The sequence below is a fragment of the Trifolium pratense genome, linkage group LG2 (assembly GCF_020283565.1).
Source record: "Trifolium pratense cultivar HEN17-A07 linkage group LG2, ARS_RC_1.1, whole genome shotgun sequence".
Classification (NCBI taxonomy): Eukaryota; Viridiplantae; Streptophyta; class Magnoliopsida; order Fabales; family Fabaceae; genus Trifolium; species Trifolium pratense.
Window position 1 is genome coordinate 2851007 of NC_060060.1, and position 105411 is coordinate 2956417.

The window sequence follows — 105411 nt, forward strand, 5'->3', positions numbered from 1 at the left end:
CATAGAGATTTTTCAATAGTGTAATATCAACCGACCGATCTTAAATCAATGGGTCGGATTTCTTACAGTGTGAAACTGTGGCATATGCTTCCAACAGGGGATCTTGGTCCCAAAATACTAGTAGTAGTTGTTTAGTCTTATAAGATTTGGAACCTTATGTCAACCTTATACTTTCTAGCTATGATATTATTTGAAGAGTCGTACGTACTACTGCATGAGCAAGATCTAGCTAGCTGTGATTTTGGTTCAATTGGGTGGGTACAATTGCTGGTATCCTTTCAACTTTGCAATTACTTGTGTACTGTGTACCAAACTCTCTGAATTTGTTGCAGTAGTAATTACTGTTACATTTGGATATGTGTCACATACTAGGTGTTTACACTGGTTGTAATTACTAGTTCTTGTCCCTTTGACTCTGTTTTTATGGGTCACTAAGCTTATTGAGTCAATGTGCTATAAGTTATTTACTTTTACCCTTCACCGACACTACTGGTGATTCTTTTAGGGTGCAATGTTGAAGGACACACTCAAAGAAAAATAAATATATGGATTATGATATCCTCTTCACGTAATTACATAGACTAATTTCTCGAATTATGTAAGATCGTAAAAGACATGAGTAAAACTTAAGGTCATAATAGACAGTAAAGTTATCTCTCTAAAGGTTGAAAACTTATGTATTTTCAAAGATAAATTCAAACTCATATATATGATTACACTGAAAGAGACTTGAATCATCTCATCCAAATTCACTACTTGAAGTTTCTGACAATCACACATTATACATCAACCACTCGCACTTGACTTCGTTGTTATAGCTTCTTCTATCATATCATAAGTGCTTAAATTCAGCAAGTTATGTAAGATCGTAATAAACGGTAGTAAAGCTTAAGGTCATAATAATAGACGGTAAAGTTCTCTCGAAATGTTGAAAACTTTTGTATTTTTAAAGTTAAATTCAAACTCATAATAGTAACACTGAAAGAGACTTGAATCATCTCATCCAAATTCACTACCAGAAGTTTCTGACATTTTCGACATTCACACATTATACATCAACCACTCGCACTTGACATCGATGTTATAGCTTCTATCATATCATAAGTGCTTAAATTCAATAAGTTATGAGACAACCAACATAGTCACATGCATTTGACTCCAATGTATAGTACCTATCATATCATAAGTGCTTAAATTCATTAAGTTATGACACAAACAATAGTCATACAATTGTAACCAGAATAACAAATGAAAATGTGAAACCTCAGAAAATTGAAATCATGAGGTCCTCCCATGTTTAAAACAACATAATAAATCACCACAATACACTTTCAAAAACACAAAAAAAAAAAATGTAAAATTGTGAACAGTCTTCAAGAACCTGCATGCTCAAATTTAGTGGTCACAAAAATCTGTCATTATTTTTCTACAGTGTATACATATACGTATACATAAATATAAATAAATATAAAAGCAAGACCTCTCAACATTTTTACTTCTATTTTACTTCTCGAGTAAAGTCATGGTTTGCATGCAAGTCAAAGGTTTAGATGTCAGCTCAGTGTTACGAGTTTGATCTTATAATCGTAAAGGACGGGGTTCAAATTCCCTCGAGGACCGTTGCAAAATGACAATTAGTAACATTGTAATTAATCATCATTTCATTATTCTCAAATCTTAAAAAAAAAAAATGCATATCAAAAGTTGAAACACAGCTATATGAAACACCAAATCAAAATTCAATTAAAAAACAACTAATGTTTAACAAAATACAAATTTTCAAAATACAATTAAAATAAAAATAAAAAGAACAGATTTAAATATCAAATTTGATGCTATATGCCTTAATCTTGCTCCAAAATTTAACTTAATTATTCATTGAGCAAAGAGGCACATTAACTAGAAGATATCTTAGCTCAGCTCACTCTGCAAAATTTGATGAAAACAAATAGGCTTTCTTTAGTAACCAAAAAATGTAGACTTTTTTTTCTCGTGAAAATTGATTTCAAGAATCTGATTTTATGAGCTAAGAAGTGGAAGTATTTTCTTCAGTCTTTGGCTTCTTACTTTTGGGTTCTTCTTCATTATTTTCTTCATGGTTGAGAACTCCATTAAGTGCTGCTTCACCTAAGAGGGAGATATGCTTGCTAGTGATTGTGCGTCCCGCCCTTAATTTTGGACCCCAATGTTTTTCAGGATTTGGAAGAAACCTCGCAACTTTCTTTGCTTGCGCCTTGCTGAGAGACGCTACAGCTCGAGCAAAATTAGCCTGAAAAGGACATAAGACAAGAAAAATTTTACTACGCGAGACCATAAGTCGGGACAAAATCGGACCAAGTCCAAACATGTTCAAAGGTAATAATATTATATATGCCACATTTGGATAAACAACTTAATTTCATATAAGTGCGTAGGTATTTCTGTAACAAAAGTTAAGTAAAGTTAGGCCATTTTCATATAAGTTATAAATATGTCATACAATGTTTCATAAACTCTCTTAAACATTCTCACAAGTGCTTATGTCATTTGAGGACCCGTTTGGTAACCCAGCTCAAATTCAGGATAAGAATTTTAACTATAGAGACAGGATAGGATAAGCTTCAGGATTAACTTATCATATCTTGTTGTGTCACCAAACACTGGATTGAGACAGGATATGATACAGTTATCAAATAAGTCAATCTAAACAGACCTTCATTAATAAATATAAATTATAAAAAAGAAATCATATTTTAAGGCATTTGCTTGAATTAAGCACTTGTTCGATATGCGCATATCATATGAGAGTTATGCATAAGAGAATTATGTGTAAGTTGTTTCTGTAATCTAAGAGATGATGGGGATAACTCCACAGTAACACTATAAAAGCTATTTCTATAACCTATCTTTGGAGAGCATATAAAAATGAGTTGAAACTGAAACAGCCTTTTTGACACATCATAAGCTAGTTTTATAAACTCTTCCAAACATGTATACCAAAGTTTATATCATAAGATGAACTAACATAAAAATTGAATGGATTAAATATACCTGCAGAACAGGTTCCTTTGCAAGTATGACACTTCCTGGTTGATCTGCTGGCTGACCTTTAATAGGATGATTTTTTACCTACAGTGAAATAGAATTAGTGAGTAAATACTAATAAATATACTATAGAGTACCCTAGAATCATGAAATGAGACAGCGCATTATTTTATGCGGTAGTTAAAAGAGACGGCGCATTGTTTTATATACACGTGACGTAAGCCTAATGCAAGAAAGCCGAGTATGTGATCCCTTACCCAGCAGCGCATTATATCCCAAATAACATCCATTGGTGCATCTGATTTAAGCCCTAATGCACAAACATGAGTTCTAGAGATACGATATCCAGCATTGATCACAGCCGAACGGAACAGAACTGCCGATGGAGATGTGCATTTAAGGGTTGAAGAAAGGCTGTGCAGACTCAAAAATAGAGGAACATCTGGCAATTCCTGCAAGAAAAATACATTGAACATATTAGATGGAATTCCCATTAAGTTGTATCACATGAAGAAATGTGATAGGTATATTAGCTTACGGAGTTAGAGTTAACATTATGTGTGCATTTTCCTAAAAAATAGACCCTACAGAAACACGCATACCTCTGATATTGTATTCAATATAGCGGATATGTGTTCGTAAGCTGGATATTTGGATTTCATACGGTTTACGTCTGCTATAATAGAAGCTACCCATTCTTGATCATGGATAGGAGCAGACCATATAGGGCCACCCATAACAAATTTTTTCCCACAATCAGTGCATTCTTGAGGAACAACAGGACCGAATCCGGGCAAATGTCTGACACTAGTATTCTGAAATAAAAATTAAAATGAAACCTTCACTGAAGACATATGGCACCAATAGTAACAAATATGATTTTAAGTGTACTTGTGTTGAATATGGCGCCAATAACAGCCTAGAACATGGTATATACCTTGGTAATGGACCTCCCAAGGGGTTGAAGGTGGAAAGAATCGCAACCAGTGCACTGATAAACATATGAAAGCTTTAACGGAGTGTCTTTCATAGCACTTGCAGAACTGCAATCAAGTATTTCATCTTTCAGTTAGAAACAAAATTATATGATATGATATTACGGAACCGTTATTTGATAAAGATACTAACAAAATATATGCTAAAAGACATAACTGCAAAACTAAGAGAACTTACGTGTATACACGAACAAAAACACGAAGATAGAAGTCCTTTTGAAAAGATAGCACAGGAACAATATACCGCTTGTATCGGTTAGCATGGCTCTACATTACATTAAGAAAATATCGTAACTATATTAAAAAATTTAAAGACGTTCATTATGATTAGATTAAAAATTCTAAATAACAAATTGAGCAGTAACTCTCTTGGAACTTCTATAAATCTTCATTAATATTCTTATGTAGGAACTCAAATCAAATTAAACTATATCTGATTTCAGTATAAAGTGATTCAGATATATACCTCAATGGAAGCAAGAACAATCCTCAAGGCCATTTCATGGATATATTTCCCTCTCGTCGGGTACGATCCATACCTAGAAGATAAAAAAAATCAGTCATAAGAAGGTTGGTTCACCAAACAACTGTGCGATGAAAGTTCATAGCGAACAAGAGTATTAACATTACTTTGAATAGCAGACCTCCCCGTTTCCTCCGCAGAGTACAGCCATATCTGTTGCGGTACACATCAGTATACCTCCATCAGCAACAGATTGAACTGCTGAATCGAGAAACACAGAAGGTGAACCATATGGATCAAGATCAACCTGGAAAATAGAAAACATATAGACTAATGACCGTGAAAAATGTGTTTTCTTATATTAAAAGGTGAATAAAAAAGCATAATAGTAGCAAGCATCGACTTACCACATCAAATTTGTTAGGGTTTTCTAGCATATACACGCGAGCATCAGCAAGATGAGACTCCACTTTGGAAACTGCAACTGAACCGTTGAATTTAATGTTCCTTCTGCAAGCTTCGACAGATGCTGCAAGAAGACAAAATCAAGAGTAAGCATGCAAATGCATAAGCTTAATAATCAAATAAGAAGAACTTATCTCAAACAAAAGTAGCAATTACAAGTGCCCAAGTAGCATAACAACCACTATGGGCCAGATGCCGGTTTATAAGAGACAAAAAAAAAGAAAGTGATTTTGACATTAAATAATTTATTGATTATTAAGAAAAGCAAAAATTACTGTGTTTGTTACCATACTGAAAAAAGCTTTTTGAAAAAATCGTCTATCAAAACAATTTTTCAATAGAAGCTTCTCAAAACAGCCTCTCATTTTAGGCAATTTTTTTCATTTCTTTATAAGTTGTGACAGACTCCTAAAAGTTAATATTTTTTAAAAAATATTGATTTTTTAAATAAAGGTTGTAATAAACAGGCCTTAAATTTTAAAACAATGGAACAAAATTCAAAGATAATGTAAACTCATGAATCCGTAAAGCACCTGGATCGTTGTCCAGAGCAATAACCTGACCGATCCCTTCTATTTCGCGAGCATATCTGAGAGCCCTTAACCCAGAAGCTGACAAGGCCTATATGCAGACAAATAAAAGAGCAATTATACACATGACCCTAGTTTCGGATTCAAGTTATAGAGAAAGCAAAAAAATGAAAATCAGGTATCGAATGAAGAATAGTGAAGGTGATGCTTGAATGACTTAAATGAGTTCTATAAAAGGGCATCTAAAGGGACAATCAAAACCTCAAGAACTATCGGTGGCTTCAGCTCCTTTGGTCCTTTTAATTCCGACTGATCAATTTTCTCTTCGTCAGCATCACATTCTTCATCGATCTTGACAGAACCTTCCATTGTAGTGCATGATTCCACAGGAGATGCCTCTTCCACTGATTCACATTTGCCATTTGTTTTATGATCTTCTGGTGGAGTTTTGTTATCAACTTCCTCCACAGCTGATTCAGAAGAATCATTTTCAGATGCTTTCTTTGCCCTATTTGCTATCTTCAACAAATGTGCTTCATATTCTTGCTTCCTTTTCGATATAAATGCCCTCAAAACAGCAATGGATAAATCCCTGTTATTAACCTGATAATCGCAAAACCAGAACGAATATAGGATCAATCTAAACTAAACAAAAGTTAGCTTTTTTTTCCTTTCTTTTCACACAGAAAAAAAGGTATAATAAACAGCGGAATTACATAGAAACATATATAAGCCAGATACATTAGATTTTCGATGAATCTAAAAAAACAAACTTTCTCTTATATTAAGAACCGGAGGGAGTAATAAATATAAATGCATGTTTGGATTGGAAATGAGTTTAGCAGAATCATGGTGTCATGCTACCATGATTTTAGCAAAAAATTACACTTTTGAGACCGTAATTTTGTCAAACTCATTAAAGCTAATAAAACCTAACCAAAACAACTTCTTAATAATTCAATTAAGAATCAGAAATCATCAATAAACCCCATCTAAGTCAATTCACAAAACCTCCAAAATCAACATCACCCCATTATTCATGTTTCAATTTTGTTAACAACCCATCACTTTTTTCATCATCATGGACAAAACCTCAGATTAAAATTAAAAATTAGGGTTTTTCATCACAAGCATAATTTCAAAGCCAAGAAACCCCCATCTCAATAAATTCACAAAACCTCCAAAATCAACATCACCCCATTACTCAAGTTTCAATTTTGTTCCCAACCCATCAATTTTTTCATCATGAACCAAACATCAGATTAAAAAAAATTAAAATTTTCAACTAGGGTTTTCATCAAAACCATAAATTCAAAGCCAATTATAACAAAAAAGGAATAAAAAAGTAAACTTTATTGTTACCTGAGCGTTGTTATAAAAGACTGTATTCTTCTTATGCATAAGAATCTCAGCTTCACCTTCCTTAATAACTGTATAATCATCCAAATTTGTTGCCATTTTTTTGCTTAAATCTTGCAAAAACAAATTATGGGTTTGTTGAATCTTATTCTCCTCTTCTAGATTTTGAGAGCAGGTAGAAGTACAAAGAGAGTTGAACAGAGAAAATGGGTTTGCTGCTGCAATAGCAGTTGTTGCACGAACAAGCTTCAGTTGCAGTTTAAGAGTGCGAGATTCTGAAACCAACCACATAAGAAACCGTTTTTATACATAGCTTTTAAAATATCTAAATTAAAAACCCTACTCTCAATTTTTAAAATTTATCATTTGTAAAAATAAAACGATTTTTTTTTATTATTTGTATCAAATTATGAAATCAAAACGTGTTTTACCATAAACCCTAATAATGGTTACTTCTATTTTTATTTTTATTTTTTTATTTTTATTTTATCTATAGGTTGAACTTTAGATTATTGATTTGTCTAAATCGAATTTAGATTACTTGATAGTTTTTTTTTTCTTTTCTGGAATTATAATTATAATCTAGAAAATTTTGACAGCCTAGTTATAATTGATTGTCTTGCAAGTAGAATTACCAAATTAATTTTAATTTTTTTAAAGAATGTAGTAATTGTTTTTGTCATGTGTGTTAGAATTTATTAGGTGATTTGACAATAAAATACCATATTTAATTAATATCACGCCCATGGATGATTTATGTATGTCATACAATTTTATTTTGATACAAGCCACTAGGTTTTGTCTGGTGTGAGGAGTTTAGATAGAATGTTTGTTATAGGTTATGCGTTCGATTCTCACTTATTGTAAACCGAAAAAAAAATTATTTTCATACCAATCGTTAGTTGGTTCAGTGGTGATTGACGCTGAACTTGATAGAAAAGACCACGGTTCGATCCCCACAACTGCAATCGGGAGGATGCTGAAATCACTTGATGCTAGAACTGACCCCCGAACCAGATTAAACTGATGGTGAAAGCAAAAATAATAAATAATTTCCATGGCTAGATCTAATAAGTCGATGTTGGATAGAGTATGTCATATATCAAACAAGTGGCGTTGATCGAAGCTTTTGGAGCAAAGTTAGGGATGAAACTCGTGAGAGATTCAGGGTGTCATTGTAGGTGGCATTCAAGGTGAACCATCCTATGAAGTCCCGATACGTGACACGATACCGATGCGATACGACGTCGATATGGCGATACGGAAAAATTTTCAAAATTCGCGATACTATACGGTCCCGATATGGTATTTAAAAATTAAATTTAAAATTAAATATATATATTTTTCCATAAACCCTAATAATGGTTACTTCTATTTTTATTTTTATTTTATCTATAGGTTGAACTTTAGATTATTGATTTGTCTAAGTCAAATTTAGATTACTTGATAGTTTTTTTTTTCTGGAATTATAATCTAGAAAATTTTGACAGCCTAGTTATAATTGATTGTCTTGCAAGTAGAATTACTAAATTAATTATAAAAAAAAAAAAAAGAATTACTAAGTTTTTTTAAGAATATAGTAATTGTTTTTGTCATGTGTGTTAGAATTTTTTTTTTTGTACAAGTCATTTGTGTTAGAATTTATTAGGTGATTTGACAATAAAATAGCATATTTAATTAATATCACGCCCATTGGAATGATTTATGTATGTCATAAAATTTGATGGGAAAGACCATGTTTCGATCCCCGCAACTACGATTGGGAGGGATTGAAACCACTTGATGTCAGAACTGACCCTCGAACCAGATTAAACTGGTGGTGAAAACCAAAAAGAAAAAAATTTCATGACTAGATCTAGGTCGATGTTGGATAGAGTATGTCATATATATCAAACAAGTGGTCGAAGCTTTTGGAGCAAAGTTGGAGATGAAACTCGTGAGAGATTCACGGTGTCATTATAGGTGGCATCTAAGGTGAACCATCAAACATGTGGTTCACCAATGTACCACTTATATACACCATTAGATTTATTTAAAAAATAATTAAAGGTTTAGATGAATTAAAAATAAATATAAGAATGTGTGTATCTTTCACACATATATAATTCCTAACATCTCTCTTCCATTGTCATATTTCTGGCATTTGTTCCATGGCGGATTCTAGGGTGGGAGACCTTAATAGGTCTCTCACCAATGCACCATATCTTTTATAGATTGGATGGAGTGGATTGAATGAGATGCATGATATTATGGTGTACTGTCAGTATTATATAATTTTCTTTTTTTCACACTATTTTGTATCAGCAATATTGATGGATTATCGCAACCAAATTTTATATCCCGTAAAAAATCGAGAACATTTTTAAATTTATATTAATTTTTCCTGAAAAATCAAGAACATTTTTTCCCCGTAAAAATCGAGAACTTTTTTTCCAAAAAAAATTTCCGAATAAAATATCGGAACTTTTCCCAGAAAAAAAGATAAAAAAAATTTCCTGGAAAATATCCGAAATTTTTTTCCGAATAAAATATCGGAGCTTCTTTCCAAAAAAAAACTCCGGAATTGTTTTTATTTGAAATCGAAAAAATTTTCCCCCAAAAACCGGGAACTTTTTTCCAGAAAAATCGGGAACTTTTTTTCCCAAAAAAAAATCAAAAATTTTTTTCAAAAAAAATATCGGAAACTTTTTTCGGGAATTTTATTTTATTTTTATGGAAATTATATAATACTGACAGTGACCATAATATCATGCATCTCATTCAATCAATTTCATCCAATGAATAAAAAATACGGTGCATTGGTGAGAGACCTATTAAGGTCTCCCACCCTAGAATCCGCCTTGTTCCATAACCGCTACTCTCCTAAAGATTCATGGAAAGATATATTAATAGAACCTTTTAATTTCATAAATCTAGTCTAGCAATGATTTGTAATTAAAAAAAAAAAAGAGAGATTTCCATCATAATTTTAATTTTTAATTGGTATGAATAGGAAAACTTGAAAATTCCTATTTCTGCCACAATTTAACACATACCCTCTTACTATCCTTGTTGTTCTTTTTTCAAACGAGAGAGAAATTAAAAATGACTTGGATGTAAATCATGTTTGTAAAATATTGTAAATCATGTTTTTTTTGTCAAATATTCAAATTTTATGTTTGAAGTTTGAGTGAGGGATTCAGAGTTATGGTTTAGATGAGTTTGTGAATAAAACATGAGGAAGAGACAAAAGGTAGTTAATTAAAAAAATAATTAAAAAGTGTGATCTAGTGTATAATATATGCGAAGTTGATTAATCTAACGACTCTCGTTCATTTTATGAAGTGGTCCACCAATGAGAGAATTGATAGAGCTCTCACTTTAAAAGTCACGGTCATTGTAGTTCAAAATATCAATAGTGTGGCAAAAGTGATTAAATGTCTTAAAAAGTTAAATAAACTACATCGATACAATTATAAATAATTGACGGGCTTTGAGAAAAAAATCTTGTCAATTACTTTTTCTATCTTTCATTTAAAACTTGTACGTTTTTCCAAAACTTTTCTCATTTAGGTGATGATGATTTGATGAAAAATTAAAGTGCAGAGTGGAAATGATCCAGCGAAGCCGGTCTATCAAACAGGAGTAATAGAAAATTTAGAACATTAGAAAATTCAAATACTTCAATTGAATTCTTTTGATTTATATATATTTTTGTTGCGCTATAATGATTATAATTTTCCATTCTTTAAAATGAGTATTGAATTTTCGCAACTTTTTAACCTAGCTATTAGGTCGAAGGAGGGCGTTGGTCGGTCAAGATCAAATCTGTTTGTCAAGTTTTCTTAGGCACTTTCCCTAATAAAATATTCATACATACATCAAAAGATAAGAGAATCTAACCTAATAGGGAAATTGTTTTTTTTTTTCCTTTCTACATACATCAAATATTCATACATACATCAAAACTAGAACTTTGACCCATGCGGTCCATGGGTCTAATTAGCTGTAATATGTAATAATAAAAAATAAAATATAAAAATTTTAAGAGCATTTTCAATAAGAGTATTGTAGGGAATTTCATGAACTAATTATTCTATATTTTTTTATGTGCTTATTTTATATTTTATATATTTTTAAAATAATTTTGGAACCCCATCATTTTGTTTACTTATTAAAAAAAATTGCTGATAACTAAAGGTTAAAATATTAATGGTAATTAAAGGTTAAAAAAAAATTAAAGACACAATCAAGAACATAAACTTAAGTAGACATCCATAAATAAATAAAAATTGTGATTAATTCCGCCGTTCAAATTTATTGAAAACATGGTTAACATATTAGGATTCCTAAATTCTTTCATAATTGAAGCACATGTTTTAGCGGTTAAAATGTTTTATTGTAAGTAAGGGATGCAGGTTCGATTCTTATCGTAAACAAATCTGTATTTTTTTAATATAAAGCTGCAATAAAAAGAAAGAGAAAATGAGAGCGGAAAAAATTCGGTTTAGGGTTAACTTATGTTAGCAAGCTTATAATATAAGAGATAAGAGATTATCGGTTTTAAATTGTTTAAATTGTGCAATGAAAATTGTTGGTGCTTAATTGTCGTATGAAATCTTTCCTATGAAAGTTGATGGAGCTTAACACTTTGTGGACATAATTTAAATCACAATTGGTCTGTTAGTGCATATTGTATCAATTGATCATCGGTTAATATTAAATCTGCAATGTTAAAATCAAAATAAATAATGTGATTAGTGACATGACCATGGTTGTGTTTGGTTGTATTGCAAAAAAAATTGATTTAGCTGAATTGAGTTTGATAATAACTTGCCAAATTACACGTGATAATAACTTTTCAAATCTCACATGATAATTATTCTCTAAATTTATGATCCAGTAAAAAAAATCATTGATCAGAAAAGACATAAAAATATTTCGTGATAAATAATATAGTTAACAATAATTTTAATATGATATACTTTTAAAATTGATGGTGCTTATCAATTATTGCACATAATTTTAATCATAATTGGTATACTTGCCATAATGGTTGGAAATATTGTCTTGCATTGAAGGGTTGTAGGTTCGATTCCTAGTCAAGACAAAATTGTATTATTTTTTAATAAAAATTGCAAGATAAAATGGAGGGAAAATAGAGAAAACAAATTAGGATTTAGGATTTGCTTGTGTATACAAGCTTATAATATAAAAGATTGCTTATTTTCTACATCCTATTGTAGAAAATAACAAGAGAATCTAACCTAACACGCCTATTTTAAACAAGTAAATAAATAAGTTAGTTCTTGAATTTTTATCCATTAATCAATTTAGCCTATAATTTATCGACATAGCTAATATCCCTTAATTTATATTAAATCAGTCCCTAAGCAATTGATTGAGGGTTGATTCAGGGACTAAATTGAGATAACATATGATAATTCAATGATACAATTGATTGAAAAAGACTAATTTAATATAAATTTTAGAAATTAACGAATATTTAACTATTTTGATAAATTGAAAAATAAAATTGATTGATAAGTAAAATTTAAAGCCACAACTCACTTTCACTCACTCATTCATCCATTTCTTCTTCTTCCATTCAAGGTTCAACTACTGAGCTTCATATTCATATCCTTTTCTACATTTATATATATCTTTGTTTTTGAGGTTCTAAAATGCAGTTTTTATTAAATACTTTGTGCTCTGTACTCAACATTTTTGTTGATCTATGAAGTGTTAAAATGTGACAAATAATTTTTTTATTTTTATCTAAGTTTTGGGGTTATATATCCAGATTGATGTATTTTCTCTTATATTTTTTATGTTTTGGGAAATGCTATAGTATGTTTCAGTTTCTGGATTAGAGTAGACTATGATGCTTTCTAACACCAAATAGATGAAATAATATAGCATGTTGTAACATTGAAATAATTTAGGCTTATTTTTGTTGTTTTTAATATGCATATCTATCAAGAATTTTTCTTCCTCTCTATTATAGATGCTATTTTGCTAGTTCATACATAATACTAGGATCTACTTATGTTCAAAGTGCAGTTGCAAAAGGAGCTGGTAAGGAAGTACTTCTGTGCTTGATAATGGAAAATATAACTTTATGTGTTCTTCATATTTTGCTTACTATTTTTTGGTATTAACCCTCTGATTCCCAGCGGAAGGGGGTCTGGTAATCTAGAGTTCGGCCGTGAGGTTAGAAAAGTCTGACAAAAAATTGTTCCCACCAGAATCGAACTCGGATTCTCGCGAATAATCCGTCCTAGGAGGAGCTTATTAAGCCCAATTTCTTAGTTTCTACGTTGTAAAACAGAAACCTCCATTGTAAAACAGAATGGCAATTAACATCAATCCTCTACGTTTTTCATTGTTATTTGTGTTCATTGTTTCGATCATGGTTGGTATACTCCAAGGACCCAAGCCAACCACTAGACCAACCCCAAGTGGGTTTATTGGATAATATTTTTAATGTAGTTTCATTGATTTTTTTTGCTGATGTGGTGAATTCGACAAATAAGATCTGCGCTTTTATGCCACAATGTATTGGCCTTACTCAACCTTCTGGTCGTTGTATCAATTATTGTGGCTCATACGTAGGTGCACATTGTTCTCCAAATGGAACATGTTGTTGCCAGGGGCGGAGGACCATGTTGGCTGGGCCAGGGGCGGAGCCAAGTAGTGGTGAGGGGGTTCAACTGAATCCCCTTAACTTGAAAAAATTATGTGTATATCTTGTATATTTTGCACTTTGATTCCCCTGAAATTTTACCTTTGCACCCACTAAAGAGAAGAATAAAACATAAGACAAAGAAAATAGAGAAGAGGAAGGTTGATGAGAAGATACATGGCAAAAAAAAAAAATGAAAACAGAAGTAAGAACTCGCGCAGAAAGATGTTACAACGGCGGCCAGGAAGATAGAAGGAGATTTGTTGTATTTAGGTTTTCTTTAATTCATTCAATTTGGGCTTTTTAGGAGAAAGAAAGAAGACAAAGTTGTTTACAAGGATGAAGAGAAGAGAAGCTCAATTGATAAGCATAAATAAAAGAATAAAATAGAGGGAGTGTTAGGATTTGAGTCCTAAATCTGAATATGTAATACTACTATTAAAGATTTCTAGATCAATAAGTTGTTTTTGAAGTTTAAGCTGCTGCAAATTTAGGACTCAATGTGTATGATGATGCATATAGTGAATGAAAGTGAATTTTGAGACACATCAAAATTTTCAAACTCAAGTTGAATGAAAGTGAATTTTGAGACACATCAAAATTTTCAATTTAGAAAAGTTTGATAGATGATTTTCTTTAATGGCACCTTTAAACCACTTTAATTCTTGATCAAGAATATGATGCTTATAGCTGTTGGTACTAAATTATGTGTAGTTAATTACCTGAATGTAATTTCAATGAGAAATAGAAAGTTCATAACAACATACTATTACCCAAGTTTATTAGGTATACTTGAGAAATTTTCCTATGGAAGCATTCAAGATGCATGAAGCTGTTAAGTCTGTAATTTTTTTCATTTGGTAAGAAATTAAGAACTCACTACCTGTCCCTAAGTTGCTTGCTTGTTTCAAACTCTTTTTCAATGACTCAATACATAAGCTTTTATGATATTAGTCACTTTTGTTAAAAAGTGAAATATTCTTAAATGGTACATGATGAAGAAATTTATATTTAGTCGCATTCACAAAAAAAATTATATTATTTAATGATTTGAAAGGCAAATATCATTTTTCTTTTTTTTTCAAATACTTATTTATCTTTTTGTGAGTGTTAATAAATGTAAAATTTTTTGGTCATGTGACCATCCAAAAATATCTATAGTCTATAGATAAGTTCCACATAATAGACCATGTTGTTGAGTGACACATGAAAATAATTATTCCATTATGATATTAGTCACTTTTGAGACGCATAATCTGTATAAACTATTATATAAGATAGTCTCCAACTATTCAAGACCCTGCTTAAATATTAAAAATAGTCTTGTTCAAAAAAAATATTAAAAATAGTCTCTAATAATAGATGCAAAAAACAAAAAAAAATAAAAAATCATTTTCTATTTACATTATAAATAACATTAAAAAACACATAAAAAAATAATTATAATTGAATATAACATCAAAAGAAAGATATCATAATCAATGATTTTATTTTAATAGCCAAAATTAGTAATTAGTTGTTAATGTTAGTATTTCTCACATTTGTTAGGAATTAGGAATTGAACCCTAGACCTTTACCAAAACTCATTTTAACCCTTAGTTTAAACCAATCGAACTACCCACCCTATCCTATATCATAATTTTTTAGAAGGGTGCTTCAGAAAACCAGTAGGTTACTAAAAGAAAATCTCTTAATAAAATTTGTGAGCAACCAAAGCTGAAGTCCAATGACCCAATCCCAATATCCAAATGCGTAAAGATTTATTTTTGTCACCTTACTAGTTTTTCGCGCGCTCTACGATTTTTCGGTTTTACCTTTTTGCTATTTAAGTAGAGGACATTATAAAAATGAGAAATTTTTGAAAAATGTCGTCCCGCTACTTAAGTAGCGCGGACGTTATAAAGGTAGGATTTTTTTGGGATATCCGCTACCTAAGTAGCGGACGAGAGTATTTTGGTAAATTCATAGGGTGCGCAAGAAAATGAGTAGTGTGGCAAAAGTAAATCTCAATGTGTAATGTTTGGATTGACTTTGAAAGTTTTTTTTTTGGACCAAAACAGAAGAAGTTTTTTACATTAACAAATTTTATTTTATTTTTGTCAAATAGCCTATTGACTATAAATTCCACCCATAAAGCGGATACATGGGATGACTGGAATTCAAATCCCGATCCCCTGCATATATAATGGAATGTCGCTGCCAACTGAACTAATAATATTTGACTATGTAATTTCTTTTTGTGCTTAGACCCTCCTTTTGATAAAAAAATATTAATAAAATTTATTGTTTTCCTAAAATTATTAATCTTTTCTTACTAATAAAATTATGAGTCTTTTTTCACCAAAATATAAATAAAAAATTATTATTCTTTTGTTTTTTTTTTTTTATTTGAATCAACAGTCTTTCAATTATTATTATCTTGATATTTCATTTCGAGTTATCTCTCTGCAAACTAAAAAAATCTCTCTGCAATAATTTGTCAAGAGGGAAATTGAAATAAAAAATTAAAACGACAAATTTTGAAAATGACATATAAATAGTATTTATTTTTTAATAAATAAAATAGACCATAAGATATCAATTTCGTTTGTATTATTTTAAATATTGATAGACCATAAGATATCAATTTCGTTTGTATTATTTTAAATATTGACATTTTAAAATTTTCACATTAAACACAAAGCAAACAAATTTAACTTTTTTATACTCGTGTTATACCAATAATATTACTATCGTTGTTTAATATATATTGATTAAACTCTGTCAGCGAATTTTTGGTCACATAAAGTTAATTCTCTCCTCGTAACAATATTTTCTTCATACACAAGTGAAAGTAATTGAATATTTAATCATCTACTTAAAGTGGAAATAGTTTGAACATTTGCTTGTACTCAAAGTCACACATACGAAAAATATTCTCCTTCTGAAACAAATATTTCTTTAAGGAAGAATCCAAATTTAAATCTCAGACCATTTGAAAGAATCCAAATTTAAGTCTTTGGTGGTGGTGAGGTGATGAGGTGGTGGTGCTGTTTGTGGTGGTCACGGTGGGTGGCAGATTGGTGGGCGTTGGTGATGAGGTGTTGTTGTGGTGGTTGTGACGGTTCTAAGTTGGGATGGTGGTGGCTGCGTCATATCTGAGATAGGGGTGGTGTCGCGGCGACTGCGACGGTTCTGAGTTGGAGGTGTTGCGAGGGTGTGGTGGTGAGGGGTGGTTGTGACGGTTCTAAGTTGGGATGGTGGTGGCTAGGTCAGATCTGAGAAGGGGGTGGTGTGGCGGCGACTGCGACGGTTCTGAGTTGGAGGTGTTGCGAGGGTGTGGTGGTGAGGTGTTCACGTAGAGGTGTTGGATTTGGTGTCGCCGCTGTGTGTGACTGGGTTTCCTCGATACGGGATTCTCTTACCGCTTACAAATCTGTTGAGATTTGCAGGATTCGTTTTTGAGTCTCTGATGGTTTCCGAATATGCTGAGATTTGCAGGTTTCTTTGTATCTGGTCGGCCTTTTCCGCATCGGTGTTGACTATTTGGAACGAAGTGCGAGCTGAGACTTAGCTACCTAGAATTTCATTTTACTGTTGCCCAATTAATTTTTGGCGCGCGAAGCTGCTTTTTGTATTCTGATCGGCCGATCACTTTTGATTCGAGATCGGAAGTTAGATTATTAGGACATCTTTTTGGGTCGGGTTGATGGTCATCTTTAGTGGTTTGGTGTTTGTGGTATGTGCTCTAGGTGGTCTGATGACTGTGGAGTATGTACCAGATAGTGTCCGTCTTCTAGTTTTCTCTTTAGTGTTCCGTTTATATATGGCGCCTCTATTTTGTATTTCCATTTATCCCGATCTCTGTTCGTCTCGTGCAGACCAGTTATTATTAATAATATTTTGCTCTTTAAAACAAAAAAAAAAAACTCAGGCCATTTATTTGAAGTGTTACATCTCTTACCACTTGAACCCGTCACATGAATCAGAACTAAACAAATATAAATCTGTACAAACACAGTACGGTTAAACATCAGCGACCGTATGATCAAAATCACACGATGAAAAATGTTATGACTACATGAAAAAGCCACTACGTGTAATTCAATTTCCAGTTATATGCTGCTTCCAGGTTTATAGATTATATAACAACTGGCAAATGGCTACAAGTTATTAAGTACTTGAGAAAATTTTCTATTGAAGCATTCAATTTGAAGCTGTTAGTTTGTCATTTTTTCATTTGATAAGAACTCACTACCTGTCCCTACTTTGCTTGCTTGTTTCAAACTCTTTTTCAATGACTCAACACATGGAAAAAAAAAGAGTAAACGTTCCCAAATTTGTTAGGTAAGTTCCAAAAAGACTAAATTAAAATCTTGTACATAATAGACCATGCATGTTGTTGTTGTCACATGAGAATAATCATTCCATATTATGATATTAGTAACCTTTGAGACGCATAATCTGTATATAAGCTTTTATAGTAGTTAATATCAATAATCATTTCAGTTAGTTGTTTGATCCTTTCATACATAATTTATATCTATCTCAATTTTTTTAATTAATATCCATTTAAAATGAAAGTGTGAGAACACCATTTTATTTCATCTCATGGCAAATTCATTCAACAATTTCTATTTCAATCACCCTCAAGAAAAAAAAAATCAAAGTTCGGTTTAATCTGCAAAATATAAATACCGGACAAAATAATATATGATAATACAAATAGAATAGCATAAGACATAGTTTAAGGTGTTGAACAAATTTTGTCTTTGTACGATGTTTGGTGGACAAAAGGTTATTTTGGTTTAGACAACTAGTGCATAGGACAAAAAGTTATCTCGTGGTTTAGCGGGAGACAAAAATTTAGGTTTTTGTCTAGTCTTGGCCCTCAGTTTTTCCAATCCCAAGAACCGTTTTTAAATAAAACACAGTAAAGCTGAAGCTGTCTTGTCCAGATCCTTATTTTTAACAGATCAAACGTATATAATGAGAAAGTTGGGTCCGCCAACAATGAAGAGAAAAGGATATTAAAGAAACTGAAAAAAGCTAAGATTTTATTTCTCTTTTTCATTTTAAAGCGATCAATATTAACCGTGAGGTTAATATTTTTTTTATCTTTTACCATGATTTAAACTCGGATCTTAAATTTTTTTTAATCCTTAACTCAAAATAATTGAGCTTCACATCCCTCCCACAATTGTTTTCTTTCCTATCTTAATAAATCTAAAATTCAGTAGAGATATAGACGCTTCAATAGAGATGTAGATGCAAGTTTGAAGCCGCAATATGCTTCTTGTCTATATTTAAATGTGTGTGAGTTTTACCGTTATGTTACATGAGGCAAAGGAAAAAGTTTGGTCCAAGTATAAGAATAATTTGTTTTATATTCTTATTTTCTATTTTCAATTACAATTACAAAATGTCACATTATTATTTTTTAATATTTTCAAATATTTGCATCAAGCTAAAAACTTTTTTTTTTTTAAAAAAAAAAAACCGACATTGCCTCCCACATTTTTCAAATATATATATCTTAATTTTCTTTTTCATTTTTGTTGAACTTTGTTAAGTTTCTTAATCAAAGAACTTTTCAGTTTTCATCCCCATTCAAACCCAACAGTTGAAGTGTTATGTTCACCTTTACACATCCCTTCTGTTCTTGTATGTAGCGGTTGCTTTAAGATGTGGAAACTTTAACTGAAATCTTAAGTATAAGATAGTGATATGTAGTAACAAAAATGTATCGTTTTCTAACAACCATTAGGTGAGTCATATACATAACTAGAACCACTAGAGAATTCCCTAGAATCCTTTTTTCTATACTAAACTATACATTCAATGTGCATTGCATTTTTCCTCTACATACATAACTCTTAATCTCAATAATTTTTTTCATTGAGCTAAAGATTGATCATAATATCAAACACACTATTCAACAATGAGGCTTATTTTTTCATTTCTTTGTGTTCTTGTGCTATCTTCTTATGCAAGTAAGATATAAAGTTTATTTCATTGATTATTTTATGTATTGGTTTTTTTCACTTGTATATATACATGCATTTTCAAATTTCAATTAATATATTTTTTTTTTTTATGTTTGATTTTTTTTCTAATAGTTGCTTATGATCCTTTGGATCCAAATGGAAACATAACAATAAAATGGGATGTTATGTCTTGGACACCAGATGGTTATTTGGTAAGTATAGAATTTATTGCTGATTGTTTTATATTTTCTATGAAAATTAAAATTCCAACATATACTAGCTAGAGAAATATTTTATTATTCACTTGAGAAAAAGCAATTACAATGTTCATAGGTACTTTTGCTTTGAAAAAAGTTAAATGAGATAGTTTCTGAAGTTGAGATGAGAAGTTAATTACAACTTACATGATAAGCTATTATAGAAAAGACATATAACTATCATTTTAGAGAGTTTTGATGCCCTTGCCGCTTTACTCGGCTTAAATAGCTTAATCAAGTTTATCTCTACTACTTGTTTGGATTGACTTATTTTTGAGCTTATGTAAAACAACTTATGCAAATAAATAAGTTTTTATGTATTATTATAAGTTTGTCAATGTAGTTTATGAAAAAATAACTTATGAAAGTACATTTTTTGTTAGTGAAAACTTATGAATTAACATAAAGCTTTTTTATTTGCATAAGCTATTTTTCATAAGTTCAAAAATAAGTCAATCCAAACGGGGCCTAAGACCATGATTGTTGGATAAATACCTTAATCAAGTGCTTATCATGTAAGTGCTTATGAGTAAGCTATTTTTATAGTAAAAGATAAATAAATTTAGTTTTTTTCATATAAGCTATTTAAAAAATTTATCCTCGAGAGCTTATAGAAATAAGCTGAAAATAGTTTTTTGAACATGTCAAAAGCTCTCACAAACGGTCTAACAGGCGTTTGTTTGCACATTTTTTATCAGGCGACAGTAACAATCAACAACTTCCAAACGTTTCGACACATAATGAATCCGGGCTGGACCTTAGGCTGGACATGGGCTAAGAAAGAAGTGATATGGTCAATGGTAGGAGCTCAAACAACAGAACAAGGTGATTGTTCTAAGTTCAAAGGAAACATACCGCATTGCTGCAAGAAAATCCCTACGGTTGTAGACCTTCTCCCCGGTGTACCTTACAATCAGCAATTCACAAACTGTTGTAAAGGCGGAGTTGTTTCAGCGTGGGGACAAGATCCTACACAATCAGTATCGGCTTTTCAAGTTAGTGTAGGACAAGCTGGAACCTCGAACAAAACAGTTAAACTTCCGAAGAATTTCACTCTTTTGGCTCCTGGACCTGGATATACTTGTGGCCGTGCCAAGATTGTTCCTCCTACCAATTTTCTTACTCCTGATAGGCGCCGCAAGACTCAAGCTTTGAGTAAGTTCTCTAACTATAGTAAAATCTCAATTTCCTGATCGTTTTCCACACAGCGTTGTAAATCGTAGATAGCAGAAAATAGTGTTAGAATAGAAATATTTTCCGCAATCTGCTATTGATAACACAGTTTTGTAGTCAATAGCATATCGCGTAAATAGAATTATTTTCAAATTCATTTACATTCACGAGTTACATCCCCGTTATTTAGCAAAAATGTTTCAACACTGACAATTATATTATCATTTATCATTATGCAGTGACATGGAATGTTACGTGTACTTACTCGCAGTTTCTAGCAAGCAAGAATCCAAGTTGTTGTTTATCTTTATCTTCCTTCTACAATGAAACCATTACACCTTGTCCTCATTGTGCATGTGGCTGCCAAAAGAAGAAGAATTGTGTGAAGTAAGTCTTATAATCAAAACAACTTATAACCTTAAACATGCGCCGAAAAAATTTCAAAATATTCAATTTCTGCTGGTTTTGTTATGCAGGAATGAAGCTAAGATTCTGAGTATGGTAGGAGTTCACACTCCAAAGAAAGACAATGAACCATTGATGCAATGCACTCATCATATGTGCCCAATTAGAGTTCACTGGCATGTGAAGAATAACTATAAGGACTATTGGCGAGTCAAAATCGCGATAACGAATTTTAATTACAGGATGAATTACTCTCTATGGAGTCTTGCTATTCAACATCCAAATCTCAACAATATCACTCAAGTTTTCAGTTTTAATTATAAGCCACTTCAACCCTATGGATCCATAAGTGAGTATCAACATATAGATATCAAGTTTGTTTATATTTAAATGCACTTTTAGTCCTTTTAGTTTTGTTGATTCACGATTTTAGTTCCCGTATATCTAAATCCAAAAATATAGTTTCAGCTTATTTTTTCGGATGTGTCAAGTTGAATAAAGAGCAGTCAAAAGTCACAGGTGGTGTGGCTATGCGTTGCCACATCACAAAACTTGTTAGCTCATTATTCAACATGACATCGCAAAGTGCGGCTATATTTTTGGATTTACAAATGAAGTGACCAATATTGCAAAGTAGCGAAAATAGAGGGACCAATAGTATAGTTAAGTCTTTTGATTATGATTTGATAACTTCAAGAATGAGCATATATTGTCATTATGCATGCAGATGACACCGGAATGTTCTATGGAATGAAATACTTCAATGATCTACTAATGGAAGCTGGAGCAAAGGGAAATATTCAATCAGAGGTATTGCTTCAGAAAAACCAAGAAACCTTCACATTCAAGCAAGGATGGGCATTTCCTCACAAGGTTTACTTTAATGGCGATGAATGCAGGCTTCCTCCACCTGATACGTACCCTTTTCTCCCTAACTCTGCGCCTACGAGCTTAGTTAACTTCAAGGCACTCATATTTTCATTATTTTTACTGCTAGCACTTTTGTGAATTGATGCATAGAGTGTCAAATTTTCTTTTGAAATGATAGATGTTAGTATTGCGTCAGAATTGTTTTCTGAACGTTTTGAAGCCATGTATATCGACACAGAGATAAAGTGACAATAGATATATGAAGACTCGAATCATTCATTGAAAATGCTAAGCCAAACTCGAAGGTTATGTTTTTTGATACGAAAGTGCTACATGGATGCTAAGGGTAAATCCCAACAATAATTTTGTCTGTTATATGAAATCAAAATGTTGTATAATGTTATTGCAATGCCACAATTGATAATTCATCGCGCTTTTAGTATGTTTCTTTGGACAATGTTGAGGATAATACAAACAACAATAAACCAAAACATTTTTCACTAGATATGGTGTCATGAGTTTAACCTCAAATGGAAACTAAATCTCAAATTACTGAAATGATAGTTCTATTTCTTCAAGTCCTGCAGTAGTTATCACAGTGACCCACCAAACATGACTTTAGCAATATAAGATATCACAGTTTTGCTTAATGCGAAAGAAAATGTTTTTTTGATTATTTTGGTGGCCATATATATTGAGACTATGCTAGATTGTATTCGTTATAGGTTAGTTTTGTTAGTTATATAACCTGTAACTTGTAATGCAAGTTACTAGCTTAGTTGTCATTTGTTATAGTTTTTTTAAAAAACAAAACTTGGTATCCGGTCTTAGGACCGACTAATCCAAGGGGACCAATCTCACCGTCCACTTGCGGGGGGGGGGGGGGGGGGGGGGGGGGGGGGGGGCATTTAAAGCCAGAGTTTTTTTTTTGCTCTGTATGGACATAGCCCACCGAAATTGGCACCAGGGGAATCGAACCCGAGACCTTGAGAGAAGCATACTCCAAGGACCCAAGCCAATGCCACTAGACCACCAATTGTAACTTGGAAGTTAGTTACTTTGTTAGTTCTCTTCATGGTCATATCTAGCTCTAGTTAGATCACCAATCGGAGGATCGGATATTGTCTCAACCAACTTCATCATTCACCACTGCCATCGTCGGTACCACTCACTTGATTCACAACTTCAACATGAGAACTGATAAAAGCAACTCAGCCCCATATTTCAATTCAACGCTATCAATCAAGTCACGAGTGTTTTTAGAAAACAAATTATGGGCTACTTCAATTTCAGAAGAAAACAAACTGTTTGGTGTGTTATTAAGCAAACCAAATTAGCAGAAAATTGGGAGTCAATAATTGAACCTGGAAGTGAGCTTCAAAATTAGCAGAAAATTTGGTTGGTAGTTTGATATTCTTGCGACCTACTATGGCCATTCTAGAGGAATTAAGATGATGATTATTTGTGTTGGGTGCAACTAACCAAAAAAATGGCATATCCGGCATCAATTGAAACAGAACTTACTCGGTTTGTTTTCTTTGTTATGGCGAGACCAATGAAGGCCTCAGGTAGTGTGAGCGGTGATATGTCTGGGGGTTTAGCTGTTGGTAGATTGGTTGAAATATGAAGAATCTCTTTTCTGCTTTCCCTCTTTCTGCACCGTGAGGGACATTTTCTTGTCTATGTTTATCAGCACCGAAGAGGTGTCCACCACCGCCACCGTCGCCCAAGGGTGCGGCTTCTCAACCATTCGATAATCTTTCAGCTTCATCAGCGTGCGAGTTACCTCCATGCAAGGAAGAACATCTACAAAAAGGAGAACGTCAAGCGACGAAATGATGGGTACAGATTCTTAAATGTCTATGTCCTCGTCCTGAGATTTGCTGAGGTGGTCATTAATTTCACTCTGAGCCACCACAATGTTGCGATTGCAACAACCAAACGATTCAATGGTGAGGGGCAATTCGACCAGATCAACACAATTCCTGCTGCATGGAAACAACACCGTAGTGCTGGTGATTGTCGTCGTTGCTGTTGGGAGATTCATATTCACTCATCTTTTCATTACTTATACTGCTAGCACTTTGGTGAATTGATGCATAGTGTCGGATTTTCTTTTAAAACGATAAATGTTAGTATTGCTCAGAATTCTTATCTGATCATTTTGAAGCCATGTATATCGACACAGAGATAATGTGACGATAGACATATGAAGACTCAAATCATTCATTGGAAACGCTAAGCCAAACTCAAAGGCGGTGTTTTTTGATACAAAAGTGCTATATGGATGCTAAGGGTAAATCCCAACAATAATTTTGAGGATGATATTAAAAAGAAACCTGATTCCAATTAGCAGCAAAAGATCCAACCAATATCATGATTCAGTTTGTCTTCTATATATTTCTTACAATTACTTCACAAAATACACCAAGGATATATAAAACCAATAAATACATCATTACAAAGTTAGAACAGTGATGACTAACAATCCAACCCTTATGTTGGACCTAAGAAACAAATCATAGGGCAAATGTATCTTTGAATTTTTAATCGATGTCATACTCCAGCTAGGTTTGAATTCCAAATTTGTATCACAAAATCGAGTCAAAACTGTTAGGGACGCAAATTTTAGATAGCAGAATCGCGTGTACCATGGATCCGAACATTAACAATATGCGTGAAGTACCAAGACTACCAACGAAGCAATCATCAAAGTAAGGTAGGAAACCAAGGAAACCTCGAGCTTCGAACCAGCATTGGGTAACCATGGATAAGCATCAGGTGGTGGCATGACACAGTTATCACCATTGAAATAGATCCTCCGAGGAAATCCCCAACCCTTGTCAAACATAAAAGAATCATCTTTTCGGAAAAGTAGCTCTGATTGCACATTACCATTAGGGCCAGCTTGGTTGAGGAAATCGTTGTAGAATTTAACGCCCCAAAGCATTGCTGTATCATCTGTTAAAAGAAACATAATGTTCACAAAGTGATTAGGATGAAAATTTAGAATATCACAAAGAAATTAACTGCTCGAGAAATTTGAAAAGCCCTTCATAATCTCTATATAATTGGCTTATTTGGGTCATCTACCAATATAAGTACTTGTGAGAGTGTGAGACTGTTTGGCATAGGTTATGAAAATGATTTATGACCTAACTATAAGTTGTGTTCAGCTTATCGCCATTAGCTGTCCATAATAGTGTTACCAAATATCAGCCATGGCAGGTATCAGTGGCGGTTTTTGGACTCTCTGCCATGGTCAATTTTGGCCGATATTGCGAAGTTTCCATCATACTCTGATATGAAGGCGCCACATGGCGTTCTCCAACACAGTTCGGCATTGACAACACTGCTACATCAGCTTTTATGTGATAATTGTGTGATAAGAGTTTATATTATAAATGTTTAACCAAGTTATTTATCCAAACAGGACATAAGAATGGTTGTCAAGTATACTACTAATAACTACACTTGATCTAAAATCGTACACTATATTCAATTAAAAGAAACAGTGATACTTATTTTATGTCGATAATAAGATAGGAAATCCTTGAAAAATTTTACACAAACTTACTTATCGACCCGTATGGATTTATTGATTTGTAGTTGAAACTGAACAGTTGGGTCAGATTGTCAAAGTTTGGATGTTGCACGACCAAGTTCCAATCTGAGTAATTCATCCTGTAATTGAAATTAGTAACAGTAACCTTCACCCTCCAATACTCCTTGTAGTTAACTTTAATGTGCCAGTGAACTCGTATCGGACACATATGACTTGTACATTGAACCAAAGGAGTAATACTTTTATTTCCGGCGCCTTTAACAACTGAAGCTAAACGTGGTGCTCTTGGACTGTAACCACACAAAAAAAAAAAAAACGAAATGCATGAGTGTACAATACTAATTTCTATTATGAAATTATAGTGTTACGAGTGACGAAAACATACTCTACACAGCTTCCTGATTGAGCTGAGTTGCCTTGGCATCCGCACGAACATGTCGGACAGGGTACAATAGTATCATTATAGAAAGACGAGAGGGAGACACAGCAAGTTGGAGTTTTCTGAGCAAGAAATTGTGAGTATGTGCATGTCACATTCCATGTCACTGCAAAAAATCAGAGTAGTGTTAAGGTATAAGTTAATCATAATATATTCCTGATATGAAGTGGAAACTGATACAATAAGTGCTTAAGCTATAAGCGTTGTATTAAATTGTTTACCCAAACAAGGTTCTGAATTCCGATAATTCTACCGACAACTTAAGAAATTAACATAAAAAAGGTGATTAACTTACTAAGTGCTTGAGTCACTCTCCTTTTGTCCGGTGTTGTAAATTTAGTAGGAGTCACGGTTTTTGCTGGTCCGCATGTATAGCCTGGTCCTGGTGCTTTCAAGGTAAAATTTAGCGGTAGTCTGACCGTTTTGTTAGTAGTGCCAGCACTACCGACACTGACTTGAAACGCCGAAACTGCATTTGTTGGATCTTGTGCCCATGAGCTGAGTACACCACCTCTACAACAATTCGCAATTTGCTGATTATATGGCGTCCCAGGAAGTAAATCTACAACCGTTGGATCTTTTTTACAGCAATGTGGGGTGTTTCCCTTAAACTTTGAACAGTCTCCTTGTTCAGTTGTCTGTCCTCCCATCACTTGCCATATTACCTCCTTCTTAGCCCAGGTCCATCCTAAGGACCATCCTGGTGCCGATATATGACGATATTGCTGGAAATTGTTCATCGTAACAACAGCCTGTCCATATGAATTGTTTCTTAGAGATCAAAGTAATACAAATTTGCAAAAAGCTATAACAAGTGTATAGCATATGAGAGAAACTGGTGTGAACATACATGCAACTCTATCATGAAAAATGTGTTTCCATTAAATAGTAAAATCATATGAACTTTATGTAAAATTAATATTAAAAGGTACAGTGAAAGAATTTACTCACAACATAACCATCAGGTGTCCATTCTCTAATATCCCATTTGATTGTGATATTTCCAAATGGGTCAAGTGGATCGTATGCTTCTGAAAGAAATAAAAGCCACAAAATGAACTAGTTAAGTGAACAGAAAAGAAAATTCAAGCAAGAAAATATGAATTTCACTGGCAAAACGATGTAGACAAGCAAGAAAATATAAAAAATATAGAAAACAAACAAAGCTGAACATCGTGTTTCTTACAAAAAAAAACATTGAATCGTCACCACGAGCTGCCATAACCTAATAAAAGGAAAAATATCTAAATTTTGCATATAAATCACCAAGGTTTTAGATCACACTCGAGGTCACGGTTCAGTCACATTCGTGATCCTTTGACAGGGTTTTGTACTGTCAATACAACCCTAATCATGGTGACCTTAGACATAGTTTTAAATAAAGGTCTGCAACCGCAATCTGGGCTGCAACATAACAATTTTTTATGTTGCCGAAACCGCAACAGTACAACAATTGAGGCCACATTTGAACACAATTCTATGCAATATCAAAGATTGTGACGCGACAGAAACCATTACTGCGACCGCTATTTAAACCCTCACCTGACCTTTTAGGGTCATGAAGACATAAAAAATACCATGTGGGCCATCCCTAACTATGGCCATTGAGAGACATCGAAAATCATAACATCACAATCACAATTGACCCTTTTAAGAAAAACCCTTATTCACCAAATTTTTCAACAACATGAAAGAACAAAACTTCACATCAATCTCAAACAAACATTAAGGTTCACATTCACACCATTAAAATAAAACACAAAGAACATAAAAGTAAACAATTGGTACTACCAATAAAAATTAAAACAGAACAAACCCATGAACCAAAAACATAAGAGGAATCAAAAAGTTGAAAACTTTAAAGAAAAACATTAAAAATAAAATCAGCATTACATAAACGTAAGAAGGAGAAAAAATAAGAACCTGTTGAAGTGTAGAACAGCGTAAAGAAGAGGAAGAAAAGCATGCATGGACAAGGTTTAAGGAAAGGGAAGAACAACATTGTTTACTCTTTTTTTTGTTTGTCGGAGTTGTGATAGTTTCTTACACAGAATCAGGATTTTTGTCTGATCAAAATAAATAAATAAATTTAATAAATAAAGGAATTTGGAGAGAGAGAGAGAGAGAGAGAGAGAGAGAGTGTATGTATTGTTGTGTACAGTTGGCAATGTGATGATTTGAATGAAAATGGTATGAAAATATGCTGTGAGCAAAGAATACCCATTGGAAGGGACTTACTTGGTTTGGCAAAGGCTCTCAGAAATTTTCCTTTAAGTTCATAGTTTTTGGTTCCTATGTGTAAAGTGACAACTTTTGCTTTTTTCTTCTTATATAGACGAATAATTGACTCCGAATATTTTTAGGGTGCGTTTGATTCGTAAAACAGTAAGAATTGAACAGAACAACACAAGTGATATAGGGCGATAATATTTTTATATTCGAAAATAAAAGGGGAATTATTGTATTTTTTATAGTTTTACTATGGACAAAAAGTTGTCACGTGGTTTAGTAAGGGACAAAAATCTTGTTTTGTCCTGTTCCTTGCTACCTAATTTGTCCAGTCCCATAACTAGTTTCAAATCAAACAGGGTATAACAAAAGTTGTCCAGTTCAATCCCCCGTTTTTTAGCAAATCAAACACACTCTTAATCTGATTATGAAGTCAGTTCTAGGATCAAGTGTGATTTCCACCCCTTGAATTTTTTATAAGAATTATTTTTAATTAGATTTTATTTATTTCGTGGTTGAACTTTGGATTATTACAATCGCTTCTTTCCTGAGAAATTAGAAAGTTAATACCAAAATAAATATAAACATTGTGAGGTACTCCTTCCGGTCCTTTTTATAAGAAACACTTAGGGCAAAAAATTTGATCCTTTTTATAAGAAACTTTGACCAATTTTCAAATGTTTTAAATGTTCAATTTCACTTATACCCTTATTTATTATGAGAGAGAAATTTTACCATAAATAAGTGAGAACTTTATTTGGGTCACATGAAAAATTAATCTGAAATCACTCTTTAAATTAAATTGGATTGTGAAGTTAAACATGGTAAATGATATCAGTTATTAATTTAACTTTTTTTTTTTTGTACATATTTAAGATTTTTTTTCTAGTAACACCCCAAAAATAACTAGTTACACCCACATTTATTTAAAATTTAATTATAATACCAAATTTAGTTCAGAAGCCCCTTTTTTCATCTCTCACTCTAAATATAATATTTGATCTCTTTCACAAACACTCATGAATATGTGACCAAACTTGATGAATGATTAAAGATTGAATCACAAGTTCCATCCACGACTTCCATCAATATTCTACGTTTTCCTTTTATTTATTTTTTTCCTATCATCGTTCGTTGTGAACTTAATTCACGTACCTCTCTTTAATGGTCCGTTTTGGTTTGAACGAAAAGAAAGAAAAAGGAAAAAAAATTACGGATTTCAATGCATGAACCAATTGAAATCCGTAATTTTTTTTTCCTCTTTCTTTCTGCTCAACCAAACAGAGGATAAAATTTCTAAGTTTAAGTTGTATATGAACTAAATTCTTGTATGCCTAAGCAAATTTAATTCACGTAAGTGACGTAACACACAAAAAATGTTAGAAATAAGATCACGTGATTTCGTGAACTACGATTACGGACTTTGTTTCAGCTTTAAAAAATATAGATTTTTTCTTTGTATTTTTGAAAATAGATTTTCTAAAATCGATTTTCAAAATATTACAAGTTTTTTTATATTTGTTTTTTCTAAATTGAAACACTAATTTTGACATCATATAACATAAACACACACATTATTGAAGATCAAAACATAGTCAAAATTATAATTTTTTTCAAAAAGTTGTATTTCAGAAATGATTTTTATGAAAATCTATGAAATAGCTTCAAAATTAAGTGATTTTTTGAAATTTTGATATTCAAAAAAAGTTTCAATAAAATGATCAAATACCTAAAATAACATTTTAAGAATAATTATTCAAACCAAATTTCCATTTGAAGCTTTTATAAAAAGTTTCTTTGTAAATTTTTTTTACACAAATTTATGTACCATTACAAAAATCTATTTTAAAAAAATCTATAACAAACAGACCCTACATCTTACAAAAATTATGAGAAATAAAAGTATTGAAAGAACATGAGAAAGAGGCAATAGTGCATAAACGAAGATGACAAACTGGTGTTAAACAAAAGGAAGAAGGCATGTGAGTGGGAAACTGAAGAGATCATGAGAGGGAATTAGGTTTTGAAAATTTAATTTTAAACCAAAATAAAATAAAAAGTTTATCTTATTATAAAATAAAAAGCATCAACAATACAATTTGGCATTAACTCTAACACATGAGGAACTACTTTAACTTGCCTCCTAGAAAACTCAACCAATGAATTTGACAAAAATTATTTAGACTACTAATATAATATTTAATAATAAAACCAAAGTAAGAAGGTCATTGGAAGACATATATTAAAAATGTCAATGACAATCTTTGCATCCAATTCAAAAAGACATTGGTCATGTTTGGGAAGGCGGATAAGCTAGGTTTTGACTTATAAGCTAAAAGTTTTGTTTGGTAACGGTCTTTAAAAATGAGCTTATAGCTTAATTTATTAGCTCATAGCTTATTTTTCAAACGCTATTTCAAGTAGCTTATGAGTTTATACCTTATTATATTTTCTTCGAATTTTACCCCTACAATTTTACTTGAAAAAAATTAAATATTAAATAAACATATCTTTTTTATATCATTTCATACTTATAAGCTAGTTCAACCGTTAATTTTACCAAACACTACAAATTCAATCAGCTAACTTATTCGCTATAAGCTAGCTTATAAATTAACCGCTATAAACTCATCCACTATAAATTAGCTTATCAGTTATCCACTATTTTTTACCAAAAAGAGTCATTGTCTAATTGCATATTGTCCATCTGTCGAATAGCTTGTAACAACCAAATAGCAAAAAAAAAAAAAAAAAAACCTTTCTTCTCCTTTTCTTCATAGCCGCCGCCCCCACATTAACCTAGTTTTTTTTCTTCTTGATCTATCAAGGAGGGGTGGTTTTAGGGTCAATTTTTGACCCAAAATCACCCCTCATATTTGTTTTTCCTTTTCTTCTTTGTTTAAATAAGTGATCTTCACATTGATCAAGTTTTTTTTTGTGATTTCGCCGTCTGAGTGCGGCGTTGTGTTGTTCGTCGTCTTGTGCGACGTTTTTGTTGTCCCGTATTGTGCGGTGTTCATTTGATTTCTATTGAAAAGATCGGCTTCAGTCAATTACAGTTTCAACCAATGATTTGGGCTTCAACGCTGCAGATCCGGAGGCATGGATACTTCGGTGACTTTAACTTTATCATATTATTTGTTGTAGGCATTTTGCCGTTGTATGCTATTAACTCGGATGCTGTGAGTTTTGTTCGCAGATTCATCCTTTATGTTTTTAGCGATGTTGATTATGTGGTTGTATTTGATGTAATCTATCAATTTGAATGAATGAATATCATTTTGTTATTGTCAAAAAAAAAAAAAAAAAAAAACCAAATAGCATCACCTTCTTTTACACTAAAGAATAGATTGTGTTATTGATAATTACATTTATATCTTAACTTTCCACAATTGTTAAATCAAAAATATTAAATAGTGATTTCGGGATACTCTTTATTTATTTATTTTCTCAAAAACTTAGAATCTAACCTAAAAATCTAACAATCGATTAATATGTTGGGACAATTCTACCATCCACTAATATGTTGTTGATTTTTCTCCATATCATATTTGTTTATTAATTGTTTATATATTCATAATTGGTTTCTCTTTTGCTATTATTTGTACACGTCAGTATATTGGATATATTGTGTAGGTTTATATATGTATTATTCAATCAAATAAAAAATGTGTTGCTACAACACCCGTGTAATATCCGTGCATCGCATGGGTGAAATATCTAGTTTTCTCAAAAACTTAGAATCTAACCTAAAAATCTAAAAATCGATTAATATGTTGGGACAATTTTATCGTCCACTAATAAGAGGATCAATTAAAAGTAGAATAATATTATTTTTGTTTTTGTTTTTTTTTTCCCATCATCAGTATTAAGTGGTTTCAGTTCTCTCCCGATTACAGTTGTGAGAGTTGAATTGTGGTCCTCCATACCAAATCCACTGACAATCACCACTTGACCAACCAACGATTGCTAGAACAATATTATATTTGTATGTTTGAGCAAAATATAATCTTAATTATACTTGAAATTTATCGTATGATCATGAACATATTTCTATGTTTTCAATTATGTTATGGTGAAATAGTAAAATATTTTTTTTGGATATAATAGTTTTTAGTGGTGGTAATGATAGCAATCACTATTAAGAAACTTTCAATAATGTGTTCTCATGTGGATATAATAGTTTTTGGATATAAAATGGTGAGAAGGTGGTCAGTTTCTTAAAATACTTACCATTATTTTATTTTTTTACAATGAAGACAATAAAGTTTTAGTCTATCATTTTATATTGTCTATTTTTGCTTATTAAGTTATTGCTTAACTAATATTTGAGAAATTCAGTTCCTCCGTTTGTGATTTTTTTTAGTTGTCTATATTTATTTTCTATTGATAAAAAAATACTAAACTTTTGTCAAAATACATAAATAATAAGCTATACAAAACAAAATTTAAAGAGGAAATAAAATTTCTCACTAATTGTAATGGAATTAGAGACGAAATAATGTTTCTTTCATTAAAATCAAATTGGCTAATATTAGTGATGAAAAATGTAGTCACCAACAAGCAAAGCAACAACACATCCTCATCGATCATCACATTCTCTTGAAGAACATAGCTAGGCCCAACACATGACATATTGCTTCTTACACCCTCCCTTAAAACAACCTGCCACTTTAAAAGATAATGGCATAATGCTCCTTCGATGTTTTCTCTTTAGGCCCTCATGGTTCTTTTCCCCTTTGAAATTTACTTTTTTGCCCTTCAATAAAAACTTCGGTCACTACGAACCGAATTTTTTTTGCCTTGAAAAAAAAATTGGTTTCTGTTAACCGAATTTTCCCTGACTTTGAACTAGAAAAAACTTCAGTTTCTGCGAACCGAAGTTTTTAGCAAGAGCAAAATTGGAATATTTGGGGTATAAAAGATACATGGGAGGCCTAGAGAGAAAACATTTCATTCATTAGCTCTTGTAAGTGAGACTGGATCCTCTCCTGTTTAAATTCCACCGGAGGGGATAAAGTTTAATCCACACCTTTTAAAAAAAATATATTTGAATGAACAGTAGACAGCAAAAAATAAATGAAAGGTTGGGATTCAACATGAGGTGAATTTGACTGGAGAGGATCTCCTCTCCTTGTAAGTGCATATCTCAATATTTTAATAAATATAATATGTCGATGTAAATTAACTTCACATTAAAATTCAATCGAAAACAAACATTTCTCTAGTGTATAATATATTTTTCTGGTAAATTAAAAATATTAAGACATCAAAATGATTAGTAGATATTAAAGTGATATCTAAAATTATCGACGAACACCATGAAAATATCCCGAGCTTCATCTCCAAAGTTGCCGCAAGAGCTTTTGTCGCCGTTGCTTCTTATACGCACAACCTATTCTATGCAGCATCGACTGAGATCTCACCATGGTAATAAAACTTCATGAAGTACATAAATCTTCTCATTGGAGTATATATTAATGCAATATCTCATCTCATCTCATACTAATAGTAATAATAACAAACAAAAATAAATAATATTAAAATGTAGAGTAGTGCTAGATGGAACGACATGTTTCCACCGACGAATGGCACGACAAGCCAAATCCAAGTTCCTTTGGCCTATCCAGACCCGTCAGATTCATCGTACGCTCCGGATTATGCCACACATATTTTTCTTAATTTCTCTAAAACAAATATAAAAAAAAATCAAAAGATCCATTCCTGTTTCCTTGCCTGACCCATTCCCATATGACCGATCCACCATCTCCTTTTTACTGTCGGACGGTGTTCCTTTCACCGCTATTCAGAGCATCGCCGCATTCGTTCTTCACAGCGTAAAACGACAATACTTATCAGCAGTAGTTTTGGGGTTTCTTATTTTACATCCAGCAATAACAATTTCATTATCAACTATTTAGTGACATTTGGTACAGAAATTAAAATTAGAAAACAATAAAATACATGAATAAATTAGAAAACATGGTGCACTTAATTCTTCGCTCATGAGTTGCTGCAACTGCTCCCAGGACCGTGACGGCAGCCACTACGAGGATTGATAAATACAACCACAGGTGAACTCCGGCGGCTTCCTCTTCATCAAGTCCTCCTTGTCAATACTCCGGTGGCGAGGACGACGGCGGAGGATTGGTCAGGAATGAATGGGGTTGGTGAGAAGAGAAACAGAAGCATAACTACTTTGAAATGGAGTTGGTGATTGAAGGCTCAGGAAAAAAACTCAAATCGTGAAGAGAGAGAAAAAGAAGGGTGATGACCACGTCATGTCGTTGGATTTGTACGACAACTGTTGTCGTGCTTACTAGCATTTTCCTAAAATGTATGCTTCCAATTTGATTCGGTTTAAAAAAAAAAAAAGTTTATCCTTGTTGGGCTCTTCTATGTATTTCTTGCACATAGTTTTTGAGTCTCTTAATATATTTTGCTGTTTCAAAAAAAAAAAAAAAAGTTTGGATATAAACGCTCCTACTTATAATATTATTATAAAAAATAATATTGAATTTTGTAGTTTTATATCTCTGTTTTTATGTAAGTTCTCAACCATTCAATCTTCTATATATTATTATTATTATTATTATTATTATTATAGTTTCATGACTTTATCTCTCTTTTTATGTCTCATGTTTACGGTAAATATATAACAATCGAAAAAAATTGAGAGAAATTCAATGAAGATAAATCATTTTCCTTAACTCTATGTGGGGCTTTGAGTGTTTCTTATTACAGAAGGAGTAATTTGTCAATTTGTTAAGTACTAGTGTACTACCATTTTCCCTTAACTCTATGTCCTTTTTTGTATTCAGCCTCCGACACACAAGGACAGACAGCAACTATCAGTTAGTGTGTGTTTGGTTTAGCGGTGGCTAAAATTGAGTTTGGTAGAATTAAGTTTGACAGAATTGATTTTGGTTAAAAGTGAGTTGAGTAGAATTGGTTTATGTTTGGATATATTAATGTAAAAGTGATTTTCAATATTTGATGTTGTTTGGATGATTTGAATTAAAATTACTTTTGAATATGTAAATTACCAAAAGGGTCTTTCACATTTATGAAAATAAAAATTATACCGTAAGTAATAATGTAAATAGTATTATATAAAAATCAGAATATTCCATTCCATATGTTAAAAGGGTAAAATTTTTGTTTATTGAATAAAAATCACAATATCCATATTCAATAAAATTTGACAGTGTACCCAAAAAAAAGTCTGATATTTATTATTTTAAATGTATTATATATAAATATTTATGTTTGTTGAACACATAATATTTTTTTATGCATTTTTTGACTAAAAATTAAGCCTACTTTATAGTAAAAATCCTGATAGGCAAATAACTCCAATTAAATAACAACTTAAGTGGGCTAGGTATTGTAAAAACATAAATGGGCTATCAGGTCAAATTTATTAAAGCCCAAATGTTTGTCTGTTCAACAAAAACATAATTAGCACTGTTTATCTTCTTCAATCTGCAGTGCTGATTATCCTCTTTAATAATCACCATCGTTGCAGAAAATCATTGAGGAGTTGAGGGTAATAGAGGGATATGTAAAAAAATTTAGTTTAAGGCTTGGATCCACATTTGATTTAACGCAGAAGCTTGGAATTGTAGCTTCACGTGAACTCGCGTTTGGGTATGTTATCACGTTGCAAATAATCGCGTTTGGTTTTAACCAAACAACCCAGAAATCGAAGAAATCGCGTTTCGAGGTGGTAAACTCGCGTTTGGAGCTGCCCAACGTATAACCAAACAGACGCTTAGTTGGACCATCCGTTAATTCTTGTGGATACTTTGAATAGTATAATAGAATGAGAAGTGTGGTGTAATTTAAATGGTAGTTATCAGAGATATTATTACAGTGATCGGGGTTCGAATCCCGAATTCCACACTTCTACATATTTAAATGTGTGAGAGTCTAGCCACTAACCTAAGGCTCAGGAGGTCTACCTAAAATAAATCCAGATAATTATTGTGTGATACACTTATTTATATGTTATGTAATTGACGAATGAATATGATGCTACATATGAAATGATCAACCGTTAGTTTGTTCCTCTTAATTACTAACTCAATAGGTAAATGAAACTACTGAGACGAAGTGACTGTCTCACCCCCCACATTTTATTTTAGATAGACAGGTTGATCGAGGTGTCGAGGCCTTAAAGCATGAAGTTCAGATATGTGAATTACACTATTAAGCTGATGTTAAGATTTTCTTATATGTTGTATAAGACTCGGTTAGATTGTGTATTTAGAAGTTAGCTCAATTTTGTATTCACTTGGATTTTGTAATCCTATTCATGTGTTTCTAATGTAATTAATGTTTTCCGATTCAGTTGAGTACACTCTTGTTGATATTCTAGATAAATTGACATGGGGTGTTACAATTGGTAGACAAAAAAATAAATGAGAATTGTGGTTGTACCAAAAAAAAAGACAAAGAATGACAAGTGTGGTTGATTGGTGGTTAATGTATAAAAGTAGAAGACTCTTTGTTTTAGATCGAGAGATCAAAGTGTGTCACATGTAGGCTAATGTTATGGTGATCCACCATGGACAAATGATCTATTGAATATGAATTTTATAAAATTTATAGTTAGATTGAAAATTTATATCATATAAATCATCTATAAAAAAATTTACAAAAATTGAAAATCATTTGATATGTTATTGAGACCCATCAAGATTTACGGTATTTAATAAACCGTTAATCTTGATGGGTCTCAATAACATATATGATTTTCAATTTTTCTATGGATGATATAAATTTTCAATTCAACGGTGAATTTTGTAAAATTTGTATTCATTATAATGTTATTCATGACTGGTCCACCATGGACCACTTGATGAAGTGGTCCATATTAGAATTTATCGTCACATGTATTGTGAAGTTAATCGGTATGCGGAAGCTTTGACAAATATGAGATGTTGTTAAGATGATGAATTGATTTATTATGAGCATTGTCCGGCTAAAGCGGATGTCACTAAAGATTGTTTAAAATTTTTTAATCTTTTCTAACCTACTCCTTTCAGTTGACGATCACTATTATAAATAAAAAAAATATTTTTTTTTTATGTTTATTATTTTTTAATAACTTTTTTAAAAAATTACTTATTATAATGATCGAAAAAAATTAATTGGTATATCACGTTTTGAATTTAACTTCAATCATTTCATCCACCCACCACCAGTTTCTTCTTCCTACACTCTAGTGAGTCACTTCCAGGGACATCACAAAATGTGGCAAGTGTGCCATACATGAGCAAACTAAATATTGTTTTCAATTTTTTAATTTTTTCTAACCTACTCCTTTCAATTGACGGTCATGATTATAAATTAAAAAAAAATTTATTAATTGTTTAATAAATAATTTCTTTTTTACTTATTATAATGATCGAAAAAAATAATTGGTATATCACATTTTCAATTTAACTTCAATCTTTTCTTCCACCCACCAGTCTCTTCTTCCTACACTCTAGTCGGTCACTTCCAGGATTTCACAATTCACAAGAGGTGGCAAGTGTGCGATACATGAGTCTTGTTCCTCTTATAACACAATTCAAAAATCTAACTACCTAACAATTCAAACTGCAATTGTAAAAAAAAAAAAAAAATCAAAATGTAATTCAACAACATCATCAAGATTCAAAATACGCAACATTCACCAATTGTTAGTTGGTTCAGTGGTGATTGACGCTGAACTTGGTAGGAAGGACTACGGTTCAATCACCCGTAACTGCGATCGAGAAGGACTGAAATCACTTGATGCCAGAACTGGTCCCGAACCAGAACATTGATCTACCAAAGAGGGAATGAAATCCCCAACAATTATCATAACATTGAAAATATTATCATAATAAGCAATAAAATTACCTTCAATTTGCTCATTATTTTTTATTTTTTTTTACAATTAGTTGGGAATCAAACCCAGAACCTATAACGTACTACTCAAACCCCTCACCACTAAACCAAACTCGATGGCTTAATTTCCTCATTATTATATGTATCCAAATGTCATTCACAAGAAGTCTTGAAAATCCTAGCCCGAATTATTTCCGGGCTTTTTAGCCCGGCTCGATAAAGCCCGGCTAAAATATGGGCTAGCCCGAATGGGCCACGGGCGGCCCGCAAGCCCGAAAAACTTAAAATTAAAAGTAAATATAAATAATTTGTTTTGGATGATTTGAACTTAGTTCGTAATATAAATCATAAAACACCTCCGCTACTTAAGTAGCGGATGAGTAAAAATAAGGCACCCGAGAAACTCGTAGGTAGCGGATAAGTTAGAATAGGACGCGCGAGAAACTCGTACGTGTAAAAATAGGGCGCGCGAGAAACTCGTAAATATCAGATGAGTAAAAATAGGCGCGCAAGAAACTTATAAGTAGCGGACGACTAAAAATAGGACGCGCAAGAAATTCAAACCAATTTTAGGTCAATCATTAAAGGGAGTGTTGAAATTCAAACCAATCCACATAAAAATTGTAAATTGGTCTAAAAAGTTAAAAACTGCAAGAAAAAAAAGATCTTTGAGAATCAAAATCATTCCCATCTTCATTTTTGTCATTCCTAAAGTTTTAGGAATATAAATGCAATTATGTGACACTTGATGAGTCCAATTAATTTTTTAACTGGGTGAAGAAAATAGCGGGCATTAAAGGATCTTTAGGCATACCAATTCGGTTGGCACGCCCAAGCATCTTCATCGTATGTCATATTATCATAATAATATAATATTTTTTTTTCCTAAACGAAGATCATCTAGACATCAAAAGACAAAACAGACTTTACCTCCATTCTTTGCCTATAACCCCTTAGTATGTTATTAAAAAGAAAAAAGAAATATATACAAAAGCTGAAGGGACATAAAGCTAACTCGGTGAGTCTACACAAAAGCGCGTAGGACAACTAAACATACCCACTTCTAGTTAATCCTAAAAGAAAATAAATAGAAGTCCTAGAAATTTGAGGCGAATGAACCGACCGTCAAGCGATGATGACCTTTTCAAGCTAAAAGATCCGAAATAATGGAATGATACATATACTAAAACAGACTCGACACAATAACTCTCTATCAACCTCTGACGAAACAAGTTTTGTTGAAAATCCAAAGCAACCCAAAACAAATCGAAAACTAGATCGATGGATGGTCAATCAACGGGACTGAGTAAGCACCACGAGTACAAGAATCACCAAAAAACCAACAAACTCATTAGCACGACGAACGACCACAACCATCAACACGCAGAACCTAGCCCTTTTGCACATTATCAGGCTGAATCAGGTCTAGATGAAGAAGTTTTCTCTCCCGACCCCCCCCATTTCTTTTATACCCCCCGAAAATCCCATTTTGCCCTTTGCGGTATAAAAAAATTTTGTCAAGAGACTTCGGTTTTTACGAACCGCAGGCCATGGACTTCGGTTTTTACGAACCGCAGGCCATGGACTTCGGTTTATATAAACCACTCGCTGAATTACTTCGGTTAATGTTAACCGAAGTGTTTCTATATATAAATACTCTGCTGTCAGTTCTTATTATTCACAAAACGAGAATTTGAAAATCTTACGGAAAGAAGATCAACTTTTGACGCATTTGAGGCTTGAAATCGAGATTGAAGCATCATCTAATGGATTCAACACGCACCAAAGCACAAAACTCAGGTAACCACCGATTTAAATTCGTTTTTTCTTGCTATCATAGACTCTGTTCTCGCAAGGTTTCTGACAGTATTCCTTCGGGGAATATAAACCGAAGTCAGGTTATGTGACCTTCGGTTTATACGAACCGAAATGTTGATCCTCTGCGTTAGGCTTAGGCTTGGCTTGACTTGACTTTATATTGACTTATAAACTGTACTTCATATTGACTTGGCTTTATTTTGGCTTCATATTGACTTCATAGTGTCCTATGTGTTTAATTAGTGTTGTAATAGGATTGTAAATATTATGTGTGGTTGATTGATTGTTTTTTCATTTGCGTATGCTGTAGTTACGGAAGGCGAAATTAACGAAGTTGTCGAAGTTAGGCGACCTGTTGTGCTTGGCCTTTTTGCAACGGGCATTGTTCCAGCTGGTCAACCAAGAAGTCCTCCTAATGTGCCGCAGCCGATAGAAATTGACACATCGTCTCATTTTGCGACTGATAGGGAAGAGAACGACAGAGATGAGTTGATCAAATGGGCTCGAAGCGTGTCGCAAAGTTTAAGGTTCGCAATTATAGTTAGGCGATCCGATTCGGGCGAGAAGAGAAAGGCTCAATTGGTGTTAGAGTGTGAACGTAGTGGGAAGTATGTTCCAGCCAAGAAGAAGTTGAAATCCGATACCTCCGGAACAAGAAAATGCGAATGTCCTTTCATACTGTGCTGATGATGGACTCCACATACAAAACCAGCAAGTACAAAATGCCGCTGTTTGAAATAGTCGGATACACTTCGACCGAGAAGACATTCAACGTTGCTTTTGCCTGGCTCAGTAACGAAAAGGAAGACAACTTTATATGGGCTCTGCAACAACTACGTTGTTTGTTAAGGCGTGAGACAAATTTGCCGAAGGTTATCTTGACGGATCGAGATTTAGCTTTGATGAATGCTATTCCGGCTGTGTTTCCAGAAGCGGCGGCGTTGGTTTGTCGGTTCCATGTTAAGAAGAATGTGAGGACCAAGGCAGCCGAGCTGGTCAAGGTGAGGGATGGGGAAAAGGTCAAGGCGGCGGACATGAGGGAAAGAGTCTGTTTGGCGTTCGAGGATGTGTTAGATTCGTCTACTGAGGCTGAGTATACTGAAAATGTTATGGCTTTTAGGAAGTTATGTGAGAGGTGGCCAAAATTTGTTCGGTACGTTGAAGAGACAATTTTGGACACCGACAAAGAGAAGCTCGTGAGTGCATGGGTGGACAAGTATATGCACATGGGCAACAATACGACAAATAGAGCTGAAAGCGCACACGGTGTTTTGAAAAGTTACTTGACCGACGGTCTCGGTGATTTGGTGAAGGGTTGGGAATCGATTCACAGAATGTTAGGCAATCAATTCACCCAAGTGCAAACTGAATTTGGCCAGAACATGTCTGTGTATGGACACACATACCGGAAGAAAACACTTTACTCGACTTTGATGTTTAAAGTCTCTAGACGTGCAATGAGATACATCCACACTGAATCAAAAAGAGTCGAGTTTACTGGTATGGATAGCATGAAGTGTGGTTGTCTGATGAGGACTAACTACGGGCTGCCATGTGCGTGTTTGATTGCCAAGAAACTGCACCACAATAGGCCTATTAGACTCGATGAGGTTTACAAACATTGGAAGATAATTTGTTTCCAAGATGAAGAAGTTGGTGGCGACGTCGAGGACGATTATGCGTGCACGGCAGAGTGGCAAGCAATTCAGGTGCGTGTTTATTAAAGGCATAATACACTTATTTTACGATTTTACGATCATTATGCGTTGGTTTTTAATTTTTAATGGCATATTTTTTTTTTTTTGTTTGTTTTAGGAACGATTGAGGACAGCTGATGTAAGCATGAAAAATGAGATCCGAGATCAACTCCGCAAGATTGCGTATCCTACAACCACCGATGTGGAGCCTCCGACCACAAATGTAAAATCAAAAGGGGCTAAAAAGAAAAAGGTGGTCCGTGGAACAAGATCCACCAGCAGAGATAAGTCTCGATGGGAGCATGTTGAAGAATATTTCACGGAGACACAAGCGTCGCAATCGTCAAAGCCGTCTCCGTCAATTCCGTCCCACTCAAGGCCATCATCATCACAACCTACCGCATCAAACCCTATGCCTACGGTGTCTGAAGCTCCGCTCACTGTGTCCAACCCATTGCCACTAACCTCATCATCTAAAATTTTTGGAATTAACCACATGCCAAAATTCATGCATCCCTTCATTGAAGATATCATCAACGTGGACGGCGACGGCTATTGTGGTTACCGTGCCGTTGCATTGGCTCAGAGAGGCAACGAAGATGATTTTGAACTGATACGGTGCAACATGAGCAGGGAGTTGCGATTGAATAAGGATATGTATGTTGCTATATTTGGTTGCGAGGAGCGTTACCAATATATCTGTGATGCACTACTCCCACCCCCGAGGACGAGACAACGTACTAGTATTAGGAATAGTGTTGCACCGATGGATAAATGGTTCACGTTGCCGGATATGGGACATATCGTGGCCACCATATTGGATAGAGTAGTTGTTCAGCTCTCCATACTTCAAAATGGGCCTTGTGAAACTTTTTTCCCATTGCGTTCCATTCCGTCACCAAACCCGTCTTCAAGGGTTATTTGCCTTGGCGCGTTACCGGATCACTATGTTTTGGTAAAGCTTAAAGTTGGGTGTCCGATACCCAAATCAAACAAGTCGTGGAAGCAATATTGTGCTAAACAAAGTTTGGGTTGGGAAGATTCATTCATAGCTGCGCAACATAGGTTCGAGGAGATGATGAGCACCGAGAACGTTGTCCCCATCCAAATAGTTGGTGCAGGCAGTAGAGAAACTCCGTTGGTGATTGACTGATCATTTGGCCTATTTTAATGTATTTTACGTTGTTATATATTTTGATGTAAAGAACATCCATTTTGTAATGATATGAATCGAGATGTAATGACATCCATTTTGTAATGAAATATATTGAAGTGATTTGGTGTTGTGTAATTGTTTGTGTCAATATAATGATATTGGTTGAAGTAATCTTGATGTTGTGTAATTGTATGAATAATTTTTCCAATATGAATGTGTCTGGATGAACAGCATTAACAGTGGATTTCGCGTGGATGTCATTCCATGGAAGGTCGTGAGTTACAATATCATTGGTTGTCATGAAAATATATTTCGGTAACTATGTACCGGAATTTACCCAGATTTCGGTAAATATCTGCCGAACCAGCCTATTTCCAGTGAACAACCGAAATTTTCGGTAGATTGGTACCGAAGTATGCTGTTATTTCGGCAAATAGGTACCGAACTATAATTTCGGTACACATCTGCCGAATCCTACATATTCCAGTGAACCACTGAAATTTTCGGTAGCTTGGTACCGAAATAAGGGGGTATGACAGTCAACTTCGGTGAATATTAACCGAACTCATAAACTTCGGGGAATGCGAACCGAAATGTGTTTAAATTTACAACTGTTTACTGGGGGGTATAAAAGAAAACTGGGGGGTAGAAAAGATGTAAGCATATGCCTGAAAACTTGTTAAAAATCATATAAATAACTTAATCGATACGAACCCGTCAAATAATTTATATTTGAGATTACACCGACACTTTTTGTGGTTGAGATTGGACCGACAATTTTTATTTTTATTTAATTTTTTTTTTTTGTGGTCAAGATTACACCGACATTTAGTTGTGGTTAAAATTACACCGACGAAATTATGTGGCCGTAATTAGATTGAATGTAGTATAAAACCGCCGTATGTGTATAGTTGTGAAAAACACGTTTGAACAATTTCACAAAATGAGTGCTTCAAATCGGTCTGTTAATAACAATAGGGCGACATCTCATGCATTTTCAGTTAAGTTTCGCGGTAACAACGAGTTGTTCTGCGTTGACCTGTCGAACAATTTGACGACTATTCAAGCTCTTAAACGCCAGATCGAAGTCATGTATCGCTTCAAATACGGCAGACAAATCAAAATAGAAAAAATTGCGTATTACGAATCGACAATCGATCTGGCCAGTGATAATGTCGGTGGATATGATGAGCAACCCCGAAAATACGAGTGGAAGGAGTTGAAAAATGATGACGATGTGAACGACATGTTCAATGGGGTAGAAGTTGATCCGAAGTATCCACGTTTGTATGCTACCTTAGTAGTTACAAACTGAAATTTGGTTACTCATGTTGTTGAATTCTCAGTTATGTTGTCGTTGCATTTTCGTTTACGTTATCGCTTATTTTTCAGTTATGTTGATGTGACCTTTTAATTAATGAATGCTTTTATGTTGCACGTTTTTTATGCTCCATCTAAATTTTCTAAACGCTCGCCAAACGAATCAACACCCACCTACCGCATTTAAGCCCACCTAACTCCGCTAACTACCAATCCACCTCATTAACGCTCACCTACCGCCATAATGTGCACCAAACCCATCTTTAAATTCACGTGTTTTGTTGAATTCAACACTCGACAGAAAAAAAATAACGGGAAAATGGATGTCTCACTCACACAACGAATGAGATCTACTCTTGCGGCAGTTTACTTCGGCGATGGAAAACCGCATTTGTTTCGAATCAATGACGGTGAAACGTTCGAAGGTCTGAAACAGCAGCTGTACCAACTGAATCGCACCGTCAACAACCCGAACGACAATAGAACGGTATCAAATCTCCTGTATCGAAAGCCATCAATTGGTTCTGACGGACGCGTTGCTTTCACTCGTATGGCTGTTGAAAACAACGATGATGTTGAAACTATGTTTTCAATCTTCGAGCAGTACTCCTCCACGGGACCTATCGAGCTAGATGCGACACTGACAAGATCAGTTGAAGCCATCCTTGCTTGTCTTGTTGGGCCGGAAGACCCAAATAGGCAAACTAAGTGATGCGACCGTGTTGTTATCGTTTTGTTTTTTAATTTGCCTAAGTGTGTTTTCCTTTTCATCTTTGTTGTGATTTTTAGTTTGCCTAAGTGTGTTTCATTTTCTTGAAGTTATAATTAATACTATTTCGGTAAAAGCTTACCAAAGTTTTCCCAGATTTCGGTATTTAGGTACCGGAATTTTGACTCGGTCACTGGAAATAGGTAATTTCGGCAAAACTTTACCGAACTAGTAATTTCGGTAACTGCAACCCGAATATTACCCAGATTTCGGTAATATCCTCCCGAATTTTTGTCTGGCTCACTGTTTTAGTATGTTTCGGCAAAGTTTTACCGAAATATATCTTTTCCCAACAAATGACTTTAAACTATGTATCACCCGTGGGATCATATCCACGCGAAATCACCTGTTCGGATATAATCGTATTTCAAATGAAATTCATACATTCCAATCCAAATCCAATAAAAAAACAAATTAAATGGAAACCGCATTCAATATAAATCCATGTTCATACATCCCAAGCAAAACGAAATTATACGGACAAGTTGTTCCATTGTACACGGCAGGATTTAAAAAAAAATAAAACATAGCGAAAACAAAAAATAAAAAACTACAAGCTGCTTGTTCCGGCATCTTCAGTTGTTGTCTTCTTCTTCTTCTTCCTCTTCTTTGTTCCTTCACCCGAGTCTCTTTTCCTCTTCCGTCGCACCAAATATGCATCTACAGGCTCCAAATCAGTGTAGGCTTTTTCAATAACCACCAAAGCATCGGCCAAATTGAGTTGACCATCGAGCGCTTTCCTCAAATCCGCTCGAACCTTCTTAGTCACTTCAGACACGTCGCATTCACCACTCACGTTGTCCTCCTCAAGGTTAGCATGTGTTGGTGGATCCGCTTCAACCGGTGGCAATATCTTCGGATGAGAAACACGGTATAACCATGGAATGTATCCGGGTACGGTATCAAATGCACGCACAACTTTTGGTCCTCGCATCTCCTCTGTCACATAGTTGGCAGTCAGGTAGGAAGCAAATGCATCAGCAATCGTAAACCGATTCATACCAGCCTTTGCAGATACATCAGGGTGCCTAGGGATAGACTGGACATGTCCAAATTGTCGGAGGACACGTTCTGGCAAGTGTGGATTGATAATAGCACTTCCACACATAATCCAACCAGTGTACCAACTGATATCTTGAAAGGGTCTGGTTTGCCGGTGCTCCTCATATGGGCAAAACACCACTTCATCCATGCGCATTGTATCCAATGCGGACCTATGCTGCCCTGGAAATTTTGGTCCTTTTAAAGGCAAAAATCTTGCCGCATAGGGATTGTCGTGGGTGTATCTCTCATCAACAAAACGTCCACCAAAAGTTTTGAAATGCGCCATAATCCAGGCCTATTGAAAACACATGATATGGGTAAGCAAAATATTTAATTATAACAACCGACATTCAGTTAAAAGGCAAAACGCATTTTGAGTTTGTATGTATACCTGAAATAGACAGTTATAACCACCATGATTTCCACATCTCGGGCGGCTTGCAGCATCCAAGTAGTTGTACAGATATGCCAGCCCAGAAGCACCCCAATTCCACGTGTTAACTAAACTGAGGTCTCGCAAGTAGGTAAGAAAAATGACGTCCACGTACTGCATACTTTTGTTGGTGAAAATGGTTGCACCGATCAAGTAGAGCAAATAGCATCTAATGGTGCATTCCCTGAGGAATTCCACATCTTCAGCAGGCTTCTTTAACCTTTCAGCTTTCAAGGCATCCTTCAAATTATCGAGATACAAATCCTTCAACGCCTTAAACCCTATATGTGCTCCTTTCATTTTTTGAAACTCTTTCTTGCACTTACTAATAGGGAAGTTCAGATACTCTACGCACATCTCTTCACCATCTTCCTTTGTACATGACGTTCCGTTGTGGTCGAGCATTTTTCCGGTAATCGGAATATGAAGCAATGAGGACACGTCGTCCAAGGTTATAGTCATCTCACCAATAGGAAGATGGAAAGTTCCGGTCTCAGGATGCCATCGCTCTGCAAATGCCGTCAACAGACCCCAATCGGTGTGATTGTAATTTGTCCGCCGCAGAGTTTCGAGTCCGGACGCATTAACGACATTCCAAAACCACGAGTACTCTTTCGGACATATCTTGAAATTGTTGATTTTTTTCCCGTTGTTCATTACCCTCAAATACCGGGATTGGAGCTGCAAAACATTACACTTCATTACACTTCATAACAATCGACATCGAAAATAAATAGTGTTATATGAATCGTAACTTACCTCTCCTTTCCACAACGGTACAGCAACATGTTTTCCAAATCCCGGCAACAAAGACAAGTCAGACGGACCACCATCATAACATGTAACTGGTGGTGGTTTAACTCGTGGTGGGTTCCTTCCTTGTGTTACTCGTGTAACCTTTTTCCGTGGTTTTTTAGGTTCTGGTGGTGGTTGTTCAGCCTCCTCTTCCTCCTCCATTTCCTCTTCCGCTTCCTCATCAACTTCTTCTTCCCCATCATCATCCCCCTCTTCATCCGCTTCCTCATCCGCTTCCTCCGCTTCCTCATCCACTCCTTCCTCCCCTTCCTCCCCTTCCTCTTCCCCTTCTTCAGAAATATTTTCTTCCACGTCTTCATTCTCCTCTTGCGATTCTGCATCCTCCGGTCGAGGCTCATCCATCGTGGTTGAAACTGCTTTCCCTTTAGCTCGACTTGGAATTTTATCTACATTGACCGCAGCCTGTCTACGTGCAGAGCTATGTGCTTTGCTTGCACCGCCACGTCTTGTTCGGCCAACTTTGTCGTCCGTCATGATTCCTACAAGAAAACAGTCACCATAAGTATCTACGAAATCAATATTCATCGGTTACTCATTCAAACAATTTTTATACATAAATCAATACTCATACAAGCATTTTGTCAAACACTTGGTGCACATAAACAAGAATACAAATCCAATTCATATGCCCTAAAATAAATTACCCTATACAAGTCCAATCATATACCCTAAATTAAAATACAACCCCAAATTTAGTGGAATCAAAACAATAATCACGAGCATTAACAAATCAAAATAAAAAAATTAAAAAAAAAGCAAGAAAATGAGAGTTGAGTTTGAAAACTTACTTGTAGAGATGAGCTTGGTGATTATCAGGGAGAAATTGAATGTTTAGAAGAGAGAAATTGTCGTTCTACTGGTGAAACCTTAAATTTGCGATTGAAACCTCCAAAATCGCCCTAGCCTCTGTTGCAAACCGTTTTGGCGGAAATGGTGAACGTTTAAAGTTTTTCCTAATATATTAGTTAATTTCGGTACATGCGAACCGAACTATAGCGTTTTCGGCGTTTGTGTACCGAATATCACCCAGATTTCGGTAATTAGCCCCCGGAATTTTCATTGGTTCACTGGACAGGACGTATTCGGCATAAATATACCGAAAGTGATTTCGGTTACCAGGTACCGAAATTTACCCAGATATCGGTACGTGGATACCGAAATTTTGTTTCGTTCACTGGAATATGATCTATTCGGCAGAAATTTACCGAAATGTATATTCGGTTATCAGGTACCGAAAGTTACCCATATATCGGTGCCTGGATACCGAAATTTTCTTTGGTTCACTGGAATTAGGTCGTTTCGGCATATATCTACCGAAATGTACCCAGATTTCGGTAACTGGATACCGAAATGAATTGCATAATTTTCTTTTTTTTTTTTTTTTGGGTCTTGCACGTTTATGTAACATCATAAACTATCATAACATAGCTGAGTATTAAACACATCACGTTAACGGAAATTTAAAAAAGGTAACGGGTAATTAAACGTAGTCAAATACACCAAATTGTTTGAATCAGACTACATCCAAATTCGACAAATTCAAATAATAAAATTACATTAAACAACAACTGAGTTACAATATTAGCTAAGCCTACTCTCGAGTGTTGTACCGTCTCCCTCTACCCCGCTTAAGTCGCCGACACGTCAAAACAGGGTTAAGCAAATTCAAAATCCTCCGCAAAGTACCATGAACAGGAGTTCCTTCCACCGCCTCACCTTCGCGAAGTGACCTCTCCACCTCATCCCTAACACCACGGCATACCTGAAGCATGTTAGGGTCATTCCTTGCTTCCGCGGCCTCTATCAACACCTCTAAGTTAGGTGGCCTTGGTGGTGACACCGGAGCTTGTACGGGTCGCATAACTGGATGCGACACTTTGTAAAACCATGTCATGTATCCAGGTTCATGGTCCCATGCGCTAACCACAGCCTGACCCCTCATCTCTTCAGCAATCATCCTCAAATCCAACTCCTCCATAAAAACACGATCAATCTCACATAGGCTCATCCCCGGAGTCGCAGACAAATCCGGTTTTCTAGGAATGCCTTGGACATGTTTAAATTGTCTAAGCACGCGTTCAGGCAAATGCTTTGCTTTCAAATTACCACATCTCAACCATCCAGAAAACCAGCATGAATTTATCAAAGGGCGGACGTGTCGGTGATCATCATATGGACTGAATACGCAGTCATACGTCTGAATATTATCCAAACTGTTTCTATAGCTACTTGGTTCCCTATGTCCAGCTCCGGGAACAAACTTTGCATTTCGAGGCATGCCCTCAGAATAGATAGGATCCTGCGCCCACACGCTAAGTCCCGGAAAATGAGAAATTATCCAGCCCTGAAAGCATGACAAACAAGTTTCATTATATTGACGGACGTTACGTATCATACATGTTGAATAATTTTCGTAAGCGCACGTTTATGTTACCTGAAGCAAAGACATGTACCCAGCCATCTGATTCACTGTCACCAAACACGCATCATCCAGATAATGTTGCAAATGAACCAGAGCAGCAGCACCCCAATTCCATTCACGGACAGCCGACAAATCCTGAAAATACTGCAGGTATACTACGTCCACGTAGTAACTGCTTTTGTTGCTAAATATGGTACAACAGACCAAAAATAGCAAGAAAGCCCGTATGGACCTGTCCCTATACAGCTTAATCTCATGCGCCGACTTACCTTCAGCAACAGCTTTATCAGCTAATCCGTGGTTAACACTATAGATATCCTCCACGTCAGAATGCTTCAGATGGAGCCCGTTCATTTTGGCAAAATGACCCATAACAACATTCCGATCAACTCCTAGAAATGAATTAACCATGTCAGCCGCTTCATCCCTTGACATTTTGCCATGGTTCAGAAACTTTCCCTCGATCGGAATATGCAACAGACACTGGACATCGTCCAATGTGATGGCCAGCTCACCCAATGGAATGTGGAATGAACTCGTCTCCGTATGCCATCTTTCAACAAATGCCCAGAGGAGCCCGTAGTCAAGCACGCTAAAATTAGTCCGGGTAAGCGGCTCCAAACCCGATGCTTCAACCACATCCCAAAACCATCTGTCCGTGCGGCGCGACGGTTTTTGTATATTAATAACTTTTTTTCCGCTGGCGATGCAACGTAAATTTACCGCTAAAATCTGAAAAATTCAAATAACACAAAAAATTATCGAGCTAACGTAATCACAACATTTTTAATAAAATAATCGTCGTATTTTAAATTGGTTTACCTCTTTGTCATTTGGGTCTGCATACCATATCGGAATAGCCATATGCTTATCGTACTCCGTTAACAAGGACAAATCCGTCGGTCCTCCTCCAAAACCTACTTCATCATCATTACGTGAACACTTTGGTGGTTTTCGGCGTACTGGTTTGCGCCGTTGTTGTCGAGGTGGTTGTTGCGGTGGGTCTTGCGGTTCATCTTGCGGTGAGTGTTGCGGTGAGACTTGTGGTGAGACTTGTGGTGATCCAAGATCATCATAATCAAAACACGCATTTAAAAATTGGTCGGCATCAAATTCATCTTGCACCACCAATGATTGTCCTAGACGTGTCCGTCCACGTGTATGCGACCCACCCGCCTCGGCATCATGTGTACCTTGCCCCGGAGTTGGTCCTTTGCGACGACCTCGTTTGGACGGATGATTTGCAGCAAGCTCTCTACGAGCGGAAGCATGTGCATTGATTGCCTTTCCATGCCTACCCCTAGGTAGATTTTCTTCCATATCTATACATAGATAAATAAATTCACAGTCAATACAATACTTATAATTCAATCGAACACATGATTCTTGCAACAATGGAAACATAATTCAAATGGAAACATGCATTCATATTCACTCGTACATTTTGACAAACACTTAGAGTACACTATAACTCAATTAGCTTCATATTCACATTTAACTCAATTAGCAACATTCATTCATGCTAGTATGTAACCAATCTAACAACTAACCAATAATCAACGATTCAAACAACATAATCAACAATTTAACTCAATAATCAGATATTGAAATTTTGGAATTTTTATACGGAAGAACAAAAAATGAATTTGAAATGTCATGGTCATGAGGAATGCATAGAATGACAAATAAAGGAAAGAAACTTACTTGATGAAATGTGATTTGAAGTTGGATGTTGAAGTTGGCCGCAAATGTGTAGAAGAAAGGAAGAGAGGAGTTTTGTGGTTTGTTTTTCAAAATAAAACGAACTTACTGAAATTGTTCATATGTAAGACAACTTCGGTTAATATTAACCGAATCAACCCTTCGGTTAATATCCACCGAAGCAACCCTACATTCGGTTCGTGGATACCGAACGATGCCAACACCACGTTCGGTTCGCAGTTACCGAAATGTTTCAAGATGTCAAAAGACTTCGGTTTTTATAAACCGCAGTACCCCCCAAGGGTAAAAACGGAAATTCAGGGGGTATAAAAGAAATGAGGGGGGTCGGGAGAGAAAACTTCCTAGATGAATCCAGATCGTGGGAAGCTTCCAACAAAACAACGCACAAAGATGAACAACCTAAGTAGGCACAAAAATCACCACTTATGTTCTACGCTTAGCAGTGTGATGGATTTTTATATCGAAGCCACCAAACAATAATCTCGGAACTCCTTGCCGGTCCAAAAACAAGCCAATAATATTGAATCAAATCATGAGATCATGTTTGCCCCTCTTGGAATCTCTGTATATCATCGACTGATTGCAAATTTTGAAACGTTATATCACTGACCGATTGCAGCTCTATGATGAATGTGACTGCACTGATCAACAGTTCGTTTGGTGAAATACACCAATCAACCATTTCTGTCGATAAACAGAATTCTGTACGTGACCATGTATGGTCCAGAGCAACAAGCAGAACCGTCAGCGTCTACTAGAAACAACCCCAAAAGGGGTGTAAGGATGGTGGGATCGCGACTCCAAAAGAATCCATCGCACCATCGCGAGACTATGGTTACATTGTGACAGGAGAGTTTGGAATTAAATTTTTTTACAAGAGAAACAAAAACTCGGGGTAATGCAAACATAACTAAGTGTCCAAACTGGTGAAATTATCAACTGTCAATACAAAACAAGTTCAAGAACTAACAACTCTCTGCAATAACAACAAACATATGACTCTTTCGAGCCAAATAAGTTCAATGTCAAACTCGAGAATTACGAAGATAGTGAAAACAGTTTGAAATCAATGATGATATACATATAAGTAGTGCTTAAATATATAAGATGTTTGTGGATCAACTTGCACTGTTTTTATTTTAAGTGGCAAGGGCAACCGACTTTAAAAACTTTTCTATAAAGGTATTTTTGTACTAGTGACAGCCCAATAAGTAATAATATAAAAAAATAATATTGAATTTCCTCCTATCGTGTATATATATAATTGCTTGGACATTGGTTTCTTTGCTATAAACCTTTCTTTCTTGTTCAACCATGGCACAACAAGAAGAACAATTCAATGTTGTTGAAGTTTGCAATGTTGAACCATTTCATGAACCAACAAAACCTTCTCAGTCACCAACCTCACTTCCACTAACTTTCTTTGATCTTCTATGGCTAAGATTTCCACCAGTTGAACGTCTCTTCTTCTATGAATTCACAAACTCAACCAATTTTTTTTATGAAACTTTTCTTCCAAATCTCAAACACTCACTTTCACTCACACTTCAACACTTTCTCCCTTTCGCCGGAAACATAGTTTGGCCTATTGGTTCATCGAAACCAATCATAAACTATGTTCCCGGTGATTTTGTTTCCTTCACGGTTGTTGAATCAAACTCAAGTTTCAAAGATCTTTCTTCTAATCATTGTGAAGCTTCAAAAAGACATCATTTGATACCCCTTTTGAAAACTTCACATGAAAAAGCTTCTTTGGTTTCGTTTCAAGTCACTTTGTTTCCAAACAATGGTTTTTGCATTGGAATAACAACACATCATGCTGGTTTTGATGGAAAATCTTCAACAAATTTCATGAAATCATGGTCCTATATTACATCTTCTATTTCTAACCTTGATTCATCTTTTTTATCTTTACCTGAAAATCTAACACCTTTTTTTGATAGATCATTGATACAAGATCATAATAATGGAATTGGAATCAGTGAAGCATATGTTATTGATATTATGAAACAAGGTGGACCAAACAATAAAAGTGTCAAGGTTATAGATTTTCCTAGTACATTGAAAAATGATGCAATTAAAAGCTTCTTTGAATTAACACCTTCAAATATTCAAAAGCTTAAGCAACATGCAAAAAATGAGATGAAGATGAATGTTACTAATTTGTCAACATTTTCAGTTACATGTGCTTATGTGTTATCATGTTTAGCAAAAGCAGAAAAACCAAAGGATGAAAAAGTGATTTTAATATTTGCTGTTGATTGTAGAACAAGATTGGACCCTCCAATTTCTTCTATGTATATTGGAAATTGTATTGCAGGACAAAAGGTTAAGCTTGAGCCAAAGAAATTAGTTGAAAAAGATGGATTTTTAAGTGCTTTAGAAGGGATGAGTGAAGGTTTGAATAAGGTGAAAAATGATGGAGTGTTGAATGGAGCTGAAAACTGGTTAAGTCATATGGTAAATGCTAATGAGAGTATTAAAATATATTCTATTGCTGGATCACCAAGGTTTGAAGTTTATAGTATTGATTTTGGATTTGGAAAGCCTAAAAAAGTGGATACTACTTCAACTGATAAAACAGGAGCATTTTCTATTAGTGAAACTAGGAATAATGATGGTGGAGTTGAGATTGGTTTGGCTTTAAACAAGCAAGAGATGGAAACTTTTTCTACCCTTTTTGTTCAAGGACTTGAATGCATTTAAAGTTTCAAACTTTACTACTAGTTTGAAGAAAACACAATTGTTTGAATATATGTTTCAGGCAATTTGTTTTGGTATGAATAAATGTAATTTTGTTATTGTTGTTATCGATTGCTCTGCACTCTTTTTTCCTTGTCAGGCTTTTTCCCACTGGATTTTCTTGACAAGGTTTTTAATGAGGCAGAGACTGAGTTCTCTTGATCTTTTGGCTTGGTTTTGGTCTAGTCCCCCAAGTGCTATGTAACTTTATCTTTTTTAATATTATTTTGGGAGTTTAAAAAAAAAATTTAAATTTGTATTCAATGTGCAACATCAGCATTATTTTTATTATGATTGCAATAATGCAATCTTCTATAGACTGCATAGCCAGAGTACCCTTTGGAAGATGTATTCAATGTATGTCTGTACTTTTTTCAATTCATCCTTGCTTTAATTTCTGGCTATCCATCCTTTGCTAGGAAGCACCGACACCTCTATGATTAGGTGTGTCGCGGTGTCCGACACGTGTCGGTGTCCGACACTCTTATGACACTCGTCCGACACGTGTCGGATAGCTCATATCGGTGTCGGGAAAAATTCAATTTTTCCTTTAGTTTGACACTCCTTTGATCGGTATCCGACACCTGTAAGACACTCGTATGACACGTGTCGGACAAGTGTCCCAAAAAAAATATTTTTCTTTGCTTATACTCTCCTTAGGCACATATTAGACATATCTACAAGAGTTAAAGATGTGTAGAAATAACAATATTGATCAATTAGGAATTGAAGACATTACATTTTGATTACGATATTTTTAGTTTTTTCGATCGTAGATGGATAAATAAAGGTAAAATACTATCATATCTTGTTTTAAAACTTTTTTAAAAAAATAACTTGCTCAAATTAGATTTACATGTATATATTTTGATTCTCAATTTATATGTTTTATAAATATGTAGCGGTGTCGGTGTCCTATATTTTTTACATTAGCGGTGTCGTGGTGTCCGTGTCCGTGTCGTGTCGCGGTGTCCGTGTCGGAGTCCGTGCTTCATAGATCCTTTGTACCAAGGTTGTCTTTTAATTCAATAAAATTGTGACTATGTTCAGTGGTGCATATCTAGAAAAGTTTATTATACATACTGAGAAACATGAAATACAGAAAAAAATAAAGTCAAACATTGCATGGTCAAAGTGAACCTTGATCTTGGCATCAACCTACACTTGCTTCTAACAACCATTGCCAGTTCCAAAAGATTCACCTTCACCTCTTCAACCGTTATAATGCCTTCTACCCTCTTGAAGATCTTGTCTCCAACTACCATAGAAATTTTAGGTAGCTCCACAAGTTTCCACCATAACATCTTCGGCCCCAGAGTGTTCCTCTTTGTCCTTCCGAAGAAACGCTTGCCTCCAACTATCCTTGAATTTTAGGATAGCCCTACAAGCTACACCATAACCTCTTCAGCCCCCAAATTGTTCCTTTTCGTCCTCCTGAAGAACTGCTTACCTCTAACTATCCTTGAATTTTTAGGATAGCCCTACAAGCTGCACCATACCCTCTTCAACCTCTGGAACGGCTTTCGTACTCTTGAAGAACTCTCATCCAACTACCTTTGGATTTTGAGGTTGAGGTAGTTTCACAAGCTGCAAAATCGAACTCTCCTTGCATCCCACTACCTCTAGTAGTCCCACAAGTTTCAAAGTTTGTTTATCGTTGTTCCTAATTGCTTCCCTGAAGATCTTTGATGCCAAGTTTTGCACTTCTTCAGCCTAATTTGAACATAACACACAAGGTCTCCATAGCCATACTTCTTTGGTGCAACAATATCACTCCCTTCCCTATCCATCTCCTACTAGATAGCTAGGAGCTAATGTTGATTGTCTTCTTCTGGTCCCACTAGTAAAAGACTCTACCTCAAACCGAGTTTTCTCCTCCAAAGACTTAAAACAAGTATATCAAGTTATCAACTATATATGCTTTCCACCTTTTAACCGGCAAAACTTTTCGAACAGGCCATTGATAGTTTCAAACAATTCCAATTCAATTCCATTACCTAGTAAACCTTGTTTCACTAGTCCAACTAAACCCATGACACTAACAAATTCCAACTCAACTTTTACAGTTTTTATTTGAATTGATTTGAATATTAACATCCCTATATATAATAATATTATAAAAAGTAATATTGAATTTCATCCAACCCTTATATATAATTGCCTTGGACATTGGTTTCTTTGCTATAAACCTTTCTTTCTTGTTGAACCATGGTACAACCAGAAGAACCATTCAAAGTTGTTGAAGTTTGCAATGTTGAACCATTTCATGGACCAACAAAACCTTCTCAATCAGCACCAACATTACTTCCCCTCACTTTCTTTGATCTTTTATGTTTAAGATCACCACCTGTTGAATGTCTCTACTTCTATGAACTCACAAACTCAACCACTTTTTTCTATAAAACTATTCTTCCAAATCTCAAACACTCACTTTCACTCACACTTCAACACTTCCTCCCTCTTGCCGGAAACATAACATGGCCTATTGATTCATCCAAACCATTCATAAACTATGTTTGCGACGATTCTGTTTCCTTTACTGTTGTTGAGTCTAAAGCAAGTTTCAAAGATATTTCTTCTCATTATTGCGAAGCTTCAAAAAGACATAACTTGATACCACTTTTGGAAACTTGTCATGAAAAAGCTTCTTTGATTTCAATTCAAGTCACTTTGTTTCCAAACAATGGTTTTTGCCTTGGAATAACAACACACCATGCTGCTTTTGATGGAAAGACTGCTTCACATTTTATGAAATCATGGTCCTATATTACATGTTCTAATTATAACCTTGATTCATCTTTTTTATCTTTACCTGAAAACCTAACACCTTTTTTTGATAGATCATTGATACAAGATCATGATAATGGAATTGGAATCAGTGAAGCATATGTTGTTGATTATATGAAACAAGGTGGACCAAATAATAATAGTGTCAAGGTTATAGATTTTCCTAGTACATTGAAAAATGATGCAATTAAAAGCTTATTTGAATTATCACCTTCAAATATTCAAAAGCTTAAGCAACATGCAAAAAATGAGATGAAAATGAATGTTATAAATTTGTCAAGGCTTGAAATGTATAGTATTGATTTTGGATTTGGAAAGCCAAAAAAAGTTGATATAGCTTCAACTGATAAAACAGGAGCATTTTCTCACTGTGAAACTAGGTATAATGATGGTGGAGTTGAGATTGGTTTGGCTTTAAACAAGCAAGAGATGGAAACTTTTTCCACCCTTTTTGTTCAAGAACTTGAATCCATTTGAAGTTTCAAACTTTACTACTAAATTGAAGGAAATACAATTGTTTGAATGTATTTCAGGCAATTTGTGTTATAGTTTGAAGGAAAATTTTTCTACTCTTTTTTTGTGGTATGAATAAATATAAATTTGTAAGCATTAGCTTATAAAAATTTGTAACATCAACATAATTATTATTACAATAATGCAATCTTCTAGAGACTCTTTTTCATCTGTACTTGTTTCAATTCTTTTGTACTTGTTTCAATTCATCATTGCTTTAATTTCTTGCTATCTACCCTTTGTATCAAGGTTGTCTTTTAATTCAATAAAATTGTGAGTGTTGTGAGTGGTGTTTTTTAATAACAGCAAGTTGCACATTCAGGGACTAAAATGGTTGTTTCCCCGTCCCTCGTGCCAACTCAGCAAGCTGACGTGTGTCCAAAAAAATGCCACGTCAGCTTTTTTGTTGAGTTAACCGTCAAACTTAACAACAGGGACCAAACTGACTAACAAAATGCATATTCAGGGACTATTCTATAGTTTTTCCTCGGTGAAGAACCAAAATGACAGCGAATTACACATTGAGGGACTAAAATGACTATTTCCCAAAATTTTATTACACATACCGAGAAACATGAAATATGAAATTTCATTGAAGTTTTATTTTTTGATAGGCAAATATTAAAAGTTAGAGGTTATGTAAGATTCCGAAATCAAATTCGGGATTGTTGAGGTCAAAAACTTTTTTGATGTGTTTAATAAGTTTATTACACATCTGAACCTTTGAGAGTGTCCTTCATATTAAGGTTCAGTGCAGGTAAATCCATGAGGCAGAAAAGGCAGCCATTTACTTTGATAATAAACCATAGTCATTCTCAGCAGAAAAGATTAGGAATCAACTAGTATGAGTGGCTTAAAAAACAATAATAATAACTGTTATAACTTCAAAAGTTAAAAACACTGAAAAATAGCTACTACTCATAGTTGAACAATAACATAACATATTTCATACAAATCTCTTAAGTGTAACATGACATCTATTTTGGTTACGTTTAGGTTGACAGAACAATGATAAAATCCAAAATTTGTATTCGGCAAAAAAAGAATCACCCAAAATCTAGTAATAAATATTCCAAAAACAAACTGCAAAGAAGTGAGTATGCCTACAATGTAATTTCTGCAAAATTGACATACTGAAATATCCTTGATCATTCCTTCTTGGCATCCGTTTGATCTGCAACTTTCTCATCGTTGTCTTTGTCATCCTCATCACAATCTTCATCCGGACTGTCATTATCATCTTCGTCATCATAAACTTCCTCCTCACTTTCATCATCATTATCATGTTTACTATCACAACCATCATTACGTTTCCCGACAACTCCATTCTTTTTGGCATAATCTTCCAGGGAAGAATTTGGAAATAATTGTCCTACTTTGTTGTCTTTTGTATCTGTCGGAGTATCAGTTGAACTCTTAGATTTTCCTTTGTTGTTCATCTGATAATGTAAGTAGAAAGAACGATTAGAAACATGCATACCGAACAGGACATTATGCCAAACATGATATTGCCTTTATCACAAAAAAGGAAATGAATCATGCCTATCACCATCAAATATATAGACTTTGATTTACTCTTACATTATCAGTATAAGCTCGAAAGGAAACTATGTGATTACATGTGTATGCAACAATGTTAAAGAGTTGTACAGGCATTAACAACAGTTAAAAGTTACAAGAATTCATATCAACTTGGGAGAAAGGATTTTCAAGTAATAAATCAATAGACATTTTTTTTTTCAAATTCTGTTATGATTAGATTAAACAAGTTAGGACAAAAGAGACTGGATATGCTGTAGAAAAATGAATAGCGTTGATATTAGTATCTTACAGCACGCAATAGGGATCTCCTTTCTCTCTCGCTAGCATTCTTAATGGCCTGCAACAAAAATACCAATATTATTTTGAGTTTCAATTATGCACAAATGTACAAGTCTAACATTCAAAAGGTACATAAAAGGACAACGAAAAAATATGGAAAAGGGGGTGGGAAACAAAAGGTAACCTCCTCAAGCATCTTTTGCTCAGCCTCAACTTCTGAAACATCCCTACAAGAAACAAAATCAACCAAGATTCATCTTTTAATAAGTTTTATATCATATCAACAAAGATTCATCTTTTCGTTTATTGAGTGTTTAATGTTACAAACAAACTGAATTGGTGAATCTTTCATCAACTGTGAAAGACAGCAATTATGAAAATAAAATGTGAAAGACAACCTTCCAACTATACGCTCCACACGGCAACAACACTTTGCGCAAACACGATGCTCCTTGGCACAAGCTACACTAACATAAAAGCCAATCAGTAAAGTACACATAAAGTACAGATAATCAGAACGGAAATTCCATTTTCAGTTTTTTACTAATTTTATCTAGGCTAGACACTATAAGTTTAATAACTACTCACTCACACCTTAACCCCAAAACATGTTTTATCTAGACGTCCAATCATATTTTCACCATCTTATAACAACATTGTGTTACTTGTTCAAATCTATTGGTTTACACCCTCGCTGTTTTTATATATGTCCTAAAATCACTTTACACACGCTCACAAGCTCCAACTAATTGAACTCGCACCCTTTTTCTGTTTCCACCTCAACACTCCCAAAAATCCATTATTTTCTTCCATATCATACTAAATTACTAATACTAATATGTTGTTTGTCATGGTGTGTTGAGGTGGAAACAGAAAAAGGGTGCGAGTTCAATTAGTTGGAGCTTGTGAGAGTGGATGCTACAATTTGTAGCGTCTGTAAATCACAGTCAAAATTGCATTGAGACGTGATTTGAGATGTGCAACAGCTAAACCAAACATATACTAATTCTGCAGATCTCTCCTAAAAGCACTTTTCAGAACACATTCCATTTCAAAATTCAAACTCCAACTTTTTCTCTTTCAAAACCTCCATGCTCCCAAACATCCAATATTTTTTTCCACATTCAATTAATAATTCAGAAAATGCCCATATAACCAAGTCCCAAAGGGAAAAATAAAAAAATTAAACAACTTAAATGTAAATAATACCACTAACCAAAACACAGATTATGGTAAGCTTGGCGAACAGCCCGCTTTGAACATCTTTGACTGCAAAAAACCAAACAACAAAAAGGACAACCCATCAATCAATGAAATGCCAAAAAAATGAGAACAAACAAAAAATTAGTTTTACTACTGTACAATATAAAATAAGAGCAAAGAGAAGACATAGATATTACCATTTAGCAGGTTCCTGAAGAGGCTTGTATTTTCCATAACGTCGTTTCCAATCAATTTGTTCCTTACAGCGAGGGCACACTCCAGTTATCTCTGATAAAGGTCTAAATCTTCCTCCAACTTCCTGTATTGTATGTGAGTGATTCGATATTAGATATATCTATATACATGTATATATTTAATATTTAAAACTATATTTAATATTAGAAGAAAAAAGGGTGATTTAAGGGGAAGAAAGAGTTATATACAGTTTCGTTGATCTTGATACCAGCATTAGGTTTCCAAGCAATTTTGTTCTGATGTTTGGGAGGACCAGTTTTCTTGCCGCTGCTCATCTTCACTACTTCTACGTATCTGTAACAAGGACCCTGCGTCAAGGGGGTGCAAATTATTTACTAACCTTTATATCATGAAATCCCATAATTTGGAATCACGTTTACTAACAACCTCTTAATTTTAAAAAATCACTACTGAAAAAGGATAAACTTCAACAAACTAAAACTAATCCCATGTTGCATACAAATCTAAATATATACTAAATCAATCCTAGAAAAGTTGAAACACCTTTTTTTTGAAGAAGAAAGTTGAAACACCTTAAAAGCAAACTTATTCATATGAATATACTCAACTAAACAAGAAATAATTCATTCTCAACAAATAATATCTACTTGCAAACATTTTAAAATCATTAAAAACATGTTCATCACAAAACCAACATAACCAAACTCATTGTGACATTTCAACAAACACCTGGTTTGCAAAATCAAGCCTATAACAAAAGACTAACTCTAAACCCATCAAAACCACATGAAACGCTGTCAAGAGAAAAAATTCAAGCAGAAAAATCAGTTGAACATAGAAAAATTTTACTCCCCAAGCAAAATCCCCAATTTTGGATGTAACCAAAACCCTAAAAATTGAGTTTTTACTAACAAAAAAACAAAAAATATGAAATATGGTGGATGTGGTTTACCTCCTAACAGGTATCTACAGGAAGAGGGAATGAGAGTGATTTAGAAAGGCGCAGCGATGCGGTGCTGCTGCTGCTGTCGGCGGAGCTGGATAACGGATTCGACGGAGAGAGAGAGAGAGTGTGAGAGTATCTATTCCTTTTGTTGTATTTTGAAAATAGTATATTACTATTTTGCCCTTTAAAATTCTAAGAATACAAATGAAGTAATAAAATACAGTAAATTTGTATTTATTGAGAATTTTGACAAAAGAATTTTATCGTATCATCAATATCTATTATTTATATATTTAGGAGTTTCTCTCTCTTGATCACTTTCATATGTGGCATGCTCTCATTTATCATAATTTATGTGGCAACTTGTGAGAGCATGTTTTCCTATGTGGCAACCTTTGAGAACTTCAATAGAAATAGAAATTATGTAATGTATGTACTCATATAAGGAATTTTTTTTTTGGTATCATTCTCAATCAAAATTTAATGCTAATTCAAAAATAATCATTCAAAAGGAAACAATTGAATACATTTCAATTTTTTTAATGACAATGTCAATTTTTACTTTTTTTTGGTGTCATTCTCAATCAAAATTTAATGTTAATTCAAAAATAATCATTCAAAAGGAAACAATTGAATACATTTCAATTTTTTTTAATGACAATGTCAATTTTTACTTCTAATTTGATTATTTGATATTTTATTCATTATTATTATTATTATTATTATTACATTATTATTATTATATTATATTTTAGAAACAAAGTCATTTTGTCCCATAATCTGTCAATTAGATAATTGTTATTAAATGACATTTATAATTTCGACCGATTTCACACACTATTGCAATTCAAAATTATACTTTTTGCAATCTTTTATCTCTATTCTTTTTTTGGGTGATTTCACTCTCATTTCCTTCAACTTTTTCGTTGTTCTATTTTCTTCTTTCCATGTTTTTTTTTTCAAGTTTAATATTATATAGTATATTTTTGTATTTTGATGCTATCCTTTTTTGTGCCTACAAGGAGATAATCTTCTTTTCTTATTTTACAGCAGGTGCCCGTCTTTTTTGTGCTTACAAGGAGATAATCTTCAACTTTTTCGTTGTTCTATTTTCTTATTTTCGAAGATGTTATATGCATTTTTTTTATATATATAAGCTTTGTATTTAAATGATGTTTATGATTAATCATAATTATACTAATTTTGAGCTATAATTTTTTATTAGCAGGTCTATACGGAAGAACATATTGTTCATTATTCAAATTAGGATTAGGTATTATCAACTGATGTTAGAGTTTTAAGTATTTATTTATATTTTTTTTTATATTTTATTGTCATTTTTTTTAATCATGTTTACTTATTAAAAAACACTTTTTGTTCATATTATTTTTTATTGGTGTAAATCATGCTTATAAATGTTTTTTTTTTACTATTATTAATAAATGTTGTACTCTTTTTTTTACTCATTATTTTTTTGTCTATCTAATTTTTCATGTGATATTTAACAAATATACTGATAAAATAATAGAAACTCCTCGAAGGACTATACTATAGAACGAATTGCTTATAAAAAAAAATTATATAGAACGAATTGGCCAAATGTGGAACTGAGAAATTGAAGGCTTAATATGTTTCAAAACAAAATTGAAGGCTTAAGAATCTCTGAACAAAAATACTCACCTTAAAAGGAATATAAAAAAAAAATAGTAATTTAATTGTTCACAAAAAAAATTATTCTTAAACTTCATACTTATCGAACAGAGAAAATTGTGTGATTGTCTGAAATATAAAAGGAATGAAGTAATTGACTTCATAGATTATTTTTCTATTTTATTTTATTATTTTATTAATTTTATTACTAAAAAAAAGTTACATAGTGATTTATACCAAACATAATATTACAATAGGGATATTGATAAAAAAAATAATCTACATGGAGGTATTAAGCAAAAAATAACTTACACGGGGTGGGACATACATTTGTAGATTTTATTATATAAAAAATACGATAAATATCAATTGAAAGTAAGGAAAGTAACAATGATTTTATATATAAAAAAAGAAAGAATTAAAAGTAATAATATCATGTATTACTTTGATTTTATTTTCCAAACATATAAACAAATAGATAAATTTTTTAAAATTTGCACCATTAACAAATGAGATATGCATAAAAAAATGATATAATTTTTTTTTGTGTCAAGCAAATGACAAATAATTCTACTGTTCATTACACAAATGTGAAATTTTTTCACACGGGGACATGAGCTAAAATACTCCAGAAGAAAACAAATGTCTAAAGGAGAGAGATGACGATTAAGAACTAATATATATTAACCGTTAGATTAGTTTTTGCTTAATGACCTTTTTTTATGAAAATAAAAGAACAAATATACGAACATGTGGGTTGGGAACGGGGAGTGGAGTATCACTCTCCGTTCTACCATTTCTCCTTAAAATCTCCAAAATTTGGATTATTTATCATATTTAAATAAATTATTACATTAAATCTAAAATTAATTTTACAAATAATTAAAAAAACCTCAAAATATTAAAAATTTAATAATTCATATTTTTCATGTGTCAAAAAAATATCTATATTTTTCATTGAACATTAACCCGTGCATTTGCACGGGTAAGTTATACTATATAATTGTAAAGCAAACTTTTTTTTGCTGATGTGGCAGCCTAACAAAGCTTCCCATTTTTTCCTTTTTCTAAACAATAGTTGATGCTTATGTGTCACATTGCTTTTATTATAAAAAAATAAAATAAAATTATTGCCCTCCATGTAATTCACCACTATTAACTTGAATTCAATACATCATGAGATAAGGCCTTTTGCTAAGACTGATCGGTTGCATTTTTTGTGAATTGCTACCTACGTTATGTATGTTGTGGTTCATATTCATAACAGTCAAGTATACTAATTGGTGTTTTTCAATTTATGTAAATTTTGATTGTTAAGACTGATCGGTTGCATTTTTGGTGAATTGCTACCTACGTTATGTAAATTTTGATTCATATTCCTAACTATCTATTATGCTATTAAATAGATTTAAATTTATGCATCTCTATCACTATAGCCAAGCATATAAAAGTTAGCAAAGGTGCATGCAAACCGTATATTGTTTCTTCCCCTTTATTTTTTAATACCTTTTCATATATATCTTCTTCTAATATTTTGTAATTTTTTATGGTTAACCTTTCTTTAAACTAACATAAGCAGGTTTTTGAAATAAGAGAATTTTATTGAAAGGATACTTCCTATATGAAAAGGTAATTTTAATGGATTTATAGTAGCTTGACATAAATTGTTGCTATGGATGTTTTTGTTGCTATAGATTTTTTTAAGCATAATTTATTATTTTAGATCAATATCATTTTCTTCGAACAATATCTTTATTGATATATCGTTTTGTAGTTTAATTTTCTAACTTTCCATCTTATTTTATTTTATTGAATAATGTAAAGATGACTATTTTTTTTTGCTGATGTGAATTAGAGAGAAGGAGATTAAAGAAACTTTTATTTTTGTCTTTTGTTGCATCCCCACCGTTCAAGAAGCATATGAAATTGATGTTCATGTAAGTATATGTTTTTAACCCTACTATTGACATAAATTAATTTATAATCTGTGAAATGTTTTATAGAATGATATAGCGCATGTAAATTCAGCGAGATTTGTTTGGCAAAGTTGGTTTATATGATTTCTAGGGTTTAAGGAGATGACTAGGCCTTTGCGAAACACTTTTTTTTTATCTTCACAATTTGGTAAAGGCGGTCCTATAATTATAATAACCTTCAATCTTTTTTTTTTACTAAAATAAAATATATCCATTCATTCAAATTGGTAGAGTACATCAGATTCAAGTACAAATTCAATACCGCTAAAAATGAAAAGGATGAATCTGCAAACAAACTCACAACATCCAAGTTAATAGCATAAAACGGCATACTCATGCCTCCAAATAATGTGATAAAATTAAAGTAACCGGAATATTTATGCCTCCGGATCTGCATTGTTGACAAACTTAATCACTGTGTGAATCAGTAGTTGACCGAGGTTGATCTGTCAATTCAATCAAACGAACACCACAACAAGACGGGAATACAAACACCGCACAAAGACGAGACGACGAAATCACAAAAAAAAACATAAAAGAAAATTTTAATCTATGTGAAAACCACTTATTTAGATTAAAGCAAATAGAAAAGATGCAAATGAGTGATTTTGGGTCGAAAAAAACCCAAAATCACCCCCTTTTTTATGAAAGGGGGAGAAAAAAACTTAGAGAGAAGAGGAGCTTGTCTCTCTAAAAAATTAGTGTCGGCTTGATAGATTTTTTTCCCAAAATATACCCCTGGGTCACTCTTATTTCCCGTAATACCCCCTCTGACACTTATTTCCCGTAATATCCCTCTCAGGGGACACAAACCGACGCTGCAGTAGGGAGAGAGAGTAGAACTTAAAACTTAAAACTTTTAAAAGATAAGGGACCAACTTGAAACTTAATAAAGATAAGGGACTAAAAGTATAATGAAGCCTTAACAAATTGGTTCAGACTAGTGTTAATGGCTAAGAACCATTTTCTATAAAAATAATTCACTAATGTCTTAGATTAATCAAATTCTTAGAAAGTTTTATCGCACATAAATTCTAAAAATCATAGTAACAATTTATAAAAAGCATTCCATAGAGATAACTGAATCACGCATAGTTTCCAAAACTATACATGAATCAAAATGATGAAAAACACCTTTGAATAATGAATCCAATGATGAAATTCTTCACTTTCTGGTCTCTAGATTGTTTAAATCGTGCATCCTCTTCTCTCCAAAATGGTCACCCTTATCTAGGCTGAAAAATCATATTTATAAAATTTTGGACGCGCACAATCGTACTACGATTTTGCTCCATCGTACCACTATTTAGTTGTTTCCAGCATGGCAACTTGTTCAACACTGCAAATCGTGCTACTATTCAGCTCCATTGTACCACTATTTTTCCAGATAGTTCACACTTTCCAGACACAATACATCGTATCATTATGGTCAAAACCGCACCACTATTTGACAGCATATTTTGCCATTTTTCTGTTTTGTCCTCAAGCTCTTTGTGACTTCATTTTCTTAATAGAATTCGCTCTTTGACCATGTAAAACACCTAAAACTAACTACAATACTATAAAAGAACTATAGAAAACATAAAATGATGAGATATCATCAACCACCGCAATAACACTTTAAGGTAAGGTGGATGTTTTCTTTTTGACGCAAGGTAGATACTAGGGATTGGTTTAAAGAGACATTTTTTTTATAGGCACAATCACAAATAAATTTTACTTAGGTACGCACACACAAATTTAACAAATTAAAAGTAAAATATTATAGCCACATCAATCAATGTCATTTTAATTATTTTTCACTAATTTTTTTTTTCATATTTATATGAGTGTGTCTAACAATGAGGTGGTGTGGTTGTGCCTAGGTTAAACTTTCTCTGGTTTAAAATGTAAATAAATTTATGTGCTTAGAACCTCTTATCATATAAATCTATGAAAGTAAGATATTAATGAAAAGTCAATATTGCCCTTACTTGCACCAAATTGATCCATGTGTCAAGCAACACAAAATAATAATAATGCTTTATAAATTATTATATATACATTGATACATTGATTTTATGTCTTTTCGTTTATAGTATTTATTTTTACGGGAGCCTATATTTCTAAACATATAGTAATATGTGTGTTTATTTTTTTATATATTTTTTACATGAAAATTTCTACTCATGAAAAATCCTTACAGGGTCTTATATTTAGGGACGAAGGTTGTAATTTCTATGATAACCTATATATCTACTCATATATTAATTTTTATATAATTTATACGCGGACCTACATTTTTACTCATAATAATAAACACGTCTACTGTTTTATAATCTCCACGCGAGTCTATATTTGTCTTTAGAAATTTACGTGTCTTATAAAAGGGACAAAGAAAATGTAGGATAGTTTTATCTTTTTATTCCAAATTCATTAAAAATTATATTATTATTATAATTATACTCTATTACACATTATTCTTACATTTTTTTTACTATTAATTGTATAAGATCAATATTTTTACTCATATATTAATAAAGTACGTTGTCTATTTTTTTTTTTTTAATTTCTACGAGACCTATTTATAATCAGAGTAGCTTTATAAAGTATTGGTGTCATTCTTGACCAAAAAAAGTATCGGTTTCATAAATACTAAGTGAAAGATGTTGAATTGAAAGTTGTGAAGGTAATAATAATTAGAGAATATTATTGTAATAATCACAAATTTGCATGAGATTGAGATCTATACTTTCGCTAATATATTAATATTTTATAACCACAAGTTTCTTTAAATTAATAATTTCTTTAAAAAAAGGATAGTACAATATGATTTGATACTAAATAAATACAAGCCTAATGAATATATATGTTCGTCGTTAATATATAAAATTAACACCGGACATATATTATTTATCATTGGTAATTATACAGGGAAACAATTTGTTGCTAATGAAAAATGTAAATAATTGCTACATACGGGGAACAATATTTTGTTAAAGAAAAATTTAAATAACTACTATAGACAGGGTACAAGTTGTTGATGGTGAAAATTTTAAGTAACTAATATACCAATTTTTTTATTTATAACAAAAATATTTCTTACCAAAATTTGTCATTTTTAAAATTTAGTAATATTTATAATTCAAATAAACGCATGATAAAAAAAAGGGATATATATTTATCAACGATGTCTGAAATAATTTGCAAGTCTGCACGATGTAGTAGGAACCCTTATTATTATTTAGTCCTACAAATTATAGTCTCCAAATTTTAACTCATGTCAAAACTTCATATATGAACATGTTTTGTCAATTATAAATATTGCTATTATTATTATTATTACTATCATATACATCGCACAACAATCTTACAATAACAAGTAATTTTACAACGGAAATAATTTCGTACTATACAATGTTCGTCTTACAATAAAAAAATCACAGCAACGCCATGACCCGTGCGTATGCACGGGTATTATACTAGTATCTTTCTAACTAGAAAATATCACCAAAAACGTTGAACATTAAAAAATAATTATATTGCGTTCCGTTGACTATACAAATTAATGAATTGTGATACAATTTTTTTTTTGTCAAACACAATCATCTCTTTACATATGTGGCCACGAGATTAATTAATTACAATTTTTTTTTTACGGAATTAATTACAATTGTTAGGAAAAAAAAGGTGCTCTTTCATTTGGCTCGACGGTATATATAACATGAAACTGATCATATATCTCAATATTATTGTCTCAATCAATCTATTGAAAAAACAATATGGTTACAATCTCTAAATTTGTGTTGTTAGTATCTATGTTACTAACCATTCTCTTTGCTTTGCAATTCAATGAAGGGAGAAGTATTGACTTTTTCGACAAAGTAAACGTTTATGTTACCAACAACATAACCACTCACAAGGTTGATGTTGACTGTAAAGAAAAAGATAAAGATTTTGGGTCTAAATCACTAAAATTTGGAGAAACTTACACCTTCTCTTTTCTCCCTTCATTTGTTTTAACCTCTTATTTCTGTACATTTTCATGGATCAATGAAGTTAACTATTTTAAAATTTATGTTGAATCGCGAGATCGTGATTGTGGAGTTGATTGTCATTGGATAATAAAAGAATCAGGACTATGTAAGATTAGTAATGGTACTCATTGCTTTCCATGGTTTACGTACTAATGTTGTTATAGGAGGGAAGAAACTTGATCTTGATCATACTCTTAGCGTGTAATATGATCAATATATTTTTCTTTGAAATTTATGTAAGAATAAAGATAAAAATAATTATTACAATATATTATACATAGGACAAAACTTATGCACATGAGGAGTTGGAGTTAGAATTTCACTTCCAATTTTTTATTACTACTATATTACTCCCTCCGATCCTAACTATAAGAAATTCTACTTTTTAGATTTATCGAGAATCTAATATATTTGGTCGATTCATCTTAGAGGAGAAATTGAAGTTAATTAGAATTCTCAAATTATCTCAAATTAATTTATTATTATTTTATATATTTACCGTGTTTGAGTCTACCTATTACATTTGTAATGTTCGAGTTTAATCATCTAGGATTTTTAAAAAATTAAATTTATTAAAAAGTTAAAATTAGTAATTAAATATTAATATTTCTATAATCCGTCAAAAAATAATAATTAATATTTGTATAATAATTTTATACAAAATAGTTATGAATTTGTATTATTTGATAAAATTAGTCATTTTCTATTAAATTAGTTGTTATGAAGAGGACGATGTTTACGCGACTAATGAGACCGATTTGATAAAATTAGTCATCTTCTATTAAATTAGTCATTTTTTTTGACACATTTTAATATCTCATATTAATTCTTTTGCTTCCGTAAAAAAAATAATTAAGTCTTTATTATTGGTAGTTCTTAACTTTAGGTTAGGTTTGTCAAGCCATAAATAAATATGTTTGCTTATTCTTTAGTATGGCGGACTATTTTATGTCTAATCGTTATAATTTTTTTTATTCTATTTCTCTTTATATTTATTTTTTTGGGTTTTTGCCACTAGTTTAATCTGATTCGGGAGTAAGTTCTGGCATCAAGTTGTTTCAGCTCCCTCCCGATCGTAGTTGTGGAAGGTGGTTCAGCTCGTAGATGATGGCGAGAGTTGATTTAAAAGCATGAACCAAAAGTTGTGGCGAAAATTATTCAAAGGATTGCAATTTGCTAAAATAATTCATAGGGAAAGAATATAAATTCATAAAAAAATATTTTTAACAATTATCAAAGATATCTCATATAAAAAACCAATTATCAAGAAGATAATTTAAGATAACCTATTTAATTTTGTAAAAAATGAATAAGTCAAACATTGTTGGTCAAAGGGACATGTTAATTTCTCTACCACATGAGTCTCATAAAAAATAAATTCAAGTTAGATAAATATATTTCATTTGTTTTAAATTATAAGGCAAAAAAAAAATATGACACTTTTAAGAAAAGAATTTAATTTACATGCACTGTCGGTGTAAAGTTATTTTGTACATGCGTCCAATAATATACTGACACATCATGTATGGTAATTAAAAATACATGATGTGTCACATTTATTAAATGATGTGGCAACACATCATTGGATGTATGTGCAAAAAAAAATTACACCGACGGTGCACAACAATTAAACTCTTAAGAAAAACTAAAACAAACTATAATAATTTGAACTGTATTTATTTATTTTTTAGTATTTTTCTTGTAATAAGTTGCATTGCATGAGAAAATGTAAAAATAATTATATTTGATTATAAAAAAAAACAAGAGAGTCAATTAAATGCATTTTATATTTTATTATGTTCATGTGAATAAGCAAAAAAAATTTGAAAAAGATAAATGTTTATTTTTTCCTCTTAAAATCTAAAACATAAAAATAGTTTTTTTTCTCTTGTATTTGTCTCTTTCCTCAAATATATTATCCATCCTACCTAACATATGCTTGGCCAAAAAAAAAGTTTCCCTATGATAGTATCATTCAATGATTTGAAATGGAGACATGCATTCTTCTCGTTTGAGTTGTTTATTTCCACTCACCATTCCTAAACATAGGACAAAGGACGTGCAAAATTTTGAGCCATTTGATAGTGTAGTAGTAGTTGTTTCACATCCTTTTCACATCATTTAATGATTTATAGTACTTCATATTAATTTTCCAATTCTTTTTGGTTTTTATCTCTAGTTCTCATGGTTCAATAATTTAAAGTTCGACCACGAAATAAGTAAAATTTAATTAAGAAATATTTTTTTTTATTATTTAAGAATTACTTACAATTTCACCAAGTATTGAACTCGAACGGTAAAAAAAAAAAATATCAAACTCGGAGTTTTCTTAAACTCAAGAGTTATCTCCTCGAACAACTTATTAGTCTTATATGTTTTTATTAAAAAATATGTATTCAATCAAATTGATTGAATGTGTCGAAAAAAGCATAAATTCAACGAAATTAAACAATAAAAAGAATAAATTTTTGAACAAACTCATATCACCCAAATTATCATAAAACAACAAAATATTTACAAATTTGGAAATTTTAAAATGATGTAAATACTCATTTCATATATCTCAATCCGTAAGAAATCACTAGTTAGTCTTAATCAAAAACCAAATTAAGTATAAATTTAACCAAAATGTTAAACGGTGTCTTAAGGCCAGTTAAACATACAAGTTTTATCTTAAAACTAATACATTCAATAACTTACATATGTATTAAAAAAATTATTTTTCTAACATTAATTTTCTCTTAATTTCATTTTTAGTTTACTTAACAAATACCTCAGCTGTCATGATCCTATATTTAAAAGTGACAAAAGAAGTATAAAAAAGTGACAAAATCAGTTATTAGTCCTCGTCAAAACCAGAATAAATATTTTGGGTCCACCTTTGAAAAGAGCAAAAGCAAGTTCTAGTTCTAGAATAAAGAAGTGAAAGAAATAGTATTTCAATTTTCAACAAATCATAATGCCTTACCTTGTCGACTAGGAGGCTTATTATTTTCATATTATTAATTTTCATTTATTTCCATTATAGTGGTGGAAAATTTTCAACCATACCTCACCAATAAAAAATTAAGAAGATACTTCCACAAAAAAAAAAAAAGATATTTTGAAAATTAACATAAATTGTTGTCATCATATCATTATATATAAATGTTTTGGACAATGGTTATCATGCCATACACATTTCTTTCTTTCTTATCATATCTTTATTTATTTCCCCATGGCACAAGAATCATTCAAAGTTGTTGAAGTTTGCAACATTGAACCATTTCATGAACCAAAAAAACCTTCTCAATCACCAACCTCACTTCCACTAACTTTCTTTGATCTTCTATGGCTAAGATTCCCACCAGTTGAACGTCTCTTCTTTTATGAATTCACAAACTCAACCAATATTTTCTATGAAACTTTTCTTCCAAATCTCAAACACTCACTTTCACTCACACTTCAACACTTTCTCCCTTTCGCCGGAAACATAGTTTGGCCTATTGGTTCATCGAAACCAATCATAAACTATGTGCCCGGCGATTTTGTTTCCTTCACGGTTGTCGAATCAAACTCAAGTTTCAAAGATCTTTCTTCTAATCATTGTGATGCTTCAAAAAGACATCATTTGATACCCCTTTTGAATACTTCACATGAAAAAGCTTCTTTGGTTTCATTTCAAGTCACTTTGTTTCAAAACAATGGTTTTTGCATTGGAATAACAACACATCATGCTGGTTTTGATGGAAAATCTTCAACAAATTTTATGAAATTATGGTCCTATATTGCACGTTCTAATTCTAACCTTGGCTCATCTTTTTTATCTTTACCTGAAAATGTAACACCTTTTTTTGATAGATCATTGATAGAAGATCATTACAATGGAATTAGTGAAGCATATGGTAATGCTTTGATGAAACATGGTGGACCAAATAATAAAAGTCTCAAAGTTTGGGATTCTTTGGGCAGATCAAAAAATGATGCAGTTAAAAGGTTATTTGAATTGACACCTTCAAATATTCAAAAGCTTAAAGAATATGCAAAAAATGAAATGAAAATAAACGTTGTAAATTTGTCAACATTTTCAGTTACTTGTGCTTATGTGTTATCATGTTTAATAGAAGCAGAACAACCAAAGGATGAAAAAGTGATTTTCATATTTAGTGTTGATTGTAGAACAAGATTGGACCCTCCAATTTCTTCTATGTATATTGGAAATTGTATTGCCGGACAAAAGGTTGAGCTTAAACCAAAAAAATTTGTTGGAAAAGATGGATTTTTAAGTGCTTTAGAAGGGATGAATGAAGGTTTGAATATGGTAAAAAATGATGGAGTGTTGAATGGAGTTGAAAATTGGTTAGATAATATGTTAAATGCTAAGGAGAAAATTAAAATATACTCTCTAGCTGGATCACCAAGGTTTGAAGTTTATAGTACTGATTTTGGATTTGGAAAGCCTAAAAAAGTTGATACTACTTCAACCGACAAAACAGGAGCATTTTCTCTTAGTGAAAGTAGGAATAATGTTGGTGGAGTTGAGATTGGTTTGGCTTTGAATAAGCAAGAGATGGAAGTTTTTTCTACACTTTTTGTTCAAGGACTTGAATCCATTTAAAGGAAACTACTAGTTTGAAGGAAACACAATTGTTTGAATATGTTTCAGGCAATTTGTGTTAGTTTGAAGGAAACTATTGCTAACTACCCCTCCTCCTCCTCCTCCTCCTCCTCCTCCTCATCATCATCATCATCATCATTATTATTGCAATAATGCAATCTTCTAGAGACTCTGCATAGCCAGAGTACCCTTCAATTTGTGCCCGTACTTGTTTCAATTCATCATTGCTTTTAATTTCTTGCTATCTACCCTTTGTGCCAAGGTTGTCTTTTAATTCAATAAGGAATTAAAAGTTTATTAAAAAACATACCGAGTGACATGAAATATGGAATTTCATTGAAGTTTTATTTTTCTATAGGCAAATGTTAATAAGTTAGTGGGTTTGTAAGATTCCGAAATCAAATTCGGGACTGTTTGAGATCAAAAACTTTTTTGATGTGTTTTAATTTTTTTTTTCTTCACTTAATGATGACAACAAACCTTGGAAATATTAAGTTTTATAAAACATATCTGAACCTTTGAGTGTCCTTCATATTACTATGAATATTAAGGTTCAGTGCAGGTAAATCCATGAGGCAGAAAAAGCAGCCATTTACTTTGATAATAAACCGTAGTCATTCTCAGCAGAAAAGATTAGGAATCAACTAGTATGAGTGGCTTAAAAAACAATAATAATAACTGTTATAACTTCAAAAGTTAAAAACACTAAAAAATAGCTACTACTCATAGTTGAACAATAACATAACATATTTCACACAAATCTCATAAGTGTAACATGAGATCTATTCTGGTTACGTTTAGGTTGACAGAACAATAATAAAATCCAAAATTTGTATTAGGCAAAAAAAGAATCACCCATAATCTAGTAATAAATATTCCAAAAACAAACAGCAAAGAAGTAAGTATACCTACAGTGTAATTGCTGCAAAATTGACATGCTGAAATATCTTTAATCACTCCTTCTTGGCATCCGTTTGATCAGCAACGTTCTCATCGCTGTCTTTGTCGTCCTCATCACAATCTTCATCCGGACTGTCATTATCATCTTCGTCATCATAAACTTCCTCCTCACTTTCATCATCATTATCATGTTTACTATCACAAGTTCACAACCATCATTTCGTTTCCCGACAACTCCATTCTTTTTGGCATAATCTTCCAGGGAGGACCAGTTTATCTTGTTCTGATGTTTGGCATCCGTTTAGATACAGTTTCGTTGATCTTGACACCAGCATTAGGTTTCCAACCAATCTTGTTCTGATGTTTGGGAGGATCAGTTTTCGTGCCGCTGCTCATCTTCACTACTTCTATGTATCTGTATCTAGGACCCTGTGTCAAGGGGGTGCAAATTATTTACTAACCTTTATAACATCAAGTCCCATAATTTGGAATCAACCTCTTAATTTAAAAAAAAAATATTACTGAAAAAGGATAAACTTCAACAAACTATAATTAATCCCATGTTGCATACACATCTAAATATACACTAAATCAATCCTTGAAAAGTTGAAAGACCTTAAAAACAAGCTTATTCATATGAATATACACAGCCAAACAAGAAATAATTCATTCTCAACAAATAAACTCTACTTGAAAACATGTTAAAATCATAAGAAACATGTTCATCACAAAACCAACATAACCAAACTCACTGTGACATTTCAACAAACACCTTATGTGCAAAATAAGGCCTATACCAAAAGATTAATTCCAAACCCATCAAAACCACAAGAAACACTATCAAGAGAAACAATTCAAGCAGAACAATCAGTTTGCATGTAGAAAAAAAATTTACTTTCCAAGCAAAACCCCCAATTTCGGGTGTAACCAAAACCCTAAAAATCAAGTTTTTATCAACAAAAAACACAAGTTTCAATATAATTTTACTATAATTAGTATCCTTAACTAGTGCCCGGGGGCACTAGTTAGCATTTTCCATAAAATAAAGTAAAATGAAAGATGGTGGATATGGTTTACCTCCTAACAGGAAGAGGGAGTGAGAGTGATTTAGAAAGGTGCAGCGATGGACGGCGAATCGAGAGATAGAATCTATTCCTTTGAATTTGATTGTATTTTGAAAATAGTATATTACTATTCTGTCCTCTAAAATTAGCAAGACTCGTCGAGTTTTGTATAGGGCTAATGGTCCACCATGCACTGATGATTAGAGTTATCACGATGACACATAATGTTTTTTTTTATGAACTCTTTAGTTTTTGGGGAAGGGTTAGATAATTAAGAGTTTGATTGTGCAATAAATAAGGTTTGGTTAAATAATTTTCCAATTATGAATTGAACTCGCGTTTTTTCGAACGATTTATTATTAAGAGCGCATTAACTACTTGAGCTTGTAGAAGTAAAAATTATGGCTATCTTTATTTTGACGATTAAAATAGTGACATAATGGACGTTAGTTTAATTTTTTCTATTATATATAGTGTCAAATTAGCAATGTTTTAAGAACCGGACCGGAGGTCGAACCGTTGTGACAACTGGTTCAAGGGTCAACCGGTCGGATCGGTTCAACCGTTATTGAACCGTTTATATTGAACCGTTCATATAATTTTTTCACGTGTTTGAGTCTATGGTTGGAAAGGAAAGATTTTTGATTTTTTAACCTTTCAATTTCAATCCATCGTGTTGTCAAAATAAAAAACCTTTCAATCCATCGTTTTTTTTTATTAAAAAATCAGTTTTTTTTTTTTTTTAAGTGAGAGAAAAACCGGCCGGTTTTTCCGGTTCACCGGTTCACACCGGTTCACACCGGTTCCCACCGGTTCTTGACCGGTTCCACTGACTAGCGGTTCTTGCTAGTCGTCCGGACCGCCGAGGGCACCGGTTCGCGGTCGAACCGGTCGGACCGGCCGGTCCGGTTCGGTTTTTAAAACATTGCAAATTAGTCTATAAATTCTATCACTTTTGTGAACTTATATTGAAAAAGACAAAAAACTTAGATGCAGTTCTTTATATATTGTTCTTGCTATTCTCCTTTAAAAATATGACATATGGAATAAATATTCCACTTCAGACACAATGGTATAACAACTCAATAACCTCCGCTAACCTTTATCCCTTCTCTGCATATCTCTTTTCTCAATTGATTTCGCAAAACCAATTGTGGCATACTCCATCTTTAACAAAATTTCATATTTCAACCACAGATTGTTTTTGCAAAATCGATTGAGAAAATAGAGATGCAGGGAAGGGATAGAAGGATCAACGGAGGTTACAAGGAGCCGTTATCGTGTGAGTATCATATTGTCTGACTTGCAATGTTTTGTCCTCCTTCAGCCCCATGATCAATATACTAAAACTTGAGCCTTGTGCTCGTCTATGTTGTTTTCTTGGTAATGAGTCTGAACATAAAAGTTTTTGATGTTGGGACCCAATATCTCAACACATTCATATATGTCGTCCTGTTGGCTTTAATTTTGAGAATATATAATGTTCTCTTCTTTGTCAAAGTTTACGTCAATCTCGTCTACTCCTACGATCTCTTTACTAATCCTGATGTCGATTACTTTCCTAGCTAGTGACACATATGTAGGTTTTGAGACACATGCAGGTTCATCTAGTGAGCTCCCAACCCCTTCCGACATTCCATCAATTTATGGTGATGATATTTAATTAAGCTTCCTAAACGGTTAAAAAATCCACCTTTCTATCTTCATAATAATAATAATAATAATAATAATAATAATAATAATAATAATAGTAATAATAATTATTATTATTATTATTATTATTATTATTATTATTATTATTATTATTATTATTATTATTATTATTATTATTATTATTATTATTATTATTATTATTATACTATGTTTCACCATCATCAACCACAATCTATAAGAAAGCCTATGCAGTCCTCATTAGCAGCTAGTGCATGAAGTAAATACTCATCTCATACATCTCAATCTGTAGTGGTTAGCAACATTTTAAATTGCGGTCCGCATTCGCAATTGCGACTGCAATATTGCTGATGCGGTAGCCTTCATATCTGCATCGCACCGCACTTGCGATGTGATCTTAATTCACGTGTACGACCGCATCGTAGTTGCATCACAACCGCATCAGACTTTGGCGATGTTGGTTCAAATTTTCTCACAAAAAAATAAAATTTATGAACTTCAAGTCCTAATTTGTGTTAAATCTAATGAAAAATCTTACTTTTAACAATCCCTCAACCGTCTATTTTAAGAACATTCAAATTAGTGTTTGTGGAATAAACTAAGACAATGCAATGATAGATAAATAGTGTAGTTACATAGCAGTTTCATATTATATAGGTTGTGAAATTTCAATATGATTTCACATCGCAACAGCCGCATTGCGCATTGTAGCAACCGCAATGACCGCATTCGCAACAACCGCAACCGTTACCGCATCGGCGACCGCAACCGCAACCGCAATTAGTCTTTATAAAAAAACAAAAAGTATAAAAAAGTGACAAAAATAGTGATTAGTCCATGTGAAAGAGCAAAATAAATATTTCTTTACAATGAGAAAAAGCAAGTTCTAGAATAAAAAAGTAAAAGAAATATTTAAACAAAACATGCATGATGCCTTACCTTGTCGGCTAGGAGGCTTATTATTTCATATTTATTAAATTTCATTTATTTCCATTATAGTGGTAAGAATATTCAATCATATCTTTAGTCAAACAAAAACACAAATATTCAATCATATCTCACCATTAAAAATTTAAGAATATATTTAAAAATTAAGATACCAAATTGTTTTCATCAAACCAAATCATTATATATTAATGTTTGGGACAATGGTTGCTATGCCATATACACATTTCTTAATTTCTTTCTTTCTCCTTGAAGAAATAAATAAACCATGGCACAAGAATCATTCAAAGTTATTGAAGTTTGCAACATTGAACCATTTCATGAACCAACAAAACCTTCTCAATCACCAACCTCACTTCCATTAACTTTCTTTGATCTTCTATGGCTAAGATTTCCACCAGTTGAACGTCTCTTCTTCTATGAATTCACAAACTCAACCAACATTTTCTATGAAACTTTTCTTCCAAATCTCAAACAATCACTTTCACTCACACTTCAACACTTTCTCCCTTTCGCCGGAAACATAGTTTGGCCTATTGGTTCATCAAAACCAATTATAAACTATGTTCCCGGCGATTTTGTTTCCTTGACAGTTGTCGAGTCAAACTCAAGTTTCAAAGATATTTCTTCTAATCATTGTGATGCTTCAAAAAGACATCATTTGATACCCCTTTTGAATACTTCACATGAAAAAGCTTCTTTGGTTTCATTTCAAGTCACTTTGTTTCCAAACAATGGTTTTTGCATTGGAATAACATCACATCATGCTGGTTTAGATGGAAAATCTTCAACAAATTTTATGAAATCATGGTCCTATATTACATCTTCTAATTCTAACCTTGATTCATCTTTTATATCTTTACCTGAAAATCTAACACCATTTCTTGATAGATCATTGATAGAAGATCATTACAATGGAATTAGTGAAGGATATGCTAATACTTTGATGAAACATGGTGGACAAAGTCTCAAAGTTTGGGATTCTTTTGGTACATCAAAAAGTGATGCAATCAAAAGTTTATTTGAATTGGCACCTTCAAATATTCAAAAGCTTAAAGAGTATGCAAGAAATGAGATGAAAAATATGAATGTTACAAATTTGTCAACTTTTTCAATTACTTGTGCTTATGTGTTATCATGTTTAGTAAGAGTAGAACAACCAAAGGAAGAAAAAGTGATTTTCATATTTAGTGTTGATTGTAGAGCAAGATTGGACCCTCCAATTTCTTCTATGTATATTGGAAATTGTGTTGCAGGACAAATAGTTGAGCTTGAGCCAAAGAAATTTATTGGACAAGAAGGATTTTTAAGTGCTTTAGAAGGGATGAATAAAGGTTTGAATAAGGTGAAAAATGATGGAGTATTGAATGATGCTGAAAATTGGTTAGATAATATGTTTAATGGTAATAAGAGCATTAAAATATATTCTATTGCTGGATCACCAAGGTTTGAAGTTTATGGTATTGATTTTGGATTTGGAAAGCCTAAGAAAGTTGATTTGACTTCAACAGATAAAACAGGAGCATTTTCTATTAGTGAAAGTAGGAATAATGATGGTGGAGTTGAGATTGGTTTGGCTTTGAATGAGCAAGAGATGGAAGCTTTTTCTACCTTTTTTGTTCAAGGACTTGAATAGTTGAATCCATTTAAAGTTTTCAAACTTTAGTACTTTTTTGAAGGTTGAATAATTCTCTTTCAAGCAATTTGTTGTGTTAGAGAGATTTTATTTTTTGTACGTAGTATGAATAAATGAAAAATTGAGTGTTGGTTTATTATTTAGTTTACAAAACTTGTAACATTAATGCAAGTATCTAGAGACTCTGATCAACCAGAGATTACCAAATTTTGGAGTACTGAATTCGATTTCTATTGATAAAAAGAAATTTTTTGTTTACATCTTTGTTTTATTTGTTGGTTCTGATGATCATCTCCTCTATGCGTTCAATTTTGAAGGTTAAGGTTACTTTTTAAATAAAGAAAAACTGAAAAATTCAATAAACATGCGAGTGTATGTTGGGGGAGTTTGGGGACGCTCGCGAGAAACATCGAGTCAAATGTTACAGGACTACATGAAAGGGAGATGTCACATCTCCACCCAATATTTTAAATTCAACATCTCTTCTCCTTAACCACTTACCCTTGAAATTCAACAATCTCCCCCAAGTGTGAGAGGATCCATTCCTGCTCCCACAGCAAGCCGAACCGTGACTCTGATACCACTTGTTAGGAGTTAAGAGGAGCTCAGAAGAAACATCATGTCAAATGTTCAAGGACCATAAGAGAGAAAGATGTTGCATCTCCATTTAAACCTTAAGACATTAGGTTAATGAGTCACATCTCTTATAAATCCAACATTCTTTCTATTCATAATCGAGGTGGAACTTAATCACTCACATTTAAAACCCAACAGTGCAGTGGTGATCTAATAAAGTTTATTATATACTGAGCAAGATGAAATGTCAATCGCATTTAATATGTTCTCATCTTTTATCAATAAGCAATAACCAATAAAATCGTAAAATCGTACTACGATTTTGCTCCATTGTACCACTATTCAGTTGTTTCCAGCGTGACAACTTGTGCAACACTACAAATCGTGTTGCGATTCAGTTCCACCGTACCACTATTTGACTTAACATTATTTAGGGTTGTGTCAACACTAAGTATTTCTTATTAAATTTTCCTTCATGTTCAATCGAAAGAGATATTCTTCCCTAGACAGAAAATCAAAGTCAATAGACACAAATTTAAGCGCACACACATAAATGCTTAAAATTAAAAATAAAAAAAAATTATCACAACAATCAATATCATTTTTATCATTTTATCTTTAATTTTTAATCATTATTATTATAAGTGTACCTAAGCTAAATTTATTTAGAGTTGTGTCCATAATAGAATTTCCCATATTCAAATATAGAATTTCCCCAATTGTCTTATACAGTAAAACGGACACTCTGGTGCACGAGGCTCGATAAGAGCATTCACAATGGAGCTACTTATTTTTGAGTACTAAAGTGGTCCCCACATGTACACATCATTCATTTATGATTTTTTTAATAATAGTACATAATAAGTACTCAATCCCTCCAATCCAAAACATCTTCAAAAGTTCTAAATTGGTCCCACAAGTAGCATATCTATCCAATAACTCAATATCATTTTAAATGGGTCCTACAAAAATTATTTAGGTACTATGTCTTATTGTAGAACTAGTACCTATTAGGTACAATTTTATTTTTGCTCCAATTGGAGTACCTATTAAATATTAGTACTTAAAAATATAAGTATCACTACTGGAGATGGTCTAAGTCTCCACTCTTACTGTCTTACATCAATTTTGTCAACGAGTGCATGTGCAGTGCACGCACGCAACGTCTTACATTGCGGAGAAACACACAAAAAAATCTTCAAGATTTGTACTTGAGGCAGACAACCTTACATGGCTCGCAGGGTGCATTAAAAATGGACATAATTGTATTTGAGGAAACTCTCTTTGATAAACATACCGTAATCCTACTACTCTCTCTTTGTACTATAGGCCGAAGTTACGGTGAACCACTTGAAAATTGGTTTACTGTAATTTGTAGATAAGTGATTAAAATTATTATAACGAATATAAATATTACAATATTAATCGTTGAATTGTAAATTTATATTTTATAGATTATTCATATATTATTTTGAAAAATTGAAAAATCATGTATGTAATAGACATTTATCAAGATTAACAATATTTAAGAAAAATTCATAAATCATTAATTTTAATGGGTCTCGATAACATATCAAATAATTTTTAATTTTTCTAATTTTTTTTATGGATGATATAATATAAATTTTCAATCAAACGGTTGATATTGTGAAATCAGTATTCGTTGTAACGTTATTCATGACTGGTCCATCATGGATCACTTGATGAAGTGATTCATATTAGAATTTGTTTTGTACTACATATACTCCATATGTCTCAAAATATAAGCAAAAATAGGTCAACAAAATTCGATGTATTATTGGTGTAAAATTTAGATCAAATACATTAACTTTTGTTAATTTTTGCTTATATTTTAAGACGGAGGAAGTACGGTAAATCGTTTTGATCATATTATATAAATTAAGAAATATAATTAATATTATATGGAAAGTTAAATTATAAGTTAGTTTATAAAATTGTTTTATTAATGATATGCAAAAGATAAATTAAAAAATTGATATAATAATGAAAAAGTGGATTGAAAAAACATGAGTCATGGGATTAAAAATGAGAGGATTCTGTCATGTTACTTTAGGATTTTTTTTTGAGTCATTGATTTGGGTGGAAAGAGAAAAGGAAAAGAAGAAAAAAGTGAATTGAAATGTGGAGATTGACAAAATTGAGGAACATGAGGAAAAATAAATGGAGAGAATTCATTCTCGATTAAAAACATAAAAAATTGCTTCAAAAAGGGAAAAGGAAAAAATAAACACAATGAAACCCTTGAATTGTTTGGCGTTGAGCGGCTGACACAAGCAATGAAGTCGACCGGCGCACGATGGCTGACGATGAGCATTGTAAAATCGTAAATTACGATGGACGAAGTTGCCATTCACAAACCACTAAAATGAAACGTCCAAATTGTTGTGTGCTGACACAATGAGCCATTTTCTTTCATCTTTTAAATTTTCATTTGTTTCATTTTAGATTTCTTTTTTTTGTTATGAGAGAATCCAATTATGGATAAAAAACAGAATTTATCTCACTTATATATCAAAAGCACAGGATTCTTTTTTTTTTTCTTTTCCAATCTTGAAATAAAAGTTGTGGTAGGATTAATCTCACCTTAGAATCGGAAAGGCAGAAAAGTTTGATTAATAAATTCACCTTAAAGGTGAATAAGTGAAGTGTCTCGGATTCGAACTCGAACTCCTACACATATAATGCGATGTCTCTACCAATTGAGCTAAGCTTACAGGGACGATTAGTAGAAACATTTAACTATGTATATTGGCAGCGATAAAAAAATTGGGTCAAGTTCAAAAATCAAAGTTGTGCGGTTACTTTTTCATCTAATAAATTTGTCAATTGAATGGTTGAAATTTGACCGCAATATTGTAGATAGTAATGCTGCTGAGAATCTAACTCGTAGTAGGGGTACTCGCGATTCGGTTTGGAACGATTTGTGGCAAAAATCCATTCGATCCAAAGTTAAAATTACTCGCGGTTCGGTTCGTTTTTGGATGGCTAATTAAAAAAAATCCAATCCGATCCAATTTTGTGCGGTTTAATTTGGATCGCTTTTTGGATATCCAAATTACAAATTAAATTTTATTTAATTAAATATTAATATTATGTTAAAAATAATATATTTTGCAATGACAATTATCAAATATATTGAAGTATATACAATATGCGTAGGATTAGCCGCTTCAATGGCATCTCTTATTTTGCTCGGGGGAGAAATTACCAAACGTCTAGCATTCCCTCACGCTTGGCGCCAACGATTCTTTTTTTGTAGAAAAAAAAAATAAAGAAAAAAAAATCCTAACTTATGAAATGAAATAGTAAAAAAAAATAGATGAAATTGAACTAATAAGTATTATTGAGAAAATTAAAAACCAACGATTAATATGTTAATGCAATATATCATATCATACTAATAAAAAGTTAAATAACTATTAAAAAGTATGTATGCGGTTTGGTTCGATTTGGATCAGTTTTGAAAAATCAATCCAAAATCCGATCAGATCCAGCAGTTTTCACAAAATGACATCCAAACACATCCAAAAATAATTGATTTTTGCGGTTTTCGGTTTTTATGGATTGGTTTGAATTTGAGCACCCCTTAATAGATAAAAATATTTAATATGATAGATAAAGAATAAAACTCTATTTAATGAACTAGCTAGTCATTTGTGTTAGACTGTCCCGTAAATTTAAGTCGCAACATTAAATTTAGGCTATCTTTGGATTGATGGAATGAGATGGAATGAATGAAAAGAGATGGAATAAAATAATGTATGATTGTTTGGATTTGAAAAATAATAATGAAATAGAATATAATAGAACGAATTTTATCTCATACCACCACTTACCTTCATTTTTATTCTTTTTTTTTTTAAATATTTAAACAATGAAATGAAAAATTTATTTCATTCCACTTTATTCCACTCCGCTCCATTATATTCTATCAATTCAAACCGAACCTAAGTAAAACATTCAAAATCAATTTTCATTCAACTCGGACCAAAACTAAATTTGGCACTGTTTGCAAATTATCTTCTAACTTTTTTGGAAATACTCTAGAACTTTTCCTTTAATCACAAACTTTTCTTCACTCTTAAACTTTCCACAAACTCACATCCTTCAACTCCTTTTCAATAGCATACGCTACCATACCATAGTTCTCATTTTCAAAGTTGAACAAGTCAAAGAAATATTATGCAATAATTTGGTAATTGCAATTATCTTCAAATTTTTAGCTTCACCAATAAACTTTCTCCTTTCTTTTCTATCTCATTACGAGAAATGCTAACTTGGGCACAACCCCAAATCAATTTTATTTAGGCACACACACATCATTGAAAAAAATTTAAAGATAAATAAATTAGTCACATCATTTTATATTAATTCATTCTTTTATCTTTTAATTTTTTTTAACTTATGTATGTGTGGTGAGAAAAATTAATTTAGGCTTAGCTACTCAACTACACCAATCAAGTCAAACTAGCCATTCTTCATACTTCAAAATTCCACATGCACACTCACATCAACAAAAAAAATGAAACCATTGATCAACTTCAAAACCATAATCATCACCACTCTCATCTACTTTTCCATTTCCCTCCATAACCTTCAAGCATACGACCCAATTGACCTTTTTACCCTCAGTTGTGGCACAGAAGGAAACTCTACCGACGGACAAAGAACATGGACAGGAGACACAAGCTCAAAACTTTTGTCATCATCATCTCAAAACAACCCAACAACAACACAAAAATCTTCAACCAACAAAATCCCATATTCAACAGCACGTTTATCACACTCAGTATTCAACTACTCTTTCCCCGTCACTATAGGTCCTAAATACCTCCGTCTCTTTTTCTACCCTTCTACTTATACCAACGGTTTTAACCGTCACGACGCTTCTTTCACTGTTATTTCCAACGGTTTCACACTTCTTAAGGATTTTAATGCTTCATTAAACGCTGATGTCGAAGGTGTTGATACTTTATTGAAAGAATATGTTATTAACGTTGGTGATGATCAAAGGCTTGATTTGAGTTTTATTCCAAGTAGTGGAAATTCTAATAACTATGCTTTCATTAATGGAATTGAAGTCTTATCTATGCCTAGTGATCTCTAATTCTCTATTATACAGCACCCACTGATCCTGGAATTTCACTTGTGGGGACCACTATCACACCTGCATATACTATTCCAACAACCGTTGCACTAGAAACAGGTAACATTCATGTTAACTTATGTCTCTTTTATTTCATATCTTTTAACACTTTTATAAGCAAATTTATATTTCTAGGTTCATTACATAATTAATGTATTTGGACTAAAATACAGGGGCGTCTCCGAATTTCAGGAAGCTTTGTGCAAAATATTAAAGTGGTTCATTGATAAAAAAATATAATTTTTTTTTAAAAAATTGTCGATTTAAATTGCATATAATATAAAAAAATCATTCTTGTAAACATATAAATTATCAATATTAAATCAATTGCATGAAATTAAATGAACAAGAAATACAAAATAATTATCTTCGTATATAACGTCAAAAAGGAACATTCTAATCTAAGATTAAATTTTATGCAAAGATTAAAATGGACTAGAACTATATTTACGAGTATAGATGACTAATCTATTGATACTCATATGATATTTTATGAACATTAACAATATATAACTATTATTTTAGGGCCTAAAAATTAATCAATTAATATAAATCTGATATTTTATAGGTATAAATAATATATAAGTAATATTATAGGACCTTAAAATTTTGAATCGAGACCCGATGCCGTCGCACACCCCGCACATGTGTGCTAAAATATAGTCTAAATACAAGCTATAAGCTCATAAGCTACTTGAATAACGTTTGAAAAATAAGCTATAAGGTAGTAAAATAATCTATAAGCTCGTTTTTAAAATAGCGTTTGAAAAATAAGCTATAAGCTAGTAAAATAAGCTATAAGCTTGTTTTTAAAAACTGTTACCAAACAGAGCTTTTAGCTTATAAGCTAAAGCTATAAGCTATAAGCTATAAGCTATAAGCTAGCTTATTGGTTTTCCCAAACAGAGCCTATGTCATCCAAGCTTGGAAGTATGGCTTGAAAAGGGAGGATAGTGCAGAGATTCAGTATTGATAGACAGAATTTAAAATAATTCATTGACGGAAAATTCCGCCACCACTAAAAAAAAACAAAATTAAGCGGGGTTTTTAAGACATTTAGAGGGGGTTCAACCTCCGCGGATTGTTTTGCGGGAGTTTTGAATTAGATTCCCATAGTATACCTGCTGGGGTTTTGAGGACCGCTGCCAGCAAAAGTTACAATTGTGCAAGTATATGCAAAACTGATAATATGATACAAGGGTCATGCAATAAAGTGATAATGATACATGACAGACCAGTAGCATATTCCAATTGATCTAATTTTGGAACAGCAATTTAAAACAATTTCAAATTATGTATTCAGCAGAAACCTCCTGCATGTCATATATTGTTGGTATTTGGTTTGAATTTAACTTTGATGCAGTTAGAAGTACATACCTAGCTAATGCCATTATGTAAACAATTTGTTGCACTGTTTTGTTTTGTTTATGCATTTAAAAATAAAATAAATCAATACTAATTTTATTAAATACAATGTATTAAAAACACATTCTTACCATTGCAGATTACAGGATCAAAGTTGGAGTGCAACCAAACTCACCAGACATTCAAGACACAGGCATGCTCAGAAACTGGAACACCGATGACACGGACTATTTAAAAACTCCAACAGCACGTGACTTCGTCTCAGGAGATGTAACACGTACGAGTAATATCACTGTAACCCCCGATTACGTGGCACCAAAAGAACTCTTCAAATCATCACGTGACTTAGGCACAAATTCCACTCTCAACCAACTCTTAAACCTGACATGGGTATTCCCTGTTGATTATGGCTTCTATTACTTGATCAGGCTCCACTTCTGTGAACTCGACCCCGACATAACTAACATGGGCGATCGAGTCTTTACCATCTATTTACAAGGAAACGTGGCGGAACAACAAGCTGATGTTATGAAATGGACCCTAAATAATAAAGGACTTGCTGTACAACGAAATTACGCCGTTTCAATTCCAAAAAGTAATAACAATGCTAAGAGAAAAGTTAACCTATCTCTTCAAATGCATCCTTATGGTGGTGATAGTCATTCCATCAAAATCAGTGACCCATTTTTAAATGGACTTGAAATTTTTAAAATCAGTGAGAACAGTTTGAAGAATCTAGCTGGACCCAACTTGGATCCGGGTTTGATTCCAAATAACCCAAATTCGGTTGAAAATAAAAAGCAAAGCATAAGGGGGACGACTCTGATTGGTGTCATTTTGGGAGCTGGACTTGGCGTCGTTTTAGTTTTCATTGTCATTTTCTTCGTTTTTAGAAGTAAAAAGGAAACTAAGAGGGACAAAGCTACAACAAAAAAGGAATCAAGCAACACTCAAAACTCATCTCTACCTTCGGCTCTATGTCGTAGTTTCTCCCTCCTCGAGATACGCACAGCCACAAAAAACTTTGATGTCTGTTTCATCGTTGGCGTTGGAGGATTCGGCCACGTGTACAAAGGCTACATTGATAATGGTTCAACACCGGTAGCGATCAAAAGACTCAAACCGGGTTCACAACAAGGAGAAAATGAGTTCATCAATGAGATTGACATGCTATCAAAGCTTCGTCACCTTCACCTTGTTTCGTTAATCGGTTACTGCAATGAGAACAACGAAATGATCATCGTCTACGATTTCATGGCACGTGGAACTTTACATGATCATCTCTACAACACTGAGAATCCTGCTTTATCACGTGGAACACACAACCGTGACGTGAAAACCACAAATATTCTTCTAGACGAGAAATGGATTGCAAAGGTTTCTGACTTTGGGCTTTCGAGAGTTGGGCCTACAGGTATATCTAAGACCCATGTTAGCACTGTTGTTAAAGGGAGTTTAGGTTATTTAGACCCCGAGTATTATAAGCGACAACGTAACGGTTTAACTGAGAAATCTGATGTGTACTCTTTTGGAGTGGTTTTATTTGAGATACTATGCGCTCGACCACCACTAATTAGAACGACAGAAAAGAAACAGGTGTCACTCGCTGATTGGGGAAGGTTTTGTTATGAAAATGGGACACTAGAGAGTATTGTGGATCCTTTAGTGAAGGGAAGTATAGCGCCTGAGTGTTTGAAAAAATTTGGTGAGATTGCGGCTAGTTGTTTGCTGGATGATGGAAGAATGAGACCGTCGATGAACAACGTGGCTTGGACGTTGGAGTTTGCATTGCAGTTACAAGAGAGTGCGGAACTATGTGAGCCTCAAGATAGTTTGCTTCCTCTTAGACGTGCGAGTGTTGTTGTTGGGAGCGCGAGCGATGTTGGAATTCTTTTGGATTTTAGCAAGTGAAGTGAGTGTGACTCGCTGGTGCCAAACTGAATACCACAAAATTGAAGTGAAGACTTACAATTAACAAGTGACCTCTTTGGAATCTGCTACTATGACTACTACTACTAGTATGTAGTGGAGAGCATATAGCTATGGTTATGATAAGGAAAATGTTTTATTTTAATGTATGGTCTTTAAGGCAAAGTGTTAATAGCTACAAGACGTGAACATAGTAAATAAAAAATGTACAAAATTATAATTTTAAGGAATCTTAGATATCAGCTAACATAGTACAAATTATATTAGAACCATGAAGCATACTCAGAATCACCTCATGAAGCATACTCACCATACCATAGTTATACTTTTCAAAGTTGAACAAGTCAAAAAAATATTATGCAATTATCTTCAAATTTTTAGCTCTACTAAGAACTTTCCCCTTTCTATACGTTCTCAGCACCACTAATCAACTCAAACCCGAAATCATTATCATCATCTCATCTCATCTCATATATATAACTACAAACCCTTCTTCACACTTCACATTAATTCCACATGCACACTCACATCCTCCACACAAGACACACTCCCATGAACAAAAATAATAAAAACATGAAACCGTTGATCAACTTCAAAACCATAATCACCACCCTCTTTGTTAGAAATAATATAAAACCATTGATATGGCTCTATCCTAACACCTTAAGGTTTTGGGATAATCGGTTATTAGACATGGTATCAGAGCCACTATGACTAAGTGGTCTAGAGTTCGATCCCCACTCCCCTCACTTTCTAATTAAAAAAAGTGGAATTTAAGCATATGGTAGGTGGGCCTATGCATTATCCACACTTCAAGCCCAAGTGGGCTCTTGCGTGAGGGGGCGTGTTAGAAATAATATAAAACCATTGATATGGCTCTACTTTACCATCTCCTTACTTAACCTTCAAGCCTACGAACCAAATGACCGTTTTACCCTGAGTTGTGGAACCATAGGAAACTTTACCGATGGAGAAAGAACATGGACCGGGGACACAAACACAAAATTTTTGTTATCATTTCAAGACATTTCATCTTCAACAACAACACAAAAACCTTCAATCAACAAAATACCATATTCGACAGCACGTTTATCACACTCAGTATTCAACTACTCTTTCCCCGTCACTATAGGTCCTAAATTCCTTCGTCTCTTTTTCTACCCTTCTACTTATACCGACGGATTTAACCGTTACGATGCTTCTTTCACCGTTATATCCAACGGATTCACACTGCTTAAGGATTTTAATGCTTCATTAAACGCTGATTTCGAAGGTGTCGATACTATATATAAAGAATATATCATTTACGTTGGTGATGATCGAAGGCTTGATTTGAGTTTTATTCCAAGTAATGGAAATTCTACTAATTATGCTTTCATAAATGGAATTGAAGTCTTATCAATGCCTAATGATCTCTATTATACATCGCCTGACGATCATGGATTTTCACATGTGGATACCTCCTACACACAATATAGCATTCATACCAACGTTGCACTAGAGACGGGTAACAACTACTCCATCCATCTCTTTATAAGTGTTTCTTTTACAAATTTGCGATTTGGACCCTCTAACTTTCATAACAACACTTTTGCCCCCCTAACTTTTATCACTTATGCAATGGTGCAACATTTATTTTGACCAAGTCGACGTACACGTAGACAGTAACCCACATAACACGATAGAAAGTCAACGTACACGTCAACAAGTCAACACACACGTGAATAGTAACTCACATGACATGTTGACGTGATATGTGAGTCATTGTTTTCGTGTATGTTGGTTTGGTCAAAATCAGTTGAACGACAACCTTTTGCAAAGGGGGTAATTATTTGTCCCTTTGGAATATGAATGCATTATTTATTATTTTCTTATATTTAAACTCGTCTAATTATTCCATTAACCACTACTAATATGGATATTTTAGTAAATAAAATTAATTTTATCATTGAAAGGAACACAACTTATCATTTTCTTATGAAATATACAAAACGGAAATGAGACATTTAATGAGACAGAGATAGTATATGTTAACTAACTCCATTTATTTTTAATTGTTTTAAGATTATTTACATTTACAACATTTATGATCATAGTTTTTAGTGTGTGCGCGCGGATCTGGATATATGTTTAAAAGTTTATTGAAAGAATAAATATTTATAGGGAATTATAGCATATTATTTTTTACTACACTGGTCAAAATTTATATTCGTCCCTTTTCTTAATTTATTATGGTGACAACTGCAGATTACAGGATTAGAGTTGGAGTGCAAGCAACTGAATCAAATATTCAAGACACAAACATGCTTAGAAACTGGAACTCCAACGACACAAATTATTTAAGAACACCAACATCACGTGATTTTGTCTCAAAAGACGTAACAGGTACAATGAACATCACTGTAACCCCTGATTACATGGCACCAAAAGACCTCTTCAGAACATCACGTGACTTGGGCACCAATGGCACACTCAACAAACTCTTAAACCTAACTTGGGAATTTCCGGTTGATACCGGTTTCTATTACTTAATTAGACTCCATTTTTGTGAACTTGACCCCATGATAAAGAAACCAGGTGATAGAGTCTTCATCATCTATTTACAAGGATGTGTGGCAGAAGATCAAGCTGATGTTTTGAAATGGACTGATAATCAAAACGGCCTCGCTGTGCATCGAAACTACGCTGTTTTTATTCCAAAAAGTGATGATTATTATAATAATAAAAACAAAAAAGTTAACATCTCTCTTCAAATGCATCCTTACAGTAATAGCCGAGAAACCGAATTCAGTGATCCATTTTTAAATGGACTTGAAATATTTAAAATCAGTGATATCGATTTAGATAATCTGGCTGGACCCAACCCAGATCCGATTCAAGATCTGAATTACCCTCAAGTTCAAGAGAAAAAGAGCAAACAAAGAATAGGTGGAATGACAATAATCGAAGTCATTTTCGAAGTTGTATTCGGCGTCATGGTAATTTCTCTTGTCATTTTCTTTGTTTTAAGGGGGAAAAGAGAAACGAAAGAGAAAAAGAGTAAACCGACAAAAGAGTCAAAGTCTTCAACAACTTCGAAGTGGGGTCCATTGTCATTTTCAACAACAAAATCAACAAGCACACAAAATTCATCTCTACCGTCACATCTTTGCCGCAACTTTTCTATCATCGAGATGCGTGATGCCACAAATAACTTCGATGAAATATTCATTGTTGGCGTTGGAGGATTCGGCCATGTGTACAAAGGGTACATCGATGAAGGTTTAACGCCGGTTGCAATAAAACGGCTCAAGCCAGGTTCACATCAAGGCGAAAATGAGTTCATCAACGAGATCGATATGCTCTCGAAGCTTCGTCACATTCACCTCGTTTCTTTAATCGGTTACTGCAATGAGAATAATGAAATGATCATTGTCTATGATTTCATGGCGCATGGAACATTACTCGATCATCTCTACAACACGGAGAATCCTACTTTATCTTGGAAACAACGATTGCAAATTTCAATTGGTGCAGCGCGTGGGTTAAACTATCTTCATACAGGTGCAAAACACACAATTATTCACCGTGATGTGAAAAGCACGAATATCCTTTTAGACGAGAAATGGGTTGCAAAGGTTTCTGATTTTGGGCTTTCGAGAATTGGGCCTACGAGTAAATCTAAGGCCTATGTTAGCACTGTTGTTAAAGGGAGTGTTGGCTATTTAGATCCCGAGTATTATAAACGTCAACATTTAACAGAGAAATCTGACGTGTACTCTTTTGGTGTGGTTTTGTTTGAAATACTATGCGCTCGACCACCTCTGATAAGAACTGCAGAGAAGAATCAAGTGTCACTTATTGATTGGGGAAGGTGTTGTTATAAAAATGGGACCCTCGAGAGTATCGTGGACCCTTCGATAAAGTTGAGTATAGCGCCTGAATGTTTGAGAAAATTTGGAGAGATTGCGATTAGTTGTTTGTTGGATGATGGAACGATGAGGCCATCAATGAATGATGTCGTTTGGATGTTGGAATTTGCGTTGCAGTTACAAGAGAGTGCCGAACAATGTGAGTCTCATGTTGTTCAGCATTCTCTTGGTCATGAGAGTGTTGTTGTTGGGATTAAGAATGTTGATGTTGAAAGTGAGAGAAGAGATCAAAATGATGACGTGTTTAGTAGTGGTAGCGATGTGGGAATTCTTTCGGATTTTAGCAAGAGCAATGAAGTGAGTTTGAGTACTCTGACCGCTACCAGTAGTAGTGGAGAGCATAGCTATGTTTATAAGGGAAATGTTGTGTCCTAAATTGTCTAAACCAGAAGCACGTTGAGGGGAATCAATTAATTGAATAAACATGTATGGTGGAAATATAGTGTATGGTCTTTAAGTTTGTGTATATGGTCAAAATTTGTGTCTATTTTTTTCTAATGTTTTATATGTATGTGTTTGAAGTTCTAATGTAACTTCAGTTTTTTCATTACTTGTACAAGAATCAAATTATACTTATATCCCTTTCAGATTATTAATTTCTTAATACATGTAGTGCAAAAACATCCAACCTTTTGCTTTCTTGTGTCTCAATCAATAACACCATGGTCCTGCTTTTAAGAGTTGAACGAGTCAAAGAATTTAATAAAAATATTTTACTTTTAAGTATGGTTTGCGAGTTGATTTCTAGAAAAGAAGTAACAGAAAAATTTATGTATTTTTTTAAAATTAAGAACACTACTGTAAATTGTTTTTAAAAATAATTGAAAAAAAATGATAAATAATGAGATAATACTTTAATCACAAGGGGATCATATTAAAAACATTTTATAGTGTTCTTAATATAAAAATGAAGAATAAGTTTTTCCCTCACTTCCCATTTAAAAATCAACTCGCAAACTCATATTGATAAGGACAAATGATTAAACTTGCCACTAGCTAGCAATTTTCCAAGTATTGTTTGGAAATACCCTAACTAGAACTTTCCTCTCCCTACCCATAATCCTTATCATAACTCATAATCAAAATGTGACAAATTTTTCTTCACCACATACTCTCCACATTTCCACAAATTCAGCTCCATCCTTTTGAATAGTCTTTTGAATAGTATAGCATGCCATGGTTTTCTCCCCTTTTCAAAGTTGACCAAGTCAACGAAAATATAAGCAATTTCTACTTGCTCCATAGTATATATTGTTTAAAACTAAATTGTACACACTTTTTCAGAAAAATAAATAAGTGAACATCAAATAAGATTATTTTGGGTGAAATTACTGTTATTATTTGACTATCAAATTAAGTTGCGTCTCGTCCAACTCCAAAAACTACAACTTTCGATTTTCACGATAATAAAAAAACAATTACTTAATGAGCTAAGAATCGAACTCAGGACCTATAACATACTACTCAATCCCCTTATCACTAGATCTAGTGGCTTAAAAAAATTACTCTTATTAATAAAGTAATCTCTAAATATCTTTTAAATACAACTCAGTTGATAAGCTGGATAACAACGCTTAGATGCAGTAGTTTATGTTCAAACTTAAGATTATACATTTCTTTACGTTTAAAATTTGTGAGTTTATTAATAGTTAGTTGGTTTAGTGGTGATTGACGCTGAACTTAGTAGGGAGGATCACGGTTAGATCCTTTGCAACTGCGATCGAGAGGGGTAGAAATCACTAGATGCCAGAAATGATCCCCAAACCAATTTAGACGGTACAGTAGATTAGATATTGATAGTGAAAAATAATTATGAGTTTAATTATGATAGAAGACCAGTCCACCAATTAGAAGAAACAAGATTATTATTCCTACCTTCTCCATAGATAAACCAATACCATGCCATCAACATTTCTTAATCCTCTAGTATCTTGATTGAGAAATTAATTTTGCTTTTGCTCGTGAGAGATGCCTTAATTTATTTTAAAAATATTTTTGTTATTTTCTTTGACGTTTTCAACCAGACCATGGTGCTAGTGAATGAGACACTAGAAATTAAAGTAAAAGGTCAATGTTTTTTTTTTTTTTGCACCATATGTATTAAGAAATGAATAAACAACTTGTAACTTGTAAGTACTACTCTGCTGTTGTCTCTTTATAATATAAAAAAAAAAATTTAAAAAAAAAGAGAGAAATTATCATTAATTAAACTGATACATAATCATTTTAAAACTATATTTAAAGGGGATTTGCATTTTAACCTTTAAAATTACAAAATCAAACTTTTATTATATCTCCTTCAACTTTAGTACTGTTTTGAAGGTAGGAGAATTGTTTGATCATGTTTCAAGCAATTATAGTGCTACAGAGAAACCACTCTCTTTTTTTGTTTGAATAAATTAAAAATTGCAAAATTTGTAAGCATCATAAATATTCCTATGCCATGAATATATCTTTGAAAAACTTGACATGAATTGGTGCATACGATTATACGAATAATACGATGGTCTTGTGCACGAGACTCTCACCAAATGGCGTTTAAGGAGGATAAAAGTACACAACATCATCACACAAGCAGAGATGCTGTTTTCATGATTTGAATTCGTGACAACAACTTTACCATTGCGCCAAGACTCGGACAGAGTGCATTAAAAATGGACACAATTATATTTTAAGGAAGCTTAGATGTCAAAACTAACATAGTACAAATTATGATATTACTTAATAACACCGGAAAGTGTATTACTCTATGACTGAGAATCAGCATTAAGAAAAAAATAATACAATATTCACTTGACAGCAAGTTCAGCCCAACATATCGTGCGGCCTAAAATCAATTCTTCTCGAAGGACACCTTCGAAGATTAAGTTTGAACATCAAATTAACTGAATTGATTAATAGCTATCAAGATAAAAACCTAGCAATTTTCTAAAACACACAAGAGACATAAGAAATTTGATTCCTGTACAAGTTACATTATTTCAACTTCAAGAAACTAACATATAAAAAATAGGAAAAAAAAAATGCACACAAATTTTGAGTATCTAGCTAGTACATTTTCAAGCATAAATAACACTTTGCCTCAACTAACTGATTTTCCTCAACGTGCTTTTGGATCCACAATTTCAGAGAAAACACTTTCCTTATTATAACCATAGCTATTATCTCCACTACTACTAGTAGTCATAGTACTCACACTCACTTCACTACTCTTATTAAAATCTGAAACATGTGCCACACTGGTTCCACTACTAAACACGTCATCATTTTCGCCTCTTTTCTCACCTTCCAAGTCATCAATCCGGCCAAGAGTATGCGGAATAACAACATGCTCGCGTTGTTCCGCACTCTCTTGTAACTGCAATGCAAACTCCAACATCCAAACAACATCGTTCATTGATGGTCTCATTGTTCCATCATCCAACAAACAGCTGACTGCAATCTCACCAAATTTTCTCAAACACTCTGGTGCTATACTCCACTTCACCGAAGGGTCTACAATACTCCCTAGGGTCCCATTTTTATAACAATACCTCCCCCAATCAGCAAGTGACACTTGTTTCTTCTCCGCGGTTCTAATTAGAGGCGGCCGAGCACATAGTATCTCAAATAAAACCACACCAAACGAGTACACGTCAGATTTCTCTGTTAAACGCTGTCGTTTATAATACTCAGGATCTAAATACCCAACACTCCCTTTAACAACGGTGCTAACATGGGCCTTAGTAATACCTGTAGGCCCAATTCTCGAAAGCCCAAAATCAGAAACCTTAGCCTTCCATTTCTCATCTAACAGAATATTCGTCGTTTTCACATCACGGTGAATGATCGTGTGTTTTGCACCTGTATGAAGGTAATGTAACCCACGTGCTGCACCTATTGAAATCTGCAATCGTTGTTTCCATGATAAAGCAGGATTCTCCGTGTTGTAGAGATGATCACGTAAAGTTCCACGTTCCATGTAATCATAAACAATGATCATTTCATTATTCTCGTTGCAGTAACCGATTAAAGAAACGAGGTGAAGGTGACGAAGCTTCGAGAGCATGTCAATCTCGTTGATGAACTCATTTTCACCTTGTTGTGAACCCGGTTTAAGTCTCTTAATCGCAACCGGTGTGGCACCATTGTCGATGTAGCCTTTGTACACGTGGCCGAATCCTCCTACACCAACAATGAAAAGTTCATCAAAGTTGTTCGTGGCAGCACGTATCTCTAGGAGAGAAAAACTACGACAGAGATCTGACGGCAGTGAGTTTTGTGTGTTGCTTGATTTCGTTGTTGAAAATGAAAGTGGACCCCACTTCGATGTCGCAGAAGACTTTGATACTTTTGTTGTTGTAGCCATTTCCCCTTTGGTTTTCCTTTTACTTCTAAAAACGAAGAAAACGACAATGAAAACTAAGATGACGCCAAATACAGCTCCCAAAACGACACCAACTAGTGTCGTTCCACTTATGCTTTTCTTTTTATTTTGACCTGCATTCGGGTTATTTGGATTCTGAATCGGATCTGGGTTGGGTCCAGCTAGATTCTTCAAACTGTAATCACTGATCTTGAAAATTTCAAGTCCATTTAAAAATGGATCACTGTATACAGTTTCTCGTGTATTATTACTAAGAGGATGCATTTGAAGAGAGAGGTTAACTTTTTTGTTACCGTTGTTATTACTCTTTGGAATTGAAATGGCGTAGTTTCGTTGCACAGCAACTCCTTTTTTATTTAGGGTCCATTTCATAACATCAGCTTGTTGTTCCGCCACGTTTCCTTGTAAATAGATGGTAAACACTCTATCACCCGTGTTAGTTATGTCGGGGTCGAGTTCACAGAAGTGGAGCCTGATCAAGTAATAGAATCCATAATCAACAGGGAATACCCAAGTCAGGTTTAAGAGTTGGTTGAGAGTGGAATTTGTGCCTAAGTCACGTGATGATTTGAAGAGTTCTTTTGGTGCCACGTAATCGGGGGTTACAGTGATATTACTCGTACGTGTTACATCTCCTGAGACGAAGTCACGTGCTGTTGGAGTTTTTAAATAGTCTGTGTCATTGGTGTTCCAGCTTCTGAGCATGCCTGTGTCTTGAATGTCTGGTGCGTTTGGTTGCACTCCAACTTTGATCCTGTAATCTGCAATGATGTTACCATAAATTAAGAATGTGTTTTTTTTTTAATACATTATATTTGATAGAATTAGTATGATTTTTTAGAAATGCAAAAACAAAACAAAACAATGCAACAAATTGTTTACATAATGGCATTAGGTATGTACTTCTAACTGCATCAAAGTTAAATTTAAATTATGGTTACCAAGATGGTGATAGTATTGGTGTTGCAAGAGTCGGTAACATATATGTTCGGTTTTTGGAGTTATTTATTTAGGAGACAGTTTAATATCATCAAGAATTGTTTCTATCCAGAATCGAACTCGGCTTCCTCCGAACAATTTGTCCTAGGAAGAGCTCGTTAAACACTTAAACCTAATGTCTTGGTTAGTCTATAATTGTTCTTACCATACCAATAGTATAACCAGAATCTGATATAAAACTTGTTTAAAATTCTTTTAAGTGAGACACTAAGAACTAACCATTCATCCACTTAATTGAGGAATCCATAACCCTGACTTTATTATAGGATCAATATTCAATTATAAAATTTGGAAGATACACACATTCCCCCAATAGGATATTTGTTAACTTGAAGTTGACTAAAAAACATAGCTGAATGCTTTCACTATTACTCCGTGGCGGAGCCAGAAAATTTATAAAGTCTGGGCAAAATCTCAATTTTGCACTGAAAAAACTCAGTTTTGAACAAAAATATCTCCGTTTTGCCTTAAACTAACCCCTAAGAATCTCAATTTTGTCCAAAACTATCCCCTCAAATATCAATTTTTTTATACCAGAGCCTGGGTAAGAGTCCGGGATGGCCGAACTGTAGATCCGCCCATATTAATCATCTATTGTATTTTATTAACCACGAATTTGAGCGTAAATATCAAATTACCAGCAATTTACAAGTATCCAAATTTATAAATACTAGTTGGAACATTTTTCTAAAAAAACTTGATATCTAGCATAAAGACGGACTAATTTGAGGATCTAATACTACTGTCCCTGCATGGACTAAACCACCAAAATTGGCACCAGACAGAATCAAATCCAAGACTTTGAAAAGAGCATATTTCAAGGTCGCAAGCTAACACTACTGCGCCAAAGTAAAAAGAGACTAGTATAAAGACTATAAGTTAACATGAATGTTACCTGTTTCTAGTGCAACGGTTGTTGGAATAGTATATGCAGGTGTGATAGTGGTCCCCACAAGTGAAATTCCAGGATCAGTGGGTGCTGTATAATAGAGATCACTAGGCATAGATAAGACTTCAATTCCATTAATGAAAGCATAGTTATTAGAATTTCCAGTACTTGGAATGAAACTCAAATCAAGCCTTTGATCATCACCAACGTTAATAACATATTCTTTCAATAAAGTATCAACACCTTCGACATCAGCGTTTAATGAAGCATTAAAATCCTTAAGAAGTGTGAAACCGTTGGAAATAACAGTGAAAGAAGCGTCGTGACGGTTAAAACCGTTGGTATAAGTAGAAGGGTAGAAAAAAAGACGGAGGAATTTAGGACCTGTAGTGACGGGAAAAGAGTAGTTGAATATTGTGTGTGATAAACGTGCTGTTGAATATGGGATTTTGTTGGTTGAAGATTTTTGTGTTGTTGTTGGGTTGTTTTGAGATGATGATGACAAAAGTTTTGAGCTTGTGTCTCCTGTCCATATTCTTTGTCCGTCGGTAGAGTTTCCTTCTGTGCCACAACTGAGGGTAAAAAGGTCAATTGGGACGTATGCTTGAAGGCTATGGAGGGAAATGGAAAAGTAGATGAGAGTGGTGATGAAGGTTTTGAAGTTGATTAATGGTTTCATTTTTAATTTTTTTTTGGTGATGAGAGTGTGTGTGTGGTGTGGAAGTTGAAGGGTGTGTGTGAGTTTGTGGAATAGTGAAAGAGTGAAGAAGGAAGAAGAGTTTGGTTTTGTGATGATGATAAGGATTTTGGGTTGAGAGAGTTGATTTGTGGTGTGTTGAGAACGTAGAGAAAAGGGAAAGTTCTTGGGACTTGCTAATAAAAAATTGAAGATGATTGCAATTAGCTCATTAGTATATTTCTTTGACTTGTTCAACTTTGAAAATGAAAAAAATTACTACTACTACTTTAAATATGGTTAAATAAATTTGTCAAAAGAAAAATATGGTTAAATAAATTTTTGGTTATATAAATATATACTCCCTCCGTCCCAAAATATAAGACTCGGTTGACTACTGCACGTACGTCAATGCATAATTTTGATCACTAATATATTTAATTGTCTATTTGTAAAAATTATAAAAATTTGATATTTTGAAAGTACTCATCAAAACAAATCAAACAATATCTCATATGTTAATGTTTACATCTATATGTTATTAAAAAAATACGGTCAAAATAAAATATATGAATAATATATTTAGTCAAAGTGGCTCTTATATATATATATATATATATATATATATATATATATATATATATATATATATATATATATATATATATATTAGGACGGAGGAAGTAGTTTTTAATCTTTTTAAATTTTTTTCTTCAAACCATATATGCTCATGTGGCACCAAATAGATTGAGAGTCTCAAAGTGAAATGAAGAATATCTTTATTATAACAAAAAATTTACTTTTTAGTTTTACAGAATGTTTGATATATTTAGTTTAAATACTTCAAATATGAATTTAAAAATTAAATAATTTTAAAATTTAATATAAAGTAAATATCAATATCAATATGAATTTAAAAATTAAAATAAGTTTTGTTAATTTCTTTGACTTGTTCAACTTTGAAAAGTAGAACCATGGTGCTATGAATGAGACACAAGAAAGCAAAAGGTCAATGTTTTTGCTCCGTATGTATTATGATATGAATAAACAACTTGCAAGTAATATTTCAAATATTTTATTTTCTTTACAAATGAATGAGAAGAACAAAATAAAAAAACATTTGATGTGATTTGGGCTTTGACGTATTGTGAAAATAGCAAGCTGTCATTAGTATACTTGTTAAGAATATTTGAATTTTCTTTTTTTTTTTTGGGTTGATGAATATTTGAATTTTCTATTCTCTTTAAAAATGAATTACCGTTTAACATTATTAATTTATTATTTATACTTTACCATATCCTTCTTTTGTGAGAAAATAGGAACAGAGCAGACATGGTTTTGAGTCTAAGTGAGGATAAATGTCACAAGCAATAATACAAATACAAAATTCTAATCACTTCCCACAAATATGCATTAATGAAATATTTTCTCCATTTTTATTTTTTTTTTATTGTCAAGTAGCCTAATGGCAAGACTCACATATTTAAATGTGGAGAAACGTGGAATCCGGGATTCGAACCCCGACCACTCCAATAATATCTCTAGTAGCTACCATTTGAGCTCTCTATTTAGACATTTTCAAATTTCAAACCAAAGAATCGACTCTAAAACTTATTTTGGTCCAGCTGCATAGATATAGGGAATATACAACTAATATAAATGGTTGATACATATGATATTTGATAATCTCTAAACTTAAAATTAGAATGATAAAGCGGTAGAAGTCACGGTGCTTAGATTTTGGTTAGTTATATAGTTTATTGTTGTTGATGATTGAACCTTGTTAAAAGAGATGGTGATATCTACACGCTTTCTCATGGCCAAATCAAAAAGCATTGTAAAATAGGGGTATTAGGACAGGATGTTGCATACCTTAAGCAGTCTTCTGATCGACTTTATATAAGAAAAGAATTATGCTTGTAAAGATCTAGAATATTCATCTGTCCCATGTGAATATGGGATTGTGACAGGTGTTGTCTAATGGCACGATAATTATACCAGATGGTCCACATGTCCCTACTGAGCGGTATTCATCTGTAATCAAGATGTCATAATCATATAGTCTGCTTTATTTATTCATGATTCCGATGACCTGATTAACACGCGGATGGACTCTTACGAAACAGTACGTCAGTTTGTAATATTAGGATATTGAGTTTGTAATATTAGAAAAATTACAGCACAACTAGACGCAGAGTAGGAACTCCATTAACATCAGCAAAAAGCATGTGACTACTTTGACTCAGACATATATCAATTAAACGCCAAGGAATTTCACTAACGCACTCCATATTTCCTAAAACATTTGCACAACAATTAACTTTACAGTAGAAATGACAAAAACTTCAACTTCCCAACCCAACTCAATTAATTTTTGAATTTTATAATTTAACCACCATCTCACTACACTTTTAATTTTGATTAGATAGATTTTAAGTTAACTAGTTTTGATTAAAAGTTTGTTTGATAATTTTTTTTTTAAGATTTAAAGTACATCTGGCTAATTTAATTTTTTTTTTAAGATTTAAAGTACATTTGGCTAATTTTTTTTTTATGATTTAACGTACATTTTTGTTTGATAATTTAATGCGTTGACGTCATACTTTTGTCTTGTAATATTTATCTTCTTACTATCTTTGAATTCTTGTGGTGTGCCAATCATACTTTTGTTCCAAAAAAAACTTACAATAAGAATAACTGAATATTTTTTGTGGACGTACTTTATCATTTCGTGAGTACGTAGAACATTTCTACAACTTTGTTTGTCAAAAAAAACAATCGCAACTTTTAAGTCAAGCAGCTTTATGTTTACTATGGAAATGAAGATCGAATATAAAATTTTTAGCATACTATTTAAATATTTTATTATTAGACTAAATTTAGTAGCTTAAGTCCAATAGTTGTATAAATAGTTCTAGAATTTTTTTTAAAAATAAAATAAACTTGATTCATTTGAATGTTAAAATAACAATATATAATTAAGAGATGAAGATAATTAGATACTCACTATAAATACATATAAAATTTTCACAAATAATATAGCGTTAACAAATTTAAATTTTAACATGCACACTAAATTCTTTAATATATGACCAAATGTAAGTCGTAATTCAAGATCAACTGTTTTTAATGTCATTCAACTCCGGATAAAATATATTTTCATATTTTCGTACAAAAAATCGACTACATATGGTCTTTAAGATGACCAATTATGTCACATATTGTGAGAAAATTGATCTTAGTGATAGCCACCATAAATTTCTTACTCAAAGTATACTACATATCCAGATTTGTATATCATTGGTTAAACTTGTGGTGAGTCCAAATTGATTTGTCACTTTAAACAAAACAAACACCGCACTAAGATGGAAAAATAAAAAAATAAAAAACATCTCACAAAACAACAAAACAAAATAAAGATGCACTTAAGCAACAAAATTGATAAAAAAATGAGTGTTACTAAGAATATTAGAAAAAGACTCAAAATCACTCCTCCCTGTTCTAGGAATTTCGTGACAAATGATATGTGGGCTTGGTATTGAAGGAAACTTTGAGTTTTTAGGCCAATTCTACAAGATAGAGTAGTACACTCACATACAAAGATTTGTGGAATTTTTTTATTCTACCCCTACATTTATCTCTTTACCTCATATTTTTTTTCTACTTAAGTCAAAAGCATGCAGCTCATATGCCACATATAATGCCCACTCTATTCACTTCTTGCTTAAGATAACGTGCAATGGAAGTTATTATCAAAATATCTTTATAGGATCAATCTCATCATTTAAACCATCTTATTAGTGATGATCATAAGAGATAAATGTAATTTTAACATACCAGCACATTTTTGATGCAGTTTTAACATACCAACACACTTTTAACATACCAGCACTTTAATTAACATATCAGCACACTTTTAACATACATGCACATTTTAATTAACACACCAGCACACTTTTAACATATCTGCACACTTTAAATAACATACCAACACATTTTTAACATACCAACACACTTTAATATAAGGGTAGAATGAGAATATGTTAAAATATGATGGGGTAAAAAGATAAATATAGGGGTAGAAAAAAAAATTCAGAATTTGTGCAATCATGCATGATGTATCCCATTACTCAGCAAAGTATGTTTTAGTTTAGTTAATAATAATTAAGTTTGGTTGAAGAAACTCATATCCTATGAGTAGGAATTGTATTGCTTATGACTTGTTTACTACTTCTATAGGTTGAATAGACTATAGTTTTTTACTGTAAAAAAATAAAATCGATGTTAGTATCTGATGCTATTCAATTTGAGTAGAGACCATGCTTCAAATTTAGAGAGAAAATTTAGGACTACAAAGGAACTTCAGTACATTTTTCATAGATTCTAATCATGAGACAATATGATGCTTATATAAGTTAGTACATACTCATAGTAAGACTTAGACAACTACAATAACTACACAATATCATTGCTCAGTAAATAACAAACTAATACTGTAGAATATAATATGCTTAAAATATTATCCGCATAAAATAGAAATTTAACACAGATAAAGGTAAGACTCTTTAAAAAAGAACACGGATAAATGTAAGACAAATTTAAGATGTAACACCATGTTTTCATATAAGTGCTAATAACACTTAAATTCATAAAATTTGACAAACTTTTGAAACTTGACCTCTTCCAAACTTCAATTCAATTATTAAATCTATTTTTAAGAATGAAAAAAAAATGAAATTGAACCAACAAGAGTGTTAAATTTAGTTTTTTTTAGAAAGAAAAAAAGAAATTGAACCAACATGAGTGATGGGCCTAAAACAAGGGCCTGAATGAGCCTTCTCTATTTTCATATGTTTACATGATCCCAGATTTCTTTTTTCGTGCAGGTAATTTCGGAATTTTTTTTTTGAATTTTTTTTTTTAGTGTAAATTTTAGTACAACTACAACTTACACTAAAAAAACTTCGAAAAATATTTTTCAATTTTTTTTGCGTTTTTTGCAACAAATAATTATCCTCATAAGTCTCAATCTCAAGTGACATTCACCCCCTTGTCTTAAAATGCATTGCAAACAATTTGGTACTCCTTTATATTGTCATTGGCCTAACATGTACATCATTGGGCATTTGGGCGTTGTTGGTGAATTCCTATAGACTTCTATTTAATATATTCTTATTTGAAAAAAATAACATCAAACTACCTTCTTTTGAAATAAATATACCAAATTACTCTACTTTTAACTTCCTTATTTATTTTCCCCAACAGAAGTACAATGTATCTACTGTGTTTGGTTATAAAGTGAATATAATTCCTCATCACATGTATTATTATTGACCCCAACCTAAACTAAACCTAACCCATATTATTTAA

The 105411-nt window shown here is 33.1% G+C and overlaps 14 protein-coding genes and 1 pseudogene across 20 annotated transcripts; 9 read left to right on the forward strand and 6 right to left on the reverse strand.

The window, feature by feature from the left end:
* Positions 1–1178: 1178 nt before the first annotated feature.
* LOC123908182 (probable tRNA (guanine(26)-N(2))-dimethyltransferase 1) lies at positions 1179–7206 on the reverse strand. 3 transcript variants are annotated; one of them, XM_045958732.1, is made up of 13 exons: positions 6840–7139; positions 5739–6080; positions 5481–5568; positions 4890–5011; positions 4650–4789; positions 4486–4558; positions 4198–4286; positions 3962–4067; positions 3627–3839; positions 3282–3476; positions 3031–3108; positions 2068–2269; positions 1179–1381 (listed from the first exon to the last, which is right to left on the reverse strand). In XM_045958732.1, exons 1-13 carry the CDS (start codon positions 7125–7127, stop codon positions 1374–1376), a joined length of 1944 nt encoding a protein of 647 aa, XP_045814688.1. In that variant the 5' UTR covers positions 7128–7139; the 3' UTR covers positions 1179–1373. The 3 variants fall into 3 exon arrangements, with proteins under 3 accessions (XP_045814688.1, XP_045814689.1, XP_045814687.1); XM_045958733.1 differs by lacking the exon at positions 1179–1381 and adding an exon at positions 1721–1926; XM_045958731.1 differs by lacking the exon at positions 1179–1381 and having other exon boundaries at positions 1721–2269; positions 6840–7206.
* A 12016-nt stretch (positions 7207–19222) lies between these two features.
* On the forward strand, positions 19223–22492 carry LOC123908746 (COBRA-like protein 4). Its single transcript, XM_045959467.1, has 6 exons — positions 19223–19472; positions 19599–19678; positions 20422–20878; positions 21136–21283; positions 21373–21650; positions 22029–22492. The coding sequence occupies exons 1-6, from the start codon at positions 19421–19423 to the stop codon at positions 22307–22309; spliced, it is 1296 nt and encodes a 431-aa protein (XP_045815423.1). The 5' UTR covers positions 19223–19420; the 3' UTR covers positions 22310–22492.
* A 2006-nt stretch (positions 22493–24498) lies between these two features.
* On the reverse strand, positions 24499–28500 carry LOC123908745 (COBRA-like protein 1). Of its 3 annotated transcripts, XM_045959465.1 has the most exons (7): positions 28414–28500; positions 28099–28241; positions 27127–27206; positions 26471–26927; positions 26122–26281; positions 25749–26026; positions 24499–25132 (listed from the first exon to the last, which is right to left on the reverse strand). In XM_045959465.1, the coding sequence occupies exons 2-7, from the start codon at positions 28175–28177 to the stop codon at positions 24837–24839; spliced, it is 1350 nt and encodes a 449-aa protein (XP_045815421.1). In that variant the 5' UTR covers positions 28178–28241; positions 28414–28500; the 3' UTR covers positions 24499–24836. The 3 variants fall into 3 exon arrangements, with proteins under 3 accessions (XP_045815421.1, XP_045815420.1, XP_045815422.1); XM_045959464.1 differs by having other exon boundaries at positions 28099–28457; XM_045959466.1 differs by lacking the exons at positions 28099–28241; positions 28414–28500 and adding an exon at positions 27362–27831.
* An 11241-nt stretch (positions 28501–39741) lies between these two features.
* On the forward strand, positions 39742–40788 carry LOC123909900. The gene is made up of 2 exons (XM_045960830.1): positions 39742–40083; positions 40412–40788. Exons 1-2 carry the CDS (start codon positions 40050–40052, stop codon positions 40786–40788), a joined length of 411 nt encoding a protein of 136 aa, XP_045816786.1. The 5' UTR covers positions 39742–40049.
* Positions 40789–40804: 16 nt separating this feature from the next.
* LOC123909904 (PKS-NRPS hybrid synthetase cheA-like) lies at positions 40805–42951 on the forward strand. Its single transcript, XM_045960832.1, has 2 exons — positions 40805–41810; positions 41917–42951. Exons 1-2 carry the CDS (start codon positions 40824–40826, stop codon positions 42949–42951), a joined length of 2022 nt encoding a protein of 673 aa, XP_045816788.1. The 5' UTR covers positions 40805–40823.
* Positions 42952–44593: 1642 nt separating this feature from the next.
* Positions 44594–44986, forward strand: LOC123909910. The gene has a single exon (XM_045960845.1). The coding sequence runs from the start codon at positions 44594–44596 to the stop codon at positions 44984–44986; it is 393 nt and encodes a 130-aa protein (XP_045816801.1).
* Positions 44987–45271: 285 nt separating this feature from the next.
* Positions 45272–50699, reverse strand: LOC123910138 (protein MAIN-LIKE 1-like). Its single transcript, XM_045961190.1, has 4 exons — positions 50581–50699; positions 47280–47815; positions 46479–47201; positions 45272–46382 (listed from the first exon to the last, which is right to left on the reverse strand). Exons 2-4 carry the CDS (start codon positions 47808–47810, stop codon positions 45594–45596), a joined length of 2043 nt encoding a protein of 680 aa, XP_045817146.1. The 5' UTR covers positions 47811–47815; positions 50581–50699; the 3' UTR covers positions 45272–45593.
* On the reverse strand, positions 48805–50499 carry LOC123910139 (protein MAIN-LIKE 1-like). The gene is made up of 2 exons (XM_045961191.1): positions 49771–50499; positions 48805–49680 (listed from the first exon to the last, which is right to left on the reverse strand). The coding sequence occupies exons 1-2, from the start codon at positions 50191–50193 to the stop codon at positions 48928–48930; spliced, it is 1176 nt and encodes a 391-aa protein (XP_045817147.1). The 5' UTR covers positions 50194–50499; the 3' UTR covers positions 48805–48927.
* A 2008-nt stretch (positions 50700–52707) lies between the features above and the next one.
* On the forward strand, positions 52708–54631 carry LOC123907695 (phenolic glucoside malonyltransferase 1-like). The gene has a single exon (XM_045958062.1). The coding sequence runs from the start codon at positions 52795–52797 to the stop codon at positions 54184–54186; it is 1392 nt and encodes a 463-aa protein (XP_045814018.1). The 5' UTR covers positions 52708–52794; the 3' UTR covers positions 54187–54631.
* A 1799-nt stretch (positions 54632–56430) lies between these two features.
* On the forward strand, positions 56431–57486 carry LOC123909917 (phenolic glucoside malonyltransferase 1-like). The gene has a single exon (XM_045960850.1). The coding sequence runs from the start codon at positions 56431–56433 to the stop codon at positions 57484–57486; it is 1056 nt and encodes a 351-aa protein (XP_045816806.1).
* A 960-nt stretch (positions 57487–58446) lies between these two features.
* LOC123907698 (uncharacterized protein C9orf85 homolog) lies at positions 58447–76033 on the reverse strand. 3 transcript variants are annotated; one of them, XM_045958067.1, is made up of 8 exons: positions 75925–76033; positions 75157–75276; positions 60744–60865; positions 60560–60612; positions 59742–59805; positions 59528–59570; positions 59354–59401; positions 58447–58961 (listed from the first exon to the last, which is right to left on the reverse strand). In XM_045958067.1, the coding sequence occupies exons 2-8, from the start codon at positions 75241–75243 to the stop codon at positions 58671–58673; spliced, it is 708 nt and encodes a 235-aa protein (XP_045814023.1). In that variant the 5' UTR covers positions 75244–75276; positions 75925–76033; the 3' UTR covers positions 58447–58670. The 3 variants fall into 3 exon arrangements, with proteins under 3 accessions (XP_045814023.1, XP_045814022.1, XP_045814021.1); XM_045958066.1 differs by lacking the exons at positions 75157–75276; positions 75925–76033 and adding exons at positions 60990–61109; positions 61715–61865; XM_045958065.1 differs by lacking the exons at positions 75157–75276; positions 75925–76033 and adding exons at positions 60990–61095; positions 61715–61835.
* On the forward strand, positions 72512–74430 carry LOC123907696 (phenolic glucoside malonyltransferase 1-like). The gene has a single exon (XM_045958063.1). It carries the CDS (start codon positions 72568–72570, stop codon positions 73945–73947), a length of 1380 nt encoding a protein of 459 aa, XP_045814019.1. The 5' UTR covers positions 72512–72567; the 3' UTR covers positions 73948–74430.
* A 2618-nt stretch (positions 76034–78651) lies between the features above and the next one.
* LOC123907697 (phenolic glucoside malonyltransferase 1-like) lies at positions 78652–80421 on the forward strand. The gene has a single exon (XM_045958064.1). The coding sequence runs from the start codon at positions 78796–78798 to the stop codon at positions 80161–80163; it is 1368 nt and encodes a 455-aa protein (XP_045814020.1). The 5' UTR covers positions 78652–78795; the 3' UTR covers positions 80164–80421.
* A 4760-nt stretch (positions 80422–85181) lies between these two features.
* On the forward strand, positions 85182–93750 carry LOC123909923 (annotated as a pseudogene).
* Positions 93751–96058: 2308 nt separating this feature from the next.
* On the reverse strand, positions 96059–100343 carry LOC123909746 (receptor-like protein kinase FERONIA). The gene is made up of 2 exons (XM_045960627.1): positions 99372–100343; positions 96059–98238 (listed from the first exon to the last, which is right to left on the reverse strand). The coding sequence occupies exons 1-2, from the start codon at positions 100042–100044 to the stop codon at positions 96212–96214; spliced, it is 2700 nt and encodes an 899-aa protein (XP_045816583.1). The 5' UTR covers positions 100045–100343; the 3' UTR covers positions 96059–96211.
* Positions 100344–105411: the final 5068 nt, after the last annotated feature.

Excerpts from the sequence above, each read along its gene's own strand:
- LOC123908745 (XM_045959465.1), bottom strand. The coding sequence starts at position 28,177 with ATGTTGTTCTTCCCTTTCCTTAAACCTTGTCCATGCATGCTTTTCTTC. Across the intron at positions 27,207-28,098 it reads GCTGTTCTACACTTCAACAG|AAGCATACGATCCACTTGAC; the intron begins GTTCTTATTTTT and ends TATTTCTTTCAG. Across the intron at positions 25,133-25,748 it reads AAATCCATACGGGTCGATAA|ATGATACAGCAATGCTTTGG; the intron begins GTAAGTTTGTGT and ends TTCTTTTAACAG.
- LOC123909900 (XM_045960830.1), top strand. The coding sequence starts at position 40,050 with ATGGATTCAACACGCACCAAAGCACAAAACTCAG. Across the intron at positions 40,084-40,411 it reads CACCAAAGCACAAAACTCAG|TTACGGAAGGCGAAATTAAC; the intron begins GTAACCACCGAT and ends CGTATGCTGTAG.
- LOC123907698 (XM_045958067.1), bottom strand. The coding sequence starts at position 75,243 with ATGAGCAGCGGCACGAAAACTGATCCTCCCAAACATCAGAACAAGATT. Across the intron at positions 60,866-75,156 it reads GTGTCAAGATCAACGAAACT|GAAGTTGGAGGAAGATTTAG; the intron begins GTATCTAAACGG and ends CATACAATACAG. Across the intron at positions 60,613-60,743 it reads CTTCAGGAACCTGCTAAATG|TCAAAGATGTTCAAAGCGGG; the intron begins GTAATATCTATG and ends GGTTTTTTGCAG.
- LOC123908746 (XM_045959467.1), top strand. The coding sequence starts at position 19,421 with ATGAGGCTTATTTTTTCATTTCTTTGTGTTCTTGTGCTATCTTCTTAT. Across the intron at positions 19,473-19,598 it reads TGTGCTATCTTCTTATGCAA|TTGCTTATGATCCTTTGGAT; the intron begins GTAAGATATAAA and ends TTTTTCTAATAG. Across the intron at positions 21,284-21,372 it reads AAGAAGAAGAATTGTGTGAA|GAATGAAGCTAAGATTCTGA; the intron begins GTAAGTCTTATA and ends TTTGTTATGCAG.
- LOC123909910 (XM_045960845.1), top strand. The coding sequence starts at position 44,594 with ATGGATGTCTCACTCACACAACGAATGAGATCTACTCTTGCGGCAGTT.
- LOC123907695 (XM_045958062.1), top strand. The coding sequence starts at position 52,795 with ATGGCACAACAAGAAGAACAATTCAATGTTGTTGAAGTTTGCAATGTT.
- LOC123908182 (XM_045958731.1), bottom strand. The coding sequence starts at position 7,127 with ATGTGGTTGGTTTCAGAATCTCGCACTCTTAAACTGCAACTGAAGCTT. Across the intron at positions 6,081-6,839 it reads TCTTTTATAACAACGCTCAG|GTTAATAACAGGGATTTATC; the intron begins GTAACAATAAAG and ends TGCGATTATCAG. Across the intron at positions 2,270-3,030 it reads CAAAGGAACCTGTTCTGCAG|GCTAATTTTGCTCGAGCTGT; the intron begins GTATATTTAATC and ends TGTCCTTTTCAG.
- LOC123909904 (XM_045960832.1), top strand. The coding sequence starts at position 40,824 with ATGCCGCTGTTTGAAATAGTCGGATACACTTCGACCGAGAAGACATTC. Across the intron at positions 41,811-41,916 it reads CAGAGTGGCAAGCAATTCAG|GAACGATTGAGGACAGCTGA; the intron begins GTGCGTGTTTAT and ends TGTTTGTTTTAG.
- LOC123909917 (XM_045960850.1), top strand. The coding sequence starts at position 56,431 with ATGGTACAACCAGAAGAACCATTCAAAGTTGTTGAAGTTTGCAATGTT.
- LOC123910139 (XM_045961191.1), bottom strand. The coding sequence starts at position 50,193 with ATGTCAAGGGATGAAGCGGCTGACATGGTTAATTCATTTCTAGGAGTT. Across the intron at positions 49,681-49,770 it reads GGTACATGTCTTTGCTTCAG|GGCTGGATAATTTCTCATTT; the intron begins GTAACATAAACG and ends TCATGCTTTCAG.
- LOC123910138 (XM_045961190.1), bottom strand. The coding sequence starts at position 47,810 with ATGACGGACGACAAAGTTGGCCGAACAAGACGTGGCGGTGCAAGCAAA. Across the intron at positions 47,202-47,279 it reads TACCGTTGTGGAAAGGAGAG|CTCCAATCCCGGTATTTGAG; the intron begins GTAAGTTACGAT and ends AATGTTTTGCAG. Across the intron at positions 46,383-46,478 it reads GTTATAACTGTCTATTTCAG|GCCTGGATTATGGCGCATTT; the intron begins GTATACATACAA and ends TGTTTTCAATAG.
- LOC123907696 (XM_045958063.1), top strand. The coding sequence starts at position 72,568 with ATGGCACAAGAATCATTCAAAGTTGTTGAAGTTTGCAACATTGAACCA.
- LOC123909746 (XM_045960627.1), bottom strand. The coding sequence starts at position 100,044 with ATGAAACCATTAATCAACTTCAAAACCTTCATCACCACTCTCATCTAC. Across the intron at positions 98,239-99,371 it reads AACCGTTGCACTAGAAACAG|ATTACAGGATCAAAGTTGGA; the intron begins GTAACATTCATG and ends ACATCATTGCAG.
- LOC123907697 (XM_045958064.1), top strand. The coding sequence starts at position 78,796 with ATGGCACAAGAATCATTCAAAGTTATTGAAGTTTGCAACATTGAACCA.